Source organism: Capricornis sumatraensis, chromosome 5 (genome assembly GCF_032405125.1).
Source record: "Capricornis sumatraensis isolate serow.1 chromosome 5, serow.2, whole genome shotgun sequence".
NCBI lineage: Eukaryota > Metazoa > Chordata > Mammalia > Artiodactyla > Bovidae > Capricornis > Capricornis sumatraensis.
The window spans coordinates 8452685-8596863 of record NC_091073.1 but is presented as its reverse complement, the minus strand read 5'-3'; positions in this window follow the sequence as shown (position 1 = coordinate 8596863).

Below are 144179 nucleotides of genomic sequence, written 5' to 3'. Positions count from 1 at the left end.
CTCCTCAGATAATTCATTTCTGAGTGTTAGACAAAAGTCCATTTGGGGCCCTGGAAGAGGTCCTCCTTCCTGAAACAGAAGCTGTATGTAGATGATCTGGAAGCTTCCATGTAGGGCTGAGACTATTGAAAACCAAACCCAGCATCTCATTCTGAGAGTGACAGACTCACAAGGTGCATTGAATTCCTAGTCTTGCAGGGTGTCTATTGTTAAACTGAGGGCAATTCCAAGAAATGGAATCATGAAGTTGGAATGGAGGCCCCATAGGAGACCCTAGGAAGTGGGGACACTGAGCCCCTAAGTCTTTGATGGATCTGCTTTGCCAAGAGCAGTCTCCACCCTCCTCTGAGAGAGTTCACTCTCGATTGCTAGAGGAAGCTACGATGAATTCTGTGTGACAATTTTCTTGCAAAATACTGTTTCCTCTCCTCAGAACCCATCCCCACCACCTCTCTTTGCTTGCAGACCTACATTTTAACTAAATTTTCAGCAAGACTTTAAAAGTGGGGTGTAAAGTATGATGCATGAGGAAGAACTACTTAATTTACTGCTCTGAAATTGCTCTTCTCTGTGGTCCAGACATCACAATGGGAACTTTGGCCACTAAATTGGGAACCATAAATGCAGTGAGAGCAATTGGCTCCCAGGTGGCATGCACCAAGAGGTGGTGGTGGCACTTGATGACCAAAGGCAAGTTGGGCCTGGCTACTGCCGTGGACAGTGCAGTCAAGGCAAAAATCATAATTATGTGACTCTCACAGACCTAGGGAACTAGCTAATTGACTTGCTCCTAGAAGTGAAATATAGGGGAGGCTTAGTAAATTCTTACTCATCTGTATAAACAGAAAAGTTCTAGGTCAAGTGGTTGAAAACCTAACCTGCCACACACAAAAAAGCTATGGCTCCTTAATTATTTTCCTGATTTGAGCTAGTTTATAGAGCCAGAATATTTCAGTGTGGGAAGATGGTATCCTCAAGGAAGGAAATTTGTATGCTTCCAAAAATGTATACTGTTGATCTTTCTCCTAGCCTTCCCCCAAATAATTTATGGCCTTTAACCAGGATAACTATGAATTGAGAAAAAGGAAGTAATCATAACTTTTGGTGACTACAGGACACCTGCTCCAAACTGACACTAATTTCAGAAAACCCAAGGTGTCACTGTGGTCCACCAGTCAAAGCAGGGATTTGTGGACATTAGATAATCAAATAGTTTTAGAGTAGGGGCATCTTACAGTGGGCTCACTGGCTCCCTAAACTTGTTCTGTGGTTATTTCTCCAGTTACAGAAGGCCTAATTGCAATTGAGTTACTCAGCAGCTGGCAGAATTTCCACATTGCTTTCCTGACATGCTGAGAAGGGTTGTTATTGTAGGAAAGATCAAGTTGAAACCACTAGAAGTATCTCTACGTAGGGGAAAATATGGTAAATTAAAAGCAATCCTGCATTTCTGGTGGGATTGCAAATTTAGTTCCATCCTGAAGTTCTTGGAAGTTGTATGGGTAATGATTTCCACCACACCAGCTTTCAAGTCTTTTTAATTTTTACAGCAGAAATGAATCGATGTTGGAGAATAACAGTGGATTAGCATAAGCTTAATTGAATGGTGACTACAATTGCATCAGGGACAGCAGGTATGGTTGCTTTTCCTGAACAAATAAACATGTCCACTTGTGCCTGGATTTCAGCTGTTGATCTGGAAAACGTTCATTTCTCCATCCATGCTGATGAAGACCATGATAAGCCATTGCCATTGGTTGGCAAGGCCAGCAACACATCCTTGCTGTTATACCTCAGACATTAATTCTCTAGCCTGTGTTACAATTTAGCTCCCAGGAATTTTTATCACTTTTCCCTTGCATGACACATCACACTGGTGCATTACACTGATATCATTATACTGGTTATATGTGAGAAGCAAGAATTAGCAACTACTCCAGACTTACTGGAAATATATTTGCATGCCAGAGGTTGTAAAATAAATCTGAATAAAAATTTGGGGGGCTTTTTCCTCAGTACAATTTCTAGGCGTCCAGTGATATGAGGCCTATCAACATACCACATCAGTTTAGATTTTGGAGGCAACATATTCCTCATACATGCATGTTAAGTGTTAGTTTCTCAGTTGTGTCTGACTTTTTGCCACCCTATGGACCATAGTCCACCAGGCTCCTCTGTCCATGGAATTCTCCAGGCAAGAATACTAGAGTGGGTAGCAATTCCCTTCTCCAGGGGCTCTTTCCAACTCAGGGAATGAACTCGGTTCTCCTGCACTGTAGGTGAATTCTTTGCCACCTGAGCCACCAGGGAAGGACCAGTCGATTTACTGAGTAACCTGGAAAGCTACTAATTTTGAGTGGGTCTCAGGACAATAGTTCTGTAACTGGTCCCAATTACTGTGCATCTGTTTTGCTCTTTAGACTATGTGATCCAGCAGATGCAATGGTGTGGAAAGTGTGACCTAGAGATGAGGACATACTTGAATCCTTTGGAAACCCATTCCTATAGATAAGCCACAATGAAGGCACTCAGAATTTTGGAGCAAATCTTGCATTCTTTAGGGATATTTGACTTTTTGAGAAACAGATCTTGACTTACTAAGGGGACTTAGTAAAGACTGATGCTCACTCACGGGCAACTGGACTACCAGGCACTCTGAGCTGCCCATAATGAACTGGGTGTTATCTGACCTATCGAGTTGTTATGTTGTATATGCACGGCAGCCATTCATCATCAAATGGAAGTGGAATACAGGGAAACCAGACACAAGCAGACTCTGAAAGCATAGGTAAAGCACATGAAGAAGTGGCCTCAAAACACATGGTCACCCTTTCTCCTATACCGCTTTCTCTCTCGGTCTGCATCTTTGGTCCCATCCAGAGTTCCTTATGGTCAGTGGGCAGGGGAAGAGAAGTCTGGGACCGAGTTCACAGATAGGTCTGTGTGACATGCAGGCACCAGCTGAAAGTGGACAGCTGTGACCCTAAGCCCATCTCTGGGACATCCCTTAAGGACGGAAGTGAAGGGAACTCTTCCTGGGGGTGACTGGGAGCAGTGCCCTGCCTGTTTATTTTACTCAGCAGGACAGATGACCAGGCTTGTAATTATAAACAGATTCAAGGGTGGTGGGTAATGGTTTGGCTGAATGACCAGTGATTTGGAAGGAACATAATTGAAAAGTTGGGAACGTGAAAATTTTGCAAAGAGATATATGGACAGAACTCTCTGAATGGGGGGAAATGTAAAGATATTTTTGCTTATGTCAAAGGTCACCAAAAGGTGACCTTAGTGAGGAGGGAGGTTAGTAATTAAGTGGATAGAATGACTTGTTACCTGTAGGCTTCTTTCCCCAGCCACCTTGTCATTACCCAAGAACATGGACACTGGGGACATGGTGGCAGGGATTAAAGCAACATGGACTCCTACTCACCAAGGCTGACTTGGATGTTGCCACTGGTGTGACCCAATCAGCCAGAAGCAGAGACCAAGACTGAGTGTCCAATATGGCACTGTGTGCTAATAAATATGTTAGTCTCTGTCCCTGGTTCCTGGCACAGAGCTTCTAAATCCCTTTTAAATTCCTAACTGATAAGCATGCTGGGAGCATCTTTTGTTCTAAAAAGAAGGTTCTGGGTGTGTTCCTTGATGCTTTCTGGATAGGGGTTGGTAACAAGAAAGATTAACACATAATTATTATTAATAATAGAAGCTTAGAATTTTCAGGCTCTCCCCTGCCACATACACACTTCTCTGTAGAGGATAGAGAGGCTCAAAATGTAGTTAATAATTGATCATTTATATGTGAGTAAGCCTCCATAAAACCCCAAGAATTTTCATTGGGGTTTCAGAGACTTTCCGTGCTGAACAAATACATTATACCAGAAGGATGATATGCATAGACTACACAGCTTCCTGTGCTTAGACCCTCTCAGATCTCACCCTATGTGTCTCTTCTTCTTGTTGTTCATCTGTATCTTTTATCATGCTGTTGTTCTTCATTTGCTAAGTCATGTCCAACTCTTTGTGACCCCATGGACTGCAGTGTGCCAGGCTTCCCTGTCCTTTACTATCTCCCAGAGTTTGCTCTAATTCATGTACATTGAGTCCATGATGCCATCCAACCACCTCATACTCTGTCACCCACTTCTCATGCGTTCAATCTTTCACAGCATCGGAGTCTTTTCCAATGAGTTGGCTCTTTGCATCAGGTGGCCAAAATATTGGAGCTTCAGTTTCTGCATCATCCCTTCTAATGAATATGCAGGGTTGATTTCCTTTAGGATTGACTGCTTTGATCTCCTTACTGTCCAAGGACTCTCAAGAGTCTTCTCCAGCACCACAATTTGAAAGCATCAATTCTTTTGTATTTAACCTTTTTTATAGTCCAACTCTCACATCTGTACATGACTATTGGAAAAACTATAGCTTTGACTATGCAGACCTTTGTTGGCAGAGTGATATCTCTGCTTCTTAAGATGGTGTTTAAGTCATAGCCTTTAACAAACTAATAAATATAATATTTACCAGAGTTTTGTGAGCCACTTGAGCAAATAATTGAATCCAAGGAGAAGGAGGTCATGGGAACCTCCAGTTTGTAGCCACATCATGTAGATTTTTAGATCCTGGGGACCTACTGTTTGTGACAGGCATCTGAAGTTGGGGGTGGGAGAATCAGTCTTATGAGACTGAGCCCTTAACCTGTGGTGTCTGATGCTTTTTCCAAGTGCATAGCATCAGAATTTAGTTCAAATATAGGACATCTAGATGGTGTCATAGAATTACTTGATGTAGGGGAAAGAACCCCACCCATTTGGTTATAAGAAATGTCAGAATCATCAATTTAGTTCAATTGTAGGACATCTAGATGGTGTCATAGAATTGCTTGATGTAGGGCAAAGAACCCCACCCATTTGGTTATAAGAAATGTCAAAATCATCTTGAGTATGGTAAAGTGTGAGAATAAAAAGAAATACAGTAGGGAAAACTGAGGGTTTTGTTTGTTTCTTTGTTTTCCTAACATAGACACCATTCATCAGGGTGATCAGTCAGCCACTTGGTGGCAGATTGATTACACTAGACAACTTCCATCATAGAACATGCAACATTTTGTTCTTTCTGGAACAGACACTCTGGATACAGATTTGTCTTTTTGTGCAATGCTTCTGCCAAGACTGCCCTCAGGCACTACATCCAAGCAGTATATCCAGCCACTGGAATTCACAAGTCATAACATACTCCCCACTATTCTGAAGCAACGGATTTGATAAATAGTGGGATAACCTCTCCAAGACTTGGTTATAGAGCCAACAGGATGGCAATAACTTGCAGGGCTGGAGCAGGTTCTCCAGGAGACCATGCATATTCTGAACCATTGTCCAATATATTGTGTATTCTCCCATGTCCAGAATTCACAGATTCAAGATCAAGGGATGTAAGAGAGAGTGACACCATTCAGTATCACCCCCAGTGACCCACAAACAAAATTTTTGTCTCCTGCTCCTGTGAGATCATATTCTGATGACCTAGATTTGTTAATTCCAAAGGAGAAATATTTCCACCAGGAGATACAATGATTCTGCTGAGCTGTAAGTTAAAACTGCCATCTGATCATTTTGACTGCTTCATGCCTTTAAGTCAACAAGCAAAGGAGGGAATCACTGTGCTGCTGGGCATGTTTAATCCTGACTCCCAAGGGGAATCGGGCTGACCTCCATAGTGGAGATCAAGAGCAGCACACCTGGGTATAAGCGTTCTCTTAGAACATCGTGTATTACCACACTCTATGACTAAAGTCAGTGCAAATCTACAAGGCCAACCCAAGAAGGACTATTAACGCCTAGGACTCAACAGGAATTAAGCTAGGCTTGCCCAATCAGTCAAAAACCCATGGCTGGCTGGGGCACTAGCTCTGTGTTCAGTCGCTTCAGTCATTCCAACTCTGTGTGACCCTGTGGACTGTAGCCTGCCAGGCTCCCTTTTCCATGGGATCCTCCAGGCAAGAACACTGGAGTAGGTTGCTGTGCCCTCCTCCAGGGGTCTTCTTGACCCAGGGATGGAACTCGTGTCTCCCGTTTCCTGCAGTGGAAGGTGGATTCTTCACCACTGGTGCCTGCTGAGACAAAGGCAAAGGAAATCTTGAAGGGGTATTGGAGAAGGCAATTATGAATACCAGCTACAACCATGTGACAGGTTACAGAGACAAGGACCATGATTGTCATGAATTATTTTCTCCTTTACATGTGCATACATATATATGTGTGTGTGTGTATATACGTGTGTGTGTATACATGTATGTGTATATACACATATTTATAGTCTTTGTTTTATTCTCTCTCTTAACTTTTTATGTTATATAAAACACTGACTTTGTATCATAATGCTGTAAAATATAAGTATCATTAACTTACATAGCAGTGTTTACTTTATGAATATTAAGATGAATAAATGTCAACTAAAGATCAGAATCTTTCCCTGGGGAAAAGGTTATTGTGTTTTTGCTTATATGCTGAATAGTTGTGTCATGATCTTTCTATTGTTTCCATTTGGAAATTAAGTATCATTTAAGGAGATTCACATAGATGTCAAGTTAAAAAGGGGTGAACTAGTGACTGTTCATTATCTGTGTCAATTTGGAGAGAGGTTCTGGAGGAGGCTGACATTTAAATTGGTGAATTTTGAATAAACAGATTACTCTCCATAATGTATGTGTGTCTCATACAATCAGTTGAAGGTCTGAGTAGAATAAAATAAAATAAAATAAAGTCTTAGCACAGCAAGAGGAAATTCTGCAGGTAACAGCCTTCATATTTCAGATGCACCCTAGTCTTTCCTGTATCCCTAGTCGGCCACCCCTACTATCTGTTTTGCACTTTCCAATCTTCATTATTGTGTAATCTATTTTATTCTAATAAATCTCTTTCTCTATATCTATACACATCCTATTGGTTCTGTTCCCCTGAAGACACTAGACAGCATGCTGCCCCACAACTATGCAATCAACATCTCTGAATACCTTCAATTAGGATGGTATGAAAGCTTCCCCTCATGATTCTAACATCAGTTAAGTTGTAAAACTTCTGAATTGTAACCCTCTCATTCAAATATGTTACAGCTTCAGAGAATGAGGTTTATTTTGAAACCAAAGGAAGAGAAAAAGCTCTTAGGTGCTTAACTCTCTTGTCAAACTCCTCTAGAGGATAATAAGAGAAAAAGCCCAGAACGATCAAATAAAGATCAAGTTTCCTGTAAAAGGGAATACTGCATATAAAAAGTATTAAAAATCAATGGTTGCAGACTTTTATGTGTGTGTTTGTGTGCATATGTGTAAGAGCATGTATGTGTGCATAGGTGTGTGCCTCCATGTGTACATATGATAATGATAATAACCACTTAAACATTAGCTAAGAGTAGACATCATGTGGGATTTACCAAATCTGAAATGTGTCAAAATAGTCTTTCAATTTTATCCAGTAATAACATTTTTGCTCTTAAAGTTTAAATATCAGTAAAGAGAAATTGAGTTTTGGTTAATCATTGAGTAAAGAAATAATATTAGCTGTAGAATATAATCCTGAATATTAGAGCCTTGATTCAATTAGTGAAGTAATGGCTTAAATCAAATAGGGTCTAATTCACCCTAAGTCGTCTGTGTTGTACCTTGGTCAGAACCATAATGTGACCTACATTTTAAGATAATGTCTTGAAAACTATGCATTTATCTTATTTCAAGATGAAAAATACAGAAATAAGGACTTTTTTTTCCTGATTGGTTGTCTAAAGAACATTTGAGCAGTAAATAATAAACAGTAAATGTTACATTTTCTTATATTTAATTAACATTGCACAGAAGTTGTGTGGCTTCCCAGGTGTTTCACTGATAAAAGAATCCACCTGCAATTCAGGAAACCCAGGTTCAATCCCTGTGACTGGAAGACCTCCTAGAAGAGAGTATGGCAACCCAGTCCAGTATTCTTGCCTGGAGAATCCCATGGACAGAGGAGCCTGGCAGGCTACAGTGTCGCAGAGTCAGACATGACTGAAACGACTTAGCACACACCCACTCAGAAGTTATTACTGGGTTGTGTTTTTGCTGTGCTGTGCTGAGTTGATTCAGTCATGCAACCTTATGGACTGTAGCTGGTCAGGCTCCTCTGTCCATGGGATTCTCCAGGCAAGAATACTGGACTGGGTTGCCATGCCCTTCTTCAGGTATGGACACAGGTATGGAACCCGCATATCATACCTTCCAGACACAGGTATGGAACCTGCATCTCTTATGTATCCTGCATTGGCAGGCGGGGTTTTTTACCACTAGCACCACTGAGGAAGGAGAGCAAGTCAATTACAGTTGAATAAATCCTTGACTCTTTATAAATTCTAGATGAAATTAGTTATAGCTTTAACTCTATGTTGAAAAAATAAAGTCTTTAAATATTGTAAATATTTGAAAGTCAGGGAAAAATACCCTTGAACTTTAACCTGTCCACTGCAGGGGAGAGGTTGCAGGTGTGTGCTTATGCTAATCACTTAGCAGAAGTTTCACGTGCTTTGTTGTATCACAATCACTTCAGGAAGTTAGCAAAAGACTGAAATAAAACAAAATCTGAGGCTTTCCACAGAATGTTGATGTTAGGAGGATATATTAAGAAAAATAATAAATGCTAAAGTTTAAAAGTAAATAGGATTTTAGGAAGCTGTGGAATAGGAATTGTGGCTGCCTTTTATTTTATAACTCAACACCAGGTGCATGATATATTAGAGATGCAAGTGGAATCGAGCACAGTCTAATAGAACAAAAGCAATTTGCTTTATCTGACTAATTGAGGCATAAATAATTATAATGCTCAGTCTTGTAGAAAATAAAAAAGGCTCATTAAAGTCAGGGTGTGAACAGGAGTGCAATGTTAACTTGGTTAACATCCCTAAACCCATATTGATTTTTAAATTGTTGTTCTTGAATGTCCAATGTCCAAGAATCCAGAAGAACAAGGCACAATATTCTGCACCCACATTCTACCATTAATATGCTCAATTTTTAAAATGAAATAACCTTTAGTGTGAGGTGAACTACAGCAGTTGGAATTAATACCTAGTAAGGCCTTTAGGATCCCTGTAGGCAAAGGTCATTGAGGGAAATTTGAGGCTTGCCACCAAACCAAACAGTTAAAATATAGGGCAACTTGCAGCATGTTAGAGGGTAAGACATCTCTCCTAAAAACACCTAATCCTGATTTGGTGACTAATATTACACCAGGGAGCAACAGTCTTTATCTAAAACATTTCATGTTGCTGACACTCCCATCAGAAGTAATTCTTAAAGATATGGACTTGGAAGAATAATGTTCATGCTTTCTTGAACATATTTTAAAATCTACCTGAAATCAGGGGAATTTTATATAAAATGTTTTCTTTTATTGACAGAGATATGTATTATGTTTTATATATTTAGGTGTATTTCCCAGCATTTATTTGAGCAAAGTCTTCATCAGTGCAGCCATAGAGTATTTTCCAGTTTGTAAAGCCTGTTTTACCCAGCAAGATGCTCTAGAGATGAGTTTAATGGTGCATGATAATGCTTATCACAAGATGTCTTGTGATGTTATCTAATTAAAAGAAGAGAGAAATTTTCTATAACTTGCTATCCAAGGATTCTGGAAATGTGGAAAAATAAAGCTTATGAATAAGAAAAAAAAAGGTCATTAGGCTGCTTCATCGAGTTCATTTTTGTGAAGAGAAAAGTACTTATTTGTTTATCAGTTCTTCTGGCATACTATTCAAACATGCAAATGGTGTTTGGCAAGTGCTATGAACAAAATAGTACTAGTTATTGTTAAAGAAATTGAAATCCATCTTGAGAGGATCTGTCTATATCAAGATGAAAAGAAGGTGGTCTAAGAAATAAATGTCTTATAATTGGCATGGAAACAGAAGAGCAACAAAGTACTTAGAACAAACCTAAAGCAGAATAAATCCTTAAAAACAATTTTCATCATTACTGTATATGCATTTCAAATAGTTGCTTAGCTTCCTTTGGTCTAGTTTAGATAAAAACCCCAGTAAGCAGGGTTTCCCTGGTAGCTCAGATGGTAAAGAATCTATCTGAAATGTAGGACACCTGGGTTTGGTCCCTGGGTCAGGAAGATCCCCTGGAGAAAGGAATGGCAACCCACTCCAGTATTCTTGCCTGGAGAATTCCATGGACAGAGGATCCTGGCATGCTACAGTCCATGGGGTTGCAGAGTCAGCCACAACTGAGCAACTAACACACACACATTCTTGTAAGAAGCCAGATTTGGCCACAGGTCTTCTCGGTTTCAAATGGCCATGTGTTAGGTTCTGACTTCTAGGCATGTCTAGATCAATGTTAACTAACTAAAGAAATTCAAGAGATCATTTGATCTAGTTATCATGATCTTTATGTTAGGTAGCCACGTTTCACCTGATTACATGTTTTGCTCATTGTTCATTTTTTAAATTTATTTATTTTAATTGGATGCTAATTACTTTACAATATTGTATTGGTTTTGCCATACATCAACATGAATCTGCCATGAGTGTACACATGTTCCCCCATCCTGAACCCCCTTCCCACCTCCCTCCCCATACCATACCCCTGAGTCATCCCAGTGCACCAGCCCCAAGCATCCTGTATCCTACTGCGAACCTGGACTGGTGATTCATTTCTTATATGATATTACACATGTTTCAATGCCATTCTCCCAAATCATCCCATGCTCTCCCTCTCTCACAGAGTCCAAAAGACTGTTCTATACATCTGTGTCTCTTTTGCTGTCTTACATATGGGGTCATTGTTTAAAATAGGTTATCCCAAACATTCTCATTTCATGAAAGAAAACATAGATTGTAAGAACCTTAACAAAGACCTTGGCAATGATTTTTTTGAGTTGACAACAAAAGTAAAAGCTGAAAACGTAAATGAATGGAACCACATCAAAGTAAACAAAAAAACAAACTAATGAGCAAAAGAATTGTACAGTAAAGGAACTCATCAATGAAATGAAAAAGCAATATGTGGAATGGAAGAAAATATTTGCAAATCATATATCAGATAGAGGCTAATATCCAAAACATCTGGATACTATTACAGCTCAATAAAAACAATGATAATAACAATCTGATTTTAAAAATAAGCAGACAAATTTTATATAAAATTTTCCAAAGAAGACATAACATGGCCAACAGGTACATGAAAAAGTGCTAGTCCTCACTAGTCATCAGTTCAGTTCACTTCAGTCGCTCAGTGGTGCCCGACTCATTGAGACCCCATGAATGGCAGCACGCGAGGCCTCCCTGTCCATCACCAACTCCCAGAGTTCACGCAAACTCATGTCCATCGAGTTGGTGATGCCATCCAGCTATCTCATCCTCTGTCGTCCCCTTCTCCTCCTGCCCCCAATCCCTCCCAGCATCAGAGCCTTTTCCAATGAGCCAACTCTTCGCTTGAGGTGACCAAAGTATTGGAGTTTCAGCTTCACAGTCCTTCCAAAGAACACCCAGGACTGATCTCCTTTAGAATGGACTGGTTGGATCTCGTTACAGTCCAAGGGACCATCAGGAGTCTTCTCCAACACCACAGTTCAAAAGCATCAATTCTTTAGTGCTCACCTTTCTTCACAGTCCAAATTTCACATCCTTATACGACCACTGGAAAAACCATAGCTTTGACTAGACGAACCTTTGTTGGCAAAATAATATCTCTGCTTTTGAAAATGCTATCTAGGTTGGTCATAACTTTCCTTCCAAGGAGTAAGTGTCTTTTAATTTCATGGCTGCAATCACCATCTGCAGTGATTTTGGAGCCCCAAAATTAAGTCTGACACTGTTTCCACTGTTTCCCCATCTATTTCCCATGAAGTTATGGGACCAGATGCCATGATCTTTGTTTTCTGAATGTTGAGCTTTAAGCCAGCTTTTTCACTCTCCTCTTTCACTTTCATCAAGAGGCTTTTTAGTTCCTCTTCACTTTCTTCCATAAGGGTGGTGTCATCTGCATATCTGAGGTTATTGATATTTCTTCTGGCAGTCTTTATTCCAGCTTGTACTCTGCATATAAGTTAAATAAGCAGGGTGACAGTATACAGGCTTGACGTACTCCTTTTCCTATTTGGAACCAGTCTATTGTTCCATGTCCAGTTCTAACTGTTGCTTCCTGACCTGCATACAGGTTTCTCAAGAGGCAGGTCAGGTGGTCTGGTATTCACATCTCTTTCAGAATTTTCCACAGTTTATTGTGATCCACACAGTCAAAGGCTTTGGAATAGTCAAGAAAGCAGAAATAGATATTTTTTCTGGAACTATCTTGCTTTTTCCATTACCCAGTAGATGTTGGCAATTTGATCTCTGGTTCCTCTGCCTTTTCGAAAACCAGCTTGAATATCTGAAAGTTCACCATTCACATATTACTGAATCCTGGCTTGGAGAATTTTGAGCATTACTTTACTAGAATGTGAGATGAGTGCAATTGTGAGGTAGTTTGAGCATTCTTTGACATTGCCTTTCTTTGGGATTGGAATGAAAACTGACCTTTTCCAGTGTTGTGGCCACTGCTAAGTTTTCCAATTTGCTGGCATATTGAGTGCAGCACTTTCTCAGCATCATCATTCAGGATTTGAAACAGCTCAACTGGAATTCCATCACCTCCACTAGCTTTGTTCGTACTGATGCTTTCTAAGGCCCACTTGACTTCACACTCCAGGATGTCTGGCTCTAGTTGAGTGATCATCTGGATTGTGAAGATTTTTTTGTACAGTCCTTTTGTGTATTCTTGCCACCTCTTCTTAATATCTTATTATTCTGTTAGGTCCATACCATTTCTGTCCTTTATCGAGCCCATCTTTTCATGAAAATTTCCATTGGTATCTCTAATTTTCTTGAAGAGATCTCTAGCCTTTCCCATTCTGTTGTTTTTCTCTATATCTTTGCATTGATCGCTGAGGAAGGCTTTCTTATCTCTGTTTGCTATTTTTTGGAACTCAGGGAAATGCCAATCAAAACTACCATGAGATATCACTTCATGCCTGTTAAAATGCTGTTACAGTATGACAATAAATAATAAATGTTGGTAAAGACTTGGAGAAAAGGTAACCACTGTGCACCATTCATGGGAATGTAAAACTGGTGCAACCAATATAAAAAAACAGTATGGAGACATCTCTTAAAAAATTAAAAATAGAACTAGCATATGATTGAGCAATTCCACTTCTGGATATTTAGTCAAAGGAAATGAAATCACTGTTTTGGAAAGATATCTTCATCCCCATGGTTATTTCATCATTACTTACAGTAGTCATTACCTACAATAGAATCTCAAGGGTCTTTGAATTGTGGTGCTGGGGAAGATTCTTGAGAGTCTTTGGACAGCAAGGAGATCAAAGCAGTCCATCCTAAAGCAAATCAACCATGAATATTCACTGAAAGGACTGATGCTTAAGCTGAAACGCTAATATGTTGGCTTACCTGATGTGAAGAGCTGACTCATTGGAAAAGACCCTAATGCTGGGAAAGATTGAGGGCAAGAGGAGAGGGTAGGTAACAATGGATGAGATGGTGGCATCAGTGACTCAATGGACACGAGTTTGAGCAAACTCTGGGAGATAGTGAAGAACAGGGAAGCCTGGCGTGCTGCAGTCTATGCAGTTGTAAAGAGTAGGACACACATTAGCACGTGAATAATACTACGATAGAAAAGATGTGGAAATAACCTAAGGAGCTAAGTATTTGTCAGTGGATAAAATGATAAAGAAAATGTGATTATGTACCTTTTATAATCTATCTATGTATCTAATATATATCTAACTAATGAATTCAAGAGCTAATTTGGTCTACATTTTATGATCTCCATGGAATAATGGAGGGCTTCCCAGGTGGCGCCAGTGGTAAACAATCTCCCTCCAATGCAAGAGAAGCAATGGTTGTGGGTTCGATCCCTGGGTTGAGAAGGTCTCCTGCAGGAGGAAAATAGCAACCCACTCCACTATTCTTGCCTGGAGAACCCCATGGACAGAGGAGCCTTGCAGGTTACAGTCTATGGGGTCACAAAGAGTGATACATGACTGAGTGATTGAGCACATGGAATAATGGAATATTTATTCAGTCACAGAAGAAGATCCTGCCATTTACAGACACTATGAATGGACTTAAGTAAAATAAGTCACAGAAAAACAAATACTGTGTGATCTCATTTGTATGTGGAATCTAAAAAACAAACAAAACAAAAAACACTCCAAACCCCACTAATTTATTGATACAGATAATAGATTCATGGTTGCCAGGATCTGAGGTTATAGATTAGGCATAATAAATGAAAGAGGTTAGAAGGTACACAATTCTAGTTATGAGCCAAATAAGTCATGGACAGTATGTACACTTTGGTGACTATAATGAATCATACTGTATGGTCTTTTTAAATTGCTAAGACAGTAGGTCTTAAAAGTTCTTATCCCAAGGGGGAAAAATTATAAATGTGCATGGTGATACATGTCAACTGAATATTTTGGTAATCATTTTGCAATATATAAATATATCAAATTCTGTTGTACACCTTAAACTTACTTAATGGCACATATTTTGATTAAAAAAAACAGATAAATGAGGAACAAATGGGTAAATAGCTGTCACTGTTCAATAAAGTAAAGCACACTAACACATTGAAGAGAGAAACATTTTTCCTACATAAAATTCAAAGAAAATGTGTATGACTCTTCATATAAAGCATTGAATACCATTAAAAAAACAATGGCATCAAAAACAGTTTTTAAAATATGCTTTCCTATGCCTAACTCTTTTATTTTCAATTTTATTCAAAACTAAGATTTATCCGGGCAAAAGAGAACGTAAGCAAAGGAAATGGTACATGGGTAAAATGCAGAGGAAACCTAGACCCGGTTTCCAAGAGTCCTTTCCCAGGGAGTTGCACAGAATGCATGCAATTCCTTCAGAAACAGACAAAGTCTATGAATGGCCTTATACCAGGGTCCTTTTGAGACTTCAGTTCAGTTGAGACTGAGTGCCCAAGATTTTTCCTGAGGACTGCTATGTAATCTCCCTCTGCCTAACATGCAGCAAACTTCCAGACACCAAAAAGGCAGTTCTCAACATAAAATATATTGTGTGCACAGACAATGTAGGCACAGAGTGCTATGTTATCATTTAGGAAAAAATTTACATCAAAGCAGGAGAATGCAAACTGCTCAAGTCATGGATTTTAGCTCAGGACCCTACTGGCAATTAAGACTGTGTAAAGATGGTGATCCCAAGCTGGTTATGGTAGCTCTTTTCTTTCTCTCTCTCTCTCTCTCTCTCTCTCTCTCTCTCTCTCTCTCTCTCTCTCTCTCTCTCTGTGTGGAGTGTGAGTGTGTGTGTGTTATTCACTCAGTCGTATCTGGCTCTTTGCAACCCCGTAGTCCCGGCAGGACTGTAGCTTGCCAGGCTCCTCTGTCTATGGATTTCTTCTGGCAAGAACATTGGAGTGAGCTGTCATTTCCTACTATAGGGATCATCCATGTGTCCAAATATAAAACTATTGATCACCCACAGCAAAATCTTTGCATTGCCCTCTCAACAGTTAGTCCTACCTTCCAAGATATTATGACTACAAACTTTTATTTCCTTTTTGCTGTCTTTATAGATATTTTACCAGCACTCAACAGATGCCATTTTAAACAGTAAATCAGGACTTTACATTCTGGATTAAAGTCCACTGTTTTCACACTTGCAAATATTTGAGGATTTTCACATTTTCAAATTTGAGAAATAAGGTTTTGTTCAGTTATACTTTAAAAATGTGATCTATTCACATAAATTAGCTCAAGGTAAGTGATATATTAAATATCCCCATGCAATTATTCTCTGAAGCTTAGAAGTCCCATGACAATCTGGCTAATAGCAAGTCAGCTGCTGAGTGAAGCATGTGGTAAAGATTATAATTTGGTGCACCCAAAGTGAGTGTTAATCAATTCTGTTACAAATTTAGAAGTTACAGACCATGATCGTCTATTTAGAGACTTAAGAGTTCACCGAGGTAAAATTGTTTACTAAGGATGCTCTAACTGCCTAGTTCCCTTGGCAACTGTAAGTTGTCAAGGGTGAACTAACTGCCTGGTCTGCAGTTTGATAATATGGATGGGGCACCCCTGGGACAGATATCCAAGCAGATCCCCCCACAGCCTAGAGGAATGCATCTATGATTTCTTGTGCAAAACAGCCCAGATACAATATAACACAGAAAAATAATTAAATGTCTTCTTTCTAAAAAAAAAAAATATTGTTTAACAAATCCATACCCTCACTTAGCTTGTGGTCCATCGAAGTGGATGTCAGAGACAATATGTCACAGAGATAGACAAGAGTCTGTTAACAATACAGATATTTTATAGAAAAAAGTAGCCATTATTGATTAGGCAGGGAGTCACATTTGCCAAGGAAGTTGGAGGCTAGACATTGAGTCCATGAAGGATTAACTTTCAGATTGACATTCTGAGCACTTCACTCAAAATTTCCCAAGCCCTCTGGGATTCCCTTGTCCCCCATCATGCACTGTATTCTCATCATGAGAGTTTATGCTTTAAAAGACAGGCCTGCACAACACTACTTTCTTGTTGGATTTTTTTTTACTACCTTCACCTTACAATAGTTCCCAAAGTATCATAAAAAATCACACTGATGCAATAGAAGCTTTGTGGTCCCCCCAAAAAGTTTCAGATGACTGATATTTACTGTGGAATCTGAAGGCAGATATATAGCTCCAGGGCATAAAGATGGGAAAGAGAAACTTACGTTGCTTCAATCTTCAAATACCTCTCTGAATTATGAAAACTGCACTGGATAAAATAAAAGTTAATAATAAGCCTTAAAAAATATTAAACATGTTATAATTCAATGGCAATTTATGCCCATCAGGTGTTAGGAAAAGAGAACATACGTCCAGGATCCCTGCTCAGAGACCATCATATTGGCTGAAGGTGATGCTTTATCCAAATAAGGTTCTATATTCTGTTGACTTTTAGATCAACTGCTCATTAATGGTAGAGGTCAAGACCTTATTCTCTAGCCAATATCTTCTAGCCATTCTGAGAACAAGGCTTGATTGGTACTCATGAGGTTGTAACCCTTATGAGTAGCATCAGAGATCTTGCTAACTTCCAGCTGTGAAGTTTACTCTAGCATTGCAATCAACACATCAAACACACATATTCTGTTGATTAAAACAACAGCAACAAACACATTTTCAGGACTTCCCTCAGCTCTTATCTGTCACCCCTTATGTGCCATTAAAACCTGAAACAGACAGAAGGTAGCACTAACCATACATTTCAACAGATAAATCTTTTGGGAAGATCGGTAAAATCTGTTGGTAATTCTGTTGGGAACCATACACTTCAACAAGTAAATCTGTTTTCCTCTTCCCATGAAGTGACGGACTTGGACTCATCCCTGAAGCCTGTCTGGCTCTGAGGCTCGGTGACCTCACACACTGCCTGGCCGTCGAAGGATTCAGTGCCTGACCCAGAGGCCCCATCTCTAACACCATGGGAAGCCCTACAGGTAGGTAAGCAATTTGTTTGTTTAAGAAGAATCACTGCAGAGAAGTGAGTTCACATTCTGGCTCATCAATCAGGTTGTCTAGATGGAAAGCCATGCTCCATCACTGAGTAGTTTGGACTGGTCACATATCTATTCTTTATACAGTATTTATTTTCCTTCACTGAGGACCATTGACAGAATGGTCCTTACTCATATTGCTGTTGTGAAGATTAACTGAATTAGTAACTTATAAAATGTTGAAAACTGTGCTTGGCACAAAGTATGCACACACAAAAAAGTATTAATACTATAGGACCTATTTCCATGTGATTGTAAAATTCCTAGAAGCAAGGAATTTTTATATTTTATCCACTGCTATTTCACCAGATCAGAGTATTGTCTTATATTTGATGTTCAATAAGTAATATAAATGAATGAAAATAGCGATTGGCTTAGTTTTACTCTTGACTGAGGTTGACATTTTTATATGTGCAAAACTTTATTCTAAAAAATTTGGGGGTGCAAATATGCAGTATTCATGTATCCTGCCTTCGTAAACTTGAGAAGTTGAATGTCATTATCAATATAATCCTCTTTTAAGAACCCCAACACTCATTAAGTATGCTTTTATTATGTTATTTTCCAAGTGTGAATAAAAGAATAATTTGATAAAAGTTTTATCCATTAACATTTTAAAATGAATAACACATTATGCAAATTCATATAAAGCAATATATCTACCCCATGAATATTTTCCTTGAAAGTTTAGAGAATACTCTACTTTTTTATAGAAAAGTTAGAAAATAAAGCTGCCAGTAGGAACGGGTTCTTCCACATGGAAGTTTGTTTGCTGCAGGAAAAAAGAAGACTCTGCCAAAACTCCACCAAAAATCTGAAAAACCAATAGTAATTAAAAAGTCATGTCAAAGAAAGAGGTCTGTATTTGACCTCCAGGATGGGAAGAACAGTTTTCTCTCCTTTAGGTGATGTATCACAATATGAGCAACTCCAAAGTTCTTGACAGTGTTGCCATCAAGGCACTCACTTTGATTCTCTTGTTACCACAAATGCCAGGCATCAGATGCTACAGAAACTCTGAAATCTAAGATAGCAAGGGCACCTCAGTTCTAATCTTTATACCCTGGTGAACAAATGCTCCAGCAAAGAGTCAAGTTTTTCCTAAGACATATGCAATCTTCACTTTGAATGAATCATACACAATGATTATATGTTTTCTATTAAACTTTAAGAATTATTCTTTTGCTAAGTGTTCCTGAAGGGGTCAGGACTGGATTCCTGCTATGATAATCACTGGTACTTGGGAAGGAGGATGAGGACCACATATCCACAGTGTGGATACCACTTACCTAGTGACCATGGACAGTACCAAGCACCATTCCCTTGACATATGTGCTTTGTTACTCTTTTGTTACTTTTCTGGGCCAGGTTTATTTCCTCAGATGCCTGAGTATATCGCCTATTTTTGCAGGCTACAACACTGTTAACTGCTTTGTGGCTAATGCTTTGAGATTGTCTGTCCTCCTATTGATTACAGCTATATACCACAGAATGCTAAAAACTGTGGTCTATATCCTTCCCCCTGAGGTACAGATTGCTTTCTGATCTGCTAACAGAGAAAATAACTGCACATACACCTAAATACAAAAGGCAGTATGCCACATGCTATTAAGAAGAAAATTAACAAGGAAACAAGCTTTAAATGATACACTGGAACAGTTTTATCTAATTGATATCTACAGGGCACTTCATACTCTAAATGATGCATTTCACCTTCTTATTAAGGGCACATGGAACATTTTCCAGGATAGATCGCATCCTGGTGCACAAATGAAGCCTTGCTAAAATTAAAAAAAAAAAAAAAAAAAAAAAGAAAGAAAGAAACAACTTCAAGCACCTTTTTGATCACAATGCTATAAGAGTAGATATCAACCACAGAGTCTGGGTGGGGGACTATTAGAAACACAAACACATGGAGGCTAAAAAGCATGCTTCTGAATAACTAACATATCACTGAAGAAATCAAAAAGGAAATCAAAATGTACACAGAAACAAATAATAATGAAAACAGGACAACCCCAAACCTATTGGATTCAGTAAGAGCAGTGCTAAGAGGAAAGTGCATAGTAACACAAGTCTATCTCAAGAAACAAGATAAATATCAAATAAATAACCTAACCTCACAGCTAGAAGAACTAGAAAAAGAAGAAGAAGAACAGAAAAAATCCAAAGTTAGTATAAGGAAATAAATCATAAAAGTCAGAGCAGAAAAAGAAATGAAGGAGACTATAGCAAAGATCAATAAAACTAAAGGCTGGTTCTTTGAGAAGATAAACAAAATAGACAAATTGTTAGCCAGACTCATCAAGAAAAATGGGAGAAGACTCAATTCAATAAAATTAGAAATTAAAATGGAAAAGTACAAGAAACAATACAAAAATAAAAGTGATCATAAGAGACTACTATGACCAACTATATGCCTATCAAATGGACAACTTGGAAGAAATAGACAAATCCTTAGAAAATTATAACCTTCCAAAACTGAACTAGGAAGAAATAGAAAATGTGGAGAGACCAATCACAAGCATGGAAACCTAAAGTGTAATAAAGATCTTCCAACAAACAAAAGCCCAGGACAAGATGGCTTCACAGGTAAACATCACCAAAAATTTAGAGAAGAGCTAACACCTATCCTACTTAAACTCTTCCAGAAAAGTGTAGAGGGAAGAAAACCCCCAAACTAATTCTATAAGGCCACAATCACCCTGATACCAAAACCAGACAAAGATGCCACTAAAAAAGAAAACTACAGGCCAATATCACTGATGAACATATACAAAAATCCTCAACAAAATTCTAGCAAACAGAATCCAATAACATATTTAAAAGATCATACATCATGACCAACTGGGCTTTATTCCAGAGATGCAAGGATTCTTCAGTATTCACAAATAAATCAATGTGATACACCATGTTAACAAATTAAAGATAAAAACCATATGATTATTGCAATAAATGCAAGGAAAAGCTTTGACAAAATTCAACACCATTTATGATAAAAACTGTCCAGAAATTAGCCATAGAAGAAACATAACTCAACATAATAAAAGCCATATATGACAAACCCACAGCAAGCATTATCCTCAATGGTGAAATATTGAAAGCATTTCCTCCAAAATCAGGAACAAGGCAAGGGTGCCCACACTCACCACCATATTCAACATAGTTCTGGAAGTCCTATCCACAGCAATTAAAGAAGAAAATGAAATAAAAGGAATCCAAATTGAAAAAGAAATAAAACTCTCACTGTTTGCAGATGACACAGAAAACCCAAAAGATGCCACCAGAAAATTACTAGAGCTAATCAATGAATATACTAAAGTCACAGTTTATAAAATTAACACAGAGAAATCGCATGCCTTCCTATACACTAACAATGAAAATTCAAAAAAAAAAAAAAGAAATTAAGTAAACAATCCCATTCACCATTGCAAGAAAAAATAATAAAATGCTTAGGAATAAATTTACCTAAGGTGACAAAAGACCTGTACACATAAAACTATAAAACATTGGTGAAAGGAATCAAAGATGACACAAATATTTGGAGAAATATATCATGTTCTAAGACTGGAAGAATCAATGTAGTAAAAATTAATATACTACCCAAAACAATCTTTAGATTCAATGCAATCTCTATCAAACCATCAATGGCATTTTTCACCGACCTAGAACAAACAATTTCACAATTTGTATAGAAACAAAAAATACTCTGAATAGCCAAGAAATCTTGAGAAAGAACGGAACTGGAGGAATCACCTTTCCTGATTTCAGATTATACTGCAAAGCTACAGTAATCAAGACAGTATGGTACTGGCACAAAGACAGAAATGTAGATCAATGAAACAAAATAGAAAGTCTGGAGATAAATCCACACACCTATGGATATCTTATCTTTGAAAAAGGAGGAAAAAATATACTAAGGAGAAAAGATAGTATCTTCAACAATTAATGATGGGAAAACCAGTCAACTATGTGTAAAAGAATGAAACTAGAACACTTTCTATTACCATATGCTGTGTGTAGTCACTCAGTCATGTCCAGCTCTTTGTGAGCCCATGGACTGTAGCTTGCTAGGCTCCTCTGTCCATGGAGATTCTCCAGGCAAGAATACTGGAGTGGGTTGCCATGACCTCCTCCAGGGGATCTTCCCAATCCAAGTATCAAACCTAGGTCTTCTGAATTACAGGAGGATTCTTTACCAGCTGACCTACCAGGGAAGCCCTTCTAACATCATATCACAAAGATAAACTTGAGATGGATTAAAAACCTAAATATAAGACCAGAAATTATAAAGCTCCTAGAAGAAAACATAGTCATAACACTCTCCGACACGAATCACAAGAAGATCCTCGATGATCCACCTCCCAGAGTAATGGAAAGAAAAGCAAAAAAAAAAAAAAATCAAATAAATAACAACAAATGGGACCTAATTAAACTTAAACACTTTTTCACAATGGAGGAAGCTATATGCAAGGTGAAAAGACAGCCCTCAGGATGGGAGAAAATAATAGCCAACAAAGCAACTGGCAAAGAATTAATCTCAAAAATATACAAGCAGCTCATGCAGCTCAATACCAGAAAAACAAGCAATCCAGCCAAAAAGTGGCCAAAAGACCTAACTAGAGATTTCTCCAAAGAAGACATACAGATGGCTAATAAATACATGAAAAGATGCTCAACATCTCTCATTATTAGAGAAATGCAAATCAAAACTACAATGAAGAAACATCTCACATTATTAAGAATGACTATCATCAAAAGGTCTACAAACAATAAATGCTGGAGAGGGTGTGTAAAAAAAGAGTATCCATCTTACAAAGTTGGTGGGAATGCAAATTAGTATGGAGAAAAGTGCAGAGATTCCTAAAAAAACTGGGAATAGAACTCCCATATGACTTAGCAATCCCACTGCTCAGCATATACACTGAGGAAACCAGAATTGAAAGAGATACATGTACACCTATGTTTATTGCAGCACTATTTACAATAGCTAGTTCATGGACGAAACCTAGATGTCCATCAGTAGATGAATGGATAAGGAAGCTATGGCACATATACACAATGGAATACTACTTAGCTATAAAAAGAATGCATTTGAGTCAGTTCTAGTGAGTTGGATGAACTCACTAGAGTTCATAATAGGAGAGCCTATTATACAGAGCAAAGTAAGTCATAAAGAGAAAGATAAATATTATATATTAGCACATATATATGGAATCTAGAAGGATGGTACCAGTGATCTTACAGACAGCAAAGGAGACTCAGATGTAAAGAACAGACTTCTGGACTCAGTGCGTGACAGAGAGGGTGGGATGATTTGAGAGAACAGCAGAGAAGCATATTCACTACCATATGAAGAATGGATGACCCAGTGTGAGTTCAATGCATGAATCAGGGCATCCAGGACCTGTGCTCTATGATAACCTGGAGGGATGGTGTATTGCTAACCCTGTTCGTGACACCAATTATATTGCTGTATTTCACTGTGCACACTATTTGTTGAACCCAGGTTAGGCAAGGCATGAGCTAAGAGGCTGGAAGAAGATGTTGAGTCGTAGTAACTGAAGACACGTTTATTCTCTCTTCTGGCTGGCACAACAGCTGTACCACAGTTCTCTCCTCTTGTGGCTGTCCCCACAGACACAGACATGAGGGAGCAGTAATGCGCTGCTCTTTTGGGTGGAGTTCATATCCTTATAGCACAAAGTAGCTCATGAGCAAGTAAGTAATGCCTTGTGATGTGCATGTGCAGTGCTATAAGTGACCTCAGCTGTTACATAGTCATTGTTTACAAAATGTGGGGCAAGAGAGCCTGAACAAGCCATCTTGGCTAATTTTCTCTCTCCCCTCAGATGGGGTGCAGAGGGAGGTGGGAGAAGAGTTCAGGTTGAGGGGACACATGCATAGCTATGGCTGATTCATGCTGATGTATGGCAAAAGCCATTACAATATTGTAAAGTAATTATCTTCCCATTAAAATAAATAAATAACAATTTTAAAAAGGAAAATATGTCTGAAATTAATATCATATTTACAAATAATAAATTTGCACTGAACTTGACAGGAAATCATTCTCCTACAATTTAGAAAAAGGCATGATTATACTAGAGGCTCATCATTCCCAATTTTTAATCATTTGAACACTATATTAGAATAAAAATATTTCACTATTCAGGCTTCCTGTGTTTAAGATACAATCAAAGATTTGCAGTGGATTCTGGTTACCTTGAAAATGTATCGAGTTATTTGAAATAATTCATACAAACATCCCGAGCTATTTTGTAAAATACTATGTTCAATAAGCAACTCAGTCACCCACACTTTTCTTAAGACAAAGTCATACATTCTGTGTGTCAGGTGTTATTAGTCTCAGCACACTTATTTTACAAAAAGAGGTACATTTATATGGCAAAAACTGGTTATGATATTAAATATTTTAAAAATAGTATAATTCTATGAAATTGAGTTTATATAGACAATGGGAAGACAGGAGGGAGAGCAAGTTTGGAATTAGAATTGCTATCATAGTAATCAGTATCAGATTATTGTCACTAACAGGCTATATAAACTAACTTGGATTAATGTGGCAGACTGGGTTTGTAACACTTTTTCAGGAAGTACTGCTGAATCTGCAAATAAGGCCTGCAGAGTGTGACAAAATACATGATTTATGAGACATTGTTGGGAAAACGTTTGACTAGCAGACCTTGTATTTCCAAGTGCTTTCAGGTACAATGTGAAGTTATGAACAAGAAATGACTTAATGGCATAATTGATGACTTCTAGTCAATTAACTGGAAAATGAGGTAAAACTTGTTTGCATGCAACTACTTGCAGTGGTAAAGTATTAGCAGCTGTAAATACCAAGTAAAGGGAATTTTTAGATGAACACGTTAGAGTATATCATTCCAACCATGTGCTATTCCCTTGAAGAGAACTGCACTGAGAAGCAAATGATAAAGAACTGAGGCTGGTTCAAGGGCCTCTTAACATACCCCCTGTGCTCTGAGAACACACAGCGTGGCTCTGCTTCCGCACTGGAGTTCAGCTGTGTGTGGAGCAGATGGCAAAGACTTGGCTGCTCTGTGCACCCTCGTCTAGTATTGAGGCTGTGTCCTGGGTGCACCCTTGATGCCCACCCCCCCCCCCCCAGATCCATGAGGGGGTGGGTCTCCAGCATGTGTCTGAACAATGCACCATCATCGTCTGCTCCAGCTGACACAAAGCACAAATGGCTGGGCATGCAGGAGGAGAGTCGTGCTGCCTGGTGGGGTGACTTTCTCCCCATTGGTGTTCCTGCTGTGGCAAGAGTGTGAGCCGGGAAGTCTCATCTCCCTGAAACAATGTTACTGATTTCTCTGTTTGTTCCCACTGCAGTAACTTTGTATGGCTTCTTAAAAAAAAAAAAAAAAAAGAAAGAAAGAAAGAAAGAAAGGTTTTTATTGTTTTATCCAGGGAATGTCTAGGCCACATTCATGCACCAACCAATACAGTGCTAGGCATGAGATCTAATTTTTCAAATGATGGTATTAAACTAATATCTCTAAGTTCCATTTCTGAAATATTTGTGTTCTTTCTCTCCTTACCCCCACCTTTTTACCCAATCAATCAATGGGAGATAGTGTGAATGCACGGTTAAGACTTGGTTCTGCAACTTTACATTTATACAAACATTTTTAAAAGGTTGAATTATTCATAAGCAAATTTAGCGTGGGATATACAATTACAAAATGGATTAGTTGAGTGTTTTCATGAAAAGCATGAACTTATATTCTTTAGAGCTTATGATTTTTCAGCTTTTCTGGGTGTAAAATAATAATACCTACCTCAACCTTCTTTATGTTATAACCAGATTTTTTAAAAAAAAGCATATGATAAGGTGTACATAGGTGTGTGGATTTATCTCTGGGCTTTCTATTTTGTTCCACTGATGTATATTTCTGTCTCTGTGCCAGTACCATACTGTCTTGATGACTGTAGCTTTGTAGTATAGTCTGAAGTCAGGCAGATTGATTCCTCCAGTTCCATTCTTCTTTCTCGAGATTGCTTTGGCTATTTGAGGTTTTTGGTATTTCCATAAAAATTGTGAAATTATTTGTTCTAGTTCTGTGAAAAATACTGTTGATATCTTGATGGAGATTGCATTGAATCTATAGATTGCTTTGGGTAGTTTTTACTTTCAATATATTGATTCTTCTGATCCATGAACATGATATCTTCCTCCATATATTTGTGGATCTTCAATTTTTTTCATCAGTGTTTTATCAGTTCAGTTCAGTTCAGTCACTCAGTCATGTCCGAATCTTTGCGACCCCATGAATTGCAGCACGCCAGGCCTCCCTGTCCATCACCATCTCCCAGAGTTCCCTCAGACTCATATCCATCGAGTTAGTGATGCCATCCAGCTATCTCATCCTCAGTCGTCCCCTTCTCCTCCTGCCCCCAATCCCTTCCAGCATCAGAGTCTTATCCAATGAGTCAACTATTCACATGAGGTGGCCAAAGTACTGGAGTTTCAGCTTCAGCATCATTCCTTCCAAAGAAATCCCAGGGCTGATCTTCAAAATGGGCTGGTTGGATCTCCTTGCAGTCCAAGGGACCCTCAAGAGTCTTCTCCAACACCACAGTTCAAAAGCATCGATTCTTCAGCACTCAGCCTTCTTCACAGTCCAACTCTCACATCCATACATGACCACAGGAAAAACCATAGACTTGACCAGACGGGCCGTAGTCAGCAAAGTAATGTCTGTGCTTTTGAATATACTATCTAGGTTGGTCATAACTTTCCTTCCAAGGAGTAAGCATCTTTTAATTTCATGGCTGCAGTCACCATCTGCAGTGATTTTGGAGCCCCAAAAAATAAAGTCTGCCACTGTTTCTACTGTTTCTCCATCTATTTCCCATGAAGTGATGGGACTGGATGCCATGATCTCTGTTTTCTGAATGTTGAGCTTTAAGTCAACTTTTCGCTCTCCTCTTTCACTTTGATCAAAAGAGGCTTCTTTAGATCCTCTTCACTTTCTGCCAAAAGGGTGGTGTCATCTGCATATCTGAGGTTATTGATATTTCTCCCGGCAATCTTGATTCCAGCTTGTGTTTCTTCCAGTCCAGCATTTCTCATAGTTTTCCTTGTATAGGTCTTTTGTTTCTTTAGGTAGATTTATGCCTAAATATTTTATTCTTTTTGTTGAATGGAGAAAGGAGGCAAGAATATACAATGAAGAAAAGATAATATATTTACCAAGTGGTGCCGGGAAAACTGGTCAACCACTTGTAAAAGGATGGAGCTAGAACATTTTCTAACACCATACACAAAAATAAACTCAAAATGAATTAAAGATCTAAATGTAAGACCAGAAACTACAAAACTCCTAGAGGAAAACATAGGCAAAACACTCTCTGACATAAATCACAGTAGGGTCCTCTATGAACCAGTTCTCAGAGTAATGAAAATAAAAGCAAAAATAAACAAATGGGACCTAATTAAACGTAAAGCTTTTTCACAAGGAAGGAAACTATAAGTAAGGTGAAAAGATAGCCCTCAGGAAGGGGGAAAATAATAGCAAACAAAGCAACTGGCAAAGAATTAATCCCCAAAATATACAAGCAGCTCATGCAACTCATGCAGCTCAATACCAGAAAAATAAATAACCCAGTCAAAAAATGGGCCAAAGAACTAAACAGACTTTTTTTCCAAAGAAGACATACAGATGGCTAACAAACACATGAAAAGATGCTCAACATCACTCATTATCAGAGAAACACAAATCAAAACCCCACTGAGATACCATTTCATGCCAGTCATAATGGGTGCTATCAAAAAGTCTACAAGCAATAAATGCTGGAGGAGGTGCTGAGGAAAGGGAACCCTCTTACACTGTTGGTGGGAATGCAGACTAGTACAGCCTCTATGGAGAACAGTGTGGAGATTCCTTAAAAAACTGGAAATAAAACTGCCATATAACCCAGTGATCCCACTTCTGGGCATACACACCCAGGAAACCAGAATAGAAAGAGACACATGTACCCCAATGTTCATCACAGCACTAGGACATGGAAGCAAGCTAGATATCCATTAGCAGATGAATGTATAAGAAAGCTGTGGTACATATACACAAGGGTCTATTACTCAGCTATTAAAAATAATGCATTTGAATCAGTTCTAATGAGGTGGGTGAAACTGGAGCCTATTATGCAGAGTGAAATCAGTCAGAAAGAAAAATACAAATACAGTATATTAACACATATATATGGAATTTAGAAAGATGGTAATGATGACCCTATATGCGAGACAGCAAAAGAGACAAGGATGTAAAGAACAAACTTTTGGACTCTGTGGAAGAAGGTGAGGGTGGGAAGACTTGAGAGAATAGCATTGAAACATGTATATTATCATGTGTGAAATATGATGCATATGCATCCAGGTTTGATACATGAAACAGGGTGCTCAGGGCTTTTGCACTGGGATGACCTTGAGGGATGGGATGGGGAGGGAGGTGGGGGGGTGGTTCAGGATGGAGAATGTGTGTACACCTGTGGCTGATTCATGTGAATGTATGGCAAAAACCTACATATTGTAATTAGCCTTCAATTAAAATCAATTAATTATTTTTTTTAAAAAAGGATATGATAGTTTTGCTTCTTTTAATGCTGTAGCTGAGGTTTTTTGGAACTGGTAGTAGCTTAGTATTAGATTAGTCAACATGCACCTACGAATATGATGAAACATGTGAAAACATGGACTACCAAAAAAGATTCAGATCAGTCTATAAAACTACATATCACTATTTTTGATTAAATAAAATCTACATATTTTGGAAAAAAAAACATGAAAACTTTAAGTATAAGCACTGTCTCTGCCTGATTGGATCTCCTATCTCTCCTTTAGTGTGGGTTGTGCATCTGCATTTACCACACTTCTTTAGGAGATGATCTTCCTTCTCAATCTCATCAAGGGCCACAACCCAATAGGAAGCAACCTTCCTTCTTAATCCTGTCAGGGGTCATGATGACCCAGGACTCAATTTTTATGTTTACATCTCGATTGTATAAGCAGCCTTTATGTCATTTTATGCCTAACCCTTGGCCAGAAAATGCATATAGCCATGCCCTGATCTCTAATGACTGGAACAGTCCTAAGAGCTTTCTGAAGGACTGTCTCTTTGGTTAGAATCCTCATGTCAGCTAAAACAAAATTTTCTGTTTCTTTTTTTTAGATTGATATTGATTATTTTTTTCATGGACTATTTTTATATTTATGTGCAATAAAACAGACTAGAAAAAATGTATCTATTTGCTTAATTTTTTTTTTTTTTAAGTTTGGCTTCCTTGTGGGACCTTTTTTTCACCATGAGTAATCTTCTGTAGTGGTGTGCAGACTCTCTAGTTGTGGTGCATGGGCTCAGTAGTTGCAGCTCATGGGCTTATTTAATCCATCACATGTGAGATATAGTTTTCCAACCAGGGACTGAACCCATGTCCTCTCCATTATAAGGTGAATTCTTAAACACTGGATCACTAGGGAAGTCCTAGATTAAAAATTTTGAAAACTTGTGAGTCAAATTCCAATTTAATGATTTGTTCTGGACATTTTGAATGATATCTTAGTCCATTCAGGCTGCTATAACAATACATCACATTGGGTGGCTTAGAAACATCACAATTTTATTTCTAACTGTTCTGGATGCTAGGACATCCAAGATCAAGGCACACGAAGATTTGTTATCTGGAAAAGACTACTTACTGCGTCTCTGTGTCCTCACATGGGAGAAGGATGAAGATCTATTATAAAGATATTGAGTCCATTCTTGAGGGCTCCACTCTTATGGTCTAATCAATCTAAAGGTCCATCTCCAAGTGTCATCACATTGGGCATTAGGATTCAACATATGAATTTAAAGGTGAAATAAACAATAAACATTGAGTCTAGAGCAGCTGCTTTCATGAAGGAGACATCATAGGCAGAGAACATGGCCAGGAAGTGAAGCTTAAGATAATCTCCCCAAGCCCCATGTGAAATGGCACCTTTTCTCATGTTGTTGTTCAGTCACTAAGTCGTGTCCAACTCTTTGCAACCCCATGGACTGTAGCATACCAGGCTCCTCTATCCTCCACTAGCTCCTGGAGTTTGCCCAAATTCATGTAAATTGAGTCAGTGATACTATCTAGTCATCTCATGCTCTGCCACCACCTTCTCCTTTGGTCTTCAATCTTTCTCAGCATCAGGGTCTTTTCCAGTGAATGTGTTCTTTGCAACTTCCCAAGTGGCTTCTCAGGTAGTGCAGTGATAAAGACTCTGTCTGCCAATGTAGGAGATGCAGGGGAAACAAGAAACACTGGTTCAGTCCCTGGGTTGGGAAAATCCGCTGAAATAGGAAATGGTAACCTGAGCCAGTGTTCTTGTCTGAACAATGCCACGGACAAAGGAGCTTGACAGGCTGCAGTTCATGATGTTCCAAAGAGTCAGGCACAATTAAGTTCACACACACACACACACACACACAGTGTATTAAGAGATTAGTAAAGGCCAGAGAATTCTTTTCAAATCTTCATAATAACCTTGTGAATAAGTCATCATGTTAGTATCAAGTCAATATAAGCAAAATATCAAAGCTATTAAAGGTAAATGCCTCACAGTCTTATATCAACATCCAACAAATAAATGAGTTAGTACATAAATATTGGCATATCTAGGTTACTTATGCCACATTGGCTTAGGGAGTAAGTCTCTACTTGTGGTTCAGTCGTGTCCTGCTCTTTGTGACCCCATGGACTCCTGCACATGTGACTTCCCTGTCCTTCACCATCTCCTGGACTTTGCTCAAACTCATGTCCATTAAGTTGGTGATATCATCCAGCCATCTCAGCCTCTAATGCCCTTTTCTCCTCCTGCTCTCAATCTTTTCCAGGAGTAGCCTCTTCACATCAGGTGGCCAAAATGCTGGAGCTTCAGCTTGATACTTTTGAACTGTGTGCTGAAGAAGACTCTTGAGAGTCCTTTGGACAGCAAGGAGATCAAACTAGTCAACCCTAAAGGAAATCAGTCCTGAATATTCATTGGAAGGGCTGATACTGAAGTTCCAATATTTTGGCAACTTGATTCAAAGAGCCAACTCACTGAAAAAGACCCTGACGCTTAGAAAGAATGAAGGCAGAACGAGAAGGGGATGACAGTGGATGAAATGATTGACTAGCAACACCAACTCAATGGACATAAGTTTGAGTGAGCTCTGGGAAACGGTGAAGGACAGGGAGGTCAGACATGCTACAGTCCATGGGGTCACAAAGAGCTGGACATGAATGAGTGACTGAACAACAAATAGATCTTTACTCAGCCTTCTTTATGGTCCAACTCTCACTTCCATACATGACTACTGGAAAAAACATAGCTTTGACTATATGGATATTTGTCAGCAAAGTGATGTCTCTGCTTTTTATTATTATTTTTTTATTTTTTTATTTTTTTGCCATTTGCATGTGATTTTATTTTTATTTTTTATTTTACTTTATTTTACTTTACAATACTATATTGGTTTTGCCGTACATCAACATGAATCCGCCATGGGTGTACACGAGTTCCCAATCCTGAACCCCCCTCCCACCTCCCACCTCATACCATCTCTCTGGGTCATCCCAGTGCACCAGCCACAATCATCCTGTATCCTGCATCGAACCTAGACTGGCAATTCATTTCTTACATGATATTATACATGTTTCAATGCCAGTCTCCCAAATCATCGCACCCTCTCCCTCTCCCAGAGTCCAAAAGTCTGTTATAAACATCTGTGTCTCTTTTGCTGTCTCACAGACAGGGTTATCGTTTGCTATCTAGGTTCATCATAGCTTTTCTTCAAAGGAGCAAATGTCTTTTAATTTCATGGTTGCAGTCACTGTCCACAGTGATTTTGGAGCCCAAGAAAATAAAATCTGTCACCTTTTCCATTTTTTCCCCCCTCTATTTGCCATGAAGTCATGGACGGGATGGCATGATCTTAGTTTTTTGGTGGTAACATTTTATGAACACACATAATCTCTTAATTTAGACTTTCCTAAGAAACATAGGATTCATTGCTATTATTATTTTAATGCATCTAATACTAATTCATTTGCCATAAATGCACTGAGTAACTTCTCTGCATCAGGAAAGATAAAATACCAGCTAAGGCCTACAGAAGCATTGCCTTCTGACTGCTTACCATGGAGGCTGTTGTGGGGCACACACAGGACACTTGAGCATCATGCTCTGAACAGCTGTGCCTTTAGCCATTGTGATTGTAGAGGCACAAAAGCAGAGTTAATTGTGGTATTTAACTTTGATCATCCAGCACTGACTCTTGTTTTACATACAACCTATGTTGCTAAAACAAGCAAGTTCAGAATAATAGGAAGACAAGAATGAATAAAATACTGGTAAAAGTAATATTTGAGCAAATTCACCATATTTTACCCTGTTCTAGTTCTAAACAACTTCTGACCCTCTATACCTGCCATTTCAAGCTGATTTGTGTTTTTAGTTTGGTGGCCAACTTTTCCTGCTGGCTTGAGTTTTGGGAACCCATCTTCTCTTCCCAATCCTTCCCTTTTGCAGATATGAGTGATGCCAGAAGTGTCTTGGGATCTGTAGAGGTCAACCTTAAACCTTCAAGAAATTTGATTTTAATTTCAATTAAATTGAAATTTTAATTTCAGTTATATTAAATATGTTTTCTGCTCTAAGAATAAGAAAGTGAGCAGGATAATGAAAGGACATATCAGTATCAAAAAAGAAACGTAAATGACTCATAAGCATATGAAAAGTGTTAGAAATCAAAGAAATGCAAATTAACAATTGAGCTCTCAGATTTTATCACATTGACACATCTTTAAAAAGAAAAGGTAACTGTTCTGAACCATGTATGTCATGCTCTTCCCAGCTGGAGCTCACACATCCTGGTCTCTTTTCCTGAAACACAACTGCTACACCTTCTATGCTCCCAAAAGTCCATCAACCCTGAAATTTTTACCTGAAGTGACATTTGTACCTTGTTCATCTCAGCTGAGCTCCCTTGGTATATTATATGCTTTCCTGTCTTCTCAAAATTGTAGTTAAATGCATAATAAGCATGTTTATCTTTGTTGCTTTTATTTGCTAAAACATATTTTTAGGTATTTTGCTAGGCATGCATCCAGATTTTTCTTTTATCAGGCCAGTTAAGTAATTGTTACAACATAATCTATGTGATTTCTCCATGATTTGACGGATAACAATTGCCATGTCATTATGGTGTGGTCTGTCCTTTCCCCACATATCTGAAAAGCCCTGTCTATCATATGTCAGGTTTCCATACAAGCAAGCATGAGTCTATGTTTGAACTTTTTATTCTGTTTCAAGGTCTATTTGTTTACCCCTGCAGTTATACTGAGTTTTGAAAACCTAATTTATAGTATGTTCAATATCAATAAAGGTGAATTTCTCCATACTTACTTCTAAAAAAAGGGTGGTCATTATTTCATTGACATTTTGTTTCAATCTCTATAATCTCCTCTGCAAGGAATCTCCTAAGTGAGAGATTATATTTTTGTTTTCTACCTTCTTGATTCATCTGTTATCTCTATGTGCTACACTCTCTGTACTTTTTCTTAGTAGATCTCTCCCTTGGCCCATTGATTTTCTCTTTAAGCATACATATTTAAATGTTAAATAAGTTCATCTGGAATATCTTATTGATTTTCACATTTCCAAACTCTGCATTTTATTTTGTGATTTTCAATTCTTCTGGACATTTTTTCCATATCATACTACTAATGATTTTCATTTTCTTTTTATTTTCAGAAACATATTAAGTGCCTATTTTCTATTCTACATCTCATATTTCCAGAACCCCTGGTCATTAAAAACAAACAAACAAACAAACAAACTTGATTTTGCTGATTGTGCTGACTTTTACTACCTTCCTCAAAATTCTGTGATTTGAAATGTGAATTCATGTGTTGGATCTTTTTCATATGACAATGGCTTGAGGAATTCTTTTTTTTTTTTTGTAAATCACATTGGAAGAGTTGTACCACAAGTGATTTATTTTTTTTTATTTTTATTTTTTTGTGGTTGTTGTCTGTGTGTTCATATATATGTAACAAATTCAAGCTCCAAACTCACATGAAGGATGACCTGTAATGAAGCTTTAAGGGATTGTGTGGCCTCTTACACACAAATACACGCATACCTCTGAAGTGTGCATGTTCACCTCATGCCGCTCTTTATAGGATTACTATTATTATTTGTATTTGTATTTCAACTCTCACTAAGGGCATGGCTAACTCTAAGATTGCAGCTTTATGTGGGAGCCCAATTACAATGTCCACTCATGTCCGTTAAAACTATAGTGACCACAAATCATGATTTATCTTTGCTGTTCCAGATTCCAGCAGGCTACCATTTGCTCTGGACTTTCACATTTTTATGAATAAAACAGTGGCAATATTATCTGTTGCCTCCAGCTTCTTCCATGGTCTGGTTGGTAGTGAGTGAGATAACACAATGGCCCACAGAGTGGTCCTTTTAACATCTGGTTACGTGTGAACAATGGACACAGGCGACCTTCTTTCTCTAGCCCTTTCCAGATCCAGGGGAGCTAACATCTCTCTCTTAAGAACATCAGACAGGGGCCTCTCTGATAAAACAAACTGTGCTCGGGTTTAAGCAGAGGGGTGCATTGGCCACCTAATTTGTCACTGCTGCTTCCACTAGCCCTGTAGTAAATGGCCAGTAGTGATCTAACTTGTGCAATCTTTTTGCAGATTAATTTTATGATTTTCATTTCAAATTTTCATTTCAAATTTTCTTGTGTATGTACGAAGAAAAAAAGCAGTCTGTTATCATGTAGCTTCCATTATTAGAAAAAATTGGAAAGACTTAAATGGTAGCTTTTATATCAGTACTATGAGTAGTTTCAGATAGAGAATCGATAAATTCTACTAAATATATATATATTTTTTTCCTTTTCAGGCAATTTATGAAATCAAAAGAAACCTTTGGATGTTTATTCTCTTAAAAGTGAAATAGTACCATGAACATTATTGTCAAATCAGATTTAAAATTCAGTATAAAATAATTTTTTTTTCTGTGGCATACAAATCCAAAGACAGATTTTGGGGATTCACTGTATCATGGAAGCAACATTTTTCCTATTACATTAAGAAGCCTCTGGAGCAGAAATGCACTTGAATTGGTTGCTATAAAAATACAGTTTATATTGTGTGCAAGTCACCTACACTATTATAAACATAAAAGACAAAACCTTATGTTTCTTGTGGTTATTATAAATATTATATACATACATATGTATGCAAACATGTTTATTGTAACTTAACTAGTCAACTACCAAATATATATAACAAAGATCTTAGATAGATAGTATAATATCTACTTCTATAAATTTATGTGTATATGTCAGCATGGCAGAATACACTTTCAAGAAATCAATTAGAAGATGTAAGCTTTGAAGGATTCTTTTTAAAGTTATACTAATGTCAATAATTTTATTAACCTATTAATATAAAGTTGTAAATTGACTAAAAGCATCTTCTAAAATCTGGTTATATACCATATTATTAATATATTGGTTGCATATTGCCATTTTCTTTTGGAAAATTGTAATAAAATTGTGTAATGACTGAAGTGAAATGAAAGTCACTCAGTCGTGTCTGACTCTTTGGACCCCATGGACTAAACAGTCCATGGAATTCTCCAGGCCAGAATACTGAAGTGGGTAGCCCTTCCCTTCTCCAGGGGATCTTCCCAACCCAGGGATGAAATCTATGCACTGCAGGCAGGTTCTTTACCATTTAGTGCACAAGAGAAGCCCATGAATACTTGAGTGGGTAGCCTATCCCTTCTTGAACATATCTTCTTAACCCAGGAATCAAACCAGGGGCAGGTGGATTCTTTACCTACTGAGCTATTAGGGAAACCCTGATATATTTTCAGATTTAGAAAAAAGTGAACATTGGAAACAAACCCTACATAGAGAAAAACACAAAGATTAGCTTCAAAAAAAGGGAGGGATTGAAAATGGTAAATGACAATAGTGCAGGTGAAGTAATATACAAGAACTACTTTGGGATGCCTCAACCAGCAGGGAGAATTTTCTAAGGCAATGTCAATCTTTAATTCAACAAATTGTATTCTGAAGCCAATGATAATGAAGTTAAGAGGGTCTCTATTTTTCAAAAATTGAGAAAACCTTCAAAGAAAAATAAACTGATAATATATTTGATCAATTTTGTTGTGTAATAATGCCTATTAAGATAGATTATTGAAACAAACAAATTAAAAATATCCTAAAAGCATTTGGGCTGAATATTTACACATTTTGATACGAGAAACATTTGAATTGAGAATCTTATCTGTTTGGCATATTTTTTTCACTAAACTCACCAGCTGTCTTAGCATCTGTAAAAAAGAGCTCTTTTTTTTTTCCTGTGGACAATGGAGAAAAGTCAATGCAACTGTCAAAATCTTCAAATTTATTTACCATACATTGCGACTCTGAAGAGGATTGCTGGTACTTTTCAAAAAGAGGTTAAAAATGTTGACAACGTATTTTAAACATTGCAGTTTTCAGGGAGATACCTATGGGCTAGTGTTAGAGACACATTTTGCTAAGGAACATCAGGCATGATTGCTGAATGAGTTATGAAAGTTCATCTGTGACACCAAAGACAAGCCAAAAAATGTTGTAGGTAGGTGTTAAGTGTATACACTTGATAGTAAATGTGAGCAGTGAGCATCTCAGTATCAATCCATGGGGCACACTTATAGGTTTAGAAATGTAAAGCGTAGTAGACTTGTGTGGAGCTGGCAAAGGATAGGAGAACAAGGAAGAGCCACATCCAATGGACACCAAATGTTTGTGAGGCCCTTGGTGCTGTGAAAGTGCTGCACTCAATATGCCAGCAAATTTGGAAAACTCAGCAGTGGCCACAGGACTGGAAAAGGTCAATTTTCATTCCAATCCCAAAGAAAGGCAATGCCAAAGAATGCTCAAACTACCACACAATTGCACTCATCTCACATGCTAGTAAAGAAATGCTCAAAATTCTCCAAGCAAGGCTTCAGTAACACGTGAACTGCAAAGTTCCAGATGTTCAACATGGTTTTAGAAAAGGGAGAGGAACCAGAGATCAAATTGCCAATATCCTCTGGATCACTGATAAAGCAAGAGAGTTCCAGAAAAACATCGATTTCTGCTTTAGTGACTATGTCAAAGCATTTGACTGTGTGGATCACAATAAACTGTGGAAAATTCTGAAAGAGATGGGAATACCAGACCACCTGCCCTGCCTCTTGAGAAACCTGTATGCAGGTCAGGAAGCAACAGTGAAAACTGGACATGGAACAACAGAGTGGTTTCAAATAGGAAAAGGAGTACCTCAAGGCTGTATATTGTCACCCTGCTTATTTAACTTCTATGCAGAATACATCCTGAGAAACACTGGGCTGGAGGAAACACAAGTTGGAATCAAGATTGCCGGGAGAAATATCAGTAACCTCAGATATGCAGATGACACCACTATTATGGCAGAAAGTGAAGAAGAACTAAAGAACCTCTTGATGAATGTGAAAGAGGAGAGTGAAAAATTTGGATTAAAGCTCAACATTTAGAAAACAAAGATCATAGCATCTGGTTCCATCACTTCATGGTAAACAAATGGGGAAACAGTGGAAGTGTGCTTTCTGTTAAATAAATAACAACTTTATTTTGGAGGCTCCAAAATCACTGCAGATGCTGATTGCAGCCATGAAATTAAAAGACACTTACTTCTTGGAAGGAAAGTTATGACCAACCAAGACTGCATATTAAAAAGCAGAGACATTATTTTGTCAACAAAGGGCTGTCTAGTCAAGGCTATGGTTTTTCCAGTAGACATGTATGGGTGTGAGAGTTGGACTATAAAGAAAGCTTAGTGCCAAAGAATTGATGCTTTTGAACTGTGTTGTTGGAGAAGACTCTTGAGAGTCCCTTGGACTGCAAGGAAATCAAACCAGTCCATCCCAAAAGAGATCAGTCCTGAATGTTCATTGGAAGTACTAATGTTGAAGCTGAAACTCCAATACTTTGGCCTCCTGATGCAAAGAGCTGACTCATTTGAAAAGACACTGATGCTGGGAAAGATTGAGAGCAGGAGGAGAAGGGGACGACAGAGGATGAGATGGTTGGACGGCATCGCCGACTCAATGGACATGAGTTTGAGTAAACTCTGGGAGTTGGTGATGGCCAGGGAGGCCTGGCGTGCTGCAGTTCATGAGGTCTCAAAGAGTTGGACACGACTGAGCGACTGAACTGAACTGGTCTCCTGGAGAGCCTAATTAGTTCACTCATTGGTAACATCTCTCTGGGCCAGTGTTTGTATCCAAGAAACACAGACAAAACCGATTCTTGTTCCTCGGGTTAAGCAGAGCCATGTGTGGCTGGGCTTACTCACCCTCCCTCTGTCTCCTCCTTCTGCTGAGCTATTTCTTATCCTCAGTTCTGACTTTTGTAGCTCCTATGATATCAGAAATGGCTGCAAGAGTGACACATGTGAGACGTGTGTGAGACTATACACGTAGTCACATTTACTGGTAAAACACATCCAGGATTTACCAGTGGGGCCTTCCACCCTGTTGCTTCTCTTAGGACAAAATCATATGTGAGCCTCATTGGAATATACCAGAATTCAGGGGAAAAGGAAGGAAGGAAGAAGGAAAAGGAATCCTGAAAATCTGACTGATTATTCAAAAGAGGCCAATTTTGCTTGGACAAGACTAAGATGAAGTTTGGAAATGACTGAATTAGCTTAAAGAAAATTGACAGTTTACACATTTGAGAAGATATAGGAGACCAGGAGAAAGCTGTGTTACTGAACACATTCATATTCCTAACACTCAATGTGACCAAACATAATTGATAGATTGGAGTTGGAGCAGAAAACTGCTGATTGCAGTGTCATTCAAGGAAAGGGTGGCTCATGCTCCCCAAACCTCCAAACTCCCTGAAGGGTTTCTGCAAGGCAGTTTTAAAGGCCACGTGAGACAGGGATGTAGTTGGTTGATGAAAGTTCTTGGTGTTGGAATCCTTTATTATTGCAGCTATATGGTGTAGGTCAGGTTACACTGTTTCTGTAAGCCTTATTTCCCTTTCTGCAACTTTGTATCTCCATCTGAATGGAAAAGTGTTACACCCTTAATACCAAAGTCTTGAGAATGGGATATCCTGCATTTTTCAGAATATAAGCAGTATTCTTAATTAGAACCAAAAACAATAGAATTCAAAGGTTAAAGTAAAAGAAACAGATTCGATATGGGAACAGATTTGCTCTTCCCTATTACAGTTGAACTTAGTTGCAAAATCATATTCTATACTTTTGCACATTGAGGCTCTAAAAATTAATTCAAACCTTACTTTGTATGTATGTAAATATTGATACATCAAAATTATTATGACATTTTAATGGTGGCAAGATTTCATGTAATTATGTATTTAGTATTTTATATGTTTATGGTTTACAGTTCATCTACAATGTACATTTATAGCATTTAGAGTGATCAAACAAAGTAAATGCTACTTTAAAATAAAAGCTCAGTAAAAACCTTGGCCCAGTGTGCTGTGTCAAGCCCACTGGAAATAGCACACACAGTCCATTTTACTGGAACTTGACAGCTTTCCTGAGTTAAAATCACCAAGTCATGATTTGATCCATCTGGATGACTCTGTACTTGCCTCCTTGTGTCTCGCTTGTCTCCTGGCTTCTCAACTTTTCATTTGTACTTTCAGCTTGGTGATCTACTTTGCTGAAAGTTTTTTTAGAAAAGGTCTGAAAGTCAGTTATGTATGTGACTTGGATAGTGGATACCAGCAACAGTAACCAAATACACAAAGACAAGCCAAAATCAGAAAGCATTGGTTAAGGGAAGAGAGCTAGGGGTGGCTGAGGTTTATACTGAATGTACTTGGCAGATGCTATGGCAGACACCGAAAACCTGGTTCAAAGTTTGTTTGGTTTTCTCCTAGAATATTCATGAGAAGTGCCTGCTTTGCTTGTGTATTAGTTGGCACTACTCTTACAGTTGTGCTTCCTGTACAATTCTGTGTAATCGAGTGGGGAATCACAGCCCAGCAATTTGTCGGTGGCTTTTGTGCCCTTTGTGTTTGTATCTTAACATTTGCTAGATCCAGATGAATACATGGCTTCAGTCCCCTCCAAAGAAATATCAATGTCAACTTCACACTTGTTTTATGATGGAAAATCTTTGCCATCATAGTTTTCACATGAAAGATATATTCTCCACTTCCCAAATGTCAAGTCTAATAGAACTGGGATACAAATGATGTATTTCTTTGTAGCCATCAACCCTTTAAGGTTATCACATAATGTGACATACATATTTGTCATGATAAAGTAAGCACTTTTAGTGAAGTCCTGATTTTTTGATGTTTTCAAATACTGAAAATAGTCTGAGTTTACCCTGAGTTCTACAAATTCTACAGTACATATCATGTCAAAACTCATGGATAATTAATTAAATAGCTATCAGTAATACACCTGCATTAAATATTTCACTACAGAAGAAAGATTTATCAAATCTTTATATTTTAAATGAAAATAAAAACTTTCAAAAGCAACCAAAAAAGAAATGCAATTTGAGAAAACCCCACATGGTAGCTATAGCTTCTTTTTAAAAAATAGTAAAAAAAAAAAAAAAAAAAAAAAAAAAACTATTATATAGAAACCTTGTTATAAAGCATGGTTCCATTTTTTAAAACAAAAGCATTAATTAATTGAAAATTACATGTTCATATAATAAAAATAGCAAATATTCAAATGTCATGCTTGTAACAATAATTTGTCATGAAATGAACATTTGAAAGAAACTCAGTGCATGATAATTCAATGAATATATAATTCTCAGACCAGTCTTAAATGAAAATTCTCTTTCTAACAACCTTATAAGCATTCTAATGACATATTCTCTGTAAAAAAGATTGATCAGACATTTCTAAGTGGAAAGTGCTAAAGGACTTTCTGCTGCTAAGAACAAAAAACTCTCAAAAGATTCCCTAGTTTCAATAGTTATTCACACCTCGATGTAATTTCAGTTGTATGAAGAGGATAATCATATGCACATTGCAGAGTCTTTTTTAAACCACTTTATTTTGGTGGCTTGTCATACAAATAACTGTATATATCTAATATACACAATTTAATGAAATTTGAGCTAATTCTATGCCTATAAAAAAATCACCACATTCTATGTCATAAATGTACCCATCAACTCCTGCCTTATTTATTTATTTTTTAAATAGTAGTAATAAATAACATAAGATCTACATTTTCAGGAAAATTTTACATATACAATATGATACTGTTAACTACAAGCTTTGTGCTGTGCAAAACACAGCCCTTCAGAATTTTCTGCTTGGGAATGTCTAATCATTAGTTTGTAGGGGGAATATGTCATTAAATTGCTTAGAAGGATTTTACAAGGGAAATTTTGGTTTAAAAGACTAGTTTGACAATTATGTATTCATTAATATAATATACATACTATAATAAATATATTCTCTATATAAGTGAGGTTAAACACAAATCATATTGACTCAAGTAAAAATAAATATATGAATGCTTGCAACGCTGCCTCTTTGCACCATTGTGCAACAAGGCAACAACTTCTGAAGTCTCTACTATTCTTGCTGTGAGTGGTGTTCAGTCATGAGATTGAGGTTATGAGAAGAAACTGTTTTGAGTTCTGCTCAAGTAGGTGAGTCTTCCCAGGTGGCACTAGTGGTTGAAATCTGCCTGCCAATACAGGAGACATAAGAGACACGGGTGCAGTCCCTGGGTTGGGAAGATCCCCTGGAGGAGGGCAGGGAAACCCAGCCCAGTATTTTTGCCTGGAGAATCTCATGGACAGAGGAGTTTCGTGGGCCACAGTTCACAGGATAGCATAGTGTTGGAGGCTACTGAAGAGACTTAGCACACACATACATGTAGGTGAATTTTTTTGCTATATCTACATTTCCTTTCTACCTTCTACCTTGTAAGGTTTCTTGTTTTGATGTAAATTTTGTGGTGGTCACTGCTGTGTCCTGGCACAGAAGGCAACCTCAGTAAGTACCTACAAATGAGTAAAAGAGTCATTGATTAGTGGAGAAAATAATATAAACCAATGACTAGATTTTTAAATTGAATTATAGTTAATTTACAATATTGTGTTGCTTTCAGGTGTACAGGAGGGTGATTAAATTTTAAATATAATACACATGTATATGTATATGCATGTGCATATATTATATATATACAATATATATTTGTTGTTCAGTGACTAAGTCATATCCGACTCTTTGTGACCCCATGGACTGCAGCCTACCAGGCTCCTTCGTGGAAACGAGTACAATAAGGCTGTATATTGTCAACCTGCTTATTTAACTTACATGCAGAGTACATCATGAAATATGCCAGGCTGGATGAAGCTCAAGCTGGAATCAAGATTGCCAGGAGAAATACCAACAACCTTAGTATGCAGATAACACCACCCTTATGGCAAAAATTGAAGAGGAACTAAAGAGCCTCTTGATGAAGGTGAAGGAGAATGAAAGTGCTGGCTTAAAACTCAACTTCAAAAACTAAGATCATGGCATCCAGTCCCATCACTTCATGGTAAATAGATGGGGAAAAAATGGAAACAGTGACAAACTTTTACTTTCTTGAGCTCCAAAATCACTGCAGACAGTGACTGTAGCCATGAAATTAAAAGATGCTTGTTCCTTGGAAGAAAAGCTATGACAAACATAGACAGCATATTAAAAACCAGAGACATCACATTGCTTACAAGGGTTTGTATAATTTAAGCCATGGTTTTACCTGTAGTCATATATGGATGTGAGAGTTGAACCATAAAGAAAGCTGAGCACTGAAGAATTGATGCTTTTGAACTGTGGTGTTGGAGAAGACTCTTAAGAGTCCCCTGGACTGCAAGGAGATACAACCAGTCCATCCTAAAGGAGATCAGTCCTGGGTGTTCATTGTAAAGACTCACGCTGGAGCTGAAACTCTGATACTTGGCCACGTGATGCAAAGAACTGACTCATTGGAAAAGACCCTGCTGCTAAAAAGATTGAGGGCAGGAGGAGAAGGGGATGACAGAGGATAAGATGGCTGGATGGCATCACTGATTCAATAGATAGGAGTTCGAGCAAACTACAGAAGATAGTGAAAGACAGGGAAGCTTTCTGTGCTATAGTCCATGGGGTCGCAAAGAGTTAGATATTACTGAGTGACTTAACAACATATATATACATATATGTGTATATAATTTTTCCATATGTTATTACAAAATATTGGCTATAGTTCCCTGTGCTTTAGAATAAATCCTTATTCCTTGTTAATCCCATATTCCTAGTTTATCTCTCCCTCCCATTTGGCCTTTGGTAACCATAAGTTTGTTTTCTATGTCTGTTAATCTGTTTTATATATAGATTGATTTGTGTTACAGTTGGGAGCCAGTGTGAGGAACTCCACCCATGGCAAAGGTCATGAGGAAGGAAGCTTGGCATACGCAAAGGCGTGATCAAGCCTCAGGAAACCCCCTGTTCCCGAGCATCTACCCCCAAAACCAGAGTACTTTACAGGGAGCTCTCCCCCATAGCCATTTCTCTCAGAGAAGGACTTAACTTGCAGCTCCAGTTAATAAAAATTCGTGGGCGTGACAAGAGAGTTTCAACTTACGAACTCTGAAGGTTCTCTGGTCTGCCTGATCAGGCTTGTCCTGCCACATGTGATTGTTTACAGCCTCCCAACTGTGAGAGGCACGGGATGCTTTAAAACTTTCTAAATACAGACTCTTTTGAAAAGTTAGAAGATCATTAGTATAGTATTAGTGGGTTGATTAGGAATTATATTGGTGAAGGGTTTTTTCATTTGTCGTGCCAATAATTACTGCTAATTCCCTACCCTGGGTGTGACAAGGATGTCTCAGGTCAAACCTCTCTGCTGACAGACTAGCTTGTGTGACAACCTCTCAACCATAAACAGCACAGAGAGTTTGGAGTATTAGCATAGGGCTTTTTTCATTGATGAGTCAATGATTGCCATCAGGCCTCCATATCCTTAGGCACCTGGGAATATATTAATCAATGTATTTGGAATATAGAAAAGGAAATATAGTAGTTTTTTGATGTCAGCACTACTAGACTTTTTGAGTTAATGAATCTTCTCTTTTGTTATAGACCACTGTACTTTGTTATAAATCACTATGCTATGTAAAAATGTAACTTTATCACTATCTTAAGACAAAATAGATCTTAAGGGGAACATTGGTGAAGGGTTTACATTTGTTGAGCCAATATTTGCTGCTAAATCTCCATATTCCTGCCCTTATAATGAATATAACAAGCATATAGGAAAAATAAGTATTAGCCTTTAAGATTAATCATGTTAAACCTTAGGTTAAGTAAATTCCTTTCTTGATTGTAACTCACTACACCCTCACCCTTTAGAAATGCAACTTTATTTGGAGGGTGGTGCCTGATTTAAGAAAAAATCACCCCTGGAAAAATAAGTTTTCTGGTTAACTGACCAATATCAGAAAGGGCCATAAAATGTCAGCAGACCTCATGGCCAGAAGATGATGAAACTCATAAGACCTTTGTATAATTTTATATGAAGCACCTGATTGTGACAAGGGTCAGGTCTGCTGACCCCCGCATGACTCTGTATTCATCCCTATGTATAACAAAAAGGTATATAAACAAACCTGAAAAATAAAGAAGTCGGATCGGTTTCTGGAAAGACTGATTCCCCCGTGTCGTTTCTTTCTTGCTCCCCACTTTCCTGGCCGAATTACCATCTGAAATGTGAGTACTCACCAAGCCTGCTAATTCTGCCTGGGCTTCTGGGATCGGAATGGAAAGACGCCTGTGGCCTACGTAGATTGTGATTGGTATTCCATGTAAACCAGTTATTCAGCCTCTTTTCTCCACTAATTCTCCAACTACACTATCTGTTTCTAATCTCCCTCTATATCTGTAATTAAATAAGTTTTTTCCAGGATGCCGATTCTGTCCTCACCTTTGAATTACCCTGGATCCACTGGGGCTGGACCCCAGCATGTTACTTCCTGGATTGCACATATAAGTGATATCATATAAGATTTTCTTTGTCTGACTTTATTCACTTAATATGATAACCTCTATATGCATCTATATTGCTGCAAATGATATCCCACATTTTCTTAAGCCAACCATCTGTTGACAGACATCACTCAGGTTGTTTCCATGTCTTGGCTACCGTAAATAATGTTGCTATGAACAATAGGGTGCATGCATATTTTCAAATTAGAGTTTTTCTCTTTTGAGGATATACACCCAGGAGTGGGATCATATAGTAGTTCTATTTTCATTTATTTAAGGGACTTATATATTGTTCTTCAATATATAAGTGGTTGTACCAATACTCTCCCACCAAGAGTTAGGAGGGTTCATTTTTCTCCATACCCTTTCCAGAATTTATTATTTATAGACACTGTGATAAAGACTATTCTGACCAGTGGGTGGTGGTACCTGATTATAGTTTTGACTACGTGGAGCCTAAATACAGTCTGCATTTCTCTAATAATTAGTGATGTTGAGCCTTTTTGCATATGCCTGTTGACTAGCTATACAACTTCTTTGAAGAAAAGTCTGTTTAGGTCTTCGGCCCTTTTTTTGATTGTATTGTTTAATTTTTGATATCGAGTTTAAGAGCTGTTGTGTATATTTTGCATACTAAACTCTCATTGGCCACATTATTTGCAGATATCTTCTCTATTACATAGGTTGTCTTTTAGTTTAGTTGATGGTTTCCTTCACTGTGCAAAGCTTTTGAGTTGAATTAGGTCCAATTCATCTTCGATTTTTTTTTTTTTTTAAGTTCTCTGTCTTATTGCTTAAGGCACTTTTATATCAATTGCTAGTATAGACTATTACATTTCCAACGAAATAATGATGGTAATTGTACTGCTCATGCAATACCAGCAGTCAGTAGTGTTGCAATTATTCTGTGCACAGTATTTATTCAATCATCACCCAACCTCAAGTAAGGCGGTTGTTTTGCCTCACACACAGGTGAGGATGCAAGGTGAGTCAGTGGGATCACAGAACTTGCTCTAGGTTGAAACTGAGTGTCAGGATATGTACCTAGAATTCAGGCTCCAGGGTCAGGGCCTAAACGTCAAGATGGTCCTTCCTGTCCCTATTACTGCATATCCTACTGTGATGACCTGCAGTTATCTGATGTGATTAACTATCAGGTCTTTATCAAGCTCATGAGCTGGAGACATTGTCCTTTTATCTTTTCTACTTCAATGGAATTTTTCATGCTTGTGGCAATTTCTGTTTTTTCCTCAGGTGAATGTCACTTTCACTGCACTGTAATTGTGCTAGGTTTTTATGCAGCATTTCACTTATATTAAGTTGTTCCTGATGTTTATATCTGCAAACTCTAGCCCTTCTGTGAAACATAAGATTTTAAAGGGGATTGTAAACTTTAATTATGTCTTCTTAAAGAAAGTGAAAAGAACTAAAGAGCTTCTTGATGAAAGTGAGAGAGGAGAGTGAAGAATCTGGCTTAAAGCTCAACATTCAAAAAATAAAATCATGGCATCTGGCCCCATTACTTCATGGTAAATAGATGAGGAAACAGTGGAAACAGTGGCAGACTTTATTTTCTGGCCTCCAAAATCTTGGCAGATGTTGACTGCAGCCATGAAATTAAAAGACACTTACTCCTTGGAAGGAAACTTATGACCAACCTAGACAGCATATTAAAAAGCAGAGACATTACTTTGCCAACAAAGTTCCGTCTAGTCAAAGCTGTGATTTTTCCAGTAGTCATGTATAGATGTGAGAGTTGGACTATAAAGAAAACTGAGCGCTGAAGAATTGATGCTTCTGAACTGTGGTGTTGGAGAAGACTCTTGAGAGTCTCTTGTCCAACCAGTCCATTCCAAAGGAGATCAGTTCTGTGTGTTCATTGGAAGGACTGATATTGAAGCTGAAACTCCAATACTTTGGCCACCTGATGAGAAAAGTTGACTCATTTGAAAAGACGCTGATGCTGGGAAAGATTGAGGGCAGGAGGAGAAGGGGATGACAGAGGATGAAATAGTTGGATGGCATCACCGACTCAATGGACATGGGTTTGTGTGGACCCCGGAAGTTGGTGATGGACAGGGAGGCCTGGTGTGCTGCAGTCCATGAGGTCACAAAGAGGTGGATACGACTGAACTGAACTGACTGAAAGATAGTTTAGATTTAGTTTTGCTTTTCCACATCTCAAATCTAACAGCTGAGTAAACATGAAGATATTTACAAATAATGCTATATAGTCTACCACTGAGTCACAGAGTAATAGACAAAGGTGAGACTGAACTAACAGACTGCTTATTCCCAAGTTCAGTGATTGTGTAGGATGAATATAGCACAGAATGCAGATGGTCTCCAAGCAGCTGATCAGAGCCGTTTTTCAATAGTGGAGCTTAATGATGGATTCATATATTTAAATAGAGTCTTGGGCAAAAGTGGGCCATCCTGAACACTTATGTTATTTACCTATTTGTGAATATTCTCTGGTAATAGCTTTTCTGAATTATGATTTCCATAGTAAGTACAACAGCAGATGTTAGAAAACATTTTTTCTTTGAATTTTCATATGACATAGCTATACAGTTATAGTTTGCTCCATGTAAAAATTTTTTTCTGGAAACTAGATGGTAATATAAATTTGGAAATATAATGTTTTTTCAATTTCACAAAAGTGAAAGTGAAAGTTTCTCAGTCATGTGCAGCTCTTTGTCCAGGCCAGAATACTGGAGTGGGTAGCTGTTCCCTTTTCCAGGGGATCCTCCCAACCCAGGGATTTCATGGCACTATGCAGTTACTTACTCCATAACTTTGTGACTGAACAACAATGAATGAATATTTAGATTAATATGACTTTTTCATCTATACAATTAAGAATTGTTAACCTCCAATTAAAATAAATAAATTTATATTAAAAAAAGAATCATACTATTATAATGTAACTTATACTTCATATTTTTTCTTTTTAAATAAAATATGTTTCATCTCTCATGTACTTCAGTACTTTCAAAAAATTATCTATATACATATCTGGGTTATTTTATATTTGGAAATATACATATATATATGTATGTGTATATATATATATATATATATATATATATATATATATGCAAACATACGGAGAAGGCAATGGCAACCCACTCCAGTACTCTGCCTGGAAATCCCATGGACAGAGGAGCATGGTAGGCTGCAGTCCATGGGGTCGCTGAGGGTCGGACATGACTAAGCAACTTCACTTTCACTTTTCACTTTCATGCATTGGAGAAGGAAATGGCAACCCACTCCAGTTTTATTGCCAGGAGAATCCCAGGGACGGGGGAGCCTGGTGGGCTGCCATCTATGGGGTCACACAGAGTTAGACACGACTGAAGCGACTTAGCAGCATGCAAACATACATATGTATGTATGTTTGTAAAACATACATGTTGTATATATGTAAAACCCATAGATGATAGATAGATAGATTGCTGTTCAGTCCGTAAGTTGCGTTTCACTTTGCAACCCCATGGACTATATCCTGCCAGTCTCCACTGTCTATGGATTTCCCAGGCAAGTACTGAAATGAGTTGCCGTTCCTTTCTCCAGGGAATCTTCCTGACCCAGACATCAAACCCGTGTCTCTTGCAGTGGCAGGCAGATACTTGACCACTGATCCACCAGAGAAGCCCAGATATATAGTTAGACCCCTATATATACATATATCAGTTTGTTTCACTTCAGTCGCTCAGTCGTGTCTGACTCTTTGCGACTCCATGAATCACAACACGCCAGGCCTCCCTGTCCATCACCAACTCCTGGAGTTCACTCAGACTCACATCCATCGAGTCAGTGATGCCATCCAGCCATCTCATCCTCTGTTGTCCCCTTCTCCTCCTGCTGCCAATCCCTCCCAGCATCAGAGTCTTTTCCAATGAGTCAACTCTTCACATGAGGTGGCCAAATACATACATATATATATATATATATATATATATATATATATATAACTCTAACAGAGTTCTGGAAAACACAGAAAGTTGTCATCAATAATTCAAACTTCTAAGAATTTGGTTATAATTTGGCTAATTATAACCAGTTAACTTTTATTTATGAGAAAATTTAACCCTTTGAAACAATTTGAGATTCACCATAGGTGAAGGATATACTTTCTCAGGAAGTAAGTATTTGAGTTTCCCAGCATCCATAACAATCACAGGGAAATTAATGGTAAGACATTGGGACCTGACCCAGTGCACACACACCCCCTACCCCATGCAGGAACTGAGAGCTCATATTTGCCAAATCTCCTTAGTGATCACTGCCTTCATAATCTTCTGTCAGAGGATGGAGGTGCAGAGAGAAGCTGTCACAACAAACACAGGTGTCACAGAGGAAAACATATTTAAGTCATAAATGCCTCTCAAGGATGAAGTCTCCTCTTCAAGTAGCCAGTTAGAGGTGACCTCAGGTTTTCTGCTTGCTCTTTATGTTTCTGATACAATGGCTAAATGGTGTTTTTGTTCTTCTGTGTGCACTGAGGGATTTAGATAATACAGTGTGGCCCTGAAGGTGCAAGATAATTTCTACTGCCCAACAGAAGGTGAAGTATTGGCATGGAGGCCAATCAGTGAGGCCAGGAAGAAAAAGGAAAAAAAAATCAGAGATGAGAGAAACAAGCCAGGGAAATAAGCAACATGCTAAGAGATCAGCGGGGGTGCACCTGGGCTGGCAGCACCAGGAAATTCCAGGTTCTGGTGGGTGAGAGGATTGTAAAGGGGGAGAAGTGTGATGTTCAAGGTGGTTCTCTTGCTGCCTTGTGAATTTGTTCAAGTCCTGAAACTTTCAATAATAATGCAATTTTCTCAAATACTTACTTTGTACGTTTATGGTGCTGTGCACTGCTTGTTTTTTTTTTTTTTTCTATTTCATGAAATCAAGGAAAGAGGCCAAGTTTCCCCCACCTGGGCCTTGGTTGTCAGAAGCAACAGCTAAAGATGAGGCATCAGATGCTCCTTCCAGGGATGTCCTTGAGTTTCAACACATCACTGAATATGTGTCAAGCTGAGACTTTCTAGATGTTAGGTGATAAGGCATTTCAGAGACATTTGGGTTACCTAGAGCAGGAAAATGACTCAGCATAATAGTAAAATCCAGAAAAGATACACTCTGCCTTTCTAAGAAATTTTTGTACATCTCTCTAACAGCTACTCATCCTGACAGAAGTTGTCCAACCTCGAAGGTTATCAGAAAACATAGGTCATATTTAGATAATTTGGAGGACATGGGAGCCCTGTTTGAGTCAGAAGGCTGCACACACAGAGGTGCACTGGCTTTCAGCTGGGGCTCAGGCAGGCTGGAGGCTGGGCGTGGTGGGAAACTCACCCACTGTCACAAGACAGCAGCCCCTTTGAAGGGTCCCCAGCCCACACCCCTTGGCTGACTCTGTTCAGGGGTCACACAGGGAAGCTTTCCTGAGCCCTGTCCTTCCTCTTGCAGCTTTTGGGGTCAGGATACACCCAGTAGGTTGATTGTTTATTCAGATGCTGACATTGGCTCCTTTGGGTCTTATTCAACTATTGTTTCTGTTTGTTTGTTTGTTTTCTGCTCTATTTCTTCTCCTACAAGAAATCCAGGGAGAAATGTGTGCAGTAAACTCAATGCTTAAGAACAAAATACACTATATACCTGCTGGTTCCCTCTTCCTTACTGCCTCCCCTCCCCTCTGCCAAAACACTTAACAGATGCTCTCACCTCAAAGTGGGTTTCCTTCCCAGGTGGGTAAGTGGTAGATTTGCTATACTTTCTGTATATGCTATAAGGATACATATAAATAATAAATGTACATAAGAAAATATTTACAAGGTCTTCCCTTGTGGTCCAGTGGTTAAGACTCTACACTTTCACTGCGAGTGGCATGGGTTTGATCCGTGGTCAGGGAACTGAGATCCTGCATGCTATATGGTGTGGCCAAAACAAGCAAACAAAACATGCAACAAACCCCACATGTCTCATACAAGTCTTGTGCCCAAACCATACCTGGAGCCTCAACAGTAAGAAATCATACAACTCAGTTAAAACGTGAGCAAAAAGTCAGAAGATGCACCTCAGTGAAGAAGATGCAGAGGTGGCATGTTTGAAAAGAAGTTCAAGGTCATTTGTCATTAAGGAAACAGACATTAAACTTCACTGAGATACCACTACACATTTATTCAAGTGACCAAAATAGGTGGGACAACCCCTTTAATACCAATGTGGGCGACAGGAATTCTCATTCATTGCTAGCCTGAATGCACAATGATATGGCCATTTTGGACAATAGTTGGGTATTTGCTTTCAAAACTAAACTTAACTTGACCCAAAAGTCTGGTAAATGTGTCCTCAGGTATTTACCCAACTAATTAAAAATATATGCCCACATAAAAACCCAAATGTGAGTATTTATAATCCCCAAACCCTAGAAACAACAAAGATGTACTCCTATAGGCTAATGGATAAACAACATTTGATACATTGAGACAATGACAGGTTACTCAGCAATAAAAGAAGAATGAGCAGGTAAAACCACACGAGATATGGATGGATTACAAAAACACATTGTTAAGTGAAATAAATCAGCCTGAAAAGTTAATTAATATATGATTCAATTTATAACATTTTGGAAAGGGCAAATCAGAGCAACAGTAATTACAACAGCAGTTGCTAGGGATCCAGTTCACAGAAGTGGTTGAATAGTGACGTGCACAGGACTTTTTTTGTGTGTGAAGAGGAAGAAACTATTTTATGTCCTGCTTCAATGGTGGATATATGGCACTGTGCATTTGCCAAAACACTTCAACTTCATAGCACAAATAGTAAAGCTTAGTGTTTTTAAAAATGTATTTAGGTGGATGAGGATTTCAAGATGGAATGCAGACTGTCATAAGAAAATTTAACTGTATTCGAAAGATATGAAAACACCTCTCTGAAGTGGGGAGGGAAGGGAGATGCCAACCTAAGTAACTTTGGAAGTGAGTAGCATAGGGAGGAAGAGGAGGAGATGGTTGGATGGCATCACTAATTCAATTGACATGAATTTAAGCAAGCTCTGGGAGATATTGAAGGACAGGGAATCCCAGTGTGCTACAGTCTATGTGGTTGCAAAGAGTCAGGCACGACTTGGTGACTGAACAACAACAAAGCATCTGTAAGACTAAAAACAAAAGGAGCTTTGTGTAAACACTGTACTCCACTGCATAAAGTTGTTTCCCACAAAAGTATGAGTTAACAATTCTGAATCCATTTCTCGTAGAACCTTCAGATAAATAGATGTTGGATGCCTGAGATCAGAATTCTCTGTGCTATAGTGGAAAGTTACAGAGAAGTAAGGGTAGGTGGCTGGAATTATCCATGCGGTAATGAATTTGAATTGGAGACATCAGTGTCAACTCAGGCCTTGCTTTATGTAGATACAGATGGTTACAAACAGCAGTATTTATAAATTTGTGTATAGTCAAGGGTTAACATACACACATGTATTTCCTTGCTCCTAACAGTTGAAGGCTTAGAAACAACGGACACCTGAGAAGCTGTAAGCACATCTGGCATCTAGGCCATAGTTTCTAATTCCATTTTTCAATAAAAGGACTGAGACTTCCTGAAAAAAAATGACCCACTCTAAGACTTGGACAGAAAATATACAAGAAGAGAATGGAGCATCCTATAGAGAACCAAGGTGGGGAGCAACACAACCGATGGAATAGTGGTATAAGTTTATACCAGAAGCTTAATGACAAGTTTTATCAATCAGAATAATACTTGGTTATGGAAGTGACTGATGCTAAATAAATTCTGATTATTTTTTATTAGATAATTTCTCACATATAGACTTAAACTGTCAGCTTCGTAGTGTCTATTAGTTAAACTTTGTAAAATATATATATATACTTGTTTTTCCATTGTATGCAAATTGAAAGAAAAAGATGTACCATTTCTCTGTTGTATGTTGGATTATGTAGGAAATGTTTGTGAACAATTCAAAAAAAAAGATGAAAAAAATTCCTGTGGATGTTTTGTGTAGTATCTCTTGGCATTTGTATTAATAGTTAAAAGTTCACTTCCAAATAAAACTCCCGTAATGCTAGATTTGATGTGTGCCCAATTTTGAACAAAGGTTGATTGACACCTGTAAAGTTTGTTAAAACGTTCCTCTTGTAAGGAAATACAATAATCTTAAATTATGTAAAAAAAAAAAAAAAAAAAAAAAGAAAATGAAGATGTTCTCAAAACTGAAAGCAAATCCTCACATTGATTGAGGCATGTTACAAGGATATAAAAGCCAACAGTACTGGCCAAAATTGAAACAATTTGGGCCCCCCAACTCAACATTCAGAAAACGAAGATCATGGTATCCGGTCCCATCACTCCATGGGAAATAGATGGAGAAACAGTGGAAACAGTGTCAGACTTTATTTTTGGGGGTACCAAAGTCACTGCAGATGGTGATTGCAGCCATGAAATTAAAAACTTACTCCTTGGAAGAATAGTTATGACCAACCTAGACAGCATATTCAAAAGCAGAGACATTACTTTGCCAACTAAGATCCGTCTAGTTAAGGCTATGGTTTTTCCAGTGGTCATGTAGGGATGTGAGAGTTGGACTGTGAAGAAGGCTTAGCCCTGAAGAATTGATGCTTTTGAACTGTGGTGTTGGACAAGACTCTTGAGAGTCCCTTGAACTGCAAGGAGATCCAACCAGTCCATTCTGAAGGAGATCAACCCTGGGATTTCTTTGGAAGGAATGATGCTAAAGCTGAAACTCCAATACTTTGGCCACCTCATGAGAAGAGTTGACTCACTGGAGAAGACTTTGATGCTGGGAGAGATTGGGGGCAGGAGGAGAAGGTGACGACAGAGGATGAGATGGCTGGATGGCATCACTGACTCAATGGATGCGACTCTGAGTGAACTCCGGGAGTTGGTGATGGACAGGGAGGCCTGGCGTGCTGCAATTCATGGGGTCGCAAAGAGTTGGACACGACTGAGCGGCTAAACTGAACTGAACTGAAAATTAATGTAGCACTGAATCATTTGTAACCCGTTATATAAATTAATATCTATAAGTACAAACTGATATAGATAACTGATTGTATCACTAAATGATGCATAAGAGTAGATAAATTTCCTTCTCAGAATTCTCAATGACTTATGTAGATAGATGGAGAATAACTCTCCACTCCTTAAGAGTGGGCTATACATAGCAAAAGTGAAGTGTTAGTTGATCAGTCGTTAGTTGATCTGACTCTGCGACCCCATGGACAGTAGCCCACCAGGCTCTCCTGTCCATGGAATTCTCCAGGCAAGAGTACCAGACTGGGTAGCCATTCCTCCCTCCAGGGTATCTTCCTGTCGTAGCAACTTCTTTCCAAAGAATGAATAATGGAAAGGGAAGAAAAAGTGTAATTTATAGTGGAGAAACCTGACAAACGTACCTCAGCCAGGTGATCAAGGTTAAAATCAATAATCATAAACAAAACTGAGAGTATATAAACTTAATATGATGTCAAAAAAGATCATTCTATCTCAGAGTCCTCTTTGCCAAAATCCACTGGTTTTGTGAGTGTGCTCAGTCGTGTCCAACTCTTTGCAACCCCATGGAATATAGCCTGCCAGGCTTCTCTGTCCGTGGGATTCTCCAGGCAAGAATACTGCTGTGGATTGCCATTTCCTTCTCCAGGGAATCTTCCTGACCCAGGGATTGAGCCCAGGTCCTTTGTGTCTTCTGGCAGGTAGATTCTTTACCACTTGCACCACCTGGGAAGCTCACCAAAATCCATATATTCAGTCTAATCATAAGAAAAACACTAGATGGTTCCCAGTAGTGGGGCATCCTACCAAACACCCAGCCAGCACTCCGCCAAACTGTCCAGGTCAGCAAAACAAAGTCTAGGAAACTGCCACAGACTAGATGGATAAATATAATGGGATCCTGGAGAATGAGAAAAGACCAAGAAATGAATAAAGCATAGACTTTGTATAATGTAGTCTGTTCACTGAAGTGAGATGTTAATAGAGAAAATTGGATGTAGGGCATATGAGAACTCTTTGTCCGAACTTTGTGAATTTTCTGTAAATTTTAAGCCATTCTAAAGTGTAAAAATTAAAATATACAAAACATTATTTTACTTAAAAATATTTTATCACTATATATCTTTGCGTGTGCCAACACAGATGAATGATCCTTTAACTCCAACAACAACAACAACAATAAAAAGGCAAAGAAAAAAATAAATCACAACAGTTGAAAATAAATAATTCCACCAAGTAAACTTGTTAATAACTTGCCATATGAATGTTCTGGGACAGCAGCCCTGTTCCGGACAGTATCCCCAATGGCTCCACCTCTGGATTTCATCCCTGTCTCAATCACTGACCTGCATATTCACTTCACTGCTTCCTACATGACTTATGTTCCTAAATGACAGTGTGTCTCAGGCCAGTGAAGGTCTTATGTCTGCCCCCTTTCCTTTCAGATGCTAGCTCAGAGGTAAGGAACACTTCCCCCTCCAGTATTCTTGCCTGGAGAATCCCATGGCCAGGGGAGCCTGACGGGCTACTCCATAGGATTGCAAAGAGTCAGACATGACTGATGGGACTTAGTATTGCACAAGGGACACTTAATAGATACAAATATAATGTTTTGGTTAGTCACAGGTTTTTTGTTTGTATGCTTTTTGGTTATTTCTTTGTTTCTTCTCTGCAAGTGTCTTCTCCCAGGCTGTGGTATTTGGATGGCCATAGATGCTCCAGGCAGTGAACAGATTGTGCATTGCAGGAATATGTGTGTGAACAGGATTGATGCTTTCCTTGTCTTCAGAAAACTGGGTAAAGCTAGCTTCCCTGGTGGCTGAGAGGTTAAAGCATCTGCCTGGAATGCGGGAGACCTGGGTTCGATCCCTGGGTCGGGAAGATCCCCTGGAGAAGGAAATAGCAACCCACTCCAGTACTCTTGCCTGGAGAATCCCATGGAAGGAGGAGCCTGGTAGGCTACAGTCCATGGGGTCGCAAAGAGTCAGACATGACTGAGCGACTTCACACACAGTTTATCCATAACTTCATAAAAACTTCAAATCAATAGTCATAAACCAAGTTGAGTATATAAACTTTGTATGAGTATATACACCTAGCATGACAACCACTAGGGCACACCCTTTCTCCTACGGCCAGTTGGAAATAGCTTTCCTCTTTTCTCCCCATGTTATACTGAGTTCGAATCTAATGTACCCTTGGAATTGAGCCTTGACATATAAACAGCTGTTTTGGAGCCCAGTGGGCATGTCTGAAGGAGTGGAGGAGAACTTTTGCACTGAGGAAACCTCTGCATTTTGAGGATCTTTATTTTGATGCACGTTTTTCTTTATGACACTAGAGGCTTCCAGAATGTTTCCCCTTATGGCTTTTCTCTCAGGGTTTTAAAATATCTACTATGACTCTACTTGAATGTAACAGATTAAGGGCTAAGCTGGTACTCCATATAAAACATTCTAAACATAAGGTTCAGGTCATGCGAAAGGAATGCTGCTTTTTTCATTTCATCATTTTTAAATGTGGCATTTTAAAAGCCAAGCCATAATTTTAATTAATTATGTGCTTCTATCAGATTAGCAGAGAAGAGCACTTACGTTTCTAGAACATATTTAGGTTAGACTATTTATGACATGAGTGGTCATGAAATATTTTGGTCACAAAACTTCAGCATTTTACGCCCTGGAGAAAGGAGAGAAGGGGTATGAAGGAATAGCACATTTGATTTTGCAATTCTAGATGTACTCAGAGAATATTCAGAAAGGATATAAAGTTTTGAGCTGAAGATCCTCAAAGAATTCATTACTATGCTAAGAGAATAGCTTAGAAAATACAACCAAGTGCAGCTGCTATTGAGGATATAAGAAAAAAAAATCTATTAACAAGTAACCCCAGGTAGCTTCATTAAGAACATAAAGGATTATAGCATTTGCATGGATTTTTCTGATGCTGACTTGAAAACAAAAATGATTAGAACTATTATAATAAAATACTGAAATTCGAGAACTATAATAATAAAATACTAAATTGGGAGATTAACTCTGACAAATGACCACTTGCAGACATTTATTTCCAATTTAAAATATTTTTTTATGTTTAGCACATATTTTTTCATTTAAATGCCAGTAGATGTTTAGTTCATTTTCTTTGTTTTCCAGGAAACAATGACACTTTTGAATCTATTATTTTTTCATTCTTTCTCTAATAGTTGATATATCTTATAGTCATTCATATTTAATTGTCTGTATATTTCAGAAGCATTTAAAATAATAATGTTAATAATCACTAGTGGTTCTAAATTTAAAAGTATTATTCCCAGGATCTTACCAAAGAAATAATAATCGTTGGAGATATTTCTTGTTTTGAAAGGAATTATCCTTATGTTCCACCCTTGAAAGACTGCTGCTTATTACTTTTTTGATCTGGGAGTGTATTTCATTGCATTGAATAGCTTCTGAGATGATGAAATATATCTGTTAGTTTGATGTATTATAGAAATATATCCCCAAATATAATGCTAACCTTTCATTCTTGGCCTAAATCCTACTTAGTCTAGGTAGATTATGTTTTAGTATACCATCAAGCTTAATTCTCTTATATTTTAATTTAGTTTTTTAACAACCATAATCTTAATTGTGATTGGCTTATCATTTTCTATTGTGCTTTCTTGATCAGAGTTTAAAATTGAGCATTATTATTTTATTACTATACTTCTAGTTTAACTAAAAGCCAAATTCAAAGCCCCGAATTACATTTGCCTCATATTGTATAGGTCTTAAGTTCTCTAATATTCAATTTTAGCATGGGGAGATATGAAAACATGCCTCCTACTTGGAACTGTATGAATACCTTCTTGTTCCTGCAAAGACACACAGCAACCACATCATCTTTTTATTAATTTTATTTTAAAATATACCTTGAGGTCACCTCTGCATAAAATACACTATCAAATATCACCAGATGAACCTTTCATGAAAAGCAAAGCTCCTGTTCTATATCTCTTCTAAAATTATTCACTCTCCAAAGGCAATACTTTAGAATTATTTTTTAAGGTATAAAGTCAATATCTCCATAGCTCTAAAAAATAACACTTAACTGAACTGGAAGTCTGTTACGTTATCTCCCTGCTGTGATTTTAGGATGTGCTGTCCTACCCTGGAGGTGATCAGAGAGAGCCGGGGTGCCCAGGATGAGGCTGGATGTAGCACACAAAACCACAGAAGGGCTGTCGCTCATCTGCCTCCAAGTGTGTCAGAGGGATGCTGGAGTGGCTATTATGGCAGCTCGGGTTAGAGAAATGATCTTTCCCCTTCTGCTCTCAACTACAAGGAGCACTTTAGCTGCATCGGCTCTGGGTCGTTGTTCCCAACCCAGAGAGTATGAGGCAGCATGTGTAGGTGACCTGGCACGAGCAGGCCCAGAGACTGGCTTTCATAGTCCCCTTGTCCCCTGATGGTGTTCTGTGAGCATTCAGAGCCCCTGAGACAGGGAGGTAGATGATCTCTGGTCTTTTCCGTTACTGGGGTCAAAATTTTCATTTTGCGTAAGCTGGTCTGTCATGGATTTCTCTTACGTGCAACTGAAAGGCTCTAAGCTAAGCAGAAACTGAAACTACTCCTGGGCTTACAGGTGACAAAATGTTATTTGGGATTGACTTCTCTGTGGTAGGACATGGTAGAGGGGATTCTGGAAGAGAATTAGCTGGTTAATCTTGCCTTTTGTTACTTGGGACTCAAGCCAGCGGTCCACCGAAGCCAAAGTTTTAGTAATGTAGTAGGGAAAATATCAGCTTGCTGGAGGAAATTGGCCATTCACTGCATACTTGGACAGCAGCTGATAAGACAGAGGCAAGTTTTAAGGAAAGCTGAACCATCTAACAGTAGAGAAATGTATAAAGTGAAACTGAATTTGCTCAGTCATATCTGATTCTTTGTGACCCCGTGGACTCTAGCCTACCAGGCTCCTCCATCCATGGGATTCTCCAGGCAAGAATACTGGAGTGGGTTACCATTTCCTTCTCCAGGGAGTCTTCCTGACCCAGAGATCGAACCTGTGTCTCCTGCATTGCAGACAGACCCTTTATCCTCTGAGCCACCAGGGAAGCCCATAGAAATGTATGGCATTGCTTATACTGTCTACATCTGTGAATAGTCAGGTATCTAAGATAAGTCTTTGCTTGTTACAGGAGCCACAGTCTTGGCCTTCAGCTGAAGATGATGTACGTAAATGTAGAGAAGGGTTATTTGTTGGTTAGCTGGGATCATGAGAATAATAATTGAACTCTTGTCCTCAGCCTTGCCTCCTCTTCAGTCACCAACCTATAGGTATACACTGTTTGGCTCAGTTCAGTTCAGTTCAGTCACTCAGTCATGTTCGACTCTTTGCGATCCCATGGACTGCAGCACACCAGGCCTCCCTGTTCATCACCAACTCCCAGAGTTCACTCAAACTCATGTCCATCGAGTCGGTGATACTATTCAACCATCTCATCCTGTGTCATCCTCTCCTCCTCCTGCCCTCAGTCTTTCCCAGTATCAGGGTCTTTTCCAATGAGTCAATTCTCCACACCAGGTGGCCAAAGTATTGGAGTTTCAGCTTCAACATCAGTCCCTCCAATGAACACCCAGGACTGAAATCCTTTAGGATGGACTGGTTGGATCTCTTTGCAATCCAAGAGACTCTCAAGAGTTGTCACCAACACCACAGTTCAAAAGCATCAATTATTTGGCACTTAGCTTTCTTTATAGTCCAACTCTCACATCCATACATGACTACTGGAAAAACCATAGGCTTGACTAGACAGCCATTTGTTGACAAAGTAATGTCTCTGTGTTTTAATATGCTGTCTAGGTTGGTCATAACTTTCCTTCCAAGGAGTATGCATCTTTAAATTTCATGGCAGTGAAATTAAAATTCTTTCACCCTCTGCAATGATTTTGGAGTCCTCCAAAATAAAGTCAGCCACTGTTTCCACTGTCTTTCCAACTACTTGCCGTGAAGTGATGGGACCAGATGGCATGATCTAAGTTTTCTGGATGTTGAGCTTTAAGCCAACTTTTTCACTCACCTCTTTCACTTTCATCAAGAGTCTCTTTAGTTCTTCTTCACTTTCTGTAGAAAAGTGGTGTCATCTGCATATCTGAGGTTATTGATATTTCTGACAATTTTCATTCCAGCTTGTGCTTCTTCCAGCCCAGTGTTTCTCATGATATACTCTGTATATAAGTTAAAAAAGCAGGGTGACAATATACAGCCTTGACGTACTTCTTTCCCAATTTGGAACCAGTCTGTTGTACATGTCCAGTTTTAACTGTTGCTTCCTGACCTGCATACAGATTTCTCAAGAGGCAGGTCAGGTGATATGGTATTCCCATCAGTGAACAATAACCCCTCTTATAAAGGAGTAATGCTGACCCTGATTCCTCACTGCAGTCTCTTTATTTCAATAGAAGAAATTGAGAGCTAGGGGACTCAACAGTGAGGCTTCCTGAAGACTCAGTGGGTAAAAAATCCCCCTGCAATGTAGGCGACACAGGAAACATAGGTTCGATCCTTGAGTGAGGAAGATTCCCCTGGAAAGGAAAATGCTAACCCATTCCTGTATTCTTGCCTGGAAAATCCCACGGACAAAGGAGCTGGCTGGCTACAGTCTAAAGGTTTGCAAAAAGTTGGACATGAGTAAGCATGAGCATGAGAATCAACAGTGCCACGGTGTATTTTGCTCAATACTAAAACCAAAAAGCTGTGCTCCAGAGTTAATGGACTACTTTTTGACTATTTGTTTGAATTTTAAATTTTCATAAGCTCTAAAGAAAATATGTATTTTCAGCACACAATTACCAGAAAAACCAGCACACAAATTACTGGAAAAAACACACAAAAAACAGCACACAATTACCAGAAAATTCTCTGCTTTTTAACATGCTATGCAAGTTGGTCAGAATTTTTTTCCCAAGGAGTAAGCGTCTTTTTATTTCATGGCTGCAATCATCACATGCCGTGATTTTGGAGCTCAGAAAAATAAAGTTTGCCACTATTTCCACTGTTTGCCATAAAGTGATGGGACCAGATGCCATGATCTTAGTTTTCTGAATGTTGAGCTTTAAGCCAACATTTTCACTCTCCTCTTTCACTTTCATAAGAGGCTATTTAGTTCTTCACTTTCTGCCATAAGGGTGGTGTCATCTGCATATCTGAGGTTATCGATATTTCTCCTGACAATCTTGACCCCAGCTTGTGCTTCATCCAGCCCAGCATTTCTCATGATGTACTCTGCATAGAAGTTAAATAAACACAGTGACAATATGCAGCTTTGTCTTATTCCTTTTCAAATTTGGAACTTGTTTGTTGTTCCATGTCCAGTTCTAACTGTTGCTTCCTGACCTGCATACAGATTTCTCAAGAAGCAGGTCAGGTGCTCTTGTATTCCCATCTCTTCCAAAATTTTCCACAGTTTATTGTGATCCACACAGTCAATGGCTTTGGCATAGTCAATAAAGCAGAAATAGATGTTTTTTCTGGAACTCTCTTGCTTTATCAATGATCCAGCTGATATTGGCAGTTTGATCTCTGGTTCCTCTGCCTTTTCTAAACCCAGCTTGAACATCTGGAATTTCACAGTTCACCTGTTGTTATAGCCTGGCTTAGAGAATTTTGAGCATTACTTTGCTAGCTTGTGAGATGACTGCAACTGTGCAATTGTGTGATAGTTTAACATTCTTTGCCATTGCCTTTCTTTGGGTTTGGAATAAAAACTGACCATGGGAATGAGAAATGTCCATGTGTATCCCCAAATTTCTAGTTTTTTGTGTGTGGTGTGTCACCAACTGAGATATTGAACTTTGGAACAATGTCTATGTAAATTTTGGGTCCATTAGAGATATTACACTTTGGTAAGATTTTCTGCAAATTCACTTTTAGAGAAGACTATTTATTTGGATCGAAATCAAAGTCTCAAAGATATAATTGAGAAAATTCTTCTAGGGATGAGAAAAAAAGAAAGCACTCACCTTCCCCAGGAGCATGTAGATAAAAAGAGCTATGTGGATTGCAGGTCCACATAGTCATGACAATGCTTTTATTCATGAAATGCATCTTCTTTTTTTAATTAAAAATCCCTTAGTGTGACAGCATATAAATTTTTAGTGATCTATACTTAAGTATATCCTTTAAAAGTAATGTAAAATTTTAATGCAAATATTAATATGTAATTATTGTTCTTAACTGGCAGTCTCCATATTTTTGCGGAAATGTTGATTAAAATGTGCTTAATGTAGCTAAGTACTTTGAAAGAAAATTCAATAGAGAAATATGATATACAACCTTTTATATAGTTTGAAAAACGTATCTTTAAAAATTTCTGTCTCCTTTGACCTGTTAATAGTGGAGCCTGATGGGCTGCCGTCTATGGGGTCGCACAGAGTCGGACAAGACTGAAGCAACTTAGCAGCAGCAGCAGCAGCAGCAATAGTCACTATTGATGCTTTACAGCTCCCCTGGTGGCTCAGTGGTAAATAATCCATCTGCCAATTCAGCAGATTCAGGTTTGATCCCTGGATTGGGAAGATCTTTTGGACAAGGAAAAGGCAACCCACTCTAGTACTCTTGCCTAAGAAATCCCATGGACAGAGATACCTGACAGTTTTCATAAATTTATTAAATTATTTTCTTTTCTTTTCCTTTTCTTCAACTGACAGTGGGGGTATTTTCAAAATTTATTATTAATTAATTGATCCTTTTTAAAAATAATTAAGACAAATTTTGGATAGAATATTCAAATTGACAAAACTATGCACAGTGAGTGTCTTCTTATGTTTCTTGTCTTTATTTCTCCTCTTTGGAAGTTACTAGTTTCTTATGTTTTTTTGCATAGTAAAATGCATATAAGCACTATTTTAATGCAAATATTAATATATTGTATAATTATTCTTCTTAAATGTGGAAATCTTCATGTTTTCTTTGAAAAATGCTGATAAAATATATTAATATAGTCATATTTAGCTTTAAATACTTTTAGATTTTCTCATAAAGTCATCACATTCTTCTAATTAATTGTTATATCAAGCTATACAATATAATGTATTTATCCCAGACTATTTGCTCTTATGATCAGCAGTAGATGGGTGGCAATAAATAGGTGCCTAGTGCATGTAAGTGCAATAAGTTTGATCATTAGTTCACTTATATTTTTATTAAATTTTTAATTACTTGTATCTGGAAAGAGACACACATTCTCTAAATCAACCTAAAATGAACAAAATAATTTTACCCACCATGATCTGCTTCTTTTTTTCCCTCCCAGGTGTACAAGAAGTCAGGTGATCCACCCTTCTTGGCATTACCTGGAAATGCGAACCCATTTCTGGTTAATGGAATGTGAATGTTTGTGATGGGAATCATATTGCAGATGGAAGGATGAAAATTTTGTCAAAATTTCAGCTTTTCTTTAGCTGACGTGATCATGGAGAACATGTCCTTGTGAGACAGAAAAGAATTAAGACTATAAATTGGCCTAAAGGGAGAAAAACTCCCCTAAAGGCTTGGAGAGTCAGCCACTCAGACTCACTGTGGACTTGAATGAGTAGGAAAGAATATGTTGTGTGTTACTGCACTGAGATTTTTGGTGATCTTTGTTACTAGAGGATAAACTAGCCTATCTTGACTACCACTGGACGATGTATTCCAGTTTCCAGGGAATCAGTTTGCTCAGATTTTTGTGTATTCATGCAGTCACATAGTTTTCATACAGACATATATCTAAAATCCATCCACACACTGTCTGAAAGAGAAAGTGTTAACTCAGTTGTGTCTGACTCTTTGTGACCCCATGAACTGTAGCCCACCAGGCTCCTCTGTCCATGGGATTTTCCAGGCAAGAATACTGGAGTAGATTGTCATTCCCTTCTCCAAAGGATCTTCCTGACCCAGGGATTGAACTCGGTCTCTTGCATTGCAGATAATTTCTTTAACATCTGAGCCACCAGGGAAGTCCATACACTGTCTATAGCAGGCTTATCCCTTCCATAAATATGGCTAAAACCATTTTACCTGAATACTTCAGGTTCTTTATTATTTTCAATCTTGATTTTTATTTGTAAGATACTTTGAAGTGAAATCAATGGGGGCCTAAGAATGGGTGTATTTAGAATTTTGATACTCAGAATTAATTTCAAATTTTCTTTCATCATATCAGTGTATCCACTGGTATATTTAAGCATTTTACACATAAAGTTTGTAAATTATTTTAGCTTTATAAATGAGTTATTTTATTTTATTATCAAATTATTTTTCATAGGTTGTATTCCCAATTGCATTCTCAAATGATAAATATAAAATTGGCTCCTTATGTGGTAACTAAAAAAGGAATGTTATCAGATATCACAATATTAGCTAATATTGTAGGTGAAAAAAGTGTTTGTAAACTACATTTGGCCTGTGTTACAACTGCAGCAAACAAAAAATATGTGAATATATGTTCTTACTCTTTATTCGTATTTTTGGGGGGTTATGTTTTCCTTTCATGAAGTTACTTATACATGACAGATATCAGAATTTTGAACTCTCTAAAATTCAGTATGGTATGTTGTCACATGATCTAACTTTTAAATTTTTAATATTGATCCTCTGTCCATGGGGATTCTCCAGGCAAGAATACTGGAGTTGGTTGCTAAGTCATCCTTCAGGGGATCTTCCTAACCCAGGGATCAAATCCAAGTCTCCTACACTGCAGGCAGATTCTCTACCATCTGAGTCACCAGGGAAACCCAAGAATAATGGAGTAGGTAACCTATCACTTCTTCAGGGGATCTCCCTGAGCCAGGAACCAAACTGGCTCAACATTTTGAGCCAGGAATCAACATTTTCCTGCATTCAAGGAAAATGCAGTATATTATTTCAATTTTTTAAGTGTGTTGAAACTATGATCATATTATATAGAAATTTTGTATTTGTATGCTCTTTAGAATAATGTATATTCTGTCATTAATGAGCACAGTGTGTATTCTCTCAGTTAAAACATCATTTCTCTTAAATGAGTTGATCAAATCTTAACACTGTGTTTACTTCTTTTGGCATATATTAAAATACATGTGCTAAAACTCCAGTATGATTGTAAACTTGTATAGTTTATTTCAATTTATTTTTTGTTTTAGTGTTTTAAAACCTAATTGTGGTAAAATAAATATAACAAAGACATACCATTGTAGACAAATTATATCATACCATTCAGCAGTATTGTGTTGTACACTGTTGAGTACATTAAATTGAAACCATTACTGCAATCCATCCATAGGACTTTTTTCATCTTCCAAAACAGAAACTCTATACTCATTAATCAAACTCTCCATTGCCTCTTTCCCCCAGCCTCTGCAATCAACATTTCTCTAGTATTTTAAATGGTTAGAATCACAGTACTTATTTTTGATTGGCTTACTTCCCTTGACATGTTTTCAACCATGTTGTAGCAAGTGTTCAAATTTCTTTCCTTTTAAAAAGTGAATAATATTCTATTGGATGTATATACCACATTTTATTTATCTATTCACCTGCCAATAGTTACTTGGTTTGCTTCCACTTTTTGTCTATTGTGAATAATGCTGCTATAAACATGAGTGTACAAATATCTCTTCAAGACTGCTTTCAGTTATTTTGTTATATATTAGAAGTTGAATTTTTGGATCATAGGGTATTTCTATGTGTTTTGTTCTTTGAGGAATCGCCATATTGCTTTCATTAGTGGCTGTGCTATTTTACATTCCAATCAACAATACACAAAGATTCTAATTTCTTCACATCTTTTCAAACACTTGCTTTTTTCCTTCCTTTTTTCTCCCTTCCTTCCCATTTTTCTCCTATAATCCTTATGTATTTTTTAAACAATTCCCCCTTACATATTTTTAAAATAATACCCCCTTAAAGATGTGAAATGGTATCTCATAGTGATTTTCATTTCCTTAATGATTAGTGATGTTGAGTATCTTTGCATGTGATTATTGATCATTTAGATATATTGTCTGGAGAATTGTTCTTAAAGTCCTTTGCTCATTTTTGAATTATCTTTTGGTTTTTTGTTGTTAAGTTTACTGAGTTTTTTTTTTTTTTTAATCCTGTATATTGATCCCTCATCAGATATATGCCTTTCAAACATTTTTCTCCCATTCTGGGGGTTGCTTTAGGTATTTTTACTCTGTTTTTTTGGTTGATTGCATAGTTTGAATTTTTGTGCCTTAGTGGTTAAGACTTCTCACATAAACCTTCATATAAATGCATAGTTATTATATGATAATAAGTTGAGTACTATATTTTGGTTCCAGATGTAAAAGTTTAATAATTTACTTTTTCAGCTTTTGTGTCAAACAGTCTATTTTGCAGTGGTAATCAAAAATATTAAATATTTACTTCCAGTTATTTTTATGCAGTTTCTCTATTTTCGACTTGCCTGAATTTTTTCAAGTAGTTTACCATTAGATTTTGAATCTATGGTTACTTTTTGGAGCATAAATAGTATTGTTTAAAAGCTTAGTATTTTCTCCACATAGTTGATGCCAAATTCACTTTTCATTATGTTGAAAGCAAAATGATATAATTTATTCGTTGAGTTTGTATGAATAGATAATAGGAACATAATGTAAGGCTCAGTTATTTTTAACTTGACAAGTTCTTCAGTAGAAAAAATATGTTAAGAATATATTAAGAAATCACAGTTCACAAAAAGATCCACTGAGGAATTCATTAGAGCACTTTCCTTTTTTATTCATGATATATACAATTTGGTATCATGAGACAATGACAAAGTAGGAAAGCTTAGAGGATTTAGCAAGTGAAAATGAATAAATGGAGAGACTAAGTATCTTATGATAGACTAAAATGCATTTTGTTATAAAATCATTAAGTACTTCAAACTAGCTTTATAAAACTTAGATTTGAAAACTTTATGTATTGTTTCTGGCATGTCATGCATGCATATCTCTTTCTCTAATTGAACATGATTTCCATTTAATGTGCTATTTATCAATCTGTTTAAAGATTTCAATACAAAGCCTAACAAATTAATTTAATGGGAGAGAAAGCAAAAGCAGAGCTGACCTTGCCAGGAGCAGGTGTTGTCACATGTGGCTGTGCAGCTCTGGGAAGGTGTGAGGGAGGTGCTCGTCCCTCTTGGAGTCCCCTCTACTCTCTGGTGAGTATGCTGGAATTCTCAGTCTTTGGCATCTTCTTGACATTTAAGACTCTTCATTTTCAGCCGTGTACAAGTAAAATGAATTCACACAAATTACAAAATTAACTTTTGGTGTTGCAGTTGTGAGAAGCGCTGATTCCCTCCCCATTGAAAATAGTAAGAACTATTTTTTAAATGAACTAATTATTTAAAAGATCTTGAAGTTGTCCTAAGAGAAACCATAAAATAAACATCTATTCATAAACATTTGGTAAGAAAGATGAGTATCCATGACATTTGAAAAAAGACCATTCCTTCCCTAGTCCCTCCCAGCTCATGAGCTTGACATTCCACTCCGGAATGCTGCAGGCAAGGTCAGAAAGAACCCTCTTTCCCAATACAGGTGAAAGGATGCTTTCTCAGGAAAAGTAGGACTTCGGGGCTTCTTATCTTGCCCCAGCTGCCTGTTACTGAGGCTACATTCTGAGCAGGGTAGCTGAGAATTAGGGCGTTCTTCCACATACAGTCACAGGGTGTAGGCTTTACTGTGGGTGTATAGATTATGAGGAAGCAGTTCTACTGCAGAAGAGGTAAGTCAGGGGGTGTCACTCAAGGAGAAGTTTGCCATTGTCTCTCCTGGAAGCTCCAGAGTCCTGGCTTTGAGGTATTACCATGAGGGAAAAGCCAGTCACAGGACAGATAGCTCCAGAAAAATTGGGAGGCACCCCTACAGCGTATAGCTCTATGTTACTAGAACTGGACCCTAAGGGGTATAATCTACAGAAGGCTATAAGGCCACATCTCCAAAATCAGAAAACATGACCAAACTACCTAATAAATAGAAATAATTCAAAAACAAGGCCTACATATATGCTGCTTGCAAGAGACTTACTTGAGATCTGAAGACACACAGCCTGAAAGTGAAGGAAGAATATATTCCATGCAAATGGAAACAAAAAGAAAGCTACTGTAGCAATTCTTTAAAATAATTTGGATAAGTAACTGGAATTCTGGTTAGTACTATTCTATCTTCATATGGCTCTAAGTAGTTATAATTATTATAGTTTAAATATGGTTTGTTGTTGTTGCTATTCAGTCACCCTGTCATGTCTGACTCTTTGTGACCACATAGACTGCAGCACACCAGGCCTCCCTGTCCGTCACCATCTCCCAGAGTTTTCCCAAGTTTATGTCCGTTGCATCAGTGATGCCATCCATCCATCTCCTCTGATGCCCTCTTCTCCTTTTGTCCTCAGTCTTTCCGAGCATCAGGGTCTTTTCCAATGAGTTGGCTGTTCACATCAGGTGACCAAGACATTGGAGCTTCAGCTTCTGCATCAGTCCTTCCAATGAGTATTCATGGTTGATTTCCTTTAGGATGGACTTGTTTGATCTCCTTGCTGTCCAAGGGACTCTCAAGAGTCATCTCTAGCACCACAGTTCAAAAGCATCAGTTCTTCAGTACTCTGCTTTCTTTATGGTCCAGCTCTCACAACTGTATATGACCACTGGAAAGACTACAGTTTAACTACATGGACCTTTGTTGGCAAAGTGATGTCTTTGCTTTTCAACACACTGTCTAGGTATGTCATGGCTTTCCTGTCAAGAAACAATGGTCTTCTAATTTCATAGTTGCAGTCATTATCTGCAGTGATTTGAGAGTTCAAGAAGAGGAAATCTGTCACTGATTCCACCTTTTCCTCTTCTATTTTCCATGAAGTGATGGGGCCTTGCTTTACCCTTCATTATCTAAATATATATGTTGTTAAGCTAATAAAATATATATAAGATGTATATGAGGAAAACTACAAAACTCTGATGACATTTTTTTAAAATTTAAATAAGTGAAAGGATAGTGTTATGTACATGAAAAGGAAGACTAAATACTGTTAATGTGTCAGTTCTCCCCAGTCTGATTTATAGATTCAGTACAATTCTAATCAAGTTTCTAGCAAGTTCCTTTGTGGACATTGACAAACTGATTCTAAAATTTAAATTAAAAGGCAAAAATCCAGAATAGCTAAAGGAAAAAAGGGTCAGAGGTTTGACATTATCTAATGTCAGGATTTACTATATAGTTATAAAGAATGTGTGTCATTACTAAAAACAGACAAAAGAAACCAAACAACGACAAAAAAGATTGATGAAACAGAATAGGCCCATACAAATATACTCAATATTTGAGAAAGAAGCAAAGGCAATTCATTTGAGAAGGTATTACCTTTTTAACAAATGGTGCCAGAACATCTTGACATCTACATGCAAAAAAAAAAAAAAAAAAGATAGACTCTAGACAAATACCTTATGTTCTTCACAAAAAGCTAACACAAAATTGTTTACAAACTAAGTGTAAAACCATAAAACATTTTGAAAATAACAGGAAGTAATCTAAGTGACCTTGGAAATGGTAGTGAAGTTAACAATTTCTGCTTTGCTAAAGTACTCATTAAGAGAATAAGGTACTCCAAACCATAGTCCAGGAGAAAATCTTTGCAAAGCACTCATAAAAAACTGATGTCAAAATATACAAAGGACACTTAAAGTTCAACAATTGTAAAAAAAAAACAAAAAACAAAAAACTAAAATCCTAATGGAAAACTTGATAAAAGATCTGAGAAGACTTTTCATCAAAGAAGACAAACAAATGGTAAATAAGCACATGAAAAGACACTCAGAGTAACAAGCCACTAGGGAATCGCAAATTGAATATAAAGACATACCATTACATACCTATTAGAATGACTTATAACCAAAACAGTGACAACACCAAACACTTGTGAGGATATAAAGCAACAGGAAGTCTCATTCATTGCCGGTAGGACTGCAGATTGGCACTGTCACTTTGTAATACAGTTTGGCAGTTTCTTCTAAAACTAAATATACTCTTACACTGTGATTCCACAGACATGCTCTTTGTTTACCCAAGTGAGCAGAAAATTTATGTCCACATAAAAATTTGCACACAGATGTTTATAGCTGGTTTATCCATAATTGCCAAACTTGGAAGCAACTAACTTGTTCCTTAATGCTGCTGCTGCTGCTAAGCTGCTTCAGTCATGTCCGACTGTGCGACCCCAGAGACGGCAGTCCACCAGGCTCCCCCGTCCCTGAGATTCTCCAGGCAAGAACACTGGAATGGGTTGCCATTCCTATCTCCGTCGTTCCTCAATAGGGATAAAGACTGGATAAACACAATGAGGTCTATTTAGAAATCAATCTGGACAGATCATGCGGCCAATTCAAATATATGACTTATTCATTCAGTTATACTACAAGAGGGAATATTCTCACTATGAACTGACAGTTAATTTCACTTATACAACTATTGGGCCAATATACTATAATTTGTAAATCTGCTGTAGTTTTTATAAATAAGTATACTGTTTGTTTATATTATATATTAAATTGTTTATATTTGTTTATATTATGATAAAATATATGTGTATATAGACATAGATACTTTTTTCTATATTGTTCAGATCATTTATAAACTTGTTAATATTTGCTTAAATGATACATAGTGTATTACATTTTAATACATATTTGCTTTTAATAGTTTTGAAATACATGAGAAGTGTCATGATATTTTATGCTTGTACCTTTGTTTTCACTTTGAAATTTTCTCACCAACAACATAAAACAACTCATTTTGTTCTACTTTTAAAATTCTACTTGGTCTGAAAAGTATATTACCTTGTTTTCCTTACTATTTAACTGATATACTTTGATTTTTATGAAATCATTTCACAGAACTTTGTTTTAGATGAGCATTTTATAAATATATTTGAATTTTGCTTATATCTTTCAAAGTGAAAAATATTTAATTTTTAGGATTATTCCATTAAATTTATTTTTATAACTGATACAGAATTTAATATGTACAAATTGGGTTTAGAAAAGACAGAGGAACCAAAGATCAAATTGCCAACATCTGTTGGGTCATAAAGAAAGCAAAGGAATTCCAGAAAAAAAAAGTTACTTCTGCTTCACTGGCTATTCTAAAAGCTTTTTACAGTGTGGATCACAACAAACTGTGAAAATTCTTAAAGAGATGGGAATACTAGACCACCTTTTCTGTCTCCTGAGAAATCTGTATGTGGGTCAAGAAGCAATAGTTAGTATTATCACGGAAATGACTGGTTCAAAACTGAGAAGTGAATATGACAAGGCTGTATATTTTCTCTGTTTATTCATCTTATATGCAGAGTACATCATGCACAATGTTGGGCTGGATGAATCACAAGCTATGAATAAGATTGCTGGGAGAAATATCAACAACCTCAGATATGCAGATTATACCACTGTAATCACAGAAAGTGAAGAGAAACTAAAGAACCCCTTGATGAGGGTAAAACAGGAGAGTGAAAAAACTGGCTTACACTCAACATTGAAAAAAAACAAACAAAACTAAGATCATGGCATCTGGTCCCACCACTTCATGGCAAATAGAAGGAGAAACAGTGGAAGCAGTGACAGATTTTATTTTTCTGGGCCCCAAAATCACTGTGGATGGTGGCCACAAACTTCAGATTAAAAGATGCTTGCTCATTGGAAGGGATGCCATAGACACTGTATTAAAAAGCAGAGGTATACTTTTCTGATAAAGATCCATGTAGTCAAAGCTATGTTTTTTCCAGTTCTTATGTACAGATGTGAGAGCTGGACCATAAAGAAGGTTGAGCACTGAAGAGTTGATGCTTTTGAATTGTGGTGCTGGAGAGGATTCTTGAGAGTTCCTTAGAAGGCAAGGAGATCAAACCAATCAATCCTAAAGGAAATCAACCCTTAATATTCACTAGAAAGACTGAGACTTAGGCCAACAGTTATGAAAGTAAAATGGGGAGAAATGATCACATGGAGACTAAACAGTATGTTACTAAAAAAGATGTCAATAACGAAATCAAAGTGTAAATTAAAAAATACCCTGAGACAAATGACAATGGAAACACAACCTTACAAAGTTAACAGGGTGCAGTAAAAGTAGTGTTAAGAGGAAAGTGTATAGTGATACATGTCTTTCTCAAGAAACAAGAAAAATATTAACTAAACAGCCTAATCTACCACCTAAAAAAGCATGAGAAAAAGAAGAACAAACTAAATACAATGTCAGCAGAAGAAAATATATGCTCAATATCAGAGAGAAAATAAACTAGATATTTTTTTTTAAATACAAAAAAATCAATGAAAGCAATAATTGGTTTTTGAAAAGGTAAAATCAACAAACCTTTAGCCAGGCTTACCACTGAGAAAAGAAAGAGGACACAACTAAACAAACGAAGAAATTAAAAAAGAAGAATAAAACTGATGCCACAGAAATACAAAAACAAAAGTTAAGAGAACACTATGAACTATTAAATGACACAAATTGTAAATCTAGAATAAATGGACACGTTTCTATAAATGCATCGTCTATCAAAATTGTATCATTATGGAATAGATCATTTGAATGATGGGACACTAGAATTGAAATAGAATCTGTAATTTTAAAATTCCCTGCAGTTTAAAGTCCAGAACTGAATAGATTCAGTGAAGAATTCTACCTAACATTCAAATAATAATTCAAACATTCAAATAATAATCTCCTTCTCAAACTCTTCAAAAGAATGAAGATCAGGAACTCTCCCAAAAACATTTTATGAAATCATCATCATTCTGATACCAAAGCCAGCCAGAGATCATACCAAAAAAGAAAATTATAAGCCAATATATTTGATGGATATACATGCAAGAATCCTCAGCAAAATTTTAGCAGACCAAATCCCACAATATATAAAAAGGATCATATGGTATGAAGTTGAAATATACCAATATTGCAAGATATTTCAATATTCACCAGCCCATCAATACAACACACCACATAAAAAAGGAAGGATGAAAAACACATGATCATCTCTTTCAATGCAGCAAAAGCTTTTGACAAAATTCAACATCCTTTCATGATAAAACCTTACCAGAATGAGTGTAAAGGGAACATATGTCAACAAAATAAAAGGCATTTACAACAAAGCCATAGCCAACATATTGTGCTGGTGGTGGAAAACTGAAAGAAATGCTCTGGGAACAAGACAACGATGCTCACTCTTACCATATCTATTCAACATAGTGTTAGAAGTCTTAGCCATAGCAATTAAAAAAAGAATAAGAAATGAAAATATCCATTTTGGAAGGGAAAAGGAAAAAAAAAATAACTGTCACTATTTTTTAGTTTTACCCACTCTTTTATTGGCCACACAAATGAAAAAAAAGGTTTTTTTGCTGAGACAGGAACAGTGGTGGGCAGGGAGTGATAAAGATATTTCATGTTCATTACAAACCATCATTACTATGAGATACTAATAACAAAACTACCATATTTTATGGTATGAAGTTTTCACTGTTGCACTTTCTGTTCCCTAGTGTTAGCAATCATCTTTGAGAATTTGGTCATTTACCTTTTAAAAAACTTATTATGAATTAGATCTCAACCACTCCCCCAATTCCTCATTTATTGATGGCATCTTATAGACATACTCAACTATACCAGACAATCTATCATTTTTCTCCACCTGATAAAATGTCTCCCAGTGCATTCTAACCTACTCCAATTGGGGCATAATTTTCTTCAGTGCACGCGTGCCATGCTGAGACACTTCAATCACGTCCAACTCTTTGCAACAGTGTGGACTGTAGACCTCCAAGCTACCCTGTCCATGGGATTCTCCAGGCAAGAATACTGCAGTGGATTGCCATGCCCTCCTCCAGGGGATCTTCCCAACCCAGGGATTGAACCTGTGTTTCTTACGTCTCCTGCATTGGCAGGTGGGTTGTTTACCACTAGCACCACCTGGGACCTACACACTCCTGAGACCTATTTTAATTTGGTTGAAAAATCACTTTCACTGACTTCCTGAAATAAAAGCAAACTTTCTGAGACTTTTCATTTCTGAATATATCTTAATTCTGCCCTGACCACATTTGTGTTAGTTTTGTTACATGTAAAAAAATAAATTTATATATTATTTTCCTAAAACATTTTGAAGATAAATTATCTACAGCAGCTGTCACTTCACTTCCTGAGCATACTGGTGATGTGTGCTCTCATTCTAAATTTTGATTTTTGTTATGCAGCTTGCTTTTGTTCCTTTACTTCTTTCTGTGAATGTCTTTGTCTCTGGGTTACTTCTGCTCTGAATTTTCATGATGATATGACTTGTGAATTTATTTTAATTCCTTTGTGGCCACCTTACAAATATTTAAGATGATTTTCAAATACAATGTTTTGAAATACAGATGAATTTACTCCAAACTGTAGTTTTGTAATCCTAATTATTTTTCATGTAAACCTCCATTACTTCTTTTTCTAGGAAAAAAGTCTGAATTTTGGGCTTCCCTGGTGGCTCAGCTGGTAAAGATTCTACCAGGAATGTGGGAGACCTGGGTTCGATCCCTGGGTTGGAAAGATCCCCTAGAGAAAAGGAATGGCAACCCATTCCAGTAATCTGGCCTGGAGAATTCCCCTATCCCAAATATTTTTATTATTTTGTGAAAAGAGTGCTTAACATTAGTTCTATATTTTTAGCAAAATTTAAGTACAGCTTTAAAAATACAGCCTATAAATTTCTGGATGTGATTTCATTTATCATTAATGTTAACTAAAATACAACTATTTCTATTATGCTTGCTTTCTCAATTTGAAAATTATCTTATATTTTATATTTGAGATTATTTCCTTATCTATTTTCCAGTTTCATTTGTATGTGAATTATTCACGTATTCTCATGTATTTATCTATCTTCATCATCATTATAATAATCACCTTGAATTTTAATTTTCTTTTCTTCCTCATTCTGATCTATCTCCTCAAACTGATTCACTACAGTTTTGCTTTATCTTCAGCATCATTTCTATAGTTTGTTTTTATGATTAAAAACAATATGGATTAAAATTATGCCTTAATGCTTCTGTTTTTTGTAACTTCTTTATTAAATTTTTTTCTAATTTTTAGTTTTTATTTTGTTATTATGCTCATATTTGCCTTTATATCATTTTGAGTTTATTATTTCTATTTTTCTTATATTTTGGCATGAACATAAACATCCATGATTTCTATAGGTGATGTCATTATTCTGAAAATTCATTCCTATAGAAGTTTATATATTTTTATTATATTCTGATTATGTTAGAAATTTCCATTCATTTTACTTTTTAGAATCTTCACATTTAATTTTATTTAAACTTCAAAAAGGACTATTTTCATAGATTTTTAATTTGCTAATAAACCCATTGATTCTTTCCTGTTTTTTTTTTTTCATATGGGTATCAGATATGTTGTTCCGATATGGTATAGAAACAGAAATATGATACCCATACTGTGTGCTTAAATAAGTTTTTTTTTCATGATTTTACTTGTATTTCACAATTTAAGTGACATACTCTACCAATGCTATTTGTGACATACTCTACCAAAAATTTTTAAGTTATATGATCCTATAGGAGTCTAAATGAATAGAATACATAAAACATAATTCTCAGGATATACTTCCTATTTCTATGCTTTATATTATTTAGTAGTGATAGAATATATCTTCTTTTTCCTGCTGCATATTTCTCTTGGAATCAGAGTCTCTACCAGTATGTGAGAATATGGACAAGTGATTGTATTATCCCATCTAATGTGGTAACCAAAATTCTTCTCATTTCAATTGAGGATTAAGTAGTTTCTCTTACTCAGTTTTAGGGTTGGCTTAGTCCTCAAACTTTATACTGTTAAGATGCTTAATAACTCAGATAAATTTTGTTTTTGTGTATTATAGTTTTGATATTAATGGCCTTTGAAGTTAGAAACATAATTTCTATGTGCTAATTCATTCAAGTAAAAATAGTATACTATTAACATCAATTCAGTTCAGTCGCTCATTTGTGTTCAACTCTTTGTGACCCCATGAATCGCAGCACACCAGGCCTCCTTGTCCATCACCAACTCCTGGACTTCACTCAGACTCATGTCCATCGAGTCCGTGATGCCATCCAGCCATCTCATTCCCTGTCGTTCCCTTCTCCTCCTGCCCCCAATCCCTCCCAGCATCAGAGCCTTTTCCAATGAGTCAACTCTTCACATGAGGTGGCCAAATTATTGGAGTTTCAGCTTCAGCATCATTCCTTCCAAAGAAATCCCAGGGCTGATCTCCTTCAGAATGGACTGGTTGGATTTCCTTGCAGTCCAAGGGACCATCAAGATTCTTCTCCAACACCACAGTTCAAGAACATCAATTATTTGGTGCTCAGCTTTCTTCACAGTCCAACTTGCACATCCGTACATGGCGACTGGAAAAACCATAGCTTAGACTAGATGGACCTTTTTTGGCAAAGTAATGTCTCTGCTTTTCAATATGCTACCTAGGTTGGTCATAACTCTTCTGCCAAGGAGTAAGCGTCTTTTAATTTCATGGCTGAAGTCACCACCTGCAGTGATTTTGGAGTCCCCCAAAAATAAAGTCGGACACTGTTTCCACCGTTTCCCTGTCTATTTCCCATGAAGTGATGGGGCCAGATGCCATGATCTTCGTTTTCTGAATGTTGAGCTTTAAGCCAGGTTTTTCACTCTCCACTTTCACTTTCATCAAGCGGCTTTTTAGTTCCTCTTCACTTTCTGCCATAAGGGTGGTGTCATCTACATATCTGAGGTTATTGACATTTCTCTCGGCAATCTTGATTCCAGCTTGTGTTTCTTCCAGTCCAGCATTTCTCATGATGTACTCTGCATATAAGTTAAATAAGCAGGGTGACAATATACAGCCTTGACATACTCCTTTTCCTATTTGGAACCAGTCTGTTGTTCCATGTCCAGTTCTAAGTGTTGCTTCCTGACCTCCATAGAGGTTTCTCAAGGGTCAGGTCAGGTGTTCTGGTATTCCCATTTCTTTCAGAGTTGTCCACAGTTTATTGTGATCCACACAGTCAAAGGCTTTGGAATAGTCAATAAAGCAGATATAGATGTTTTTCTGGAACTCTCTTGCTTTTTCCATGATCCAGCGGATGTTGGCAATTTGATCTCTGGTTCCTCTGCCTTTTCTAAAACCAGCTTGAACATCAGGAAGTTCACGGTTCACGTATTGCTGAAGTGTGGCTTGGAGAATTTTGAGCATTACTTTACTAACATGTGAGATGAGTGCAATTGTGAGGTAGTTTGAGCACTCTTTAGCATTGCCTTTCTTTGGGATTGGAATGAAAACTGACCTGTTCCAGTCCTGTGGCCACTGCTGAGTTTTCCAAATTTTCTGGCATATTGAGTGCAGCACTTTCACAGCATCATATTTCAGGATTTGAAATAGCATACTATTAACATATCTTTAATTAAAAATAAGTACAATTTCTGAAAGAAAAACCATAATGAAATGAATGGAAGTTTTTGTATGTTTCCAAGTTTCTTTAATGTCTAGCTAAATAGAATAGATGGATTCATCTCTGTGTTTCTGCATTTAGTCTTTTGCACTATCTTGTTTCCGCTGATATGTATGAAGAAAACCAGGCCTTACACAAATATGTAGTTGGATAACAGGAAGACTATATTACTGACTCTTCTGATATATGAAATACTAAATATATATCAAACTAAACAAGTAATTTGTTAATGTTTAGGAGCATTTTATGATCTAAACTCATATTATTAAACTTTTCATGGCCATGGCTTATTTACATTTTGAATGAATTGTTTTCCCATGTAAGATTTGATGATACCAGGCATCAGTGAAGGGGCTTTGCTGGCAGTTCAGCTGGTAAAATATACACCTGCAATGCAGGAGTCCCAGGTTTGATCAGGTCAGGAAGATCACCTGGAGAAGGGATAGGCTACCCACTCCAGTATTCTTGGACTTCCTCAGCTGGGCAGATGGTAAAGAATCTGCCTGCAATATGGGAGACCTGGGTTTGATCTCTGGGTTGGGAAGATCCCCTGGAGGAAGGCATGGCAAACCACTTCAGTATTCTTGCCTGGAGAATCCCCATGGACCAAGGAGCCTGGTAGGCTACAGTCCATTGGATGGCAAAGACTCAGACACGACTGCATGACTAACCACATGCATTAGTCAAATATAAAAGGTCACTTTACAGATATATCATTTCTTTAAAATTTTGACACATTTCAAAATACAGTACAAAATACCACATTCTTTTAATATCACCACCAGTTTCATCAGAACAGTCTTTGTGATTGTTGGCTGTTTGGGAAAATGCTTGACATGTCTGTTAGGAAAGCAAGATAATTGATTAAAAGTGTTTAAAAGATCCCCAGGAGAAAGAAGTGGCAACCTACTCCAGTATTCTTACCTGGAGAATTCCATAGACAAAGGAGTCTGGTGGGCTACAGTCCATGGAATCTTAAAGAGTCAGACATGACTGAGTGACTTAGAAATTTAGAGAACCTTTGAGAAGACTCTGGTTAATGAGAAAATCCAATCCTTGGGAAGGTAGCTCCAATTTACTGGTAATTACAAATTGTTCTCTTATCAGATGCTGATATCGGGACAAATGCGTAGGAGTTTCAGGGAAATGGGTCTAAATAAATGGTGAAATTATTCAGACCTGAAGGTCTATAATAAAAAATAGTCAAGGAGTGACTTTAGCAAGATGGCCAAATAAGACATCCTTTGTTCATAACCCTCATTCAACAACAAGAGTCTGACAACTCTCCATGGGAAAAAAGAAAACAAAACATGTTTTTGTGGGAGATGTGGGATCCAGCAACATACACCAAAGGATCCCAGAGGAGTCTTGTCCACCTATGTGTAGGATAATAGGTATAGATTTGACTGTGAACCCTTAAGTGGCCCAGGAACTATCTCCAGCCCCTTTCAAACAAGGCCAAACTGACATATAAAACCAAACACAGACAACAAATACTTTGTGGAAGTCAAGGAGTCCAGTGGAGAAGTTCCAGCATGAAGATGGAGAAAAGAAATATCAAATATCCTAAGTTTGAGCACATTGGAAAGGGTCAGAAAAACAGCGTCATTTCACCCACATCACCTCTCTTCTAAGGCTGCATAACCTAGTGCCATGAGAGATCCTCTTGATCTGTGAAATTTCTCATGGAGGAAAATGAGTTCCATAGTCAGCAAAGACCCAAACTATAGACTTCTCTTCATAAGTGGGTAAAGAAGTCAATAAAGACTCAAAACGAGTTCCACTTTTAGCAAAGATAGCAATATAAGACTTCAAAGAACATGAGGAATCAAGGAAAGAATACCACCAAAGGGTCAAAATAGTCTTCCTATAACCCACTCCTAAAATATGGATATATGTGATTCACCCAGTAAAGAATTCAAAAGAACTGCTGTAGGAAGATCAGAAGGCTACAAGAAAACACAACAGACAGACAAAATAACCTTAATAAAGAGATGAAAACAATTTAAACAAATACCAGAGCTGAAGAATGAAAGTGTAATAAGAAAGAAAAAGAAAATGCAACAAGCAAAATCAATAGCAGAATGCATCAAACAGAAAAGTGAATCTGCTGATTACAAGACAGGACTTTTGAAATTATACAGTTAGAGGAGGAAAAAAAAATAAAAAGGAATGAAGAAAGATTGTGAGACTTATAGGTTACTATTAACAGAAATAATCTGTGAATTATCGGAGCCCCAGTGGAGAAGAGGATGAGGACAAGCTGGAAATGTTGGTCAAAGAATATAAACTTCCAGCTATAACATGAATAATTTCTGGGGATTTAATGTAGAGGATGGTGACTGTAGTCAACAATACTATATTGTATACATGAAAGTTGTTAAGACAATCAGTTCAGTTCAGTTCAGTCGCTCAGTCGTGTTCGACTCTTTGCGACCCCATGAATCGCAGCATGCCAGGCCTCCCTGTTCATCACCATTTCCCGGAGTTCACTCAGACTCACGTCCATTGAGTCCGTGATGCCATCCAGCCATCTCATCCTCGGTCGTCCCCTTCTCCTCCTGCCCCCAATCTCTCCCAGCATCAGATTTTTTCCAATGAGTCAAATCTTCTCATGAGGTGGCCAAAGTACTGTAGTTTCAGCTTTAGCATCATTCTTTCCAAAGAAATCCCAGGGTTGATCTCCTTCAGAATGGACTGGTTGGATCTCCTTGCAGTCCAAGGGACCCTCAAGAGTCTTCTCCAACACCACAGTTCAAATGCATCAACTCTTCGGCGCTCAGCCTTCTTCACAGTCCAACTCTCACATCCATACATGACCACTGGAAAAGCCATAGCCTTGACTAGACGGACCTTAGTCAGCAAAGTAATGTCTCTGCTTTTGAATATGCTATCTAGGTTGGTCATAACTTTTCTTCCAAGGAGTAAGCGTCTTTTAATTTCATTGATGCAGTCACCATCTGCAGTGATTCTGGAGCCCAAAAAAACAATATCTGACACTGTTTCCACTGTTCCCCCATCTATTTCCCATGAAGTGATGGGACCAGATGCCATGATCTTCGTTTTCTGGCCAACTTTTTCGCTCTCCTCTTTCACTTTCATCAAGAGGCTTTTGAGCTCCTCTTCACTTTCTGCCACAAGGGTGGTGTCATCTGCATATCTGAGGTTATTGATATTTCTCCCAGCAAGCTTGATTCCAGCTTGTGTTTCTTCCAGTCCAGGGTTTCTCATGATGTACCCTGCATAGAAGTTAAAAAAGCAGGGTGACAATATACAGCCTTGACGTACTCCTTTTCGTATTTGGAACCAGTTTGTTGTTCCATGTCCAGTTCTAACTGTTGCTTCCTGACCTGCATACAGATTTCTCAAGAGGCAGGTCAAGAGGTCTGGTATTCCCATCTCTTTCAGAATTGTCCACAGTTTATTGTGATCCACACAGTCAAAGGCTTTGGAATAGTCAATAAAGCAGAAATAGATGTTTTTCTGGAACTCTCTTGCTTTTTCCACAATCCAGTGGATGTTGGCAATTTGATCTCTTGTTCCTCTGCTTTTTCTAAAATCAGCTTGCAATCTGGAAGTTCACGGTTCGCGTATTGCTGAAGCCTCGCTTGAAGAATTTTGAGCATTACTTTACTAGCATGTGAGATGAGTGCAATTGTGTGGTAGTTTGAGCATTCTTTTGCATTGCCTTTCTTTGGAATTGGAATGAAAAGTGACCTTTTCCAGTCCTTTGTCCACTGATGAGTTTTCCAAGTTTGCTGGCATATTGAGTGCAGCACTTTCACAGCATCATCTTTCAGGATTTGAAACAGCTCAACTGGAATTCCATCACCTCCACTAGCTTTGTTCATAGTGATGCTTTCTAAGGCCTACTTTACTTCACATTCTAAGATGTCTGGCTCTAGGTGAGTGATCACATCCTCATGACTATCTGGGTTGTGAAGATCTTTTGTGTACAGTTTTTCCATGTATTATTGCTACCTCTTCTTAAGACAATAAATCTTAAATATTATCACCACAAAAAATAAATGGCAATTATATGTGGTGACGGTGACAGAGATGTTACCTAACCCTATTCTGATAATCATCTTGCAATATATCTGTATTGAATCACTGTGTTGTACACTTTAAACTTACATAATGTTATACATCAATTATATCTCAATAAAACCAGGCATTAGAAAAGTCTGTACATTTTGGGATGATGTTTAGTTCAAGGTAGCTCATTAATTTTTTTGAAAAAAGCTAGTATTTTGTCTTGAAAGCTAGAATATTATAGGTAACATATGTTGCCAGTTGTTTTCTTAACAGACTCACACTATTCATTTTCAAATATCTAAATATCTAAGTCTGAATAACCTTGATTTATCTACCATTTATTCTTTCAATTAAAGATGTTATTTCATGAAAAAACTCAACTAGTTTAATGTACAACTCAATCTATATGTGCTTTTCATTGAGATAAACACTGGACCACAGCGTATTAACTCTGTATTTCTGTTGTATAACACCTAATGTATAAAAATACATAAATTAGGGATGTCAAACAACTTATTATTTCATGAAGAGTAACGAAATTCTGAAGTGAAACTAGCATTATTTTTTTGTTGTTGTTTTAATGAATCACAAGCAGATAGCAGTTACAAAAATAACAGCAACTTGTAGAGTTTGTTACTGTTGTCGCAGTTTGTGCCAAGGTGCACTAATCACACACCATTGCTTTGGTAACATCAGAGAAAATGCAAATATGTCAAATAGAGTACTAGTATCAATATAAGAAATAATTTCAATAATGGGAACTCTATGAAGGGGTCTTGAGACCCTCAAATATTTAAGGGTACATTCTGAGTACTACTGACATTGACTTTACATTTCATTATCAATGCATTCATGTTGAAGATAGAAAAAAAATAATGACTATCATTTTTTTCTCTCATGTATATTTTCCATGAATTGAAGTCTGGACAAAGTCTTATTAATTTCTATCTACCTTATAAATAATGTTTACTTATACTTGATAGCTTCAGTTCAAAAAGCCCAGTTGATTGTTTTTGTATCTTTTACAAGATATTTTCCTGTATAATTTTGTGAACATTTAAAACAGTGGAATTGAAAATTTACCCAGATATCGATGTGAACCAGAAGAGATTGAGTTTAGAGGGACCACACTGATTCCCCATTATAGCACACAGACACATAGGCTCTGATATGAACGCAAAGCATGACCAATTGGAATAAAGCCCCAAGTGCATTCAGTACTTCTGGAGACACTGTGATAGAAAAATCTCTTCACAGATCTGCTGTTTTCCTTCTTGTTTCCAGTGTTGAACAGGAACATGGCCATATGTCCGGAAGCAATAGAGGCTCTGTGCTCTATATTCTAGTTCAGTAGAAGAATGTTCACAGGGACAAGGGAAAAGCCACACCATCAGAGAGGCAGGCAGTTTGCATCAGCTGAGATGCTTGTAGCTTAATATATTTTTAATCTATTGCCTGGCTTTTTTCTCTCACATTTGAAATTATCCAAAACCTGAGTAAATACATTTTAATATGTAAACTATAATAAGCAGAAATGGGTTTTAAAAGGCTTAATGATACTTAAACTAATTATTTAGAAGTTCAAATTTCCACATTTATCCAAGATCATCAAGCCTCCAGGAATGACTGATTGGGCTACTCTACACGCAATGCCATTTAAATGCAATAACTTGGAAATATTCAATGAAATATGATCTTTTCCCTTTGCAATCTATAATTAAAATGCCAATTTTATCTCAGCAATCTATGTAAATTTACATTTAGAATGAGCAAATTAAGTTTTTATTATAGCCTAGAGTATTTATTGTTCCTTTTTATATTTGGACATTTTTAAGGGAAGGAGAAAGAGCATTATACCAGAAAAGCATTTGAAAAATTACTCCTGGGACTGCTAATGAAATAGCAAATACAGCTTTGTGAGCTGACCTGTAGGTAGTTATGCAAAGAACACCACAATATTAGATGCAGGATGACTTGTTTAAACATGGGAAAGCCAATAGCACTATGAGTGAATACTCCTTTTCAATGGTCATCATTTACATGGTATGAAGGCAGCATCTGAGAAAATGTGTTGCCATAAACTGCAGATAGCTAGTCAGAAGATAAAATCAGTATAGGTTTTCAAAGTAACTCTATCTTCATATTTAAGAATACTTTGCTCATGATAACAGCTGGGGAAACTCATTAAGTTACTGGAAATGAGCCTAGCTTTGCTTTTATTATCAGTTCTGTGATAAAGCCTCCTGGACAGCAAGAGAGAACTGTTAAAGAAAGGGTTTTGCAGCACTCATTTTTATAGAGTTGCATATTTTTGCAATAACAAATGTAGTTGTAAAACACAAGATGTTTTTCATCCCCAAACTGATTGGGGGAAGGGTTTTGGAAATGAATTTATATTTGGTGCAATTTGTATATTTTAAGAAGATGCTTTATATATTTATAATCTCTCTTCTGCTGGTTTCCAGCTAGAGTTGTTGCCAAGAATCTTTACCCAGTGGTAGGACTGACTGGAGGTGGAGGGTGGGAATCGAGTGAGAACATGCCCATTTTCCCCATAAAGCAGCAGAAAATCCATGGTGAGAGTATGATTTTTGGAAAAAAAAAACAAAAAAAACACTGCATGGAAAACATCTTAAATTATTATTCTTATTCCACAAATTAAAAAGTGAACTGAAAGCCACTTTTAATAAAATGTCTTTTAATAAAATGTCTATAAGCATCAGTGAAGCTGGATTCAAGTTCTGATCCCTATGATTCTAAAGTCCATGCTTTTGGCATTGCTCCACAAGCACCAGCTTTCTTTTTCTGTCCATAAATATCCCTAAATGTCCCTACCATCCTGCTCCCAACTTCCTCCTTACAAGAATGGAAATTTTTATTCTAGTTATTAATGTTACAAACTATAGAGACCTCATGTTGCAAGTGAATTATCTTATGATTCATTATGGGAATAGAATATTCAATAAAAATACAGGAATTGTCCAGGTATTGTCCAACAGTATTTTAAATAACATATTAAAATTTCCCTTTAAAAAATTCATGTAAATTCTCAAAAATGGAGATATCACTAGGAGGACTTACTGTCTGAGCCACCAGGGAAGTCCATAAATCATGCAAGAATTACTAAATTCTCATGATGCTGGAAACGATATGCAAGTACAAAATGAATGTGCTGCTGCTAAGTCACTTCAGTTGTGTCTGACTCTGTGTGACCCCGTAGATGGCAGCACACCAGGCTCCCCCGTCCCTGAGATTCTCCAGGCAAGAACACTGGAGTGGGTTGCCATTTCCTTCTCCAATGTATAAAAGTGAAAAGTGAAAGTGAAGTCGCTCAGTCCTATCTGACTCTTCATGACCCCATGGACTGCAGCCTACCAGGCTCCTCCATCCATGGGATTTTCCAGACAAGAATACTGGATTGGGGTGCCATTGCCTTCTCCAACAAATGAATGTGCAAGCCTGCACAAAGCTTACCAATGTATCTGTGGACTAAGACTGATGTAACAATGATTACTAAAAAAAAAAAAAAAAAAAGTCATATTATTATTAAGAGGTGAAACTTCTGTTCTAGTAATATGAAGTAGCCCTACATCTCCCAGATTCTTTTGTAAATAAAAATCCTTGAACATAACAAACTGATTAGATGTGGGAGGACTCTGAAGGGTGGAAATGTTTGATGGCTGACTAGGGTCCTCAGGACTTGAGAAGTTGTGTTCACTGGGCCATCTTTTTTCCGGCCATATATATCTGACATGGCACCTCAGAAGCCTCCTAATTGGAATTGTCAATTGGGTCAGAAAAAAAAATAATAATAAGGTGGCTGGGAAAATCCATTCTTCTTGGACAAAAAAATTCAGAAACAGTGGTCTAAGAGAAAAGAAAACAGATTTTTGTCAATACCCAACTGATTCCATCAGAATATCATTGGAAACCTGCCCTCTCCCACTACCATGGTTTCAGCAGAGCTGAGTGAGAGCTAATTTTTCACCCCACACCTTGATGCACAGGTCAGACAGTGGTCCTATGAGTTCTTCCAGTGATACCAGCAGGAACGAGCAGGCTGCTGTTCATCTGTCCCTAATCAGTGAATGCCAGCAGCGCTTCAACCCTCAGGAGAGTAGCATCAGCAGAGCTGAGTGGAGAGCTCTCTTCTTTCCCTGAGCAGTGGGCAAACCTGCTGAAGCTATGTCCACATGGTTGACTAGCGATCGGCTATCCCACCTAAGTGTGCAGAAGGAAACCGTGGTCTAATTTCCCCTACAGCAGAGTCAGCAGAGCCTAGTGGTCGCCTAAGCTTCCCTAGAAACCCCCCGCCTGGCAGCAGTGAGAACTCGCAGTGAGGGACAAAGCTTTTCAGTCTGAGGTTTCCTACAACCTGAGTGTCGGCAGGGCTCAGTGGAGGCTGCTCTCCACCCCACCCAGTATCGTGAGACGGGCTATTCAGCACCGTGGCCCTAAATATCGCCTGTCAGCAGGCTCTGTAGTTAGTCCCCAGGCCCACCCATAAATCGAGGAGATGGCAGAGGTCCTGGTAGGTGCGGCATGCCATACTCTGTCCCTCAGTCGTGTCTCATTCTTTGAGACCCCCTGGACCATAGCCAGCCAGGCTCCGCTGTCCATGGGATTTTCCAGGCAAGAATACTGGGGTGCATTGCCATCCCTCCTCCAGTGGATCTTTCTGACCAAGGGATCCAACCGGAGTCTATCGTGCCTCTTGCACTGGCAGGCAGATTCTCTACTGCTGAGCTACCAGGACAGCCCTTTGGTATGTGGTAGTGCTAGTGTTAATGCTTAGTCACTCAGTCATGTCTGACTCTTTGTGACCCCATGGATTGTAGCCTTCCAGGCTGCTCTGTCCATGGAGATTCTCCAGGGAAAAAATATTAGAGTGGGTTTTCATGTCCTCCTCCAAGGGATCTTCCTAACCCAGGGATCAGACCCAGGTCTCCTACATTGTAGGGAGATTCTTTACTGTCTGAGCCACCCGGGAAGCCCTGGCTGGCAACTCACACCCAACTCCTCTTTCCTCTAGTATCAGCAAGTGTGTGCTGAGCTTTTGCTCCTGTGGACATAGAAAGTCTGATTCAGGACCCCACATTCCTCTCCCTGGTATGAATGGGCCCTAGAGGAAAGACAGACATCTACCCCACTCATCCACAAGAGGCTATGTGGGTCAGTACCCCACTTTTACTGGGGAAGTTTTGGCAATCCTGTCAGAATGCCAAACATAGACAAGCACTTGTGCCTCAGCTACCTCTGAGAAGGGAACTGAGTGCTAAATATGAGGATTATAAAGGTCCTATATTTATAATACTAATAGCCAGAATGTCCAGAATATAAGAAATGATCACGTGCAGGGGGAGACAGATGAAGAGGACAAGTAACTTTTGAAATACTTCAGAGTGTTCTGTTCTTAACAAACCCTGCCTGCCCTCAAGAGAACTTATTTTCAGTTCGGTTGCTCAGTCGTGTCTGACTCTTTGCCACCCCATGAATCGCAGCACGCCAGGCCTCCCTGTCCATCACCAACTCCTGGAGTTCACTCAAACTCACACCCACTGAGTCAGTGATGCCATCCAGCCATCTCATCCTCGGTCGTCCCCTTCTCCTGCCCCCAATCCCTCCCAGCATCAGAGTCTTTTCCAATGAGTCAACTCTTCGCATGAGGTGGCCAAAGTACTGGAGTTTCAGCTTTAGCATCATTCCTTCCAGAGAAATCCCAGGGTTGATCTCCATCAGAATGGACTGGTTGGATCTCTTTGCAGTCCGAGGGACTCTCAAGAGTCTTTTCCAACACTACAGTTCAAAAGCATCAATTCTTCGGGGCTCAGCTTTCTTCACAATCCAACTTTCACATCCATACATGACCACTGGAAAAACCATAGCCTTTTACAAGAGCCTAATCTGTTGGGGTTTTATCAAAGTCTAACCTATCTGGGGGGAGGAAACTACCCAGTACTAGTCTTGTCTTCCTGTCCTACCTAAGGTGGGGGAAAAAAAATCTGTAACTAGTTAGTAATTAAGGCAAAGATGTAGGCTACAAGGTTACAAAAGTCAATCTCTTTTGAAAATACCAGCAATGAAAATTTGGAATTTGAAACACACTATAAATTACTTAAGCACCAAATAATGAAATTCTTAGGTATAAATCTGACAAATTATTTGTGAGATTTGTATGAAAAAAGTACAGATTCTGATGAAAAAAATCAAAGGATGCAATAAATGGAGAGATATCCCATATTCATAGACTCAATATTGTCAGTGTATCAGTTCTTCCCCACTTGATCTATAAGGTTAAATGTGATCTTAATAAAAAATCCCAAAGAGAGTTATTGTGTGGACATCAACAAATTATTTCTGAAATTTATACAGAGAGGTGAAAGACGCAGAACAGCCAACACAATATTTATGTGTTGGAGAAGACAAAAGTCAGAGATGTGACGTCACTTGACCTCAAAACTTAGAGAAGGCGATGGCACCCCACTCCAGTACTCTTGCCTGGAGAATCCCAGGGACGGGGGAGCCTGGTGGGCTGCCGTCTATGGGGTCACACAGAATCGGACACGACTGAAGTGACTTAGCAGCAGCAGCAGCAGACCTCAAAACTTAATACAAAATTGCAGTAATCAAAGAAGTATGATATTGCTAAAAGGATAGACAGATTAATAAAACAGAATAGAAAGACTCTGGGAAATAAGTCCTTTCCCCATAAATATAGTCCGCTGATCTTTAATAAAGAAGCAGATGCAATATTATAGAACAAAAATCATCTTTTTAAGAAACAGTGCTGGAACAATGGGGTATCCACAACCAAAAAGAAAAACAAGAGAGAATCTAAAGACAAGCACTGCATTTTTCACAAAAGTTTACTCCAAATGGATAATAGATAAAAATATAAATGCAAAGTATAAAACTGTTGGAAGATAACATAGGAGAAAGCCTAATTGGGCTTGAATTTAATGATTACTTTTTGGACATCACACCAAAGGCACAGTCCATTAAGGAAATAATTTTAAAAGTTGGATTTCATTCAAATTAAAACTTCTGCTCTGTGTAAAACAATGTTAAGAAAATGAGAAGACAAGCCACAGCCTGGGGGAAAATATGTTTGAAAAAAGCACATCTGATACAACTATTTTATTTCTATATAACAGAAAACACTGTTGAAAATAAATTTCTAAAAACAGTATCTTTGCAAAAGCACAACCATATCAGTGGTTAGTAAGAATTCTATTGATCAGTTTAATATTTCTTTACTTTAAAGTAATGAACATTGCTGGAGAAATCAAAAGTGCTTACTATCTAAAGGAATATGTCACACATGTATCAGATACAATCTATAGCCCTATCCTTTTGGAAAAATTGTTTGACATTATTTATGCAGTTGATATATACCCATCCAATGAGCAAATAATTCTACTTCTCATATGTATCCAATAGAAATGCACACTATACATATGTACCAAAAGACAGGGACATAAATGCTCATAGCAGCATTATAATAACCCCAAACTGGAAACTGGCACTTCCAAAGTCAAGTAGATATGTCTGTAATAATGGCAAAATAACGGCAAAATGTGAAATACATTATAAGTATCTATAAAATGAATCAGTTATACTCAAAGACAAGACTAAATATCATAAACATAGCAGTGAGTAAAAGGAGCAAATGAAACAATGCACACTCCATTTTCCACTTACATACAATTAAAAAAAATCATGAAATATTTGAACTAAATTTTATAAATCTAGGATAAGAATTGCGTTTAGGGAGAGGGTGAGTGCTGACATTAGAAGGGGACACAAGTGAGGGAAACGGCATTTGTTCTCTTTCTTGATTCGTTGCTGCTCCTACATATCTGTGAGTTTTCATTGACTGGAACATTTCTGTTTATTGAGTTTTCAGGATGTGTTGTTATACACCAGGGCAGTTATTCAAAAGTAAGTAGAATGCAGGCCTTACTGTTTATTATACTTAATTAAACTCATAAATACATATAACAAGGTATTTGTTTAAGCCTGCAGGGTTAAGAAATAAAGATTGTTTTGTCCAAGTGAATAGCCTGGAGCCAATGAAACTTCTAAGACATTGTCTTCTCTTCTCTGAAGTTGAGAGGATTCCTTAACCACTTGTGTGTTTTGAGGATACATAAGTGAAGAAATGGAGAACACTGTTACGTTTTCATGGAGTTAGGTCTTTGTAAGGATTGTTACGTAGATTCTCATGTATTTAACAATTTCAAAAATGATTGAAAGTTAAGAAATACTCAAAATTATTAGGAATAAGAAATATCCCCAAGTAATTGGAATTGGCTTTGATTTAAAAAAAAAAAGTTAACTTATTTTACTAAAAGAAAGCTTTAATAAAATTAAAATGAGCAATGGCTTAAAGCTATTTTCTCTTTCATTTCATTTTCTTCTTAAATCTGCTTCTTGACAGATTCTTATTTGGAACGTAGTTGTACTTTTTTTTTTTTTTTTAAGAGTTGCCATGCATGCTGTAAGTCTCAGCATCTTTAAAAGAATTTAAGGAAAAACAGAGGGACATCGTGCTAATGATTCTTCTATAAGAGTTTGCTCTGCCTAACGCCATAGGAGTCCAGAGGTGTTCAAAAGCTGTGGTTGTAAAGTCCTGAAGATAAGAAGATCCTCCTTTTATCTTAGTCCTTTCTTTCTGCCATATTGTCTCTCTTGTGGCTACAAATCATATAAACCAAATCCCTTTCTGTTGAGAAGCTTTGAAATTTAATATTTAGCTCTGGAAACTATGGGGGATGTTGTGAGGATAGAGATAAGGAAGAATTAGCCTGCACTTTATGCATCTATAAGTTTTCAAATAATTTTGAAATATTTTTAATAGAAAAAGAGAAAGAAGATCTTTGTAGACAATATCTCATTTAGATTGATATGTTAAGATAGATAGATAGATAAACAGGTGGATAGATTCCATCTTCTAACCAAAACAACTTCAATTGAAATCTCAGTTCTGCCACTTTCTATTTGTCAATTTTGGACAAGTTACATAATCTTTGTTGTCTTTCTCTTTCTAGATAGATAGATAGGTAAATAGATGTTAGAAATACATGCATATATATGTGTGTATATCCTTCTCTTGTGGTTCAGTGACAAGAAATCCACCTGCCAATGCAGGAGTTGGGTGTTCAATCCCTGGGTTGGAAAGATTCCCTGGAGTAAGAAATGGCAAACCACTGAAGGATTCTTGCCCGGGAAATTCCGTGGACAGAGGAACCTTATAAGTTACAGTCCATGGGGTTGCAAAAGGGTTAGACATGACTTAACAATTAAGCAACAAGAATGTGTATGTATAAAGAAATATGTATATGTGAATACATAAATATGTATAATAGTTAGGTTGACTAAATAGTAGATGGAGTCGCCTTTAAATGTTGCACCAGTTAAGTCTAGATTACATCCAGCTGCATGAAACTTGAAATTCAGTTAAGTTGCCTTAATCATTTAGAGTTTCATTTTTTCACACATCATTAAAAGTCTCAGTGTTGGCAGTCCAAGAATAGACCTCTGGTTCTGCAGTGCTGCCATGCACCAAGCTCTTCCACATTTCTGTTCAGCTGTAGAGTAGATTTTTTTCTTTATGCTCACACAATAATTGCACGATCTCTAGGCACAAAGGAGCAATGGATGAAAAAGTCAAAGTTGCTTGATACCTTATTAGACCTTTTCCATCATACTAACCATGGTGCTTCTCAAAGCAACTACTGGGACACATAATCATCCTTACTCTCATTTTAATTAGGACATCACTTCTCTAAGCTAAATTGTTTAATAAAAAACAAGAAACAAATGATTATTTTAAAGTAGCTGACAGTGTTTAGCAAAATTCCAGCTTTTTGGCTGACAAATACTCACTATCACCCTTCTTCCTATAAAGAGAGCAAAGTCACTCTAGCCCCAGGTGCTTGAAATACAAGGACTCTGGATGATGGGAAAATCCTTTTCATTATTGCAGTCACCAAGACTGATCATACTAGTTTATTTTTTCTCCCACCAAGCATGTGGTAAGATTTTACTTCCCTACTTGAACATAGCAATGACCAAAGACATGTGAGTGGATGGAACATCACTTTTGCCTTGAAGCTTTAAGCAGCCCTATGTACTCATTTTCACTCTGCACAACAAGGCAGGGGGCTTTAAGAGGGTGGTTCCTGACTCCGCCTAGATCTAAAAGGAGATGGTGTGGAGCAGAGTTCCCAAGCAGCTGTGCTGTTAATACAACAAACGAAAGAAACAGTTTTTCTTATTTTCGGCCACAGAGTTTCAGGAATCATTTGATACCTGATTAATTTGGAAGTTGGCTCTTAAAGAACTCTATTTCTGTAATAGAAACATAAAATATGAAGCTCTGGGTTAATGCTCACTTGGCAGATGAAGAAGAAACCTCTCTTGGAGGCTGGAAAGATGGGGATCCATTCTAGCAGTGGGAAGCACTTGCTAGAATGCATGCCTGAGATATCATGGAAAGCAGACAATGTTCTCAAGGTAGGTGTAACTTTAAAAGAAGAAATTGAACAAAAAGAACAAACATGGTGTGTGTTGATTACTATAAGTTGCATTTAAAGAGAAGTCATAAGAAATGAGTTCAGAGGAGAGATGGTAAGTATGTGGGAAGGAATGAAAGAGACTAGAGCAAGTTAAAAATTTGCAGAATTATAGGGCTGCATGGCTCAGACGGTAAAGCATCTGCCTGCAGCGCGGGATACCTGGGTTTGATCCCTAGGTCAGGAAGATGCCCTGGAGAAGGAAATGGCAATTCACTCCAGTACTCTTGCCTGGAAAATTCCACGGACATAAGAGGCTTGTAGGCTACAGTCCACGGGGCCACAAAGAATTGGACATGACTGAGTGACTTCATTTCACTTCACTTCACATGCCAATTATATTATTGACCCTTAACCTATGAAAACCAAAACTAAGGAAAACTTTGAGTGGCAAAGGCTGATAAAAATCATGCTTTGCAGGCCAAGATGAAGTAGTTCCCTTCCCCCAGGCACTTCTTATGAAATAAAAAGCCTTGGATATAATACAATAAGGGCTTATCTGTTAGCAGCTGGTAAAGAATCCACCTGCAATGCAGGAGACCCAGGTTCAATTCTTGGGTTGGGAAGATCCCTTGGAGAAGGGATAGGCTACCCACTCCAGTATCCTTGGGCTTCCCTGGTGGCTCAGATGGTAAAGAATTGGCCTGCATTGTGGGAGACCTAGGTTTAATCCTTGGGTTAGGAAATCCCCTGGAAGAGGGCATGGCAACCCAGTCCAGTATTCTTGCCTGGAGAATCCCCATGGGCAGAGGAGCCTGACAGCTGCAGTTCATGGTGTCACAAAGAGTTGGTCACAACTGAGTGGCTAGGCACAACACAGTACATAATGCAATAAACCATTCTGAGAAGACTCTGAAGTGTGAAAAGAAAGAAGATAGGCTTTGTTGGTGCCCTGGAGCTTGAGAAATGACAAGACAGGAGCGAGAAATGAGAGGAGAGAGGAGAACTGTGGGTTCCCTGGGTTTCCCTGCTACTGTTCACGTATCCTAGAAAGGATGCTGTGATAGACTCAAAACTGAAGCCACCAATGCTGCTGTGCTTAGCTGCTCAGACGTGTCTGATTTTTTGCAGCCCCATGGACTGCAGCCCGCCAGGCTCCTCTGTCTATGGAAATCACCCATGGGCACATACAAAAAACTTCCACAAAAGCCTATCCCATTGGCCAAAGGATTGGGGAAATTGTAGAGTGGAAGAAGAGAAGTATTTTTGGCAAGAACAGAAATCTTTTTGGGAATATCTAACTAGCTCAAATGAAATACTGCCCTTTCTTTGCTTCTTATAGGACAAAACGAAGAGCTGACTTTCCACTCCAAAGTCCTGCCCATGATACAGTTGGCAAGCAGTGCTCTGATTTTCTTACACAGTAGTGTGTGAAGGGCCCAAAAGAGATGAATATGAAATTTAAAAAATTAATAAATAAAAGGAGAGATAAGTCCACAGTTAAAGTTAGATGTTTGAATATTCCTATCTATTAGAGAGGGACTGCTGGAGAGAAAATAGGCAAAGTCATAGAACACTCAACATCAAAGTCAGCAAAAGGATCTAAGCACACATATAGGACATTCCATCCAACTGCGAGAGGCACATGTCCTTTCAAAATCCTATGGAACATTTACTAAGATTGTTGTTGTTTAATCAGTAAGTAGTGGCTGACTCTCTGCAATACCATGGACTGTAGCCTGCCAGGCTCCTCTGTCCATGGGATTTCCCAGGCAAGAATACTGGAGTGGGTTGCCATTTCCTTCTTCAGGGTATCTTCCTGATCAAGGGATTAAAGCCCAGGGATCAAATCTGCACTGCAGGCAGATTCTTTACCACTGAGCCACCTGGGAAGTCCTTTACGAAGATAGACCATAAAATAATTCCAAGAAATTCCTAGGTCTACTATGTCATTTTGGTAAGTTAACAAGATATAAACCCAATATATGGAAAACTATACAGTTCTATCTATAAATAGCAAACCTATGGCAATTGAAATAAAAAGACAATGCTATTCGTAATTGCTTGAAAGAAAATGAAACACGTAAGTGTGCAACTATCAAATCATTTGCAAGACCTGTATATAAAGAATTCTAAAAATCCAATGAAACAAGTTAGAGTGTAAGATTCAACATAGTGAAGGTGCCAGTCCCCTCTATGCAGTGTTAGGGAGATTAAATAATTAGTCTTAGTTAGGCTTCAGAGTCCAAGCAGAGCAGGCCTCTGACTTTGCTAGGAACTTGTCTGGACACTGCGCTGACTGGGAGTGCCCTCACTGTCTACTGTAAGAGCACCACAGATAAGATGGGGAATAATCCTGAGATTGTTGAGCCCCTGGAGGGGGTCTGACCAACCAAGTTCCAGGCTTAACAATGTATCAAATTTTACAAGACAAGACAAATAGCATTAACATGAAACCAGAGCTGTGATTTGCTCACAGATTAATGATTAAATCAGTTTGCATCCTGGATTTATAAACAGGAATGCCAAATTGCAATCTGTGCAGTCTCACCCTTGGAGCGGATGTCCTGCCTGGGACCATTTTGCCAATCCAGACTCCAGATGTGCTGTGATGCAGAGTTTCCCAGCGCTGAGTGTCGATATGGGCACAACTCAATTTGGTGACGTATCCTCTGCTGTTTCTATTACTCTTTTCTTTTAATGTTAGTATATTGAAAGTAAGCTAGGGAATTCTCTAATAAATATTGGTATTATTTATTTGTATTGAACGAGTGGCTTATTTTGTTAACAAATCCTTTGAACCTGAGATAAAAGTGAAACTTTTGGCAAAGCATGCAGTTACAGTAAAAATTCCAGCAAGTTTATTATAGACATACTTACCTTAAAATTCATATGGAAAAACAAATACTTTAAAATAGATAAAACCACTTAGATGAACAACAACAAATTGGGAGAAATCACTCTGCTGTATCTTAAAGGTGAACATACAGCAATCATAATCAGGGCAATACTGATGGAGAAATAAACACATACATAAGCAAACAAACTAAAGAACACAGACACATACAATAATGGCAAACTGAATTTTGACAACAGTGGAAAATCTGTGTTATGCAAAAAATCAAGCCCTTCAACAAATGCTAAAGGTATTGGATTTTCACAGGCAAATAACGCACCTTAACTTAAACATTATACAAATTAACTAAAAACAAACAAACAAACAAAACTCAAAACAGATCATGGACTTCAATCAATGTAAAGAATAAAATATAAAACTTTCAGGAGAAAAAGAAGAAATCTTTGAGATATAGGCCTAGGTGAAGAGTTTTTATAGTTGATCTCAAAGCAAAATCTAGGGGAAGAGTTCATCAATTGGACCTCATCTAAATAAGATGTCTGTCTGTGAAAGCATATGTGAAGAGGTGAAAAAGAACAAGCTACCAATTGGCAGAAAGTATTTCCAAATATCATATTTGACAGAGAATTTAGTATCTAGAATGCATTAAGAATTCTCAAAATTCAACAGCTTAAACAACAATTCAGTTAGAAAATGGGCAAAAGATGGAAACATTTAGTTGAAGAAAACATAAATGGCAAATGAGCATATGCAAATATGTTTACAATCATTTGCCATTAAAGAAATGCAAATTTAAAATACACTAAGATATCATTACCCAGAATAATTAATAGTAATAATAGCACACTGGTGAGCATGTGGAGAAACTAAATTTATTATACATTGCTCATCGGAATGTAACATATTACAGTTACTCTGAAAAAGAACATAGTGGCTTCTTACAAAACTACAACTTACCATATATATCATGGGCATTTATTCCAGTAAAATGAGAACTTATTTTCACATAAGGAAAGATGTATGAGAATATTTCCAGCAGCTTTATTTTTAATAGCTGTAAACTGGAGCAGCAAAAATGTCCCTCAAGTGATGAACAATTGAACAAACTAATTTGGAAAACTCAGCAGTGGCCACAGGACTGGAAAAGGTCAGTTTTCATTCCAATCCCAAAGAAAGGCAACGCCAAAGAATGCTCAAACTACCACACAATTGCACTCATCTCACATGCTAGTAAAGTAATGCCCAAAATTATCCAAGCCAGGCTTCAGCAATGTGTGAACCGTGAACTTCCAGATTGCAAGCTGGTTTTAGAAAAGGCAGAAGAACCAGAGATCAAATTGCCAACATCCGCTGGATCATGGAAAAAGCAAGAGAGTTCCAGAAAAACATCTCTTTCTGCTTTATTGACTATGCCAAAGCCTTTGACTGTGTGGATCACAATAAACTATGGAAAATCCTGAAAGAGATGGGAATACCAGAACACCTGACCTGCCTCTTGAGAAATCTGTATGCAGGTCAGGAAGCAACAGTTAGAACTGGACATGGAACAACAGACTGGTTCCAAATACAAAAAGGAGTACGTCAAGGCTGTATATTGTCACCTTGCTTATTTAACTTATATGCAGATTACATCATGAGAAACGCTGGGCTGGAAGCACAAGCTGCAATCAAGATTGCCGGGAGAAATAACAATAACCTCAGATATGTAGATGACACCATCCTTATGGCAGAAAGTGAAGATGAACTTAAAAGCCTCTTGGTGAAAGTGAAAAGGGAGAGTGAAAATGTTGGCTTAAAGGTGAACATTCAGAAAACGAAGATCATGGCATCTGGTCCCATCATTTCATGGGAAATAGATGGGGAAACAGTTTCAGACTTTATTTTGGGGGGCTCCACAATCACTGCAGATGGTCATTGCAGCCATGAAATTAAAAGACGCTTACTCCTTGGAAGGAAAGTTATGAGCAACCTAGACAGCATATTGAAAAGTAGAGCCATTACTTTGCCAACAAACATCTGTCTAGTCAAGGCAATAGTTTTTCCAGTGGTCATGTGTGGATGTGAAAGTTGGACTGTGAAGAAAGCTGAGCAGCAAAGAATTGATGCTTTTGAACTGTGGTGTTGGAGAAGACTCTTGAGAGTCCCTTGGACTGCAAGGAGATCTAACCAGTCCATTCTAAAGGAGATCAGCCCTGGGATTTCTTTGGAAGGAATGATGCTAAAGCTCAAACTCCAGTACTTTGGCCACCTTATGCGAAGAGTTGATTCATTGAAAAAGACTCTGATGCTGGGAGAGATTGGGGGCAGGAGGAAAAGGGGATGACAGAGGATGAGATGGCTGGATGGCATCACCGACTCAGTGGACATGAATTTGGGTGCAGTCTGGGAGTTGGTGATGGACAGGGAGGCCTGGCCTGCTACAATTCATGGGGTCCCAAAGATTCAGACATGACTGAGTGACTGAACTGAACTGAATGGTCCATCCAGACCTCCATGGAATGTGGCTCAGCAACAAAATGAGATGGACTACTGATATATGTAACAACTTGGATGGAGCTTAAGGGAGTTATTCTGGGTGAAAAAAGGACAATGTCAAAAGTTTATATACTGTATGATTTCATTTACATTGCACTTTTGAATTAACAATATTATAGAATTAGAGAGCAATTTAGTGATAACCAAAGATATGTGAGGTGGGAAGAAAGGTAGGTAGTTGTGACTATGAAACAGTAACAGGAAAGATCTTTGAAAAGGAACTGTTCTGCATCTTGGACTGCTGGTGGCTCACAAATCTCCATATGTGATAAATTTGCATTAAAATGCATACATACATGTACACAATTAAGCACATGCAGAACTGATAAAACCTGAAAATGGATAAACTTTTATCAATGCTAATTTCTTGGTTGTGATATTGTGGTATGGGATGCAAAATGTTACCATGGGGATAATTTAAGTACAAGTATATGGAGCTTCTCTGAATTAATTCTTCTATGAATACATATTTTTCAACAATATTTGCAAAAAGAAACTTTGCATTAAGAATAAAATTGAGAATTTGGCTGACATCTCTTATGAAGTCCTCTGAATGAGTACTACGTCAGGACCAAGACTCAGTGAGCTTGTGGCATGTCTTAATCTTCCCTTTCATCTCATGAGCAAGTGATGATATCCAGGGGCATTCTTACCTATGCAAGAATTAAGGGAAGATACACGTTTATCTAAAAAAAAAATAGAGGCTTTATGAAGGAATAAGGTAGAAATCTGTACTGTGATTCTCATTAAAAACAGTAAATTTGATTAATCAATTCTATAGGTTATCTCATGAATATGTCTATCAAAACAAAATTAATAAATGCAAAGTCTAGTAAAGAAAGCAATCGTGTTCTAACTATCTTTAGTTTTGGATAATAGCATGACATCAGTTAGGTATTGTGGGGAGAGAGCAAATTAGCCAAAAACATACGTTCAGGTTGTCTCACCCCACCTTTTGTAAATAATGACTATGTAATAGAGGATCTCATTTTCGGCACTGCGCATGTGCATCACAAGGTACTCGCTTGGTCGTGTACTTTGTGCGGTATGCCTGTATAAGCTTCTCCTGGAAAAGCCCTGAAGGGTTGTGCACGATCATATTGTGTGATGTTATGTCTACTGCTACTGATGCTACACCAGCCAAGAGAGAATAAACGCGTCTGCAGTTCCCACCGGCTCCTCTCGTTTTCTTCCAGTTTCTTAGCTCGCGCCTTGCCTACCACGGATTCAGCTAAGAGTGCTGCCCAGTGAGATGCAGCAAGATAACTGGTGCTGTGAGTGGGATCGGTGATACAGGTATGAGTTTTGCTCATGTGAAAGCACAGTACTCCCCAACTAAAATGTATAATCAATATGTATGCTATATCTAGATGTTTAATTCTAGTTAACTGAGTGAAAGTATGAAGCAAAGGGTTCAGGGATGATGAACTTTAATAAGCGAATGATTATTTTTTTGGACTTCAGAAGTTGGTTAGGTACTGAAGCTGCTTAGTAAAAATTCTTCTCCAGTAAATCCGAGAGTTTTGCCATTAAGTGAAATGCTAGTAAATATATGTCCTCTAGGGAGAAGATGATACAATGATGATAATCTGTTCATTTACTTTTTCTAAATGGGCAAGCATCAAAGCCTGCCTCCCTTTTACTTGAAAGTAAAAGTAGAATATAAGTTGAAAATGGTTTTATAATGAGAGTGGATAGAAATGAGTCACTCTCTGGGCACAAGAATGTGTTCCAGAAGCATGGAGATCTTTCTTGTATTTGTTAAATAGTGAATATGTGGAAGTTCATAATAGCTATTGAACTTATTTGTTCCTGAATTTATTTACATATGCAGTATTTCATCTACGGATGTAACATCATCTTTTGAGTATGTTCCAAAAAATCCTACAGGTCATGAGTATCAACATATTTCCCATTTTTATAGAATTCAAAAATTAGTGATGCAACTGATACTCAAGTAACTGGAAAACCATGCTGTGCTAGTTAAGGGTCAGCACAGGAATTTCTCTAGTTGTCATGAGTTTGTTCTCTTTCCTTTATTGGATCCTCCTTCTGACATTAATTGCTGGGAGGGAAGGCTTAGCTTAGGAGATAGAGAGAATTGAGAAATAAAGTGATTACTTATCAGTTTTCTAGCGCTTCCTCCCCAACAAATATTAACTGTATATGTGTGTCTGTGTCCTAAGTCTCTTTAGCCATGTCTGAGTTTTTGCAACCCTATGGACTGTATCCTGTTAGGCTCCTCTCTCCATGGGATTCTCCAGGTAAGAATACTGGAGTGAGTTGCCATAGCCTCCTCCAGGTTATCTTCCTGACCTAGGGATTGAAAACGCATCTCTTATGTCCTTTGCATTAGCTATCAGGTTCTTGACCACTAGCGCCAGCTGGGAAGACCAGAATGTATATAATTGTTTGTTATCAATTTATTTAGGAAACATTTATGAACATTTATCATGAGAGAGGTATTCCACTATTAACAAATATAGCCTCAAAAATATCATCTATTTAAAGTCATTATTCTTATTCTCAAAGCATTATATCTTGAATGTTGAAATATAGATGATATAAGTATGCATATGCCAACAAATTCCACAACCTAGAAAAAATGAACAAGTTTCAAGAAACACAGAGTCCACCAAACCTGAATCAAGATGAAATATATAATTTGAACAGACTGACCAGTAAAAGTGAAATAAAACCTGTAAAATAAGAAAAGAAAAGAACATATCTCTGCAAATAAAGTTCAGGATCAGATGGCTCTGCAGGCAAATTCTAACAAGTACACAAAGAAGAAATCATAGCCTCCATCTCAAACACTTCCGAAAGATTGACGACATAAAACGTCTCCTAAAGATGATCAGCCTGATATCTAATCAGACAAAAGCAGTACCAAATAAGAAAAGTACAGCCTGATATAAGTATGTGTATGGCTTTTTATGTAGACAGCAATGCCATTAATCAGGCAAAATTAAAATTCAAAATTTTCTGTAAGTTTTGGAAAACACACACTCAGCGTATTAACTTTAAGAATGTCGATGATCTTGACTAAACAGAGTTAAAACTCATCTTTGCTGAACATCTATTATAGGCAGACTTTCCTGCTCACTGCTTTAGATTCCGTCCTCTGACAGTGATATTGATAGCTACGTTTTAAAGATGAATGAGTTTATGTGATTTGATATATAAATTTACTGACACACAGGGAAGTAAATGGCAGAGTAAGGAACCGGACTAAGGATTTGCTGTTTCTACACTACATGGTTTCCATTAAGCCACTGAGACCGGACACTCAAACTTATTCTGAAGGTGGTGTGAGTAAAGAAACTGTACGCTGAAGAATCTTTAAAGAGATTGGTTTGACTGGAGGATAGGATCCTTGGGAATGGGTTGGGGGAGACTGGGTGGGTGAAAGAAACAGTAATGGGATGATGGACAGCTTTCCAAATCAGACTAAAGAACAGTGAGGAGGTGTCCCTCTATAAGCTTTCAGGAGTAAGAGAACACATGGGTGGAGTGATGCATGAAGGCATAGTGGTCTTGGACAGGACAGGTACCTTTCCTTGAGACTAGAGGGGAGGTGAAGAGAACCATTTATAATACTTTTTAATTTTTATTTTATATTGGAGTATAGCCAATTAACAACATTGTGATAGTTTCAGGTGTACAATAAAGCCACTCAAAAATACATATACATATACTCATTCTTCTCCAAACTTCTCTCTCATCCAGGCTGCCAAAAATATAGGACAGCACATAATATTAAATATTGAATTGGTTGATCAGGGAATAGATGGATATATTTTAAATTTTAGATTGAATTATTATTTTGTTTTAGCTGAAAAAATTTGTATTATGCTTTAAAAGGAATATTGCCAGTTATATAGCTGACATATATATATATATAGTCCCCTCTTTTCAGATTCTATTCTCATATAGATCATTGGGGTATAATGAGTAGAGTTTCTTTTGCTATTTAGTAAGTTCTTACTAGTTATCTATTCTACATATAGTAGAGTATATATGTCAATCTCAGTCATCCAATAAACGCCTCATACAGCATTGCAAGTCAACTATACCACAAAAATTAATTTAAAAACTTTAATAAGCATAGTGTATTTCATTAATATATTTTATCATTTAAAAACTTAAATTTAAGTTGAATTGACCTTATATTCCATTTAAAACATTACATACTTGTTCATTTTTGTTCTTCAATGAAATCAACTAAAATCTTGAAAGGCATTTTAGTTTCAGATTTTATCTAGTTTGTTTCTTAATGTTTCTAAGTTATTTCTACTCATGCTTTGCTTGGCCCTCAAATTATTTTTTTATCAATATCAGTTCAGTTCAGTCTCAGTTTTTGTCCGAGTCTTTGCGACAGGCTTTTCTGCCCATCACCAACTCCTGGAGCCTACTCAAACTCATGTCCACTGAGTCAGTGATGCCATCCAGCCGTCACATCCTCTATCATCCCTTGCTCTTCCCACCTTCAATCTTTCCCAGCATCAGGGTCTTTTCAAATGAGTCAGCTCTTCTCATCAGCGGCCAAAGTATTGGAGTTTCAGCTTCAACATCAGTCCACCCAATGAACATTCAGGACTGGTTTCCTATAGGATGGACTGTTTGGATCTCCTTGCAGTCCAAGGGACTCTCAAGAGTCTTCTCCAACACTAGAGTTCAAAAGCATCGATTCTTCGGCGATCAGCTTTCTTTATAATCCAACTCTCACATCCATACATGACTACTGGAAAAACCATAGCTTTGACTAGATAGACATTTTTTTAGCAAAGTAATGTCTGCTTTTTAATATGCTGTCTAGGTTTGTCATGGCTTTCCCTCCAAGGAGCAAGTGCCTTGTAAGTTCAAGGCTGCAGTCACCATCTGCAGTGATTTTGGAGCACCCCCAAAATAGTCTCTCACCATTTCCACTGTTCCCCCATCTGCTTGCCATGAAGTGATGGGAACAGATACCACGATCTTAGTTTTCTGAATGTCGAATTTTAAGTCAATTTTTTTCATTCTCCTCTTTCACTTTCATCAAGAGGCTCTTTAGTTCCTCTTCACTTTCTGCCATAAGGATGGTGTCATCTGAGGTTATTGATATTTTTTCCAGCAATCTTGATTGCAGCTTGTGCTTTAATGAGCCTAGCATTTCACATGATGCTATCTGCATATGTTAAATAAGCAGGGTTACAACATACAGCCTTGATGTACTCCTTTCGCAATTTTGAACCAGTCCATTGTTCCATGTCTGGTTCTAACTGTTGCTTCTTGACCTGCATACAGTTTTCTCAGGAGGCAGGTCAGGTGGTCTGGTATTCCCATCTCTAATAATTTTCCACATTTTTTTGTGATCCACACAGTCAAAGGCTTTGGCATAGTCAGTAAAGCAGAAATAGATGTTTTTCTGGAACTGTCTTTCTTTTTCGATGATCCAGTAGATTTTGGCAGTTTAATCTCTGGCTCCTCTCCCCTTTCTAAATCCAGCTTGAACATCTGGAAGTTCACGGTTCACGTACTGTGGAAGCCTGGCTTGGAGAATTTGGGGCATTAATATGCTAGCCTGTTAGATGAGTACAATTGTGCAGTAGTTTGACCATTCTTTGGCATTGCCTTTCTTTGGGATTGGAATGAAAACTGACCTTTTCCATTCCTGTGGTCACTACTGAGTTTTCCAGATTGCTGTCATTTTGATGTCAGCACTTTCATAGCATCATCTTTTAGGATTTGAAATAGCTTAACTGGAATTCCGTCACCTCCACTAGCTTTGCTGGTAGGAGTGCTTCCAAAGGCCCACTTGACTTCACATTCCAGGATGTCTGGCTCTAGGTGAGTGATCACACCATTGTGATTATCTGGGTCAGGAAAATATATCTTATCAATATAATCTTCCTTTAAATTTTCTTAGGATAGTTTACTCTTTCATCTTTGTTTTTACATAATTTATGTCTTTTTATGTACTTTTAAATTGAAAAGGACTTGCTGAAACTCTTCTGCTTTTACTTGGAACTTTTTTTTTGTGTGTAAAAAATGGATTCTTTAATTTTTGTATGCTTTCTCAGCTGCTTTCATTTTTGGCTGGAATATATGTGCATAATTAAGAAGTGATTTCTCTTCTTCTTGTTCAAACGTAATGTTGGCAGCTCCTTCTTGACATTTTAAATACTTTAATATGCACTCACCTCATTTTGCTGAGGCCTGTTCTACTGTCAACTGCAATTTGACAGTTAGGCACCAATTCCAGGGCCTTATATTCATCAAGAATGGTGATCACTTCCCTGCAGCTGTCTTCACCATCTGTTAGAAAAATGAGTTTGGAATCCTCTGGAGATTTAGATAAGTGTCCTGCCTCACAGTGACTCCTTCTCCTTATGGGGTATCCTTATTCTGTAAACAGTTTTTTTGTGTCTTGAGTCATTTAATTTACTTAATATAAGTAAAGCTTGGTTATCTTTCTCTTGTTGATACCCTGAGTGTCTCTAAGGCCTCTTAGTGCTTTGATTTTGGAGTTTCATGTTAAACTTACCTTAATCTGTACACTTTCCCCTACATTTGCTTCCCTTCCCATGGGAAAAGAATAATGACATCCAGAGAACTGCCCCAAGAATAGCAACTGGAGAAGTGAGGACAAGTTCTACCTCAATCTTTTGCTTATCTCATCAGCGAAAAAGAAAAAAAAAAATTATCCAAGTTGCCTTTGGACTGGGGGCTACGGATCTTAGTGATAAATACCATTGCTGGGCTTGCCTGTGAACTGTGAGTTCTGCTGGATTTGAGATGAAGCAGGTGGGATCTCAAAGGCTGAAGAAATTCCCTTTGATAAGAATCTTCCATGTTAGAGCATTATCTGTGTTCCTGGATCCTTTCTTTTTTGGACAATCTGCTGCCGGTTAAATTCAGTTCAGCTCAGTTCAGTTCAGTCACTCAGTCATGTCTGACTCCTTGTGACCCCATGAATCGCAGCACACCAGGCCTCCCTGTCCATCACCAACTCCCGGAGTTCACCCAAACTCATGTCCATTGAGTCAGTGATGCCATCCAGCCATCTCATCCTCTGTCATCTCCTTCTCCTCTTGCCTCCAATCCCTCCCAGCATCAGAGTCTTTTTCAATGAGTCAACTCTTCACATGGTAGAGTTTCACCTTTAGCATCATTCCTTCCAAAGAACACCCAAAATTGATCTCCTTTAGAATGGACTGGTTGGATCTCCTTGTAGTCCAAAGGACTCTCAAGAGTCTTCTCCTATACCACAGTTCAAAAGCATCAATTCTTTGGTGCTCAGCTTTCTTCACAGTCCAAATTTCACATCCATACATGACCACTGGAAAAACCACAGCCTTGATTAGATGGACCTTTTTTGGCAAAGTAATGTCTCTGCTTTTGAATATGCTATCTAGGTTGGTCATAACTTTCCTTCCAAGGAGTAAGCATCTTTTAATTTCATTGCTGCAATCACCATCTGCAGTGATTTTGGAGACCCCCAAAATAAAGTCTGCCACTGTTTCCACTGTTTCCCCATCTATTTGCCATGAAGTGATGGGACCAGATGCCATGATCTTCATTTTCTCAACGTTGAGCTTTAAGCCAACTTTTTAAATTGTTTCCCTCTAAATAGATGTGCTGAAGCCCTAACCTCCTTGACCTTGACTATGGCCTTTTTGGAAATAGTGTCTTTGCAGATAATCAAGTAATCAAGTTGAGTCACAATTGAATAAAATGACTCTAAGTCCAACAAGCAATACACTAAGAAAGAGATATGGAGAACATAGGGATAAACAGTCAGAAAATATAGCCCAGAATCATAGTGGTGCAACAAACCAAGAAACTCATTGAACCACTGGTAGGTGAGAGAAGCATGGAAGGATCCTTCCTTAGAAGCCCCCAGAGAAAAAAATGCCCTTGGGAACATTTTAACCCTGGATGTCTAGCCTTCAGACCATGAGAGGGTGATTTTCTCTTGTTTTGTCTCTGTTTGTGATCATTTGTCACAGACGCCTTGGTAAATCAGTGTGGCCCAGGTGGTCTCCCAGAGTGGGACACAGCACCAGTCATTTTGAAAAGCTTGAGTTCAGTAACATCAGTATCAGTGTTTCAGGTTTGACTCACTGTGGATGGACTTGAATAACCAACATAAGTCCTTGGAAAGTAAAATGGAAATAGCCCATCTCAGATCATATAAATTGAGAAAAACCTATGTGAAGTGATGAGAGCTCTGCTTGATTTATTCAAGAAAGCACCAATAAAAGGCCCACAGCTTCAGAGGGGATTAATCAGGCTTCATCCACAAAATATCACAAAAATTAAATAAATACAGAGAATATTGGTGGCACATAGGTTTTTTTTTTTTATAGTTTCCCTTGATTTTAGCCATCACATTTCTAAAATTACAATTATAGAACTTGTCTACATTCATTAAATAGTTATATAATGTTTATCTAGCATGTGTTAAGCAGGGTTAGATAGATTTAACAGGCTAGGATAGTTAGTAGATTTAACAAGCTTAGCCTCTGACCTTATGAAGTTTGCACTCTGTTGGGGGGCAGCTGACAGAAAAATAAAAATAATAAAACCAAGAAAGCACACATTTTAATTATAACCTGTGAAACATACACTTCACCCAAAAAGAGGGTTTCCAAAAGAGAATGAGTTCTTCTTTTTTTTTTTTTTTCCAAAATATAACTCCCTGATACTGTGGCATTTAAGCCAATATCTGATGGAACTGTTTAACAGAACCGTAACAGCATGGATGCAGTCTTTGAACTGAGAAGCAAGAAGCTCCCACAAATAGGGAACATGGCAAGAGCCTAGCGTTTAAGGAGGAGTGGGCTGGTTGACCTTCCAGACTTCAGCCAGAATCAAAGAACACAGGAGCAAAGACTGGCCTCAACAAAGACTAGGTCTTAATAGAGTGATATCCCTTGAAAGATTTAAGTAGAAGCATCTGCTCAGTTTACTAAGAGCTTCCTGATAGTGTGGCATTTGAGCCAGTATCTGAACAATAAGTGGGAACTGACCTTGAGAAGAGTCATGGATGAATCTTTAACAGAAAGGTAACAGTATCGATGAAGACTTAGTTTCATGGATGAAATTAAGCCCTGTTTTGCTCAAGGGTCAACTGTATTGATTAAAGCAATTTCTGTTACTACATTTTCTAAGAGAAGAGTAGATTTGAGAAAAACAGGGGAGGGAATCAAGATCTCAACAAGATGACTATTGTAGCAAGTCACCAAGAAATGGCAGCATGTTTGGAAAATATGGTGGCAGATGGATTTAAATAACAACAAATGAGATATTCTTAAGAGCCTGACATGATTGGGCTTGTTGAAGATTTGATTGACAGAAGGAGAAGCTTGAAAGTTTACTTCTCTGTTTGGGGGCTTAAATAGCTGAGTGAGTGGGCTTTTATTTCCTGAGAACTAAATTGGAGATGACTGGGAGAGAATAGGTTGGGGAGGGGAGTTACCTTCAGAGTATGTTATTTTGGGTTGTCTAGACATCCAAGAGGACATGCTGGATACACGTAAGAGAAGGGAAACAGGACATCAACATCAGACACTAAATATGGAAAGAAAATGGTTCAGCTTATCCAGAGGGAGAATAGAAAGAGAAAGCAATTGAGGGTGCTCAATTGAGAATGATAATGAGATACATTTAGTTTTGGGTTAAAGAAACCAGAAGAGTGTAGTCTGGAAGTACACTAGAAGAATGCATCATTGGAGAACTCAACCAAGTTGACTACTGTGGAAAAGCTCATATGTGTCAACTCTGTCAAAGCTGAAGACGAATGGAGAGAAAAGTGGTTTATGCAAGGAGAGGTTGTGGAGAAAAGGGAATTGCAGGGAATTCCTTGGAGGGATACATTGGAGGAATCTAATAATATTGCTGGAGGCAATGTAAATAGGTGCAGCAGCCACTCTGGTGAACAGTATGGAGGTTTCTCAAAAAACTAAAAATGGGGTTGCCATATTATCCTGCATTTGCATACCTGGGCATATATCCCAACAAAAATATAATTTGAAAACAATGTAGATGTCCATCAATAGATAAATGGTCAAAGAAGATGTGGTACATATACACAATGGAATATTATGCGGCCATAAAAAAGATTGAAATAATGTTGTTTGCAGCAACATGGATGGACCTAGCGATCACCATACTGAGTGTAGTAAGTCAGACAGAGAAAGACAAATGCTCTATATCTCTCATATGTGGAATCTAAAACATGACACAAATGAACTTATCTAAGAAGCAGAACAGACTAGCAGATTTAGAGAACAGACTTGTGGTTGCAAAGGGGGGTGGGTGGGGGAGGGAACAACTGGGAGTTGGGGATTAGCAGATCCAAACTATTGCATATAGAATGGATGAACAACAAGGTACTACAGGGTAGCAAAGGGAACTATATTCAATATCCTGTGATAAACCATAATGGAAAAGAGTATCTGCCTATTTATAGATAGATACATATACATGTGAATCATTCAACTATACTTCAGTTATTTGGTAAAGTAGGGAGAGACCTTACAGGTACATTCACTTCATATATGTTAATCAACATGACACCTATGAATGTATACTTTCCTGTATGTATATTTGTTATAATACTTGAGTACATATCATAAGAATTAGGAGTGAAACTGGGGGAGAAAAATCTGCAGACTGTTCAGTGCTCTATCTCAGAGCAAAACTCCAACACACCACTCCAGACCACAGTGATGGCCCTCTGAGGGCCAGAGAAGCCCCTCTGTGCTTCCAGGAAAGCTGCACCAGCTCCAGGGAGTTTACACCCAGCAGATTGCCCCACCCAGAGGGGCCCTGGGAAGGAGCAAGAAAGGACATCCACTGTCCAGGATGGTCTACTTGGGGAATATTCATCTCTGCTCCATGTGTGGGGTACCAGGGAGGCACACCCCAAAAAGTACCAGATGCAGTGTGATGAAGCATTAGAGACACAAGGGAGACCCTCACCCAGTCTCAGGGAATCAAGGGACTGAGTTGGCAGGTAGAGAGGTGATGTTTAATGGAATGCAGACCGAGTCAAAAGGATGAAAATTTATTACTTCAAAGAAGCAGGGGAGACCAGGAGACCCTCTACTCTCGAGCCCTAAGTTCCCAGAAACATAAATCTATGGAAACAAACAATATAAAAATTTTTAAAAAATAGCAGCTGAGCCACCAGGGGAGCACAAGAATACTGGAATGAGTAGCTTATCCCTTCTCCTGTGGGTCTTCCCAACCCAGGAATAGAACCAGGGTCTCCTGCATTGCAGGTGGATTCTTTACCAGTTGATCTACCAGGGAAGACAAAAATCTATACATATATATAAAGGGAAATATATAGGATAATCTGATCAAATTTCTGTAATGTCAACAAAGCGGTAAGAACTACCAATAAACAGGTCAGAACAGAAAGGAATTTTGCTCATTACATTAAAAATAAAACTTTATATACATATATATGTATATATATTATAATATACATATATAACATTTCTATTGTTATTTAGTTGCTAAGTCATCTGTTTGAAACCCCATGGACTGTAGCTCACCAGGCTCCTCAGTCCATTGAATTTCCATTCTGGCAAGAATCCTAAACAAGGTTGCCATTTTCTTCTCCAGGGGATCGTCCCAACCAAGGGATGAAACCCACATCTCCTGCATTGGCAGGCAGACTTTTCCACTGAGCTACCAGGGAACCCCCTACATATGTAATATACATTTATATCAGTTCAGTTCAGTTCAGTCGCTCAGTCATGTCCGACTCTTTGTGACCCCATGAATTGCAGCACGCCAGGCCTCCCTGTTCATCACCATCTCCCGGAGTTCACTTAGACTTACATCCGTAGAGTCAGTGATGCCATCCAGCCATCTCATCCTCGGTCGTCCCCTTCTCCTCCTGCCCCTAATCCCTCCCAGCATCAGAGTCTTTTCCAATGAGTCAACTCTTCGCATGAGGTGGCCAAAGTACTGGAGCGTCAGCTTCAGCGTTATTCCTTCCAAAGAAATCCCAGGGTTGATTGCCTTCAGAATGGACTGGTTGGATCTCCTTGCAGTCCAAGGGACCCTCAAGAGTCTTCTCCAACACCACAGTTCAAAAGCATCAATTCTTCGCTGCTCAGCCTTCTTCACAGTCCAACTCTCACATCCATACATGACCACTGGAAAAACCATAGCCTTGACTAGACGGACCTTAGATGGCAAAGTAATGTCTCTGCTTTTGAATATGCTATCTAGGTTGGTCATAACTTTCCTTCCAAGGAGTAAGCGTCTTTTAATTTCATGGCTGCAGTCACCATCTGCAGTTATTCTGGAGCCCCCCAAAATAAATTCTGACACTGTTTCCACTGTCTCTCCATCTATTTCCCATGAAGTGATGGGACTGGATGCCATGGTCTTCATTTTCTGAATGTTGAGCTTTAGGCCAACTTTTTCACTCTCCTCTTTCACTTTCATCAAGAGGCTTTTGAGCTCCTCTTCACTTTCTGCCATAAGGGTGGTGTCATCTGCATATCTGAGGTGATTGATATTTCTCCCGGCAATCTTGATTCCAGCTTGTGTTTCTTCCAGTCCAGCGTTTCTCGTGATGTACTCTGCATAGAAGTTAAAAAAGCAGGGTGACAATATTCAGCCTTGACGTACTCCTTTTCCTATTTGGAACCAGTCTGTTGTTCCATGTTCAGTTCTAACTGTTGCTTTGTGACCTGCATACAGATTTCTCAAGAGGCAGGTTAGGTGGTCTGGTATTCCCATCTCTTTCAGAGTTTTCCACAGTTTATTTTGATCCACACAGTTAAAGGCTTTGGCATAGTCAATAAAGCAGAAATAGGTGTTTTTCTGGAACGCTCTTGCTTTTTCCATGATCCAGCAGATGTTGGCAATTTGAACTCTGGTTCCTCTGCCTTTTCTAAAACCAGCTTGAATGTCTGGGAGTTCACGGTTCGCATATTGCTGAAGCCTGGCTTAGAGAATTTTGAGCATTATTTTACTAGCATGTGAGATGAGTGCAATTGTGCTGTAGTTTGAGCATTCTTTGGCATTGCCTTTCTTTGGGATTGGAATGAAAACTGACCTTTTCCAGTCCTGTGGCCACTGCTGAGTTTTCCACATTTGTTGGCATATTTAGTTCACCACTTTCACAGCATCATCTTTCAGGATTTGAAACAGCTCAACTGGAATTCCATCACCTCCACTAGCTTTGTTTGTAGGGATGCTTTCTAAGGCCCACTTGACTTCACATTCCAGGATGTCTGGTTTTAGATTAGTGATCACATCATCATGACTATCTGGGTCGTGAAGATATTTTTTTGTACAGTTCTTCTGTGTATTCTTGCCACCTCTTCTTAATATCTTCTGCTTCTGTTAGGTCCATACCATTTCTGTCCTTTATGTTCCCTTGGTATCTCTAATTTTCTTGAAGAGATCTCTAGTCTTTCCCATTCTGTTGTTTTCATCTATTTCTTTGCATTGATCACTGAAGAAGGCTTTCTTATCTCTTCTTGCTATTCTTTGGAACTCTGCATTTAGATGCTTATATCTTTCCTTTTCTCCTTTGCTTTTCACCTCTCTTCTCTTCTTTTGACAGCTATTTGTAAGGCCTCCCCAGACAGCCATTTTGCTTTTTTTGCATTTCTTTTCCATGGGGATGATCTTGATCCCTGTCTCCTGCACAATATCACGAACCTCATTCCATAGTTCACCAGGCACTCTATCTATCAGATCTAGGCCCTTAAATCTATTTCTCACTTCCACTGTATAATCACAAGGGATTCGATTTAGGTCATACCTGAATGGTCTAGCGGTTTTCCCTACTTTCTTCAATTTAAGTCTGAATATATTATATGAAAATAATATAATATCATTTATATTATTATATAATATCATACTGAGAAATAAAGTGTCTGGCAAATTTTAAATTGCTATACCAGTGTCTTAAATTTGAGGGAAAAAAAAAAAAAACAACAACAGACTGAATTTTTTTCAGTGAAAAAAAGATAACTGAAACCAGATATCAGAAGACAGTAAGTGGCTTTTAACCAATAATTAATGCAGCAACCTTTGGAAGAAGTTTCACCTGCAAAATTAATGCAATATGGGTTAAATATGAGTTTTGACATTAAAAAGAATGGAAGTTCAAAGACCATTAATAACAACTAAAATAAATGACAGTGTCTTCAGGAAGGAAGTATTTAATGAAGTGTCACAGAGGCCAACAATATATCTGATATTAATCAACTCCTTAATTAATTATATGATGAAAGGAATAGGCTTCAAGTAAATGCAATTTCCTGTTGATGGGTAATGAAGGGTGGTGACGACATTAGTAAAGATGGAAGATGGAAACTGACCTAAAGGAATGAGTTAAAGTAGTCTCATTTTACAAAGAAATAGTTGCTGTTTGAAGGACAAAGTTAGGCAAAGAACATAACCTAATATGCGGGAATTTGAAAGGTCAGTGCAATTATTTATGAGATATGTTTATATATTGAGCTAAAAGAAAAGACATGCAATTGAATTTGTTGCCAGATGACAAAACTGAACTAATTCAGGTTAAATCAAGGGTCTTAGCATAATTTATGTGTCAGATAAAGCTTATGTCTGTATTTAGATATCAGCTTACTATTTAAAGATATGGTGTTGCTTGTGGCAAAGAATCTGCCTGCCAGTGCTGGAGATGCAAGAGACGTGGGTTCAGTCCATGGGTCAGGAAGATACCCTGGAGAAGGAAATGGCAATCCACTTTAGTATTCTTGCCTGGAAAATTCCACTGACAGAGGAGCCTAGCTGGCTGCAGTCCACGTAACCACAGAGTCAGACAAGACCGAGTGGCTGAGCACACCTAGTATTGACGGCTGTAAAATCTTAGGTTAGCAAAGTGCTGGCTTCTATGAGTCCTTATAAAATACGTGCAGCAGAGAAGGACATGGAGGCGGTGCTGGCTCTGGTTCTACAGTGGTGCATGTGTGCATAATATGTAGGAGCCTGGAGGAGGATACTCCTCAGCTCTACCCCTAGATGACTTTGCACCAATGAACAGAGGTATCTGTATCTTTCCTATCCTTCTGAGTACAAATTCCACCCAGTGATGAAAGGGATGGAAGTGCTGTTCATCATTTTCATTGCTACCAGCCTGGATCAGGCCACTTTCCACTCCTACTTTCCACTCTTATGCTGAACACTATCCTCCACCGGGGCCCAGAATGATCTTTTGAAAACTTAAAGAGTGTGCCAAACCCCAGTGCATTATAGTCTTCAGCCTCACGCCTCACACAGAGTAAAGCCAGGGAGGGTGACCAGATCCCATCCTTCTGTTTCTCCTCTCCCTTCATCCTTCCTTTCGTATGCTAAGTACATTTTTCACCTTGGGGCTCTTTGCAATGCCTCTTATCACTCTGGAGCATTCTTCTCACAGCCAGCAACACTGAGCTCCACATATGAGGTTTTGAATGAAATGCACATTCTAAATAGGACTGTTCTGATGTTCTATTTATAATTACAATACTCCTTGGCACACCTAGTTCCAATTCGTTATGTAAATCTCTTCATAGAAAAGTGTCTGCTAATATTTTTTATTGAAATATGGTTGATTTACAATGTTATATTAATTTCAGGTGTACAGCATAGTGATTCAATATTTTTATAGATTATATTCCATTTAATGTTATAAAATATGAGCTATGTTTCCTGTGTTGTACATTACATCATGGTACCTCATTTATTTGTACCTCTTAAGTCTTTACTCCAATTTTGCTCCTCCCCCTTCCCTCATCCCTCTTCTAGCCACTGATTTGTTCCCTGTAATTATAAATCTCTTTCTGTTCTGTTACATTCATTTGCTTGTTTTACTTTTTGATTCCATGTATAAGTGAAAACACACAGTGTTTATCTTTCTCTGTCTGACTTACTTCACTAAATACAGTAACTTCCAGATCCATCCATGTTTTTCAAAATGGAAATATCTAGTTCCTTTTTATGGTTGCACAATATTTTAATATATATGTGTGTGTATAATAATATTGTATATATATACATTATATACATTTTATATATATACACACACACACACGCACACACACACACAATTTGCTTCTGTATCTTGGCTATTACAAGTAATGCCACTATGAAATTAGGGTGCAGGTATCATTTCAAATTAATGTTTCCATTTTCTTTGGCTATATACCCGGGAGTAGAATTGCTGGATCATAAAGTGATTTCATTTTTAATTTTCTGAGACCCTCTATACTATTTTCTGTGGTGACTGTACCAGTTCACATTCCCATTGTGTTGCTATATCACCCTGGTGACCACACCAGTCATCTCGTTGTTCCTCACTGTGCACACTGTTCAACTGTTTGTTGAACTCACGGTAGGCAAAGTGTGGATGGAGAAGCTGAAAGAAAACTCAAGGAGTCACAGGAACAGCAGACACATTTGTTCTTTCCTTACTGGCATAGCAACCATAGCAGCAGACACACTGTACTCTCTCTTCTCATGGTTGACCCAGTGGGCACAGCCGTAACGTTGCTTGAATGCAACCATGACTTGGTTCCAATGCAGCTGTAACCCAGCCAACCATGGTTGCAACCATATCTTGGTTCCAATGCAGCTGTAACCCAGCCATAACACAGATGCAAGGGCTTTTCAGGTGGAGCTTATATATGTTTACAGAACAAAAGTGCCCTGAGGCCAACTGGGTACATCCTGGAGTGCATACGCAGTACTATAAGTGATCCCAGCTGCTATACAATCATGTATTCACAAAACGTGGGATGAAAGCAAGAGGCCATGGTTCACAAGAACCTGACCACTACCATCGTGGCTAATTTGCTCTTTCCCTATATCTGCCAATAGTGTAAAAGGGTTCCCTTTCCTCCACATCTTCACCAATGCCAATTTTGCTTACACTGTATCTCGAGCACTTGAAATGACACCTCAAAATGGCACAGATACTTAATAAATATTTTTCAGTAAATAAGTAAACGCAGAAGAGAAAGGATAAACATGTTGGATGATGCCATCAAGTAACAAATTTACTGAGGAATAAGAATGTTTCATAATAGCACATCTAATTTTACATAAGAACAAGGATGTGAAAAATGTGCATACAATCTATTTTAGTACCCAACTTGTTTAGAATGTGGATGTAAAGATGGTATATTATTTACTTGGCCCCTCAAAGGCTGCAGCATTTGCCATATGCACTAGAAATATCAAGAAATAGAATATGGTGAAGTGAAAATAATACATGGGCTTATTGAGACTCTGCTGTGCCCAGGGTATTGGGTCTTTGACTCAGTTCATGAGTGGGACATTTTACATGGGTGGTTTGGGGAGGCAAATAGAGGCCTGGGATACTGTTGTAGCTTAGACAGAAGACTACAAACCCTAAGACACATAGGTGAATGACCTTGATTGATGACTACAGCTTTGCCCAAAGACAAGTAATTGCTTTTTAGATTCAGATACCATATTCAAACAAAAGTGTGTAAGTGGTGAGCTTCAGGCCTTGGAAAACAAGCCTTAGAGTTAGAGGCATCTGCAGAGACCGAGGTCAGAAGGAACTTAGTTAAAGTAAGCCTTTGTGTGACTCCCACAGATGCTAGGTTTGCAGACATCCCAGTAGGTAATATCAGGATAGGATTTGGGTCTCTGTGAGCTGACAACTGAGCAGGGTCAGGGCTTGAGATAGCTGGGTCTTATGGATGCAGAGACCTCAGAATTCAACCTACTAAATTTCCCACATGGAGGCAGCCTTTCCTAGCTAGGCTTGTCACAGGTGACGGCCATGTTGCAGACAAAGGGCATTGCCTTCCAGCAGCTTCATCCACATTATACAGAAGACTACCCTGCTTTAAAACTCCAAAGCACTGAGTAGTGTTTTTTTGTGCAGTTATTACTGCTCAGCATGGGTAAGCAGCTGTAGAGTCATGTCTCTTTGTGACCCCACAGACTAAACAGTCCATGGCATTCTCCAAGCCAGAATACTGGAGTGAGTAGACGTTCCCTTCTCCGGGGGATCTTCCCAACCCAGGGATTGAACCCAGGTCTCCTGCATTGCAGGTAGATTCTTTACTAGCTGAGCAGCTTAGCCCTAGACTATTCTGTAGCAATCTCTTAGATCTATGGAAAGAGTCCCATGACACCACACTCTTGTCCCAAAGGAAGTCTTCATGCTTTGTTAATAATTCAGAACTTGGATGCCAGAAAAACATACCTTGAAGTAGATATGAAAATTAACTGGTCTTCAATATATTAAGGAAAGAGGCAGTTCAAACAAAAATCTGCCACCACTTTTCATATTTATCAATATTCAAATAAAACATCGAGACCAATGTGTCTGCTATAGAAAGGAGATGGCAGGTAAGCTTATCCTCCTCGCAGGGAGGGTATTCTAGAACTAGCATTAACCACTTGCTGAGGCTTTGCTGTATTCTACTTAGATTCCTGCAACTGTGTATCGAACAGTACTATTGGGCGGGGAAGTACTAAAAGGTGTTATACTGAATCTATTGGATTTGAAACATAATTTAATACAATTCAATCTTCCTCTGGTAATTATGAATGAACATATTCTTCCATAAAAAGTGGACTGTTTATTCTGTTCGCTTGATCTTGAGTAGCCTCAGCCTGCAACAGCTTCGAACAAGGCTTGGATTCCCAGACAGAGATTCAGGCCAGGTGACAGAGGTGAAAGTACCAGATCCTAGCCACTAGACCAGTGGTCAGTGACAAGGGCCCTGGCCCTTTGGCTTTGTAGAAAAGAATTCCCCCAAAGATGGAAAGTAGTAAAACTAGTAACATGTTTATTAAGAGGGGAAAACGGGTACAGTAGGTGTGGATAGACATGTGGGAAGACATACAGTTGCGGAGTCATGCCCTCATGATGGTCTGAATCACTTTTATGGAATATTTCTTCCAGGTTTCCTTTGGCCAACCATTTTGATTTGCCTGGGTCACAGTTCATATTTTGTATATCTTAGGATCTTCCCATATGTGCACATGCTTCTCTTAGCCTAGGTGGAGTCTACTGAAAGGCTTCTGGGTAGAACACCCCTTGGTTTCACTCACCATTTGACCTCCAATGAGCCTTTTTGTGCATGTTTGGTCAGGGAGGTTTCCTGACTTCTACAATGAGAAATATATGATCTGAGTAGGGCCCAGCCTCCCCCATTAATTGTCCTACTATTCTCATCTTGAAATTTCAGTCCACAGGGAGTAAATCTCCAAGTACTTTACCTAGGGTGGGAGTAGGAGGCAACTACTTCCTGCCTCAACCTCAAATCTTGCCTGCTGACGGAATTACCACTATGTAGGGTTGAGAGTGCATGGCAGGCGCTGCCTGGCGCCTGTCTGCAACACTCGTGACCCAGCTCCACCTACTCCTCCTCTTCTGACAGCTGCTGGGCACTCCCTAGAGGGACAGGGTAGGCATAAGTGAGGGTAAAGCAACAGGAGCAGGTACCTGGAGTCAAAACTCCCTCCTTGTGCAGTCAGACTTGCTGTGGATGGCTCTTTCTATATGTTTTTAACAATTTTTATATGGTGTGCAGTTATGAAATTCCCATGATTCAGCCTATTGTTTCAAGTCACCTCTATTTTATTTTGAATCATTTCGTCCTAAAATGTTTTGGTCAATTCCAGAAAAATAAACGACCCAATCAAAAAATGGGCCAAAGAACTAAATAGACATTTCTCCAAAGAAGACATATGGATGGCTAACAAACACATGAAAAGATGCTCAACATCACTCATTATCAGAGAAATGAAAATCAAAACCACAATGAGGTACCACTTCACACCAGTCAGACTGGCTGTGATCCAAAAATCTGCAAGCAACAAATGCTGGAGAGGGTGTGGAGAAAAGGGAACCCTCCTACACTGTTGGTGGGAATGCAAACTAGTACAGCCACTATGGAGAACAGTGTGGAGATTCCTTAAAAAATTGCAAATAGAACTACCTTATGACCCAGCAATCCCACTGCTGGGCATACACACCGAGGAAACCAGAATTGAAAGAGACACATGTACCCCAGTGTTCATCGCAGCACTGTTTATAATAGCCAGGACATGGAAACAACCTAGATGTCCATCAGCAGATGAATGGATAAGAAAGCTTTGGTACATATACACAATGGAGTATTACTCAGCCGTTAAAAAGAATACATTTGAATCAGTTCTGATGAGATGGATGAAACTGGAGCCGATTATACAGAGTGAAGTAAGCCAGAAAGAGAAGCACCAATACAGTATACTAACACATATATATGGAATTTAGAAAGATAGCAATGACGACCCTGTATGCAGGACAGGAAAAAAGACACAGCTGTGTATAACGGACTTTTGGACTCAGAGGGAGAGGGAGAGGGTGGGATGATTTGGGAGAATGGCATTCTATCATGTATACTATCATGTAAGAATTGAATCGCCAGTCTATGTCTGACGCAGGATACAGCATGCTTGGGGCTGGTGCATGGGGATGACCCACAGAGATGTTATGGGGAGGGAGGTGGGAGGGGGGTTCATGTTTGGGAACACATGTAAGAATTAAAGATTTTAAAATTTAAAAATAAATAAATTAATTAATTAATTAATTTTTAAAAAAATGTTTTGGTGTTCCATGATCAGTCTACTATGCCCTGAGTAGCAAAGTAAAAGCTGTGTTTTAGTGAGAGAAGATCTATCAGCATAGGGAGCCAAAGCCTTACTCCAAATTCCTGTGTCTGCACTTTCTTTCTCTTTCTGGCATTTTTCGGAGACACTCCCCCCAACCCCAGCAATACTTTGCCCCGACACCACTAATTCCCTCAATGCTGTTGGGTCCTCAGGCCCACGTCAAGTGTCAGGGCGTTTTACAACCCCTGGACTTGCTGGGGTGCCTTCATGCCTATGCTCCTCTCCAGTCAAAACTGCCAGGCGAAAGCCTTACAAGGTAAAGTGAGTCAGAACAGCACATCCCAAAGCCCACCAACGTGCTGTGCATCTTTATATTTTGCAGAGGGTCCCTGGTAAAGTGACCTGCCTCTCATTTGATTAGAATCGGTATCCTAACGCAGTAACTCTAAAAACTTTGCCAACATGGCAGATTCTAAACTTTCACAGGTCTTAGTTCCCACCTCTTAAGAAAATATCTGAGTACTTTACTACTTCCTATTCATTGGGTCAATATTATCAACGCAATGACCCAACAGGAAATTATATAGGATGTCAAGCTGATCAAAATCCCTCTGGCCCATAGTTGGGAAAGAGCAAGGAAGAGTGTTGAAACAAGATGATAAAGCTGTTCTGCCGCCTATGCAATTCAAATTGCCTCTGAATTCCTTTCCTGTTAAGAATTTCCAGGTCTACAGCCATGCCGAGCTTCAGAGGCTAAGCTGATTTTCTCCAGGAAAACAGTCCAGAAGCACAGCTTCTATGTGCATCATCTCAGATGGAGTCTGATAATCCAGACATACCTTGTCACATATCCTGGAATTTGCTGTAAGTAATCAGGTATGTGGTAGAATTTGTCTCTAAGGTAACAATAATTCTTGGAAGTTCCTCAAGGTTGTAGCCATGTCCTGGGTTCATATTTTGATGTGCAAAGGTTCATTCTCGAGACTTCCATTTGACTCTTCTTACCACAGTAACCTTTACTCCATGGAACTGAGAAAATAAACACACTATGGATCCGTGTTACAACTGGGACCCATTCTTAGGAGAGGCCAAGGCTCTACTCTAACAAGTGAACCAATTTTTACCTGAAGATATCTGGAAGTCAGAATAAGTTTATGTGAAGTAGAATTTTAATAGCTTTAAAATTATTTTTATTTTAAGAGATAGCTGTATGATTTTGCCATTGCCCCAGATCTAGGATTGCCAGATAAAATACAGGATGCCCAATTGAATTTCAATTTCAGATTAACAAATGTTTTCAGTTAAATTTTTCATGAAACATATATATAAAAGCCTGTTGTTTATCTGCAATTCAAATTTTACTGGACACTCTGTGCTCTTTTCCCCTAACTCCTCACAAACCTCTGTTGTTTAAAACTAAGAATGGTACAAATGAACTTATATACAAGATATAGAGTCACAGAAGTAGAAAGCAAATTTATGGTTATCAGAAGGGAATGGAGGAGCGAGGAGGGGAGATTGGGATTGACATATACAGACGACTATAGATAAAATAGATAAAAGGACCTATTATGTCCTAAAAAGGGCCTACCGTATAGCACAGGGGACTGTAATCAATACTCTGTAATGCCTATATGGGAAAAAAAAAAAAAAAAAGTGTGGATACATGTAAATGTATAACTGATTCACTTTGCTGTACATCTGGTCATTGGAAACCAACTATACTCCAATAAACATTAAAAAAAAAAAAGATTACCATTTTGAATTATTTTGTTAACTTTTACCACTTGTCTCCAATGGTTCAGTATGGACACTGGGTCTTTACCATCCTGGGCTCCTAATATGTCCACCCATGATCATGGAATCAAATCCATTTTAAGAATTTGGAGTTCTTTCTGTCTGAGGCCTCCTTGACACAGGGTGTGAGTCTGTGCTGATGTGTATGCTTCATGTTCCTTATACGTCCTGTTGCCCTAAAGCAAAGAAGTGAAAAGTGAAAGTATTAGTCATTTAGTTGTGTCCAACTCTCTGAAACCCCCTGGCCTATAGCCCAACCCCATGGACCATAGTCCACCAGGCTCCTCTTTCCATGGAATTCTCCAGGCAAGAATATTGGAGTAAGTTGCCATTACCTTCTCAGGAGAACTTCATCATCCAGGGATCAAACCGGGTCTCCTGCAATGCAGGCAGATTTTTCACCTTCTGAGCCACCAGGGAAGCAAAGAAAGTAACAGTAACTCTTCCAGGAAAAAAAAAAAAAAAAAAAAAAAGTTTTATTTGCAATCAGCAAAGAATAGCAGTTCAGAGTCTGTAACTATGGTGCACCACACTGCAAGGAGAGGAGGACTCTTTTATAAGGGTAACAGGAAGGTGGGAGGGCTGGGGTAAATGGAGGCCACTGGAGGAACTGAGAGTTGCGGTGCAGGGGCTTCTCATGGGGTGTTTAACTGTCCCTCAGTGGCTGAGCTCTTGCCAGGGAAGGGGCCTCTCTTCTTCCTGCTGGGCTCTGCTGTCATTTTAGGGCATGAAAGCTGCCCCTTCTGGCCTCCTGTCTCTATTTTAATTGAAGTCCCCATTTATTAATTTACACATGTGCCTACCTAGAATTTCTCATGAGCTCATATAGTGTGAGGCCACTATTCACCATGGAGGCTGGGAGCCCAGATCTAAATGTTCCCTTTTTCAGATCTTGTGTGAAGAACTTCTTTATCCCAGTGAGATCAAGCCTCAGTTCATGATGGTGATTGTCCTGTCATGCACGTCTGTGTAACTGTCCCTCCTTCCAAGCTTCCTTCTCCCTTCTCCCCTCCTCTTGCCTCTGGCAGTGATCCCCCCAGTGAACTGTCTGCACCAGAGCTCAGCTTTTTGAGTAAAGAGAAATTCCTAGTGAAAAAAAAATCTTACAATCAGTTCCTGGGCTTGTTCCTCTGCTACATCCATCTGTGACTTCATCAAAGCTACCTTGGAGATGAGGGACTTCTAAATGATCAGGACAGCCTTTGGGTGTTACTCAAGCAGCTTCATGTGCATGCTCTGAAATTTGCATTTACTCTATGCATGTTGTCTTTGTCTCCTCAGTAATTAAATATCACAGCTATTTGAGGTCCTGTCAACTTGACCTCCACCTGCCCTTCATCCCATGCTACTAAAGTGATAATTGGAATGAAATATGGTCATTATGTGGCATAAATCATCCACTTTCAATCCTCCCACACAGAGAGATATTATATACAACTGCATCACGTATTCCTCTTATTATACATATATATATGACTGATCCAATCTCAGAATTTTATTTCAAATGTTATAACTTGGGAAATGAGTACATTCAAGGCTGTATGTTGTTATCCTGATTAGTCAACTTATATGCAGAGTACGTCATGCAAAATGTTGGGCTGGATGAAGCACAGACTGGAAGCAAGATTGCCGGGAGAAATACCAAAAACCTCAGATATGCAGATGACACCATCCTAATGGCAGAAAGCAAAGAGAAATTAAAGAGCCTCTTGATGAAGATGAAAGAGGAGAGTGAAAGAGCTGGCTTAAAATTCAACATTCAAAAAAAGACCATGGCATCCAGTCTCATCACTTAACGGCAAATAGATGGGGAAACAATGGAAGCAGTAACAGATTTTATTTGCTTGGGCTCTAAAATCACTGGGGATGGTGACTGAAGTGAAATTAAAATTAACTGGCATTAAATTAAAAGACTCTTGCTCCTTGGAAGAAAAGCTATGACAAACCTAGACAACATATTAAAAAGCAGAGACATTACTTTGCTGTCAAAGGTCTGTATAGTCAAAGCTATGGTTTTTCCAGTAGTCATATATGAATGTGAGAGTTGGACAATAAAAAAGGTTGAGCACCAAAGAACTGATGCTATTGAACCATAGTGCTGGAGAATACTATTGAAAGTCCCTTGGACTGCAAAGAGATCAAGCCAGTCAATCCTAAAGGAAATCAACCCTGGATATTCATTAGAAGGACTGATGCTGAAGCGCCAATGTTTTGATCACCTGATGCAAAGAGCCAACTCATTGGAAAAGACCCTGATGCTGGGAAAGACTGAAGGCAGGAGGAACAGGGGATGACAGAGGATGAGATAGTTAAGTGGCATCACTGACTCAATGGACATGAGTGTGATCAAACAAACATAAGAAATAGTGAAAGACAGAGAAGTCTGGTGTGTTGCAGTCCATGGGGCTGCAAAGACAGGACAAGACTGAGTGACTCAACTGAACTGAATTTCTCAATTTATTTACACCTTGGGTAGAGAAATGAATCCTATTAATAATGAGAATAATCGTAATCATCATAAGACATTGGCCATTCAGTTACATTAAATATTATAAAAAGTATTTATTTAACTGTTCAACAGCTATAAGTGTTTGCATTCTTCACTTTTGACTGATGATAACTTGAAACTTGAGGTGCAGTGCTGACTTCCCCTGGATATTGACTAGAACTCATCACTTTCTAATTCTAATGCCATGTTTTTTCTATGACACAGCACTGCCTCAACTTAGAACACAAAAGCAAATGTTACAGCAAGGAAATTAAATAAAGAGTGCTTAGAAATTATATCATTTACTGAGACTTGTAAATTGAATCAAGTAATTCTACAATGCTTCTCTAAATAAAAATGTGCAATAAATATGACATATTTTACATGGAGATGATAGTAGTAACATGGTGATGAGCTGTGGGTTTAAGACAGAATTGGGTCTATGTTGATGCTGCATTCATATTAAATTTAAATTCCAATGGAAAACTCTTGATCCATTTATTTTCTTCAGATACAGTTTTTTAGAAGGAAAATATCAATTGATATTCCAGGGAAGCATGAAACCTGAAGTGACATGCTGAACTTGGTGCAAAATGACAAAACAGGAAAATGATTTTACCTGGGAGCCTAATATTTTTTACATAAATTGCTCTTCAACTCATACTTCTTTCATTTAGGGTCTATAAAGCATGCCAATTTTTCTGAAGTAAAGTAATTTCATGGGACCAGTACACATCCTTAATGGATTTCTAGTCATTTTCTTTAAACTGATTTCCCTGTTCATCTGAATGTTTTGGCCAAGTCCCCAAGAGGTGAATGGCAGGGTCTAGATGGTAACACCATGAGACAATCAAAGGACACACGTCTTTGGAAGGAGGCTGAGGGAGCAAGAGGGGAAAGAGTGCAAGTTCCATTCTGCAGAGCACTGGGTTGCCTTCATCCCAAATTATAATTTGGTTCCCTGCTTCAGAGACCTCTGGATATTGAGGCCTTTCGTAAAATCCCCCAATCTGTTATTTTGCCCTCATAGCTTCCATGAAAGAAAGCAGAACCAGTCATATATGTCAGTCTCCTCAGAGAGATGGGTGTAAAATCACGATGGAGAGCAAGATAGTGTCTGAGCTCCTTAACCGATCTCCTCAGTGCCCATATGGAGTCCTGAGCTTGCTTTTTCAAATACCTAAAATATGCCACACATTGGATGAGAGGAACTGTGAGAAAGGTGAGTGCACGAACTCTTTCGTGTCAGTTTCATCCTTCTCCACCCCTCCAGAACAAAATAAATGTGGGCATGAGTCCTGATTTGGTGAACAGCGAGAGTTGTTTAATTTTTAACATGTAATTTAATGCCTTGTTAGGATCCAAAAATATAATTTAGTTAATGAGACCTAGAATTCAAACTGCCTTACAAAAACAAATCATAAATCACAGAATAGCAAGACAGGAAAATTGATTAATCAATCTGTTGTTGAAAACAGCAAACAAGCTCCCTCAAATAGAGTCCCTAAAGTTCCAATGAAACAAAAAGTGTGACTCATGCATTACATTCACTCACCCACCTCTAAGAAAGGAGAGGAGTGACTGGTTTCTTGACAAATGACAACACCCTTATGGCAGAAAGTGAAAAGGAACTAAAAAACCTCTTGATGAAAGTGAAAGTGGAGAGTGAAAAAGTTGGCTTAAAGCTCAACATTCAGAAAACGAAGATCATGGCATCTGGTCCCAACACTTCATGGGAAATAAATGGGGAAACAGTGGAAACAGTGTCAGACTTTAATTTTTTGGCTCCAAAATCACTGCAGATGGTGACTGCAGCAATGAAATTAAAAGACCCTTACTCCTTGGAAGAAAAGTTATGACCAACCTAGAAAGCATATTCAAAAGCAGAGACATTACTTTGCCAACTAAGGTCCGTCTAGTCAAGGCTATGGTTTTTCCTGTGGTCATGTATGGATGTGAGAGTTGGACTGTGAAGAAGGCTGAGCGCTGAAGAACTGATGCTTTTGAACTGTGGTGTTGGAGAAGACTCTTGAGAGTCTTTTGGGCTGCAAGGAGATCCAACCAGTCCATTCTGAAGGAGATCAGCCCTGGGATTTCTTTGGAGGGAATGATGCTAAAGCTGAAACTCCAGTCCTTTGGCCACCTCATGGGAAGAGTTGACTCATTGGAAAAGACTGATGCTGCGACAGATTGGGGGCAGGAGGAGAAGGGGATGACTTAGGATGAGATGACTGGATGGCATTACTAACTTGATGGACGTGAGTCTGAGTGAACTCCAGGAGCTGGTGATGGACAGGGAGGCCTGGCGTGCTGTGATTCATGGGGTTGCAAACAGTCACACACGACTGAGCGACTGAACTGAACTGAGAAGACAATGGAAGCAAAATCCAAGGGCCCTTCAAAAGATGGGTTTTATGATTTTCTGGGCAGTCTAAATGCTGGGCATGACCAGGGAGACCTTTCTCAGTGGAGTGAGGAGAATGATCACTAACTCCATTGTTTGTGGGCTTCCCACGTGGCGTTAGTGGTAAAGAAACCTGCTGGCCAGTGCAGGAAATGTAAGAGACACAGGTTCAATCCTTGTGTGAGGAAGATCCCCTAGAGGGGGCAATGGCAACCCACTCTTTTATTCTTGCAGAGAATCCCATGAACAGAGGAGCCTGGTGGGCTACAGACCACAGTGTTGCAAGCAGTTGGACATGATTGCTTATACTTTTGGCTAACAAGGTGAGTGTTACAGAAAAGGATTTATCAGGCATACTCCTTTCCCCTTCCTGGTGAGGTACTCATTGTCCTAATGCCCGTTGTTTGATTTCTTGTCATTATTACTTGATAATATTTCTTATTTCCCAAGTGTGACATGAGCCATTCAAAATATCTTATTGTAAGTCTTCTTTGATTTTAATTTCAACATTGAGAAAAAAGTAGAAGCCACATTTTAAAGCTGTGTAAAATTTTATGGAAGCAGATTCTGTAGGAATTCAGCATTGTCATCAGTTCAGTTACTGTCAGGACTTAGGAGCTTGGGGTTTTACAACCCAAGATGATTGTCTATTTTTCTGGATCCAGTTGCTTGCAGCTATGTACTAAAATACTGGCTTTCAAGGATAAACAAAGCAAGTCCAGAACATTAGCAATATTGAGAAAAATAACTCAACAACGGGATCTATCTTTTTAAAAAAGTTCTGCAGCTTTAACAATATTGCACTTTCAATGGACACCCATCAAGCTTTGCTATTGTTGCTAGTAATCTACAATGGCTCTTGACTAACAGCCTCACACCCAGCCCCCCCTGCCCCCACCGCCTTTAACTATAGAAGATGGATTCCCAGGAGGCATCCCATAATCCTCTCTATGTAAGCTGTCACATGTTGTTAAAATACTGCTGCATTTAATCAAGTGAAAGTGACACAAGCAAGTTAGAGAGTCACAACCTTCATTCATAAGACAGAGCCACATAGGAAGACAGGCTTCTCAGCAACATGTCAAGACTCACGGCATCAAAGCATAGTTGTGAAGAAGGAAGAACTTAAGATGCAGGGATATGAAGGAAGCTGGGAAGAGGCAGCTGGGGTGATGCTTCCATTATAAATGGTGTCTATTGTGCCCTTGTCCATAGCCTCACCTTTTGTCTGGGGAAGACAGGTCGTAAACCAGGTTGTGAGTTACAGTGATTTTTATTCCTTTGCACGTGTCCCTTCTGGAGGAAGGTCTCTGCACTATTCATTATGCATCCTGGGCTTGTTCCTTCTCATTATATCGTTTCTGTCAGATTTACTGCCATTTAGCTTGCCAGCCCTGGATCCTGTTATTAAAGTGCAGAGGAAATGAGAATGATTCCTTCCATACCCTTAACTCAAGGTCTCGGAGCGTTTGTTTAGGCTACAGTATGTAATCAGCCAAATATTCTCTCCAGAAACTGAGAAATGACTTGAATTTTAACCCATTTGTAAAGTGTCATGGATTTTTAAAAAGCTATATTTAGTGTGCAAGCCCTCTGGCCTTCTCAACAGAATATGATAGTGAAGAGAAGCAAATGTAATATAGGAAACCCTGTAGGAGTGCCAGAAAGTGTCCAGAAGTTTCTTAAATGTGGAGGGAAACGATTTAGAGTTTGGAGTTATTTTAATGCCATTAAGGGGCATTGCAGCTGTTGAGATGCATTTAAGACGAGTCTCTGATGGGGGTGAAATGTCACACTGCTGTGTTTCTCCCCCTCGCCTGCCAGAGAGCATTGCCCTCAAGAGAACACTCACCCTACAGAGAGCAGATGGGATTCAGGTTACTGACACCTCCTGAAGGTCAAGGGCAGCATCATCCAAAGCACATCCTTGATGATGGTACCCGGCTTCTGCTTCACCATTTCTTGCCCAGATGAGAACTGCCATTTCCTTTCTTTCCATGTTTTCTCTTCTAGTAAAAGTCCCTAGATTTCCCCTCTTCCATTGTAATGACTTGTAGTTCCTCACCACCTTGATAACAGTAAATATGTTTCCTGGATAAATATTTTAGAGGTTGCAATTAATTTAGCATATACTTTTTATTTAACTCTTAAATGGCCTTGAAAGATAATAGATAAGTTATTGTGCTTTTCCACGTGAAACACTCATGTTCAGGGATACAATTTGGCGCTAGTGGTAAAGAACTCGCCTGCCAGTGCAGGAGGCAAGAGAGATGCAAGTTCTGTCCCTGGGTCAGGAAGACTCCCCTGGAGAAGGGAATGACAACCATTCCAGTATTCTTGCCTGGAGATTTCCATGAACAGAGGAGCCCGGCGGGTTATATATAGTTCATGAGGTCTCAAAGAATTGGACATGACAGAAATGAGTTAGCAGATATTTTTTTACTTGACTCTGTACATATAGTAGATAAATATTATACACTTTTTAAATTGTGTCCATGTTTTAAGATTTTAGGTGAAATAGTAAAATGTATTATGTATAAATATATATATACACACACACTAAGCATATATGTGTATGTCAATATATACATACACATAGTTGATAAATAATAAATAAACTGTTGAGTGTGTGTGTGTGTGTGTGTATCTACTAATAGAGTGTATAAATACATGTATATAGGCTTTCCAGGTGGTGCTAGTGGTAAAGAACCCCCCTGCCAATGCAGGAGACATGTAAGATGCGGGTTCAATTCCTGGGTCAGGGAGACCCCTGGAGGAGGGTGTGGCAACCCACTTCAGTATTCTTGCCTGGAGAATCCCATGGACAGAGGAGCCTGGGACACTATTATAGTCCATAGGGTCACAAAGAGTCAGACATGACTGAAGCAACTTAACATGCGTGCATGTGTGTGTATATATACTGACACTATTTAGATTTGTGGGTGTGAAAGTAAATCATCTCTAACACATTGGGCATTTGTCAATTTATAGGAATGTCTTGGAGAGTTGACTTCCACTCTTTTTATTCAGTTTATTGGAGTATAATTGCTTTACAATGTTGTATTAGTTTCTGCTGTACAAAAAAGTGAATCAACTATGTGTATACACATAACCCCTGCCTCTTGGTCTCCCTCCTTGCCCACCTATCCCACACCTCTAGATTATCACAGAGCACAGAGCTGAGCCCCCTGTGCTATACAGAAACTTCCCACTAGCTATTTTATACGTGACAGTGTACATGAAATGGTGCTGATGAAACTACTTGTGGAGCAGAATAGAGGTGTGGACGTGGAGAATGGACAGTGGACAGAGAGTGAGGACAGGAGGGTGGGATGAATTGAGAAAGTCACATTGACATATATTCTTTTTTTTTTTTTTTTTTAAGGATGGGCTAAACATACAGCCTCCTTTAAAAGCACTTCCAAATTCTCTAAAAGTCAGATGTGTTCCCAAATAACTGTTAGTAAGTGAATCTCTTGAGCCTGAATCCAGACAATGACCAAGGCTGAGATCTTATCAATGATTTTCATGGTATCTAGTTCTGAAGTTTTTTTTTTTTTTTTTAATTTCCATGTTCAGATCCCATCATAAATGTGTCTCCTAGAATTTCTTGTAAGTATGAACAAGAGCGCACTTCACCCAAGGTTGCAATTCAGAAGGAAGATACCTGACAGGTCTCCCTTTAAAGGGACCTGTCTTTTAGCTCATTTACTGTTAAACCATCTGGAAAAGGCTGTGTCCACCCTTCACTCAGAGAGTGCAGAAACGGCTGGAGGCTGAACCCCTTTGATTGGACACTACAGATAAGGAGGAGGCAGGAGGGACTCAGATTTCCACCAGGAATCTCTATCATGGGAAAGGTGGTTCAAGCCTCACACAAATGAAAGTCAGTCTGTTTTCATTTATTTCAGCCTAAAGGGTTTTCATAAGCCTAGGGTGTCTCAGGCCTTGGGATCCAGTGATGCCGTCCACATGCTTCTTTCCATCTTATCCCCAGTGAACTCTCCCCTGGGCCATGCCACTGAGAGAAGTCTCAGGTTACACATCCGCCAGGGCTTTCTTCCTCATTTGATCCCCATAGCCTAGGTCGATAGTCATCTGTAGTATTTGCTAAAGCACTGGCCTGCTAGTCATTTCATGGATGATGACAATCACTGAAGGCACTTGGAACTGCCCATGCCCCTGCCCCCCTGCAGTCCTGGCCCGCTCTGTCCTGATGAGCCCAGCTGGGCACTGCAGGGTCAGTACCTGTGTGACTGCTAACCTGCTGGCCCATTCTCTTGTCAACAGGCTAGCCTGACAAGGTTCCTGTTAGCTGGCTAATGAACTAATCTTTTCCTAAGGGCAGAGCTAATCTGGACATGTGAACAGGGTAAGACCCATCCCTTGCAGCATCATCCCAGGGGCCAATGGCCAGCAAATTGTTATCTGCTCCCCGATGGCCCTCCCTCTATTCCCCTGGCATGGCTGAGATTTCTTCCTTGCCTTCCATGCTGTGAGAGACCATTTATATGGGCCATACATGATGTCCAGGCTTTTAAAACAAAAGCATGGGTAGTACTAGCAGAGATGGGGGAAAAAAGAAGTCTTTCTCCTGTCTCCTGCAAGCTATTGACTCCAAAGGAGTGACTTTACATAGAGCAGGTCTCCTGGGCTTGAATCTGATGCAGAAAGAGTGATAGAAAATAATGTACTTTTCTCTGCTTGTTGGTTCTGCCTGCCTGTGGGAAGCCTTGTGGCTATTTGCCTAAAGTGATATTCATCAGCAATAGAGATTTGTGAATATTTTACATTTTGTGGAGATCACACATATCTCATGATCTCTGCTAAGTTGATGCTTCCATTTAAGAAATGCCTAAAATATATCATGTCAATTCTATTCAAATAGAATACATCAATCAAGCAAAACAGATGAAACAGCTGCTTTTATATAGCACATACTCTTGTGGGAGACACATAAAACAAGCAGATAAATAAGTTAAAATATATATGCATATGTGTATACATATATATTTATATGTATACTTGCAAATAAATATACATGTAAATATATACTTATATGTATTATATATACATATTTCATATATATATATATATACACACACACATACATACATACAGTTAATTGTATGATATAAAGGGCTGAATAGAAAAATAAACCTGATAGTAAAAGAGGAAGGTGAGGTAAAATTTCACCAATAAAGCCTCATTTATGGAAAGACTTGGAGGAGGATAGGGAAGTGTTCCTGTCAGAGATGACATGAGAGTGACTGCAGGGCTCTGAGATAGTGTTTGTAAGAGAAGAAAGACTAACTTGGCTGCACTTGACTTCAGCAAGGCACCGAATGGGAGTGGGCTAGATCATGAGGTCTTACAGCTGTTGTTTCTGCTGCTGCTGTTGCTAAGTCTCTTCAGTGGTGTCCGACTCTGTGTGACCTCAGACGGCAGTCCACCAGGCTCCCCCGTCCCTGGGATTCTCCAGGCAAGAACACTGGAGTGGTTTGCCATTTCCTTCTCTACCAGGGTCCAGCCCTAGTTGGATCCAGGGTATCCTCAGGGGGATGGCATCAGCGACCTAGACAAATGATTTATTTAGAGATATAAAGAGATAAAGGAGGAGTATAGCAGTTAGGAAAATATAGGAGAGAAAGAGGCTTATATTCCTTGGTTTACACAGAAAATCAATAAAGTCTTGAGACAAGAGACTTGCACCATTTACGTAGGCCGCAGGTGCCCTCCTGGTCTCCCGAGGCAGTGAAGATGCAAGGCGCCTTCCCGCTCAGGTCTTAGAAGCCCAGGCTAATAAGTAAACACGGTGGACCTCTGTGCTTCATATGGGAATTAGCCTGAAAAGGAGAGTAAGAAAGAAAAGATGACACGGGGGACCCAGGCTTTTGTGGAACTGGTCCTGGTCCTGGTCTGTCTCTTTATTTTTCAGGGAAGCTTTTATACTTTAAGTTGTACATAGAGATAAATGTAAGAAGCAGAGTCATGCAGGGTCAGCTGCTCTGACCCTTATCTAAAGACAGAGTATTCTTTGCATATCTTTGTTCTTACAAGGGTCTTACATTTGTTTACAATATCTTCTGGCCTGGAGACCGATTAACATTTTATGGTCCCATCTTTCTTTCTATTGATAAAAGTCAGTCAATCAGAAAACTTGTTTTCCCTTAAGATCTACCTTGTCTTAAGACAGTGATAAAGTTACATTCTTACATAGCAAGGATACAACGGTTTATAACAAAGAAAGAGGAGTGATTTATAACAAAGAGAAAATTCATTAGCTCAAAAGTCTAGTATTGCTAACATCAAAACTACTATATATTTTTTTCTACATTCCAATTACATTGATTAACATACTCCCAGGTGCCTGAGGATATGGAGGCCTGGCGGCAATCATTAACTCAGCAATGAAACCCTTCACCAACATGACTTTTATCTTTAGAAAACCCCTATGCTAACTAAGACTTTCAAAATAGTCCAGACTCTTTGTGCTGTTTATGATTGAGAGGTTGTAAACAATTATGTATGTAGTAGCAGGAGTGTGGATAATCCTGTCACACAAGCTAGTCTGCCAGCAGAGGTTTGATCTGAGACACTCCTTTTATATGCAAGAGACTATTAACTGGAGCTCTAAGTTAATTTTCCAGAGAAAGGTGGTCGGGGATGGCCCCTGTTAATGTCAGAAGTGTGTAGTATAACAGACAGATTTTGGTTTCAGGGATAGATGCTCGAGCAGATCTAAGGGACTCCTTGAGTCTTGATCCACCTTGCCTGCATGCCCTTGCCTGCATGACCTTGTCATGGGTAGGGTCGGGGAGTCCCTCAAGTCCTCACATGCCTTTGCCCATCAGGGCTCTTCCTCATGACCTTTGCCATGGGTGGGATCTCCCGTGCTGGCTCCCAGCACTTCTCCAATACAAGAAAGTGAAAAGTGAAAGGGAAGTCACTCAGTCATGTCCGACTCTTCGTGACCCCATGGACTGCAGCTTGTTGGGCTTGGGTAATTACCTGAGGATGATAGGAAGCCAGGGAGGAGTGTAGTCTGCAAACTGTTGCAATACAAATTATTTTAAGACGATTACACTTACTGACAATTGAAAATAGACTATAAAGTTGAGGGATAAACTCAGAGAGTATTCAGTCATTGACTCCAATAATCTGGGTAAAGGATGATGGTGACTTACGTTACGAGGCAGCAATGGTGGTGATAAATGGTCAGCTTCTGGGTATATTTTGGAGGTAGAATAGAAGGAGTTTTATTAATGGGAATGAATAGATTATGTGAGAGACAGAACTAAAGATTGTTCCCTTGGACAAAATTCCAGGATTGGAATCTGGCATGGCTATCAAGTGAGACAGAGAGGAAGGAAGGGGATTCGGGGTAGAGTTGGGGTGAGGGGAAGAGCAGGAGTTTAGTTCAGAGCATGTTGAGTTCAAGGTATTTGTCACCATCTGGACTATTAAGGAAGAAGGTGGGTTCAAGTGCAAGATCAGTGCTCAAACAGGTACACAGGGTCATCGGACATAGAAGATGCACACAGAGCCTAGGCATGCAGTCTGGGAATTGGACTCTTGGGTGTTCCAACTCTGAGATCCTGAGAGATGTGCAGATGCAGACAAGAAATTTAAAACTAACATCCCATGAGCTAGAAAGAAAAGCAGCAGAGTGGAGTGTCTTGGAAAGTAGGAGGGATATTTCCGGAAGGATCGAGTGATCAGCTGTGATAACCAGTGGAGAGAGGTGAGGACCTGTAACTGGGTTTGACAATGTGGAGGTCACCAGGGATATTGCCAAGAGCACCCTTTAGTTTGATTTTCTAATTGATAATTCTAAAAACAGAAAACTAAGCCAAATCAAATAAAAATAAAGCAAAACCAAACAAGCCAAAGTAATGAATACAATGGAGTATACACAGAAACCAAAGTTATTACAGCTTTATAGTTGATAAAAATGGAGTTATCTAACAGAACTGCGTTCAGGAGTTTTCCACCTGTACAGGTTAGTGCTCTCATCCACTCTGTGTGGCTCCTTGATTCTTTCCTGATGGTACGTTCACAGTTTTCCTAATGTCAACAAAGGCATTAAAAGACTGTAATTTATTGGAATGCATTTTTAAGGTTAACAATATATGCACTACCAATATTCATTAGGTGCTGGCAAACAGTATTTTATTCCACTTATATGAGTTACCTAGACTAGTCAAATTCATAGAGTCAGAAAGTACATTTATAAATGCTGGAGACTGAGGGTGAGGGGCGAGGATGGAGAATGGAATGGGGACAGGGTTCCAGTTTAGGAAGGTGCCACATCCGGGAGATGGCTAATGGTGGCAGTTGCATAAGAATGTGAGTATACTTAGTGCTGGAGAACTATATAGTTCACTATGGACTTTTACCAAGATTTTAAAGTAACATTGAATAAAAATTATAATATATAGGGGGTGCAATCAGTTGTTCAGAAGTTGCTAATGTTTTCCACAGTAATTTCACAGTATTGTATAAACATATATTCATGGAGATGGTTCTAGTAAAATGGGCCCTGGTCTTGCTCCCATTGTCCCCTCCAGCATGAGCCCCACACCTCACAGAAGTTGTATCAGCTTCCCTTGTGGAGAAAGCAGGTTACAATGTAGCCCAGTATTCTGGTACCTGGTACCTTTTTTTTCTATGTACCCAAAGTATTTTGTCACATCTTTGAACATAAGTGAATCAAAATTACCCCTTCTTTTTATAGCTGTATCTTGGAGCCCATCATTAAGTAAGCACAGTGTACAGTGTGGTAGGCAACAGGCTTCCCAGTGATCCTTGTCTCCAGGTATGCATACCTCGGCATCCGCCTCCTGCTGGGGACAGGGCTGACCTGAGCAAGCCATAAGATACAGCAAACATGATGCTGGGTGATACCAAAGCGTATTAGATACCTATATTTGCATAATAAATGTCCCTAAAATACACATTTATAATCTCCCAGTTTCTGTGGATCTGGAATCAGAAGTGTTTGTCTAAGACCTGTGGCTCTGAGTCTCTCATAAGGCTGCAGACACCTTAAGGCTTGACTAAAGATGGGGGGCCCAAACCTGTCCTGTTACTTCCTGGCAGCATTCAGCTCTTCATAAGCTGTTGGACTAAGAGCCTTGGTCTTTCCCTCTCTGTTGGTCAGAGGGTGTCCAAAGATACTTGTCCTGTGACACACTCCATAGGGAGGCCCACAGCACAGTAGCTTGCTTTATCCAAAGAAGCAAGTGAAGAGGAGGAGATGGAGAAGGAGGAGAAAGATAGAGAGAGAGAGGATGTGCTTGAGCAGGACCAAAGTCTGGGTATTTTATAACCTAATCTCAAAAGGGACATCACATCACTCTTGTCATATTCTATTCATTAAAGCAAGTTAAGGTCTAATCCACACACAGGAGAGGGATTGCACTGCTGGTAAGTGTCAGTAATGGGGATCACAGAAGCCACTGTGCAAACTGAGTTAGGTCACCAACAACACTGCAGCTTCCCATTTGGTCTTTAAGAGAGAGCATCACAGAGCTCCAAGCTCAGGTGACAAAGGGCACATTCTTGCATGAATCTGCTAGGCCTGGGAAGTACCTCAGAGGTAGATCCTTCAAGCTCAGTCAGATCTCCAGAGGACTGCTGGTCCAACTGATGGATGTACACTGCAAGCTTTTGAGAAATACTGAGTTGGACCACCCAATTAAACTGCCTCCAAATTCCTGACAACAGAATCAGAGTGAGTAATTTGGGTACTATTAGCTGTGCAGTGGTTGATAGCTAACACATGCAAACATTTGTAATTTTTTCCTTGAGAGGCTTCTCCATGGACCTTTCCAGGAGTGTCAGGATCGGACATGCTTCCATAAATACATCTACCAGCCATATTTTTAAATACCCTCTATCATTGAAGACCCTTCATGCTCCTTGTGAAAAAATTATGGAAAGAGCAGATTTAAGTTGTCATCACTACAAGCAACTGAGATTTCAGAATTGATTTTTTCAACCTAATTGAGCCTTTTAAACAGTAAATGATATGCTATTTAGAATCTTGTTAAAAAATCAACATTTTCTAGAAAATACCTAGCATTTTTGCTACAGTCACAGCATTTATACTTTGAAGCTGATTGGTTGAAATCTGGCAGCATGCCATAACTTTTGCTCAGTTTAAGTCGGAGTATTATGGAAAATGCAGAACTTTATTTCTCTGCAGCAGTGTGCTGGTTTCCAGGGACTGGAAAAACCCTGGATTATCCCTTTGCTAATGAGCTTATTCAAACAGCAGGTAACCGGAACTGGACAGAAATAAATCAAAATTCTGTAGAGAAAAGAATCTTAAAATTCAAAGGCATCTCTAACTGCTCACCCGTTAAGCAATGATTGCCATTTTTATGTGTTAGTGACTCCCAGAGAGAGTGACAAAGGTTATCTGGGGTCTGAATCCTCCTGAGGCCCCTTGTCAGTATACTGCCCTGAGTTTCAATGCACTGCTGTTTGCTGACTGACTTGCCCCTAAGTGTAGACTTCAATTCCCACCCAGCTCAGCCCAGCAAACTGTGAGCCACACACACTAGGACATGAACAAACATGCGCACAGACATACAGATAAAGAGAATGAAATCCTTACCAGGCCTTTCAGTGTGCTCTGCTGGTTTTGATTTACACACCGTATTATAGCCTTTGCCCATTCCATTTAGAGAACATACATATTTCTTAACCTCACAGTACCTACAGACAGCTATTCTTTCTTGAATGTCCCATTTATTTTATCACCTAACATCAGAGCTCTCCCTAAGGCATGTACACACATTTCAGTGATTTCATCAGAAGAAAACAAAAGTTAGTAATATTGACCCTCAGAATCAAATTCCCCTTATTCCCAAAACTGGGTAATAACTTTCTCACCTTTATTCACCTCAAGTTCTAGTTCTGTGTTGAATTCCTAGTTGAATTCTCCGTGGCCATAAAGTTTTTGAATATCTTTAGGGAAGTCAAGTGGTATAAAAATACTACAGTAGCTGGCTTTCCAGTCTCTGATTTAACTTGTGCTTAAATTTAGTTTCTTAAGTATCTTCTTAAAGGAAAGTAGTTCAGCAGGAGCCAAATAAAATTGAAGTGCCTATTCTCATTGGAATGTAAGATCATCTAGTCTCCATTTCTTTCCCTAAATATTTCTTTTATTTTCTCCCGAGTCTTAATTCTTTTTTCATCTGGATCCCCAAGGAAATCAGAGCAGACTTGGCCAGCTGCTGTGTTCTCCTCTATGATAGATTTTGCTTTGATTTTCATCACCATATTATAAATAAGAAAAGAAAGCATTTTCAGAACATGAAATCGATGCCTGGATCATGCAATGCATCAGTTGAATAATAGACTCTATTGTGAGGGTCAGTACAATCCACTGGGAAAGTAAAAATGTTCTCTCCTTCTTATCATCATCATAGCTCACATTTGTTAGCCAGATATTGTTTTAATTGCTTTGCTTACAATAACTTACTTAGCCAATATAAAAATCTTAGGAAGCAGACAGAAATATTATTATCTTCTACAGATGTGGAAAATGAGGCATAAGAGGTTAAGCATCATATCCAAGGTAACCTGGCTAGTAGGGTGCAGACCTGGGACAAGAACCCCTGGGGTCAGACTGCAGAACCCTGGTTCTTAGCCACTATACTAAACAGCTTTCCAAGAGTGCTGAAGACTGGGCAGTATGTCCATGGATTCCCAAACAGGATTTCAGAGACATGCATGCCAGTGTTCACTTGCCAGTAGACAGCTGGGGCAGGGTAAGGATTATTATTCTTCACTAAATCTTCTTTTCCTAAAGTCTTTCCAATAGACAGTGGACAGCAGGTCCTTGCTCTAAATCAAATGCCTCCCCTCTGCATGCCTTTGCTGAGGTCCTTCACAGGCAGCTCCCACCTCCACCTGTGGACCCACCTATGGTTGCAGTCAAGATATCAGCTACACCTTCATGAATCTTCTCTGCCCAATCACATATAAGCACTCTCTTTTTTCCTTGCAGAAAATCTTCCTAATATCATTCAAATCAATTTGTCTTGAACCAATAGGTATTTTGACATAAGACAGAGTTGTAGAAGACATTAAAATTGAGGTGGCAACATCTAAGTTTAATCATCTATTTAATAGAGCATTTCCTAGGGTCATGGGAACGGTCAGTGGCATTAAAAACTTCTTAACTGTTTAAGGGTCATTAATCTGGAGGGAATGCACACTGGATTTCAGGGACAGACTAAATTAAGTTGGAGTTGAATTGGTAAGGGATATTTAACACATTTTCCAAAGAGAACACAATTAAGACAAAGGAGAAAAAAGCATGTGCTAATACCCACAGAAATATGGAAAAACAGTTGGTCACTAAGGATTGGTACATTGAGTACACTAAAGCCTTTAACTGTGGGATCACAAAAAAACTGTGGAAAATTCTTCAAAAAATAGGATTACCAGATCACCTTACCTCCCTCTTGAGAAACCTGTATGCAAGTCAAGAAGATATAGTTAGAAAAAGACATGGAACAACGGACTGGATCAAAATTGGGAAAGGAGCATATCAAGTCTCTATAATGTCACTCAGCTTATTTAACTTATACATAGAATCCAACATGTAAAATGCCTGGCTGGATGAGGCACAAGCTGAAATCAATATTTCTGGGAGAAATATCAGTAATCTCAGATATGCAGATGACATCACCCTTATGGCAGAAAGCTAAGAACTAAAGAGCCTCTTGATGAAAGTGAAAGAGGAGAGTGAAAAGGCTGGCTTTAAACTTGACATTGAAAAAAATGAAGATCATGGCATCCAGTCCCATCACTTCATGGTAAATAGATGGGGAAACAATGGAAGTAGTGAGAGACTTTATTGTCTTGGGCACCAAAATCACTGCAGATGGTAACTGCAGCCATGAAATTAAAAGATGCTTACTCTTTGAAAGGAAAGTTATGACCAACCTAGACAGCATATTAAGAAACAGAGACATTAAGTCAAGGCTATGGTTTTTCCAGTAGTCATGTATGAATGTGAGAGTTGTTCTATAAGGACAGGTGAACGCAGAATTGATGATTTTGAACTGTGGTGTTGGAGAAGACTCTTGAGAGTCCCTTGGACTGCAAGGAGATCCAACCAGTCCATCCTAAAGGAAATCAGTCCTGGGTGTTCATTGGAAGGACTGATGTTGAAGCTGAAACTCCAATCCTTTGGCCACCTGATACAAAGAGCTAACTCATTGGAAAAGACCCTGATGTTGGGAAAGATTGAATGCAGGAGGAGAAGGGGACGACAGAGGATGAGATGGTTGGATGGCATCACGGACTCAATGGACATGAGTTTGAGCAAGCTCTGGGAGAAGGTGAAGAACAGGGAAACCTGGCATGCTTCAGTCCATGGGGTTGCAAAGAGTCAGACACAACCGAGCAAATGAGCAACAGTATACACAGAAAAAATCATGTGTGGAATCTTCTAGTTTTAAGCAAGCATCTGCAAAACACCTATTTTCCCCGAACCTCACAAGCTTGCCTCAGAGGGAAATTGAATGTGTCTAAGCAATTGCATAGCTCCTTATCAAATCTCACTTTCAGTATCTTTCTTTGCAGACAGCTTTGTACCAAACTGTTTTGCAAATATAACCATTTTCTCTGGGTGGATTCTTGTTCCATGTGAACAGAATGTCTTATCTTCTCTACTGAGAAAGAGATGAGGTGCATGGCAACACGGATGCATATCATCTTCAGACCTCTTTCTAGCTCTTATTTTCCACCTGCAGATTGAATAGCACAGACTGAGTATTTGAGAATATACTTCATCCCCTAATGAAGAAAGAATAAGTTAGTGAAAATTTCAGGATAAAATAGGGAGAAGAAATAAAGCAAACCAAAAAAGTCTGCTCCATAGGTAATCACAGCAAGGATGAGAGACCCTGCTTAAAGGTGAATAGCTATTGTGAATCTATGCAGAGAAGATTTCACAAACTTCCCAGTATAATTTCTTTACAAGTTCAGGCTAGTACAGGGGCAGGCAGGCAGGTGAGGATAAGCTATGGCTTTCAGTTTCCAGAAGACCAGAATAAGGAGTCAAAGATCAGATAGGGAGTTTTAGTAGGTTATCAAGCATTTTCAGATGTGTGTATTGACTTTTATGTTTGAAAAATATTCTAACCCCCATCTGCAATACTTTGGAAATTAGACAAACCCAGTATAATCTGGAGAGATTGAAAAGCTCTTCTTCTCCATCTGTAAGAATAAGCTTGCAACCACTCTGGAGAAACCAAAATTCAAAATACAAATTCAGCTTAATCTTAGGGGAAAAAAATTAGATTTTCCAAACCTCAGCTGTCAATCGAGTTTCACAAATACTATGTGCAAAAACAGTCAAAGAAGAAACTAAATGGGGCTGTCAGTTTCAACATCCAAAGTTAGCTACTGTTACCTTATTCTTTCCAGCTGAATCTCCTCAAGCATGTATCATGTATTTATATACCAACAATGAAGATAGTATTGGACAGAGTGGGGATAATGCTGGACAGAGAAGCCTGGCGTGCTGTGGTTCACGGGGTGGCAAAGAGTCGGACATGACTTAGTGACTGAAAAACAGCAATGAAACGAAGCAAGGGAACAAAGTAGCAGCAGTGGTCATAGTCCTCTCAGCAGAGCCCGGTACAGCCGTGTGCACCTACTTAGCTACAGTGCTTGCTCTGAAAGGTGAGAAGAGAACAAAGAGTGTTGAGTTGGATTTTCTGGCACAGATTTGAGAGTAAAAGAAAGGTATCAAACAACAACAATAGCAAAAGATGTGTGGTTCATTAAAGATATTAACTGATAGGAAATTCCCATTGTCCAGGATTTTTCAAGGAAATTTAAGGGAGTTTATATGTAGCAGATAGTTTTAACTAGGTTTGAATTTTGCTTCACTTTGTCCTCTCTCTAATACATAACACAATCTGTGGAAATCTGTTTTGCGTGATAACTTGTGTTACTTTTACTTTGTGGAACCCTCTTCCAGAAAAATGTTGATCAAAGCTGAGAGAACAGCTATACCAGGATCAGGCAAAGATGAAAAACATACCTAGTGGGTAGTGTCTGTTGTTGGCCCACTGAGCATTGAATATTCTAATTTTCTTAAACCAAGGAAATCCCAGTTTGTTCTTTAATGCATGGTGGTGGTTTAGTTGCTCAGTCATGTCCAACTCTTGCAACCCCATGGACTGTTGCCTGCCAGGCTCCTCTGTCCATGGAACTTTCCAGGAAAGGATACTGGAGTGAGTTACCATTTCCAAAGCATACCCAATCTTTAATGCATACTCTCATCTAGGTGTGACTCCTGCTGGGCTTAGGAAATTCCCACCAATTCTTTATTAGGTCAGTGTGGATATTGGACCCAATTTTGGCCAACTGGAAACGAGAAGTTTGCTGGAAGTTTCTTAAAGAGTTCTTCAATCACAGTTGCAGGTGACAAGGAGTCAACTTTTCTCTCCTTCTGGACATGAACAGGGAAAATAATCTGTGTTCCAGTGTCTCCTGGCCTCCATTTTTCACTGATGAAGACCAGGCTTAGGTTAAGTCTATCTGCCGAAAATAGAGGAGGACCTAGTAACACCACTTCTTTACTGACATCCTTGAGTCACACGCTTGTCACCCTGGAGCTGTCCAACCCCTGGGCCAGCCCTGCTGAACTAATCTTCACTGTGTACTGGGATTTATGTGCTAAGATGGCATATTGTCTTTTTGCCTCTATGTTTACAAAGTGTTCCACACTTTTTCCTGGTGTCTCTGTTTGACAGATATTACTTGTGAAACATTTTAGATGTGGCATTTTTAGAGTCAAGTTGTGAATATGTTTCATACATTTCCACGGTTATTGGTCCCATTGTTTTTTTTATGTTAATTAAACTAAATTAATTGCCTGGAAAATTGTTCATCTTTAAATTAATTGGCAAATACTTCTGTGTAAAAAATCTCTTAAATTTTATTTATGTCTACATCTTTGGTTATATTATCTTTCTCATTTGATGTTTTCTATATTTGTTTATATTTCTGATTAGATTTATTTAATGCTTACCTGCTTTACCTTATTTTCAAAGATTAGCAACTGGTTTTAATTTAAAATTTTCATGATTAGTATTTTCTAAAAGAAATTTTTTGTCCCCTTTATTTCTCCTGCTTTCATTTAATGTTTCATTTTAGCTTTTCTAACACCTTTCTTGAATAATTTAATTTATATATTTATTACTTTATTTATTCAAGGAAATATCTTAGAGTTTGATTTTTAATTGGCTTACTTTTGGTGCTTTTCATTGCCATCAGTTTTCAATAATTACAGATGAGGTGATATAAGCCTCCAACCATGGACCCATTAGCACCTGTATCTTATGGTTTTGGCTGCTTTCAGCCCATACTCACACCATGCTGCAGATTACACTCTCTGACCCCTTCTTTCCCCGGCACCATTGCATTGTGAAAACTTGGTCTTGGACTAAATGAAGGAAAATTCAATAGGGAAACCTGATATAAATTACAAGATTGCTTAAGAACTCAGACAAAATTGCTTCCTTTACCTATTGGATGATATTTCAGATCAGAGTATTTTGATTGGGAAGATGCCTGCATTATAGCATCTTCCTTTATAAGGGAAGATAATCTTGTCAAATAAAATTGGTCTCGTTCACGGATTATTACTTCAGCCTTCAAATCAGTATATACATTGCCTCTCTGAAGTATAGAGAGACAAAAGTTGGAGGAAATGTTTGACTGAAAAAATATGTTTCCTTTTTTGCTTTCTACCTGGTCTACTATTGCATTTTAGGTACTTAGCCTCACTTTAATTAGTAGAAAGTACTTTTGTATTTTTACAGACTATGTAAAATAACTTCTGCCATAACATTGCAGCATTTCTTTTACCATAGCCAAGATATGGAAGCAACATAACTGTCCAATGATAGAAGAATGGATGCAGGAGATGGATGGACCTAGAGATTATTATGTTAAGGGAAATAAGTCACATAAAGATAATGTATGATTTCACTTATGTGTAGAGTGTAAAAAATAAACCAAATGAACAAACAGAACAAAACAGAATCAGTCTCAGATACAGATAAAAAACACGTGGTTGCCAGGTGAAAGGAGGTGAGAATGAGTGAAATGTGGGATGAGAGATTAGTAGGTACAAACATTCAGTTACAAAATAAACGAACCCATGAAGATGAAATGCATATCATGGGGAATATAGTCAATAATACTCCAATAACTTTGTATGATGACAGATGGTAACTAGACTTATTGTAGTGATCATTTAGTAATGTATAGAAATATAATGAATCAGTCTGTTGGGGATCAGGACTAACGCTGTGTTGTGGGTTAATTATATTTCAATAATAATATTAAAAATAATCATACAGAATCCTGATATTACAAGATTACTTAAGAACTCAGGCACACTTGTTTCCCTCACCTACTGGGTAATATTTCAGACTGGAGTGTTTACGTTGGGAAGATGCCTGAATGACAGCTTTTCTTCCCTATATCTATTTACAATGTAAACATAATACATTTAGGACTTGGATGGTTAACTTGGAATGTTGCAAGTTATACAATGTGCATAACAAACCATCCCCAAATTAGTGGATTAAAGCAACAGCAATGCTTTACTTTACTAATGAATCGGCAATTTGGCTAGAACACAGTGGGAATAGCTCATTTCTGCTCCAGGTGCCATCCGCTGGTGCAGCTTGAAGGCTGGGAGTGACTCAGTGATTGGGATGGAATAATTTGGAGCTTCACTAACTATCTGGCAGTTGCTGCTGGCTGTCAGCTAGGACCCCAGGGGGATTTTCAGCCAGAGCATCGGCACGTGGGCTTTCCGTGTAGTTTTTACTTTCTTCCCAGCATGTTGTCTCAGTTCCAATAGCAAGTGTCTCCAAAGGGTTAGTTTGGGGCATATCCACTTCTATGAATCAGCCTGAGAAGTCACAAAACATCACTTCTGCTGTAGTCATAGATTACATGGCCCCCTCAGATTCCTTAGCATCATAACATGAGGAGAGTGTGTGGGAAGAGACATGTCATCTTGGTCAGTTTTTTTTAAAATACAGTTTGCCACAAATGTCAAAGAGTAGAAAACAAGTCTTTTGGGATAAAATAGGCTAAGAAACCTCTTAGATCAAAAGTCGACTCTCAGAAGGTAAATCTTTTTCTTCCCTTAAAAATTACCACCAGCACCAGAAACACTATGTGTGTTTGCTTTAATAGTGTGAGGTGATAGGATAGAATTGGAGATGATTTAGGAATTCTTTGTAATTTTGTATCCTATTACATCTTTGGGAAACACATGCCCTGATTTAAATGGTAGAAAATATATGCTGAGTCACTCATTTGTATCTGACTGTTTGTGACCCGCATAGGCTCCTTTGTCCATGGGATTTTCCAGGCAAAAATACTGGAGTGGGTTGCCATTTCCTCCTTCAGGGCATCTTACCAGGTCTCCTACATTTTCTGCCTTGGCAGGTAGATTCTTTACCACTGAGCCACCTGAGATGACCTAAAGCACCAGTAATGGCTCATATGTAGAACCTAATTTTTAAAAAATGGCATAAGTTATTTACAAAACAGAAACAGACTTAAAAAATATTAAAAACGAACTTATGGGTACCAAAAGGGAAATGTGGGTAGGAATAGATCAGGAGCTTGGAACTAACATACACATACAACTATACGTAAAATAGGTAAGCAACAAGAACCTATTGTATAGTACAGGGAACTCTACTCAATATTCTATGATAACATATATGTGAAAGGGGATCAAATGATAACCTATCTGAGAGAGTGGTGGAGAAGGGGATGACAGAGGATGAGATGGATGGATGGCATCACCAACTGGTTGACATGAGTTTGAGTAAGCTTCAGGAGTTGGTGATGGACAGGGAAGCCCAGTGTGCGGAGTCCATGGGGTCGCAAAGAATTGGACCCATATGAGTGACTGAACTGGACTGAATATGAGAAAACACTCTGAAAAAGAATGAATATATGTATATGCAAAACTGAATCACTTTTCACTGTGTACCTGAAACTAACACAACATCATAAATCGACTATAGTCCAATAAAATTAAATACAACAGCCAAAACAATTTCCCTGTTTATTGACAATGTGGCTCTGCAACTTATGCTATCAGCTAGAGAACCTGAGCTGGACAGTGATGCTGTGTTAGTCTGCTCACACTACCATAGACACCACAGCCTGGATGCCTTAAACAACAGACATTTACATCTCACAGTTTTCGAAGCCGGATGTCCAAGATCATATATGTCATGTTACATGTAGTATGTGCATATACAGAGACACATTTTTTTTCCTCAATTTAACTTCATGATAACCTAAAACAGATAAATGTTTCTGGTGTGTTGATAAAAAAACTCAACAAAAGGGCTATCCACTGAAGAAGTGAGAGCCTACTTTTTGCTTCCCCAGAAAAGCATACTACATATTAGTGTCCGCGCATGCTAAGTTGTTTCAGTCATGTCCTACTCTTTGAGACCCCATGGACTGTAGCCTTTCAGGCTCCTCTGTCCATGGGGATTCTTCAGGTGACAATAT